The 142,280-nt window shown below is 32.5% G+C and overlaps 15 protein-coding genes and 2 pseudogenes across 22 annotated transcripts; 11 read left to right on the top strand and 6 right to left on the bottom strand.

The window, feature by feature from the left end:
• Positions 1-7,364: 7,364 nt before the first annotated feature.
• LOC110649533 (wound-induced protein 1-like) lies at positions 7,365-7,903 on the top strand. Its single transcript, XM_021804126.2, has one exon. It carries the CDS (start codon positions 7,403-7,405, stop codon positions 7,901-7,903), a length of 501 nt encoding a protein of 166 aa, XP_021659818.1. The 5' UTR covers positions 7,365-7,402.
• Positions 7,904-9,039: 1,136 nt separating this feature from the next.
• On the top strand, positions 9,040-13,112 carry LOC110649532 (guanine nucleotide-binding protein subunit gamma 3). Of its 2 annotated transcripts, XM_021804123.2 has the most exons (7): positions 9,041-9,535; positions 10,036-10,199; positions 11,282-11,334; positions 11,511-11,555; positions 11,647-11,691; positions 11,933-12,374; positions 12,695-13,112. In XM_021804123.2, exons 1-7 carry the CDS (start codon positions 9,448-9,450, stop codon positions 12,698-12,700), a joined length of 843 nt encoding a protein of 280 aa, XP_021659815.1. In that variant the 5' UTR covers positions 9,041-9,447; the 3' UTR covers positions 12,701-13,112. The 2 variants fall into 2 exon arrangements, with proteins under 2 accessions (XP_021659814.1, XP_021659815.1); XM_021804122.2 differs by lacking the exon at positions 12,695-13,112 and having other exon boundaries at positions 9,040-9,535; positions 11,933-12,587.
• A 1,583-nt stretch (positions 13,113-14,695) lies between these two features.
• Positions 14,696-17,450, bottom strand: LOC110649536 (subtilisin-like protease SBT1.8). The gene is made up of 2 exons (XM_021804130.2): positions 15,715-17,450; positions 14,696-15,607 (listed from the first exon to the last, which is right to left on the bottom strand). Exons 1-2 carry the CDS (start codon positions 17,327-17,329, stop codon positions 14,937-14,939), a joined length of 2,286 nt encoding a protein of 761 aa, XP_021659822.2. The 5' UTR covers positions 17,330-17,450; the 3' UTR covers positions 14,696-14,936.
• Positions 17,451-35,984: 18,534 nt separating this feature from the next.
• On the bottom strand, positions 35,985-38,292 carry LOC110635072 (serine/threonine-protein kinase RIPK). Its single transcript, XM_058129777.1, has 5 exons — positions 37,729-38,292; positions 37,446-37,581; positions 37,196-37,332; positions 36,975-37,098; positions 35,985-36,871 (listed from the first exon to the last, which is right to left on the bottom strand). The coding sequence occupies exons 1-5, from the start codon at positions 38,116-38,118 to the stop codon at positions 36,315-36,317; spliced, it is 1,344 nt and encodes a 447-aa protein (XP_057985760.1). The 5' UTR covers positions 38,119-38,292; the 3' UTR covers positions 35,985-36,314.
• Positions 38,293-44,941: 6,649 nt separating this feature from the next.
• Positions 44,942-49,642, top strand: LOC110635086 (thiol protease aleurain). Its single transcript, XM_021784287.2, has 8 exons — positions 44,942-45,292; positions 45,389-45,510; positions 45,741-45,856; positions 46,754-46,827; positions 46,904-47,168; positions 47,646-47,777; positions 48,129-48,264; positions 49,343-49,642. The coding sequence occupies exons 1-8, from the start codon at positions 45,102-45,104 to the stop codon at positions 49,378-49,380; spliced, it is 1,074 nt and encodes a 357-aa protein (XP_021639979.2). The 5' UTR covers positions 44,942-45,101; the 3' UTR covers positions 49,381-49,642.
• Positions 49,643-50,770: 1,128 nt separating this feature from the next.
• LOC110635095 (protein FIP1) lies at positions 50,771-57,006 on the top strand. Of its 2 annotated transcripts, none has more exons than XM_058129775.1 (14): positions 50,771-51,115; positions 51,219-51,310; positions 51,401-51,501; positions 52,170-52,217; positions 52,532-52,598; positions 52,925-52,997; positions 53,215-53,270; positions 53,843-53,939; positions 54,205-54,289; positions 55,289-55,351; positions 55,602-55,661; positions 55,994-56,086; positions 56,502-56,564; positions 56,717-57,006. In XM_058129775.1, exons 1-14 carry the CDS (start codon positions 51,060-51,062, stop codon positions 56,816-56,818), a joined length of 1,056 nt encoding a protein of 351 aa, XP_057985758.1. In that variant the 5' UTR covers positions 50,771-51,059; the 3' UTR covers positions 56,819-57,006. The 2 variants fall into 2 exon arrangements, with proteins under 2 accessions (XP_057985758.1, XP_057985759.1); XM_058129776.1 differs by having other exon boundaries at positions 50,838-51,115; positions 51,401-51,469; positions 52,168-52,217.
• Positions 57,007-58,850: 1,844 nt separating this feature from the next.
• On the top strand, positions 58,851-60,935 carry LOC110635102 (protein OXIDATIVE STRESS 3 LIKE 1). The gene is made up of 2 exons (XM_021784316.2): positions 58,851-59,390; positions 60,147-60,935. Exons 1-2 carry the CDS (start codon positions 59,101-59,103, stop codon positions 60,595-60,597), a joined length of 741 nt encoding a protein of 246 aa, XP_021640008.2. The 5' UTR covers positions 58,851-59,100; the 3' UTR covers positions 60,598-60,935.
• A 4,138-nt stretch (positions 60,936-65,073) lies between these two features.
• On the top strand, positions 65,074-66,128 carry LOC110636319 (uncharacterized). Its single transcript, XM_021785976.2, has one exon. It carries the CDS (start codon positions 65,163-65,165, stop codon positions 66,039-66,041), a length of 879 nt encoding a protein of 292 aa, XP_021641668.2. The 5' UTR covers positions 65,074-65,162; the 3' UTR covers positions 66,042-66,128.
• A 766-nt stretch (positions 66,129-66,894) lies between these two features.
• LOC110635110 (uncharacterized) lies at positions 66,895-67,785 on the top strand. The gene has a single exon (XM_021784327.2). The coding sequence runs from the start codon at positions 66,950-66,952 to the stop codon at positions 67,574-67,576; it is 627 nt and encodes a 208-aa protein (XP_021640019.1). The 5' UTR covers positions 66,895-66,949; the 3' UTR covers positions 67,577-67,785.
• A 4,945-nt stretch (positions 67,786-72,730) lies between these two features.
• On the top strand, positions 72,731-75,709 carry LOC110635119 (GCN5-related N-acetyltransferase 6, chloroplastic). 2 transcript variants are annotated; one of them, XM_021784335.2, is made up of 10 exons: positions 72,731-72,954; positions 73,237-73,278; positions 73,387-73,597; positions 73,880-73,932; positions 74,412-74,448; positions 74,537-74,602; positions 74,836-74,940; positions 75,036-75,189; positions 75,287-75,363; positions 75,440-75,709. In XM_021784335.2, exons 1-10 carry the CDS (start codon positions 72,878-72,880, stop codon positions 75,503-75,505), a joined length of 888 nt encoding a protein of 295 aa, XP_021640027.1. In that variant the 5' UTR covers positions 72,731-72,877; the 3' UTR covers positions 75,506-75,709. The 2 variants fall into 2 exon arrangements, with proteins under 2 accessions (XP_021640027.1, XP_021640033.1); XM_021784341.2 differs by lacking the exon at positions 74,836-74,940.
• An 833-nt stretch (positions 75,710-76,542) lies between these two features.
• Positions 76,543-79,358, top strand: LOC110652274 (uncharacterized). Of its 3 annotated transcripts, XM_058129773.1 has the most exons (8): positions 76,543-76,773; positions 76,860-77,351; positions 77,437-77,586; positions 77,708-77,818; positions 78,021-78,068; positions 78,151-78,584; positions 78,655-78,760; positions 78,839-79,358. In XM_058129773.1, the coding sequence occupies exons 1-8, from the start codon at positions 76,752-76,754 to the stop codon at positions 78,907-78,909; spliced, it is 1,434 nt and encodes a 477-aa protein (XP_057985756.1). In that variant the 5' UTR covers positions 76,543-76,751; the 3' UTR covers positions 78,910-79,358. The 3 variants fall into 3 exon arrangements, with proteins under 3 accessions (XP_057985756.1, XP_057985757.1, XP_057985755.1); XM_058129774.1 differs by having other exon boundaries at positions 76,545-76,773; positions 76,870-77,351; positions 78,655-79,358; XM_058129772.1 differs by having other exon boundaries at positions 76,545-76,773; positions 78,655-79,358.
• A 6,395-nt stretch (positions 79,359-85,753) lies between these two features.
• On the bottom strand, positions 85,754-88,016 carry LOC110652275 (uncharacterized; annotated as a pseudogene).
• A 4,076-nt stretch (positions 88,017-92,092) lies between these two features.
• LOC110635151 (O-fucosyltransferase 35) lies at positions 92,093-97,304 on the top strand. Of its 2 annotated transcripts, none has more exons than XM_021784373.2 (9): positions 92,093-92,824; positions 93,648-93,759; positions 94,047-94,112; positions 94,224-94,294; positions 94,395-94,483; positions 95,138-95,270; positions 95,427-95,659; positions 96,027-96,503; positions 96,606-97,304. In XM_021784373.2, the coding sequence occupies exons 1-9, from the start codon at positions 92,309-92,311 to the stop codon at positions 96,805-96,807; spliced, it is 1,899 nt and encodes a 632-aa protein (XP_021640065.2). In that variant the 5' UTR covers positions 92,093-92,308; the 3' UTR covers positions 96,808-97,304. The 2 variants fall into 2 exon arrangements, with proteins under 2 accessions (XP_021640065.2, XP_021640061.2); XM_021784369.2 differs by having other exon boundaries at positions 93,648-93,773; positions 94,040-94,112.
• Positions 97,305-97,951: 647 nt separating this feature from the next.
• LOC110635168 (MOB kinase activator-like 1A) lies at positions 97,952-100,918 on the bottom strand. Of its 2 annotated transcripts, none has more exons than XM_058129771.1 (7): positions 100,490-100,918; positions 99,896-100,035; positions 99,691-99,799; positions 99,506-99,599; positions 98,646-98,779; positions 98,390-98,553; positions 97,952-98,297 (listed from the first exon to the last, which is right to left on the bottom strand). In XM_058129771.1, the coding sequence occupies exons 4-7, from the start codon at positions 99,520-99,522 to the stop codon at positions 98,226-98,228; spliced, it is 387 nt and encodes a 128-aa protein (XP_057985754.1). In that variant the 5' UTR covers positions 99,523-99,599; positions 99,691-99,799; positions 99,896-100,035; positions 100,490-100,918; the 3' UTR covers positions 97,952-98,225. The 2 variants fall into 2 exon arrangements, with proteins under 2 accessions (XP_057985754.1, XP_021640086.2); XM_021784394.2 differs by having other exon boundaries at positions 99,896-99,944; positions 100,490-100,916.
• A 5,629-nt stretch (positions 100,919-106,547) lies between these two features.
• Positions 106,548-107,651, top strand: LOC131170625 (uncharacterized). Its single transcript, XM_058130102.1, has one exon. The coding sequence runs from the start codon at positions 106,548-106,550 to the stop codon at positions 107,649-107,651; it is 1,104 nt and encodes a 367-aa protein (XP_057986085.1).
• Positions 107,652-116,218: 8,567 nt separating this feature from the next.
• LOC110645162 (auxin-binding protein ABP19a-like) lies at positions 116,219-117,036 on the bottom strand (annotated as a pseudogene).
• Positions 117,037-119,164: 2,128 nt separating this feature from the next.
• On the bottom strand, positions 119,165-122,264 carry LOC110655497 (12-oxophytodienoate reductase 3). The gene is given in 7 exon segments (XM_058129770.1): positions 119,165-119,822; positions 119,825-119,976; positions 120,565-120,636; positions 120,639-120,754; positions 120,851-120,944; positions 121,009-122,041; positions 122,218-122,264. Coding segments are annotated over 6 exon segments (1,149 nt in total). The 5' UTR covers positions 121,136-122,041; positions 122,218-122,264; the 3' UTR covers positions 119,165-119,234.
• Between the last annotated feature and the right edge of the window lie 20,016 nt (positions 122,265-142,280).

Below are 142,280 nucleotides of genomic sequence, written 5' to 3'. Positions count from 1 at the left end.
AGTGTTGGAAATAATTAATATAGTTTCCTTTCTTGGCTTCAAAGGTTTGGCAAGCCTTTTTGACCGTGAGCGCCGCACGCGATTAGTAGAAAACAACGATTACTTGCTGAAGATGAAGAATGCTCGTTCACGCGCCCCTCCTGGCCAATCATAAGAGAGCGCAGGCATTCAGTGAATGGCAGCTAGCTACAATACACAAATGTGGAAATTTATGTGATATATTATAAATTCAAAATATATAAAGATTCTTATTTTTTTTATATGCAATCAATAAAAAATTACCAACGTGTATTTATTTTATTATAATTTTAGTGAATATATTATTTATTACTTAGCCAAATATATGCATTTAGAGAAAATTTTTTATTAGATTTGATCCATTATAAAATTAAAACACAAATATGTAGAAACTATATATTTAATATATAGACTTTATCATCTTAAATTTATAATAGATCGAGTTTAGTTGAGAAAAATAAATGCACTTAAATGTAGGAAGACTTATTTCAAAATAATTTCATAATATAATCCTGTATTGTAAATAATATATTGTTTAATTAAATTGAAACACTACGGATTTAATGTATTTTGTGAAAATTAATTCATTATATTATTTTTTTTAAATGAAATATATATATATATTTTTTATATAGATAAAACACATGTATACAAAGTCAATAATAGAAATATATCGATGTTAAAATCATGATAATTCTAACAGAGTCCTTGTTCCTATATAATCCACACATGTTCATTTTACATCTGATATAAGATCTCGAAAGACTAGCCACAGGGTACGCCTGACTCATTCACGGACCCCAACCAGGGTCACACGGAACACTCAACTGTTCATTATTTTCACTTAGGCACCTTTTTTTTTTTAATCCATTGTATTATTTTATTAATCTAAATAATTAAGAATTAATAAATTTAATTATTTTTTTAAGATATTTAAAATTGTCAAAGTTTGATATTTTAATTTTTTGCATTTGAAAGTAGGCACTCAACTACCAAATTATTGAGCTGATCACAAGGTTCAATCAATATTTCAAAAAGAGTATTACTGAAGCTTTTGAAATCATGGGAGTATGTATAACATTGACTAGAAAGAGAATATTTCAGACAAAAGCCTAACAGTTGTATTATTGAGGTCATTTTCCTCAAGTAGGTTATCTTCTGCAATCTCCAACCAGATTTGGACTAACTTTTGGGTAACCTTCTTGTTTCATACGTATGGTATTGGTATCCATCTTCTGGTTATGATTAACCGGTGCTAATTTGGCAATTAGTTGTTTTCTTTTTTATTTTTTATTTGCTAATTAGCTGTTATCTATATAATATCTACAAAATATCTATATAATATTAGATGGTGCTAATTTTTTTTTTAATTAGTAATTTATTAATAAGCATTATAATGAAAGTATAATATCAATTTCACAAAAGAGAAAAAAATACAAATGTGTACAATTGAAATTTTCTGTTCAGATATAATTTATTTTTTTTTCATTTCAGACGGTAAAATAAATTTTTTGCAATATTACTCTTTTAAAAAACTACCACCTTTATAACCTGTAAAAAAGTTTAAATCACTAAATTTTAGTAGAGTAGGCAACATTGTCGTGCTCTATTGATAGAAAATTATTACTTGTATTTAAAAATCTAAAATATCTAATCAAAAGAAATCAATTATTTATATTTTATTTTGAACTGTTTAAAAACTCATAAAATATTTAAAAAATTTTAAAAAAAAGGGGAGTAAAACCCGATATTGGAGAAAAAACTTCAGATCCATTTCTAGTGGATATAGATATAAGGAGATAAATTCAAATATGTTCCAAATGAACACAGATATAATTGTTTATTAGAGAAAAAATTATAAAAAAAATTAAATTAAAAAAAAAAAACCAATGTGGATAACCCTAATATTTCCATAAAATAATGTATAATTAGATGATGCTGATTAATTAGGCAATTATTTGTATTTCCATAAAATAATTAGAAAGGATTATCTTTTCTATTATTATGCAATTTTTTTATGATTCAGTTTAGCATTATTATTAAAGCTTCTGTTAAATTAACAAATATTTTTCCAAAATATTTTAATTAAAAAATATATTTTAACAATTAAATAATAAAATAAACATTTTAAATTATTTTTTAAACTGCATTTAAATATTTTTTTCAAAAAAAAATGTTTTTTTTTTCAATTCTAAAAATCAATGCCACTATGAATATAAAGTTTCTATAACTTCATAAATATATCAATCATTAAATTTAATATTTATTAAACACTCAAAAAGAAAATCATAAGTTAGGCAGTTCTACACATGTAAAGTACATTAACAATATATTCTTCAAATTTCACAAAAATTACTACAACCCATAAAAAATTATAACATAATACTATTTTGTATTATAAAAAAATGTATCAATGTCAGTACATTTATTCTTTAATTAAAATATATTGCAGACACAATTAATTAAATAAATATGTTGATTTTATCAATGGGCAGATACCTAACCAGTTAATTAATTCATAATCTTATAGTTTCTTATGTCTAATACTCCATAGATGGAAGGAATATCAAATATCTAATATCTTTCGTATTGACAAGTTAATGCTTTAGAATCCGGAACACCAATAAATTAATACACGTGTTTGAAAATGTTCATGCACTAGACAAGGAAGGTATAACCGTGTGAGTATTATCCTGTAATTTATCTCTGATTTTAAAAATTGGCATAGACTTATGTATATATGTGTGTATTTAAATAAAGGGATTGAGAAATGGAAACTCGAATCTGAATCCATCAAATGAGTTATATGTCTTCAATTATTGAATCAAACCAGGGTAGTCATGTCCTATGCTAATATGGCTATCAGATTCAAAAGTAAATCAAACCGTAGGTGGGAACCTTCTGAGCCACTTCCCAACCTCATGTTAGAAGCAAGCAAATAAATAATATCAAATATGTCCAAATTATAAATGATCTGGTCCCTGTCTTTCTCTAAGCTGTAGAATATCTAGATCCAGATTTCAGATCTTGGGGTTGCTGTCGGGGAACCTCTTGTGGTGACAGCTCCCGCCAGCAATCCTTCTTGCTCTCCTTAATTATTCATCACTACCTTTTTCTTTTTCCCTTTCTTTTAGTTGTAAATAAGCTTTGTCCACTTACCCGTTTTCCTTGTTATTTTTGTACGTAATTTTATGGTATTATTTTTTTATATTATGGGTTTATCTTCCTCGACACAGAGATCATCTGTGTTGATAGTTTGGGATCGATTTTCCTGCTTGGGATGTAAATAACAGAATGCTTGACAATCAATAAACTAGAAGATTTTTTTCCAACAAATATATATATATATATATATTCAAGTAAAATAATTTGTATATAGAATTTCTTTTCATAAAAATTATTTTTTAAAAAATGTTATCTATTAAAATATTTTTTCATTATTTAATTGTAATATTAAAATATTAGTATGTGTTTATATCATGTATATATATAAGTTTTTTTATATTTAAATAAAATTGTCAAAGTTCATAAAATGATTTTATTTTTTAAAAAGAAAGAGTCATTTTTCTTAAAAATTATTTAATTTTTTTTAACTGGAAAATATTTTCTATTGATCTATTTTACGAGTATTCCAAACATTAGATGATTTTTATTAAAAAAATATTAGGCAAAAACCCAGGGCGGAGCTACACAGGCCATGCCCCCTCCCCCAAAAGTTTTGAAAATTAAAATTTGATCTTTACTTTTGATGTATTTTTTTAAAAAATACTATTTGTCCCTCTAAAATTTTACCTATAATATTTAATGTATTTAAAATAAAAGAAAAACTACTGTATGCCTATTCAATATTTTTATCTTTGTGTAGATTTTAGTCATATTTTTTTATATTATTTATTTTTTATCTCTTAATATTTTTATTTTAATCATTATATTTTTTACAAAATTTTACTTTATTTCTTTTTAATATTTATTCATGATCCCAAGGTAAATTTCTAAATCTGCCCCCACAAAAACCAACAAGAAGGCCATGAATATTACATCTATACAACCAACGAATGAGTTACAATACTCCATTACACACGCTATGCTAAAAAACTCCTAAACTAAACTATTAACGAAAAACCTCCTAAGAAGATTGAGACACTATAAAATAGGATGAGTTTTCGAATGAATAACCCGTGTATTATGCATGACAGTCAGAAATATATACGATTTAAATAACTAAACCGTGTTCTAAAAGCCTGTGTACCCATATAAAAGCATCATTAGATTTCCTTTGCTCTATCCAACTCTTAAGCCTGATCTGCAACACAGTTATTCTAAGACTAAGTTTCATATTCAATCCTAAATTTAAAGTAGTCAGTTGATACGCCTTAGAGATAGTAAACTCAAATGACCTGTTTAATGAAAAGCAAAGAAGTCATTGGATTTATCCCTAAAGAAACGATACTCACATTTTCCTTTCTTTCATGAGATAAACTAGTCATCGTAAAATCCCAAGACAAAGTACTTGGAATAATAGGGGAATGAGCCAGTAGAATATTTGGTATCCCTATGAAATTGAGAGATCTAGTAAGTGTTCAACATTAAGCATGAAGAATACGATTCAAGGGCAAAATAAAGCATCCGGATTTGAATTGTGTATTCTTCCAATTGGTATAAGCCTTGGAATTTCTCAGTGGGTAGGTTAATATAGCTGCTCGTCCTAAGCAAATCCATCAAATAAGCCATATGTCATGACATTCTGATTGGTTGGGAGATAGAACAATTGGCTCACACTTGTTAGAGCCATAATTATCTTAAAGACAATCTGATTAGACTTGGAAAAGATGTTGATGATTGAGACAACCCACTTGTAGGGGATTACATGTGTCTCATGTATATTAGTCTATCAATCCTATAAATAGGGGTCCAACCCAATTGGAGAACCTAAATTTTTGATTGGCCTTTATGATGTCCCAACAAGGCGTTCCCAAAAGAAGATACTGTAGAATCATGCAATAGCAAAATAATCATATCAACCCAAAATACTTGTTTGACCACACCAACTCCAAAATTCTCGAACGCGTGTAAACATTTCTTACCACCACTAGACCTTAAGTTATCAAAGATATTGCTAGAAACAATTTAATACCAAACCCTTAAAAGAGCAAAACAAATAAAAACTTACAAACAAAATTAGAGTCTTCAAACTTTTTACTTATCTAAAGATTCTGCCAGAAAGTTTCCTTCTCTTAGAATGTTTGTAAGAGAAATAGAATTGAAGGCAACAACTCTAAATAGGAAACCATTTGTATATGAAACGATTATGATTTTAAATAATTCTACATTGAATGTGTTGACACCGTGTAGCTCAAAATGAGCATTGATTTTGATGATAACAAAACTCAACTAGAATCTATCTAACTCAATTTCAAGTGATGTGTAGATTCTTTTTCTTATTCATGAAGAATCTCTAAAGTTGCATATAGGGAGAAAGGACACTCAAAGGTATCTCAAGATGAATCTAAGTTGAGAAAGAACAAGATTATGAAAGCTAAGATTCAAGTTAAAGGTATGAAAATCATAGAGTTAGGAATTGAGTCTTAGAATTTGTGTAAAAAGAATAAATGAAAGTTTTAGTCAATTGGAGCTCAAAAATAATTTCTCTTTTAATTACTTTATAAAATTTTCTCTCATCATGACCTTGGATATTACTATTAGAATATATATTTCTCTTAAGGTCTAAATTAGATTTTTAAATATTACAATTTGAAACAAGTATCTGGTAAATTAGTTTGCTAACTTGTTTACTAAAATATTAATTTGCTAATATTTTTGCTAAAATTATAGTTTGCTAACTAGTTTGCTACTGTTGCTAAAAAATTCATTAGTTTGCTAAATGATCAGAATTACTCTACTTCGTGCAAAAAGATAAAATAACGGTTATTTTACCTAGAACAGATTGTGTAATATTCCAAAAAGGTTTTAACAATCTAAAATAATTTGGGACTATAAATACACTTTCTTTACTTCATTTTACACTTAATGAAAGTCTACAATTGCACTTCAATGTTGATTTTTTTATTTATTGCTTTCATTCAAGAGCTTTAAAGTGTTTGAGCTACCATTGGTAAATCAACTCATCTCTTTTTTATAATTTGATTTGTATTGAGTGAGAGTGAGTGTTAAAATATTAAATTATATTTAAAAGAGGTTGTACAAGCACCTATTAAAACTTGTGAGTGTGAGTGCTTGAAATAGCACTTTTTAAGAGTTCAAGCTACCTTGGTAAAAGCTTGAAGTTGAAGAATTTGTAAAGGGCTTTAGTATCTTGCCTTTAAAAGAGCAAATAGTGGAGAGAAGACTCAAAGAGGGTTTTTTGAGAGAGTGGATATAGGCTAGTTAAGTCGAACCACTATAAAAATTATTGTATTTGATTTTTCTAACCTTAATCTCTTTACTTTTGTGTAATTTAATATCTATGCATGATATTGAATGTTGATTGAATAGATTGAATTGATATACTTGAAGATATATTGAGTAGATTAAGAAATTAGTTGAATATTTTGTGATGCATGTTATGTCAAAAATTACTATAAATATTGATTGAGGCTTAAATTGCAATTTAGGGACACATTCTTGAAACACAAATCACTTTCATTATATATAGGAGTATCTAGTTGAACAAAATCACAATTTTTCATTAGGTTACAAGCAAGAGCCGAAAATTTATTTAAAGTCCAATTCACCCCCTCTTGGACTATTTTGGGATAACAGAATGGTTTGGTGTAAATTGTTATGCATCCATAGAAGAGATAATTATTGTGTTTTTAAAGATCACCTACTTGAGTTTGTCTAATTTATTCCTCAAAAAAAATTATGCAATAAGCATGCATGCGTTTCCCAAGTAATTGGGTACGTTCACTCCTTCACCTGCCATCTCTATATTTTATTTTATTTTTTTCTCTAATGCATCACGCATGCAGTATTTGCAGACAAGTTCTTTTGATTTGAGGGTTGACGCTTTATATTAAATATTTTTTCTAAGTTCAGTCAATGATGGAGCTTATGCTTAATATATGGTTTATACTTCAAATTATCCCCCCATATATATATATATATATAGAAACTCCAATCTACCGACTTCACCTTAAAAATACGTGGCCTGTGTGAATTATATTCCACATATTGCTTGACTGATTACTGAGTGTCTAACATAAATTTGTCCTTACTTGGAACCAGAACTATATTTTCCCCATGCTAGCATTGGCATGGACTTTTTTTTTTTCTATTTAATATTCTTGGGGCTTTTTATCTATATATATATATGTATATAAGTTTTCTTTACATAGCAAGCACACAATACACTAAAAATACAGCCTTCCCTAGCTTTCAAGTAGGAATGATGAGGATCAACCATATGGAATTGATGCCGGAGAAAGATGTTATCAAGTTTCCGATATCGGAGCTGGAAACCCATAGTCGGAGAATCATCAAAACGCTTTACAAAGCCCTAGCAAGTAGGCAGACTGAGATAGCTGCAAAGCTATTAGTGACATCTTCTGACATTGAATGGTGGTTCCATGGACCTCCACATTGCAATCACATGATGCGCATGCTTACAGGGGATCAGTCAAGGCAAATCGAGTTCAGGTTCAAGCCTCGAAGCATCAAAGCTATTGGAGACCGTGTGATCGTGGAAGGATGGAAGGGATTGAACGCGTATTGGGTGCATGTGTGGAGTCTGGAGGACGGAATAGTTACTCAATTTCGTGAGTACTTCAACACATGGCTGACGGTGATTCATCGCGTGTCGGAGGATGGAGATGCGATTCGGTTGTGGCAGAGCGAACCTCGACAGCGTCTGAATCGTTCTTTGCCTGATCTTGTTCTGGCCATATGAGGTGTGCCAATTTCATGTAACAAAACAATAATAATAATAATAATAATAATAATAATAATAATAATAATAATAATAATAATTACTATTTGATTTAATTTTTTAATTTGATTTGCTAAAAAATTCACCGATTTGTTTTAATGGGCTCTGGGTTGGGTTCACTGAAGCCCATAAAGACTAGAAGGAGAAGATACTTGAATTGAGGCAGCATCCACTCAGCACGCACCCGGCACACGATAACTTCGTTTCACCTTGAACTGCTAACCTGCTTTTCTCTTTTTTATTTTTTATTTTTAAATATTATTTAACCGCGGTGGCGGTGGATGTAAATTTGGAAAAGAGCAGGAATATGCATCATCGACTTGTCGTCTCAATGTCGGACCCCAGAGGCATCAGGATTTCAGGACCCCACGAGTGGGTGGGTCCCATACATTTAGAAGCGTTCTCACGCTTAGGAGGGCGAGCGTGGATCCGAAGGTGGGTTTTGTGGTAGTGGGCCGTGATGAAAATGCTTGGTTAGATCCATGAGATGAAGCCGAGAGTGGTTTTTGCTTTGTTCGCAAGTATAACAAGGCGCCGTGAACGACAGTCACGTTGCTTTCCCTAACCTATGAAACGTCCACTTCAATTTAGTTTTCTCTTCTTTTAAATAATTCTTTTTTTTTTTATCAACTGTTTATTTTTATTAGTAATTTTATTTATTTTTAAAGATAATCAAATAAAATTATATTATCAAAAATTTTAACAATAAATCTCAATTTTAACTTTGTTTTAATGTTTGATTACAACCTCTTGTATTAATATTATGAGTCTACATTTATTAATGAGTGCTTAACTTGCTTCATTATTATTATTTTTTAATGCAATTGACTTCAAATAAGATTTAAATTAGAAAATTTATGAATTTGGAGAGAATCTTAATACTATATTTGCTTCATAATTTATATTAGTAATTGTTTACTCAAGTGAGACTTTAACCTCCAAGAACAAAGATACAATTATCTTGAATAATCAATTATTATTGATGTACCTTTGTGATTGTATTGCCTCATTTGCTAAACTATAATATAATGTGTTGAGTGATGAGGTAGAAAAAGACTGTAGATCTGAAATATTCTGAAACAAGAAGATATAAGTCGAAGAGGGGTGAAGGAAAAGCAAAGATTCCAAGTGAGTGAGAATTGTAAAAAGTAAGTAGAGTTGATTGAATCAAAGATCATAAGAGATTACCCATTGTGGTCATAGTTTCTCTTTTGTCTCAAAATCAGAGCAGATTCGAGGTTCAAAATTCCAACTCCCTTCTCCATTAACACAAAAAACTCTTTTCTCTCTCCTACGCAGCCATCACGTGTCTATCTCAGGTACTTCATCGTGTTTTTCGCTTCTACTCTGCATCCACCACCCCACCAGCGAGACACTGGCTCAGAAAATAATACACCCACATCACAAGGACGCAGAGCGACACAGGAGGAGCGGAGATTTCTGGACTGAAAACTCACTCAAATTCGATCAAGACTCTTTCTTTCTTTCATTTTTTTTAAGCAAAAATGCAAAATGGGTTCGTACTCAGAGTTGCAGGCTTTTCCACAGCCGTCTTTACCATTATTACCACTATCATTATTACCATGCACAAAGGTTTGTGTCTTCAGAAATACCAGATCTCTCTCTCTACACGCACAGTCTGTGACAATAATGACTCTCTTTTTATCCGTATTATCTCTCTTTTTACTCTCCCTTAACTCCCCATTAATCCTCGCCCTGCAACCTAAACGCCTTCTGCTATAAATGACACATTTACATCCATATGTACTGCCCTGCTCTGCTCTTGTTTCAGCTTCTGCCGCTGCTCTCTTTTTTTCCTCCTTTCTTTTTCTTTCCTTTCTTTTTTCTCTCTTCTGGGTCGCAATTATCCTTGTCAGATCATGTAATTACTGCCTCTGCCACCCTCTAAACTTTTCGTATGCTATAGCATTCACACCTCACATTTCTTCTTCTCCGCTTCTTCTTTGTCCGCTACTGTTTGCTGCTAGTGGTTGCTTTGTTACTTCTTCTTCTAGTACTACTTGCTTTGTTTCATTTTCGCATCTGTTAATTTTTTTTTTTCCTGGTGTTTTCTTGGAGAGAATAAATGGCAGAAAGTTATAGAGTAGTGGCTACAGCTAAGTCGGGTTGCTCTTCCTCGGTGCCCTCGTTGCCGCCGCCTTGCCCAAAGTCTCCACCTGAGTATCCAGATTTGTATGGCAAGCGCAGGGAAATGGCTAAGGTGCAGATGCTTGAGAGAGAAATTGGTTTTCTAGAGGTACGTTTTGAATTTGCTTACTTTTCTTTAAATTTCTTTAGTGCACTAAGTGCATGACTGCAGTGAAATAGAGGGGAAAGGAAAATTTAAACTGCTTCAACAATGGTTACTGGTCTATTAATTTATGATTGGAGAAACTCATTTTTTTGTGTGGCAATATTTCATAAGCAAGACTTGGTAACTTCTTCTTTTAAGTCGAATTTTTTTGGAGGTACAACCTTTCTTGTTGAGAAAATTGAATTGAGGCATAAAAAAGAACCATCAAACACAGGAAGCAGAAGATGGAAATTGGTCATTTCTGGATGGGTAGTCTTTGCCCTGGTGCATGAGGTTCTGACATGTAACTAATCATGACATGGTATTGAATCTATATGTTGAATATTATCTAAATTGCTGAAACTGCTCATTGTTGCTCACTGTATTTTCACCTAACCATCAAATTCAAGCCTTTTCCCTGCACTAAGAAACACTTCTTGGGTAGGCTCTTTACATGCTCACATAGCAAAAATTCACAGTATCTTGTGGAATTAGACCATCTCCCTGGCCTAAGAAAAAACGTTTGTACTAATAATTACAGAGATAGTAGAAATTTTATATATATATATATATATATATATATATATATTTGTCAACAGAGATGGTAGAAATTAAGAAGCAAACAATCACACAAGAACATCTTAAAGTTATTAGACATTGCAAATGATTTATAGTAGAACATTATTTTCGGGTTTATTCCGTCAATTTTCTTTGACTAAATTTGCATGTCCGAGAGTAAATCCTCTCATAATCTCAGATTTCCAAAATTTTCTCAGAGATTTTCTTCATATGTGTAAAAAGAAGATGTGGCTATGGTCTGAACGTGGTCCTAATTGAACACCATGTGATAGGTTTCACTAATGATAGAAAATCAGTAATTTCCTTTTTTATGATAAAAGCTGAGAAATACAATTAAAACGTCTGTATCTATTAATTCATATCATGAAGTTTGTGCACCGGCAGAACTCAAGCAATGCAAACAAGTCATTAATCATTCTCTCTTGTTCTTTTTGTGTTTTTATTATCTTTCATTTCACTTTGAGCAGGAGGAACTAAAATCTGTTGACAGTCTGCAGCCCGCATCCAGATGCTGCAAAGAGTATGTTGGTTTCGCATTTGCCTTGCATAACTTCTAATCCGCCAAAATATTTTCTGTAGAAATATCTCACTGCTGCATTTTCGATGTTGGATTATATTTTGATAAATCTGAGATAGGTGGAAATTCTGTTCATCTGTGATCAGCTAGTTGTAACTGATTGAAGTAACATTCTGCAGGGTCACTGAATTTGTGGTTGCTAACCCGGATCCTTTAATGCCAACGTAAGAAAGTTGACACTGTTCTTTACATGTTTTCTCTCTATTTGTAAGCGGGGAATATTAGCCTTATGTTCTCCTTTTTCCTTTCAAGCAGAAATCGAAAGAATCGAAGGTCTTGTCGATTCTGGAAGTGGCTGTGGTACTGTTTTCTTGTCCTTTTGACATATGTTCTGTATCTATATACCCTATCAGTATAGTTAATAATTTTACTCAAACTTCATATTAAAATGATTTTATTGTACTCAATTCCAAATTAAAAAGGGAAAAAAAAATGGTGCAATTTATCAGCTCATAAGATTGACTAGCATTTAGTAAAAGGACATAACTTCAGTTCACACAATTAAGCACTCATGCCTTTAATCTGCTTTTGTGGCTTGCAGTGGAATACCCTGCTTTAATTTCTCATGGATTTGTTGTTGCTGCTACTCGGGATGCTCTTTGCGCATACACTTGCCCCGCTGTTGTGACTGCAACTGCAACTGTGATCCATGTGACTTATGTAACTGCTGTTCATGTATTCGCTGCCCAGCACCCAATTGGCGGTGTTGCTCTTGCCGGAGCTGTTGCCCTTTCCCTTGCTCTTGCTCTTGCTGTTGCCCTTGCTCTTGCTCTTGTCCTTGCTCTTGCTCTTGTCCTAGATCCAGTTGCTGTAGAAACATTTCATGCTGCAGTGACTGCTGCACGTGTGGATTTCCTTCGTGCCCAGATTGCTCTTGCTGCAGATGTTCATTCCCAGAATGCAGTTGTTGCACATGGTTATGCTGTTGTCCTAGATGGACATTCTCTGCTCCTAAATGTCCTAAAAGCCCCAAGTGTCCTGAGGTACGCCTTTGTTCCAATTGCACAAAAACATGCTGTAATCCATGTTGTCTATTCTTTTAGCACATGAGTCGTGCAGTATTTAAAAGCCTTTTCTCCAGCAATACCATTCAATTTCTACAGAGAGTATATTGTTAGGAACTTGTAATTTATTTTGCTTGCTTGAGCTTGCCTTAGATTGTTAAATCTTTCTCAAGGAGTTGTTCTTCAATTCAATTGTCTATGTGGCTAAAACTATTACACATGATACTCACAAACCACATAGGATTATTGAGTTAAGAAGCAATTTAACATTTTCGTTTTCTTGGCTTCAAATATCATAGATTTGAGCTGAACCCTTGAGACATGGTGATTCATTCATGCACATCCATAATTCAAATATATGGACCTACCAAATACTGGTGCAAATTAATTGAACTGGCAAGCCATATTCTTGATGGCTGATGGTTGCTGCTGGCCTCTAGCTTCCTGCAAAGACTGAAACTACAGGGAGTTGTCTTTTTCTTCACTTCTATAAATTATAGCTATTCAAGATAAGGTTATATACGGGCCGGCTTTCTATCTGTCAATAATACAAGAAGGACAGCAGGGTTGCAATAGTGGTAAGCTTATCAAACAAAGAACCAATAATTTAAGTTTTAGAGCATCAACTTTGCTGACCATTACTAGTATTAGAAATAAATAGTGTCAAGAGAACATTCAGTCAACTGGTGAAGAATAATACATAGTTTCTGTGCAAAAGTAGTCGCTTGCATTAGTCGCTCAATAGTTGCAATATGGGATATTAGATTCTACAAGTACGCTATACAAAGACCAAGAGGGTAGGATTCGTTATGTCATGTTGCCCTATTTCCTTGGGGATGGCCCCGTGGATGAGTAGCTTGAGGGTACATATTTTCCATTTAGGGCCCAGGGATCGATTCCCACTTGAGCAATCATGTTGGTCCAGGAAATATTGGTTTAAGAAAGAGTACGAGTTGGCATCTGGTTCTTTTAAATCCCAATATTTAACCATTAAAGTGCCAAGCAATTTTTCATAAGCTTTTTCTATAACAAAATGGATCCCAACTCCAACTGTGAACTTTATAACAGAAATGAAGAGTTAAACAAAACTAGTTTTGTTTTACCCCAAAAGCAGTAAACAACGGTTTAATTATAATCATGGGTGATAAACAAAGAAAAGGTAGGTATATGAGGTGTTGACACGTGTCTGAGAGATTTGGATTAATGGGAATGGATGAGCAAACTTTGACTTCGTAGGACCACTTTACTATCTCCTAATTTTGGAGTAGCTTTCTTTAGGGAGGATTCTATTGGGACATAATGTAAAATATGGTCTCCCCATTGGAAGATGATCGGTATTTATAGAGCTAGGGAGCCAATGTTTACTTGACATTTGTAAAGTCCTGTAAATGGGCCGTCTTAATCACTAAAATCTATTTGTGGGATCCAATTAAATTACCTTTAATGATAATAGTTCTGGTACTTTGAGTTCAATAAGGAAATACAATAATCGGTTGGATGGGCATAGTAGACTCCCTATCCGACTAGTTTGCTTGAGAGGACGAGTGCACTAGCCTTCCAACGAAAAGTTTTAGAGCTCCAACGGGTCGGAAATTAACATGAATCCAAGTTTAGGGTTTTGGACCTCCGATTCTTGCCTTCTCAAGCGGTCCACAGTGTAATTGACGCGATGGAAGGTTCTGAGTCTGGAGTTTATATATCTTATCATCACGTTAATTATGCAATTTATTGACATATTCCTGTAATATGAGATGAGCTTGTTGTGGTGAGCCCATATGGCTAGGCCTTTGATCATCCATGGTTATAGACTTTGATATGAGAGTTAGTCGGCGTCTGTCTTCGGCTCAAGATGACGGGTGACACGGGAACAGGTTTGTAAGTCCCGTATGAATCTAGAATTACATCTTACAAAAACTAAAAGGAAAAAGTAAGAAAAACAAATAGATCAAAAGTTCCAATTTTAAAGGTGTCATCGACCATCGAAACATGATTTTTCTAAGAAACAATCATATGGGTAAATAAAAAATATATATATTATTCATCCGTAGCATGAAAGAGAGGAAAAAAAAAAAAAGAAATTATTTGGTACAACATTGTAGCAAAGTCACATAGATTTGGTGCTTTATATTACTAGATTAGTAGTGATGCTCCGTATAATTGGATTAATCATTCAATAGCTTAATTTTTTTATATTGTCCTCCTTTTAAAAAAAAAAAAATTATATTCCCTCAATTGAATTTAGGCAATAATTCAATTCCACCTGCTTGTTATCACAATTCAAACTCGTATGCTGAAGACCATTCCACTAATAAATTGTATGCCATTCCATTACGTTAGTTTTGGAAGCATACATTAATAAATAAACCTTATGGCTTATCCAGTTGTCTATTTCTAATGGCGAAACGCCAAAAAAAACATAAAACAAGTCCAAACTCTAGTTTTTCTCCCATGGATCTGCGACTCTCTGAAGCTCTCTTTCTTGAGCAAAGGCCCAACAAGCGAAAACCCATTTTGAACAAACTAACAAGTTCAAAAAAGAGCTCACAGCTGCCTCCAACCGAAGGCAATTGGGCTTGTCACTTGGTGCTGTGCATTTCTCCATGCTATTGAACCAAATTCATACCTATCAGCCTGGTTTACACCTTTCTTTGCCACGAAAGTCACTGTGTATCTAACTTTGTCTCCTACATTTCTGAACACAAGTTTGGTGGGATTCACTTTCACCACCACCGCAGGTGGCGCAGTCACAGCCACTTCATATACAGACCCTGCCTCCCCCACATTGGTCAATTCTCGGGTATACCTTACAACCCTTTTGTTCGCAAACACCACCGAGAATGATGGGTAATTGAGCTCACCTGGGTCGTTGAATTTCCTCGAACAAGCAACGTTAGGACGCTTAACAATGGCTTGAACACGATCAATGGAATAACCAAGCGAGCACAAGAATGTTACGTACTCGTCAGTTGAGATATCATAGACGAGGCCCGGAGAGAGAGCTCTGTGTGGGTCGACATGGCCAGAACCATGAGAAAAAGGGTTGGAAAGCGCACCAGTAACGCTCCCAGCATCCCGCAAGGGGGAATTGGTGTTGTCGACGACGTAGGCGGTGGTCATGAGGGCCGACTTGATTGCGCTTGGGCTCCACCTTGGGTAGGCAGCCTTGAGCAATGCAGCTACTCCACTAATATGTGGGCAAGACATGGATGTTCCTGCACAGATTTTGTACATCAATAAAACGCCAGCAAATTTCGCATGCCGAACCTAACGTAACTTAGGAAAACGAAAACCTTATAGAAAAATGACCGTTGGGAATAACCTGAAATAATGTTGAATTGAGTCTTCCTGCTATCCGTCTCCAAGCCAGTGGGTCCTACAGCCTCTGACCATGCAGCAAGGATGTTGACTCCAGGGCCAATCAGATCAGGCTTCAAGATTTGCGGTGTCACTAGATTAGGACCTCTAGAGCTGAACGCCGCAACCACCGGCGACGGCCGCACGTTCAAAACGGTCCCACCAAAACTCAACAAAGCAGTTGGATTTTGATGGGTCTTTACATACTCCCTAATCATATCACCCGCCTTCCTCCCCACCGCCACTGCCGGTAATAAATGGCTGTCCGCCACCAATTCCTCACCGCTCGACTCTGTGTTTGCCAGTATCATCCCAATCCCACCAGCGTCACGGACAACCGCACCCTTTTCTACTCGGGCGTTTATTCCTCTATCGCAAACCACCACTTTCCCACGAACGAAAGCCGGTTCGAGAGAACCGGGCAAACACAAATTGCTTGAAATGTTTCCCTTGTTGTAAACCAAGCCCAACTGTTTATTCCCCATTCCCGTTCCACTATAGAGAGAAACGCCAGTAAACCGGTTATTGTTACCCAACAGAGCGTAAGCCGGGAAATCCCTGTCCAGAGTTCCAGCTCCAACGGTCATGATCCAAGGAGCCACATTAGCCAAAGTGGCTTTATTGGGTCCGCTGTTACCGGCGGAGCAAGAGACGAAAATTCCCCTCTCCATTGCAGCAAAAGCTCCAATGGCAATGGTATCGCGGTAATACGGAACGGATCCGCCACCAAGAGAAAGCGAGAGCACGTCCACACCATCTTCAATGGCCCGATCCATGCCTGCGAGGATGTCGGATCCAAAACAACCAGTATTCCAACACACCTTATAACTCGCGACTCGCGCGTGCGTGGCCATCCCACGGGCGGTGCCACTGGCGTAGCCTAGCAAACTAGCATTGGCCACTTGAGACCCGGCGGCTGTGCTGGCGGTGTGAGTTCCATGCCCGTCTTGGTCACGAGGAGACTCGATCTCTTTAGGCTTCTTCAAGTAACTACCTCCAGTTGCCATATGGTAGCCCTTTGAAAAATAACGAGCTCCAATCAACTTCTTGTTGCAGAGTTTAACATTGAAATCTGCAGCAGACTCACACTCACCTTTCCACCGAGTTGGGATTTCAGGCATACCCGTGTCATCGAAACTCCTAGACTCGGGCCAAACCCCAGTGTCAAGCACCCCAATGATAACATCATGAGAGGCTTGATCGATATCTAAAGTGTTATGCCCATCGAACAGGCCCAAATCAGTGTTGAGACCAAGAAATTCAGGGGTGCGAGTGGTGTGAAGAGAGTAGACAGTGTCTTCATAGACATCAAGAACGGCTTCGGAGTTTCTAAGGAAGTCGGCCTCCTGGGGGTCAAGGAAGGCAGCAAATCCAGGAAATGCGGTGGTGTAGGCATAGAGAAGGGAGTCAGAGGTGGAAGTGATAGATTTGAGGCTAGAAGTGTACCAGTCGTGGTGGGTGGCGAATGATTGAGGCTTGGTGTTGTGTTTCATGTGGACTATGTAGACTTGCTTGGCGGTGGCGGAGAAGGAGAGGGCTAGGAGGAGAGAAAGGAAAGAAAAGCAGGCCATGGAGGCCATGGCTGTAAATTGGTTGTGCAGTAGAATTAGAAAGCAATGAGAGTGAGATCGAGTGATTATGGGTTAAATAGAGAAGAAGAAGGGTCGTTCAAACCCAAACACAAGGCTGCTGACTGTCAGAGTGGCAAATTATCATGTGCATCAAGTCTCATACTTAAATTTAAGGAGCGATTATTTTGTGAGTGATCAATTCAATGCACTATTATTTAATGAATTGGGTGCTTATGCTTAGGGGTTAATATTACTCTATTCAAATTGAATAAATCGAATTAAATTATTTTAATTTAATAATTTAATTTATTTTTTAAAATAATTAAGTTTGATTTGATTTTATATTATAAAAATTTTAATTATTTTGATTCGATTCGATTTTAAAAAGAAAAAAATTGATTAAACTAAATAGTGTTATTAATTTTTAAATTAATTTATTTTTATGGAGAATTTATGAATTATATGTAATTATATATATATATAAATTGTTTAATTTCATTAATTAATGATTATTAGATTCAAATCAATATCAAAATTAGATAAATAACTTAAAAATCAAGTCTAAATTAAAAAATAATTAAAAATTAAAATGATCAATTTACACCGAACAGAATCGGAATAGAGCTATTCTGTTCGATTTAATTTTTCATTCATTTTGATTCGATTTTGTTTCTAAAATATGTAATTTAATTTTCATGATTTAGTTCGATTCGATTCGGTTCGATTTAGTTTGAACCAAATACTAACTCAACTTATGGTGCAAAAAGCCTTTCACTAAAAATAAGTTATATAAATATATAAAAAAAAAGCTTTAAAAAAAAATATTTTTGCCACCTTTCTTTAATTTAATTTTAATAATTTATTTCTCAACTATGCAACTCATTTAGAAATTTCAACTATTTTTTACTGTTTAATAATTTTTATCAATACATTAAAAATACTTTTATCATAATAATATTATTATTTTATATAAAAGTTAAAATTTTTATATAAAAATATTAATATTTAAATTCTTAATTTTTATATTATAAAATGAATATTAAATTATTAATACAACTTTAATAACATCATCTTTATCCTAAAATCATGACAGTAAAAGCAAGTTTTTTTTATCACAGTAAAAGCAAGTTACACAAGTAAAAAGAGGGGAAAAAAAGTGTAAAAGAAATGTGATTGGTCAGCTTTTGACAGGGTAGCATTAAAATAGGAAAGTAGGGAAATTATTGCGTGTATTTTTTACAGTGTTGTTAAATCGTATAAATATTTAAAATTTTAAGTATTTATGTTTTTAGTAAGAACGCTTATTAATTATTCATAAATAATTATATATTTAATTAAAATATTTATAAATTATTAAAAAATAGTTAATATATTTAATAAAAAATAATTTATAAATATATTTATTATTAAAATAATATTAAATAAGATTTATAATAAAATTTTAAAAATTAAATAAAAATAATATAAAAAATATGTAATTAAATTAACTTATAAATACATGATTTATAAATATTAAAATAAAAAAATAAAAAAATTATTTTTTTAATTTATAAATTTAAAAATTATTTTAAATAAATAAACAACTTTTTTTAAAAAATTTATAAATTAATTTAATTAAAATATGTATCTCATATTCCTAAGATTTAATTATTTTTTATATAAATATTTAATACACTATTTTTTTTAATCTATTGGATGTATTATATAGTTTATTTTTTAAAAGAAAAAAAATTAGAAGGCCACTTTAGTAGTCGGTTGGGTTGGGTCCCTCAAAAGGCTGTAAAGCCGAAATTGAGACATGAAAACAGCAAAAATTTTTTGTTGAGCAACCAAATTAAAATTGATTGAAGAAGTGGAAGCCAGCCAAATTTCCATCTTTATTCTTCCTTGAAAGTAAGTTGAAATTATTGAGATCGGATTGAAAAAAAAAAATTTTTTTTCTCTCAAATCGAATTTATTGATTTTAATAAGAAAAATCAGTTTTAGTTTGAGTTTATTTTAAATCAAATCATAATAAAGAATGACAACAGTAGGAATTGAGAGCGAGAGCACTCCTTTGTCCCCACTCTACAGAAGGCAAATTTTATATTTTAATTTATTATTTTATAATATATACATTTATTTATTTTTATTTAATTGAGTGCGGGAGGGAGTTTGATAAGAACTGGAAACAGTTGCTCCCTCCAACCATGATTGAGATGGAAAGGGGAAAGGTGGGTGTGTTGGGAGAGGAGATGACAATGTTGGTCATGAAATTGTTTGTTTATGGAAGAGGGCTACAAAATATGCTCACACATTTTTTGTCTTCATGTTTTGCCTTCTATCGTCACATGCAGATGGACACCATGAATAGCCAGCTGGCTGGACGCGCGCAAGTTGAAGACCCCACCGCGCAACCACCTCTGATTTTTCTTCGCCAATTAGCCTGTATTATAACTGTTATCCATAATGATTAAATTTTGTTGGGATTATTACTCGTGATTAAAGGAATATATTTTCAAAATCATTTAAGAGATAAATTTGTTTTGATATTAAAAATTAGCTCAAAAATATTTTTATTATAAATATTATTGTGTGCGTTATAATAAAATAATTATGGTAAAATTCTATGATGATTTGGTAAACTATAATTAAAAATATATAAATAATTTGTTATATATTTTATTTTTTATTAATAAATATAAAATATATAAATTAATGATAAAAATAAATTATTATTAAATTATGATAATTTTAATAAAATTTATAATTCTATATAATCTATTCATGCTTTAATGTAGCCTACTTCACATTTGTTATCGCAAAAAATATAAATATAAATACTAATTTTTTTTTTGACATTTATTGCCTTCTATTATCAGCTCTCACAGTACACCACACGATGTCAAGTCTCCTTAAATAGGGAGATTATTGTCTAAACTCATTAATTAACCGTAAAATTAAAATATAAATATATGTGATTTATATATTTTATATTTTAAATTTATATAAAATTAAATTTTGATAAGAAAAATCATATATTAATATAAATTATCCAATATTCAAAGGTTTATTATTATTATTATTATTGAAATTATTGTAAAAAATATATATATATATATATTTTCCCACTATCTTTTAAGAATCAGCCATGTCAAAGAAATTGGTTTAGCTCCCAGTTTTAAAAAATATTTAAAATTAACGTATAAATTTTGATAATAAGAATATTAAGCTTTTATTTGTCTTGTGAAAAAAATTTACATTTTTTAGTGTTTGGGTTATTTAAAAAAATAAGTAAATAAAAAATATTTTTTTAATTAAAAAAATTTAAATGATTAAAAAAAATTAAATAATTAGAAAAAATAACTTTATCTTTTAAGAAGTTAGAGTTATTTCATAAATTTTGATAATATTATTAAAATATAAAAATATCTTTACACCAAATTTTTGATTTTTCATAATTGCAAGAGTACTTTGAATAATTTTCATAACTCTAACTTGAGTTCAACACCAAGAAGTTAAGGAATTCAATTTATCCAAGTAAATTAAATAAATATATTTAATAAATTTAAACGAGTAAAATGTTATACTCGTAACTTCTGTTGCTAATTAATATTTATTTGAACTTACTCAACAAAAAGGCCATTCCAAAAAAAAAACAAAAAACAAAAAAACAAAAAACAAAAAGGCCATAACTATTGTACGTTGAGTTAAAAAAGAAGATGACAAATACAATACGCATCTAATATAAAAATGAAAATTTTCAATTCCTAAGCACAATTAGTGCCTACACAAGCCTAATAGTTAATGATATTATAATTAATTAAAGAGGGAAAATTATATTAATTAAAATTGACATCAACTTCTATAAAATTTTCCTATTAAATTCTGCAATCATGTTGTTGAAGTACACAAAAACTAATTATTGTATATGAGGAAGTCCACCTCATTCTTTTTTGGACTCTTGTTTCCTTCTGTACAATCAACAGTAAATATTTGGGGGAGAATATTCAATCAATTCGATTTTAAATTAAATTAAATATTAAATATTAAAAAATTAAATCACTTAAAAATATAAATTAAATTAAATTAATCACTTAAAGATAATTAAATATAATTAAATTGAAAAATAATAATTTAGTTTAATTTTATTACATTTAATTAAAAATATTAAAATTTTTATTTTTCAGACTAGACTTATACATATTAAGCTTTAAAACTTATGTATTTTGAATTGAAAATTTATTTAAATTATTTTATTATTTAATTTAATTAATTTTAATTGATAAAAAATTAAATCAAATTAAATATTAAATATATTAAAAATTTTAAATTAAATTAAATTAATAAAATTAAAAAATTAAATTAATTAAATTAAAATAATTTAATTCGATTCATTTTTTTTATCCACATCAAAAACTGCATAGGCCTGGCAATCAAGGGAGTGGCGTGCGGTGTGAACTCGTGGGCGTGGGCGTGGGCGTGGGGATAAGACTGGACTTCAGAGGGAGTGGTCCAATCCAACTACAACCCTTTCTTTTTCGAAGGTAACGGCTAGATTTTAATGACATCCCGCTTTCTTTGACTACGGGGCTACGGCTACCTGTACATCACTTATTACCTAACCACTGCACGTACCTTCTTTTCTTTTCTTTTTTAAACCAAGGTGTTCTCTTATATTTCTTTTCAATTCCCAATGTGTTACCGTTTTATAGTTTTTATTTTTATTTTTGTTTTATTTTTATTAAATTTAAATTTAAATTTAAAATTTTACTGTCTAAAAATTATTATAATACCATTAATTAGAGCTAATTGGTTTATAGTTTTTAATTTCTTTAAATAAGCATATTAAGTTGTATAATTACAAAGAGCAGGATATTTGGTAAAAATAAATGGTAAAAGGTAAGATGTTATCAAATTAATGATATTCTAATTTTGTTTTAAAGCTTAATGATTAAAAATTTTAATGTTTTATATTTTTATTTAATTTTTTTATTTTGTTAATTTTATTAAATTCTTAAAAATTAGCATTATTTTATCTATTTTTTTTCTTGATTTATTTTTTTAATTAATCCATACAATGCTTTAGCTTTATCAAAATTATCAATACCTTTAAAATTTTATTTTAATATTCATAATGTATTAAATTTTTTAGTTATTTTTAGTCAGCTCATGTAATTTTTAGCTAGTCAAATTATTTTATTATTTTTTTGAAAAAAATTTATTTTATTATTTTAAAAATTTTATATGTTTTAAATTTAAGGTAAATTAATTTTAATATTCTTAATTAACATATTAAAAACATTTTTTCTCAACAATAATTTTTTGTAATTATGTCAAAATTGACTTTTGGATCCTTAATTTTTTAAAAATGTCATTTTTAATTCCTTACTTTTCATTTTCACACAAGGAGAAACTCAAAAAAATACACCCGCATACAAAGAGAGTGATTAAGAGAAAATAAACCTAATTAGAACTTTTATATATTAAAAACTAATTTTAACATAATTTAGAGACCAAAAGGTAATTTAATGTTAATCTAATTTCTTTAAAAATTCAAATAAAATTAATAAAAATTAAAATTTATAAGGGTGACAATTTTCTTTATTAATTTTGAACAAAGCATCTCATAAATATAAAAATAAAATTTTAGAGATATTCATATTAATTAATGAAATTTAAAATTTTATTAGATAAATAATAATAATAATAATAATAATAATAATAATTAATATTAGGATACATTTAATATAAAATCGAATTTCTACAAGAATGAATTTAATTATTATTATATTAAATATTTGTATTAAAATAAATATATAATTAATTAAAATAAGAATATAAAATGAATAAATTTATAAATAAAAATTTAATCCAATAATAGATATGTATTTATACTCGTATGAAGCCGAGGTCTCTATAGACATCTTAGTATAATGAGTAGTGGGAGCATGGCTTAAAAGGGGAAGAGGAGATCGTACGAGAGTGCAACATATCCGCAGATAATGGCGCCAATCGAGCCAACAGAGCTCTCAATCGTGAAAGCTGGCCCTTGTTTTTATTAATGCACACGTCTTCTTTTCTCATTTTTCAGCAATTGAAGCTCTAACTGCCAGCTGCATCTGCTTGCTTGCTTTTATTTATTTATTTATTTATTATTACTATTCTCTCCCACCAAATATTTCTCAACCAAGACCCTTGATAAATTAAATAAATCAACCAGTTCTTTTTTTTTTTTTTTAATAATCATTGCCATCATAATAATCTTGGGGTAATGTTTAAATCAATATTATATTCTTTTCATTTCTTGCACAATTAAAAATGCAAACAGAGGGTAAAGGAGGTTGAGTTTAGGAGAGGCTGCTTAATCAGAAAACACTCCTGTAATTTTGATCGAATTTACTACTTATAGAGTAACTAATTTTCACGTTTCATTTATAAGTTCGCCTTTTTATATTTTCTATTGAAAGTTTTCTTCTTCTTTTTTCCTTCAATTTCCTTACTTTTCTTTGTCTTTGCTTATGTCTATCAACCTTTCTTATAGCTAATCTTCAGAAATATTGACCGTAATAAATGAGATAAAAGATGGCAGATTAGAAAAGAATAAACAAAAAAATTATTAAATACACTTGAGTATTGCTCTATTTTTCACATAAATAAATTTGGATTCATTTCTCATATTTTATGGAAAATTAATATATATATATATTGAAGACTATGATTAATACTATTCACGTTGATTGGCCTACTAAAAGATAAAGCGCTCTCCATGAATTTTTTTTTTTATGCATGATGATCAACACTCAATCGCGCTTAAAAGATAAAAGTGTTGAACCATTCATACCAAACACCCATAAGTAACTATATATATATATATATATATATATACACTAAAGAGTAAAACGCTCTCTATGATATCTTTTTTATATACGATTATCGAATACTCGGTCATGCTTAAAAAGTATTGAACCATTCATACCAAACACCTATAAGTAACTCTATATATATATATTCAATTAACATATAATTAAATATAATTATGCCATTGCATAATAATAATAGTCAATTTTACTTCTAAATATGAAATGGCATAATTATATTTTAATTATATGTTAATTTCAATTAAAAAAATCTGAATACCTTTTAATCCTGATCAATTCGATAGCATTATTGATAAGAAAATTGCAAACTTAAAATGTATCTAAGCATATTTGGGAAACGCCTAACAATAATTAACATGGGTTAGCTACAATAATTATTCCGAAATTTGGACAGGTGAGGCTCCAAATTTTGAGAACCCTTAATTAACCTTCCTCTGCAAGAAACATTTTATCTTTTGACTAGCTTTAAAACTCTATTAATGACCCAAGAAAAAGGCTAAAAGACTTTAGCCTTTGGATTAAAGCACAAAAAAGATGATACTCCTCGAGTATTGTTCCTTCTTTAGTTTTTAATACTAGTAAACAAAGGCTTAATGGGAACTTAATGATGATTGATATATGAATGATCACAAGTTCTTAAATAGCTACCTCGAAAAGAATAGAGCATTATTCGAAGAGAGCCAATGCATGCACCCTCTATTCAAGTGCAACCACCCTAATTTTTAATGGCATTAGTGTGCAAATCGAAGGCATTTGGTGCAATATTTAACAAGGCCTTTATTTTTAGTGCTTTCTCTGAAAATGCCAAACCAAAGAGTGCACTACGACATTAATGGGGCTTCTGCTCCATGCTTGAATATGTGAGTGGACTCTGCCTCTCCACACTACACTATTATGAGATTGTGGAATTATTTATGTGAATAAAAGAATGCCAAATAAGTAGGAGAAAGCTCTCCTACCAAGCTTGTCAAATTATTCGTTTAAGATAGACCAGAAATAGTGTTAGCAGAGCACCAACAATGTATTGTGAGAGTTCCAATATCGCACTCACAAGATTTGTCCTTTGCCATGAAAAATCTAGGCTTTGATGTACTCCCAACTTCTAAAAAATTTGTCCTTCGATAAAACAAAATTTTGAGTCATTTTTACGTAGAGTTGATGTCACAAAAGTCAAAACCCTTTTTTTATATCTTTATTTTTTGCAATAAACAGAAATATTTCAGAGACTAGAAGATTAGAAACTTTATGACGAGCACACTTATTCATTTGAGATAGACGGCCATAATGAAATTAATAAAGGACAAAGGAGCAAATGTGCATACACAATATAACGAATGCAAAAGAAGATGTGTATTGAGGGAGAAGCAAGGATATGAAGAGCATGAATAGAACTGATCGAGGAAGAGAGTGCATTCCAAGGCATTTAAGCTTAAAGAAGGCAATGATGTTCCTCAGCTAGTGTGCACCGTTCTCAAAAAGGGTGACCGAAAGTTAGAAAAGGGTCCGAAAAAATCAAAAGAAAGAAATAAAGAGAGTTCCCTTTCTGTTCATCTCTAGCTCTTAATTAATTTGTTTGCTCGTGATTGTTGCACATGGGGAGGTGCTAAATTAATCTCTCATGCCACGCCCTATTGATCTAGCATTACTGCTCTATACTTTGTCGGTTGCATATACCTTAAAAATAATACATCAAATTTTAAGATTTAAATTGAATTTCTAATGTGATATCAAAGTCAACTTTATGTTTTCATTTACATTTTCTAATTCGTATTTATTTACATGAATTTACCTTAAAAATTTAATTGAATTTACATATAATTATACTTAATTTCTATTTTTTTTAAAATAAATCAAATATGAGAATTGATAAAGAATAAATTAATTAAATTAAATTTTTGTAAAATTTTACGTTCTAAGCATGAAATGAAAAGATATCTAGAGGAATGTCATCAGCCAGCAAGGGAGGGAAACCTCAACGACAAGGTTCTGAAGAACGAGCAAGTTAAATTTGTAAGTCCAATGGAAGGAGGGATTAGGAACTAAACGTCATTGAAGCTGCAAAAATTGCACTGCTAACAGTTAATAATAATTTTTTTTTTTAATAACTTATAGATTTTGCAAAATTAGTGTTAATAAAAAAGAAAGTAACAAAAATTCTATTATATTTTAATGTAATATTAACTTTTATCTATTAAATTTAAAATTTATAAATGTCTTGAATGTAATGAACTTTTAATTGAAATTTAACGATACAAGTTACAAAACTCAAAAGGCCACATAACTTTGGGCTGAGCCTTATATTTATATCCTAATCTATGTAAACCTAATATATCTATTACAAATACAATGAGTCAAGTTATAATTAATAAGCTACACAAAATGAGAGTTAAAAAATTTTAAGTAGTTAAAATTAAATAGTTGTTCAAAATAAATTAAATTAAATTAATTAAGTATATGCATAATTAAAATGCATGTATTTCGTAGTTTTATTAGAAATTATAAGTAAATTGACCTATATTAAAATAAAAAAGATTTTATTATAGCATTTTTTTTTATAATAGAAGAGATAGTTTAATTGTTTTAATTATATATTTTATGTATAAATAGATGTGTTCTAAAATCATAATAATATTGTATCACCATAATTAGTAATGTGATATATTTTATAAATAATTTAAAATTTTAATTAGAATTTTATAATTTAAAATTTTGTATATATAAAAAGAGAAATATATAAAATTTTTATATAATTTAAATGGTAGCTAAGTTTAGAGCTCAGTATGAACTCGTGGTTTCTAAAAACCAGTTAAATTTAATTTGATTTGATTTGTTAATTGATTATTTGATCGATTTATAGGTTTTTAATGAATTTTAAAAATATAAATTTGAGAAATAAATTGGGCCCGTCAAGGGATTAATTTACAATTTTTTCGATTAAATCAATTTTACAACTAAAATTAAACTTCTAAACGAGAGTGTATGATACCTTAATTATTTAAGAAAATTTTATAATTTGATCTTTAAGTTTTACTCTATATTATATTTAATTCTTAGATTTTAAGAAATTAATTTAATCCTTAAATTTTACATTATATTATATTTTAATTTTTAAATTTTTAAAAATTAATTATTTTATCCCTAAATTTTTTACTATATACCTTATAGTATCTGTAATTTTAATATATAAAATAATTTAATTCATCTATTAATAGATAAAATTATTACAAACATTTAGGAGCTAAATTGTTCTATATATAAAAATTAAAAGATTAAATAATTTATTTTTTAAAATTTAAAAACTAAATTATAATATAATACAAAACTCAATTATGAATTAAATTATAATATAAAAAAAATTCAGAAATCAAATTGTAATATAATCTGTGATCTTCAAGTTGCCATTTTCATCAAAAAAAAGATTTTTCGACTTCAAATCATGATGATAAACACTGAGATTATGACAAAACTCGATGATAGATATCAATTGCTATAAATAACAGCATCTAACCGAGCTCGTATCTCCCATAGAGCAGGTTCAAGTGACCATCTCTTTGCCTTTTTGCCTTCAGTAAAAGAATAACTCTACGATATTCTGGCAATTACTTGTAAACTGTATAAGAAATCATTTATGCAAATGCCTAATAATGAGACCCACCGAACATTTCCCTAAAAGAAGCAAAGGAAAGATCAATATAGATTTCCTTTTGTTGTATTTTATTTATTATTGTGCTTTTAATAAGATTAAAATAACATTTTATTATTGTTTTGTTTTTCTTCTTTTTTTCTGTCTCTATTATTTCTTTTTTTTTTATTTTCTTTTTTTTTATTCTCGGAATTAGTTTTAATTTCTTGAGGTAATTATTTATTTAAATATTTATTTGTATTTTATTTTGTTATTTGATTTAATTTATAAAATTAAATTTTCTCTTTAAAAAATTTATTGACTTTGCTTAAATATACCTTTTTTTTTTTCATCTTTTAATGCTTTCCATTGATATATTTCAAACAAAATAATCAAATTAAAATTTATATAAATTTCAAAGTGACATTCAAAAAAGCTGGTGGGGATATCCAGAAGTGTTATTCGATAATGTTAAAATAGAGCCTTTTTTTTTTTATCAGAACAGATATTTCATTAATGAAATATAGAAATCATGGTTTAAGCCCACTAAATAAATAAAGCTACAATAATTAAAGCCCACTAAACAACAAAGCTACACTACTTCAGCCCAGCCCATACAAAAGACCCAAATTCTTAAGAAAATGGATCCCTAGGCTAGTGGGTAAGAATTGAAAACATTTACTGTAGCCACCAAAGCCGACTCCACTTGTGAGCAAAGCTGACATTGTGAATAAGATTTTATAATGTTTCGTAGGCTTCACCTCTATCTTTGATCTTTTCCAATTTGCAATTCTAAATGGGGACAAGATCCGTTTTTGGCTTGATAAATGTTGTTCTGATGTTGCATTAAAGTTTAGGTTTCCAAGACTTTATAATCTTTCTTCACCACCTGATGTTTATGTTGGCTAAGTTAGTCTTATGGATGGTTCATCGTGACATTAGAACTTCTCCTTGAGGCGTAACTTTCATTCATGAGAAAATGCTTCATTAAGCTTCTATCCATTGCAAATAGCATTACCATATGCGCCTCTAAAGCCGATAAGTTCATGTGGAAGTCAGTGACAAATGGTAAATTCTCGACCAATTCTTTGTATCACACTCTCTCTACAGCCCTTGTACCTACTCATAAGTGATAACACAAACATTCCTTATGTTTAGCTGGCTAGGGGTTGTCCTGCCCAAGATGGAAGAAATGCTTGTGAGCATGGCTTGCTTGTAAAAGAAGGCTCAACACCTTTGACAAACTAGTTTAATTGGGTCTCATTGATTCACTACTGTCTCTTTTGTTCTAGCCCTGGTGAATCTGTTAATCATCTTGTCAGTGAAATATAATGAAAACTATAAAATAAAATTAAAAAAAAAGGAAAAACTGTAATGGTTTTGATTTTGTTCATACGGATGCATATTGGAAAGGTAGCTGTTAGTGCCATTTATTTTGCATTTATTTAGGGCATTTGTTTAGGAATTTTTGTATGCATATCTGTTCTTACCTTTTGTTGTATGATTCTGATATAATTTTGGTAGTTTAGCTTCATTAGGAACCTATTTGTTAGCTGTAATTTTTTATATATATCTTTAATTTCTGGAGCAATAAACATCAGAATTCTTATTCAAAAATTTCTTAGTTCTTTTACATGGTATCAGAGCCATGGCTGATGAAAAGAAAAATGAGAGTTCTGAATCAGGGAATAAAATTTCTAGTTCTTACACATTGAATTCGAATGACAACCCAGGTAACTTGATTACCCAAGTTCAGTTGAAGGGCAAGAATTACGAAGAATGGGCGCGAGTTATGCAGACTGCATTGCGGGCCAAAAAGAAATATGGTTTTATTGATGGATCTGTTAAGCAACCAGCAGATGACTCACTGGAACTTGAAGATTGGTGGACGGTTAACTCTATGCTGGTTTCTTGGGTGTTTAACACCATTGAACCGATGCTTCGCTCGACCATCTCTCACATGGAGAACGTAAAGGATCTGTGGGAGGATATTAAACAGAGGTTCTCGATTGGGAATGGTCCACGAATGCAGCAACTGAGATCGGATCTGGCGAATTGTAGGCAGGAAGGTCAACCGATCGTGTCCTATTTCAGAAGACTCAAAACATTATGGGATGAAATAAACAACTATGATCAGATACCAGTGTGTATCTGTGTAGGCTGCAGATGCAATCTTACCATTGAATTGGAAAGAAAGCGTGAAGAAGAGAGAGTTCATCAGTTTTTGATGGGCTTGGATGAAGAAGGATACGGAACAGTGCGCTCTAATATTTTAAGCACTGAACCCTTGCCCAATTTGAATCGTGCCTATGCTATGGTTGTTCAGCAAGAGCGGGTGCGAACTATGACACAAACCAAGGAAGAAAGAGGCAATCCTATGAGTTTTGCAATTCGAGTAGGAAGTCAAAATTCAGGGGGGATAAAGACAAATCCTCAATTTGTTCTAATTGCAACCGAGAGGGACATGATGATGAAAGTTGTTTCCAGCTGATAGGTTATCCAGAATGGTGGGGTAATAGACCACGTGGAACTTCTGCTGGACGAGGAGGTGGTCAAAAGCGTGGCAATGGAGCAGGACGTAGCAAGGGAGGAGTTGCTCGTGCCAACGCCACACAAGCAACTGGAGTTGATGGTGGACGTGAAATTATGAAAGATTCAGATCGAAAGGGTCTTAGTGGATTAAATGAACAGCAGTGGGCTGCTTTGCTGGGCATGTTGAATTCTTATCAGAATGGTGGCAATGAGAGGCTGACAAGTACGCAGAGGATATTTCCTTGGATTATTGACACAGGAGCTTTCCATCATATGACAGGAACGTTGGCATTTTTGAGTAAATTGCGTGACATTGTGTCATGCTCAATCGGGTTACCTAATGGAGAAAAGACCTTGGCGATGAAAGAAGGAACTATGTTGCTTGGAGGAGACTTGAAATTGCAACGAGTCCTTTATGTGCCAAATTTGAATTGCAATCTGATCTCTGTAGCACAACTACTTAATGATTCAAATTTGGTTATTCAACTCACTAACAAAATTTGTGCTATACAGGACCTAAATTCAAGGAACCTGGTTGGAGCGGGTGAGCAACGCGAGGGGCTGTACTTTCTCAAGGGAGTGACATCGGTACATGCTTGCAAGGTAACTGATGTGGTGTAACACCCTAGGCAAATCCCACATCGACAAAACACGGGAGAGATGCTGGGTTTATAAGTTGGTGGTTCGTAACCCCTAGTGACGCGTTTTAAAACCGTGAGGGCTTCGGCCCAGAGCGGACAATATAACTAGTGGGCCGGGCCATTACATTTGTGGTATCAGAGCCGCTCCGCGTGCAACCTTGAACGATGGTGGGGCAAACCTCAGCGAGGACGCTGAGTCCCATAAGGGGAGTGGATTGTAACACCCTAGGCAAATCCCATATCGACAAAACACTGGAGAGATGCTGGGTTTATAAGTTGGTGGTTCGTAACCTCTATTGACGCGTTTTAAAACCGTGAGGGCTTCGGTCCAAAGCGGACAATATCACTAGTGGGCCGGGCCATTACATGTGGGGTCTTTTGAGCTTTGGCATAAGAGAATGGGTCATCCTTCTTATAAGGTGATAGAGTTAATTCCAGAAGCTGGTAGCATAGTTAGGAAAACTAATAAAACTTGTGAAGTTTGTTTTAGAGCAAAGCAAACAAGAGAGATTTTCTTTTCTAGTGATAATAAAGCTGATGGTTGTTTTGATTTGATATATTGTGATTTGTGGGGACCTTATAGAGTCCCAACTTCTTGTGGAGCAATTTAATTCTTAACAATTGTTAATGATTACTCTCGTGCTATTTGGATATATTTGCTGAATGGAAAACAAGAAGTAGCTTGTGTTCTTAAGAAATTTGTTGTGATGGTTAAACCCCAATTTGAAAAAAATGTGAAAATTATCAGAAGTGATAACGGAAGTGAATTTATGTGCTTGAAAGAATATTTTGATAAACAAGGGATGTTGCATCAGACTTCCTGTGTAGGAACACCTCAACAAAATGGCTGAGTGGAAAGAAAACATTGCCATATTCTTAATGTGGCAAGAGCCTTGCGTTTCCAAGCAAATTTACCCATAGAATTTTGGGGAGAATATGTACTTGCAGCCGGGTATTTGATTAATAGGACTCCATCTATGTTATTAAATGGTAAAACCCCATATGAGATGCTCTTTGGGAAAGTGCCTTCTTACAAACATGTTCAGGTTTTCAGTTGTTTATGCTATGTGCATAATCTGAATCGGGATAAAGATAAATTTGGTAGTAGAAGTCGTAGGTGTGTTTTTGTTGGGTATCCATTTGAAAAGAAGGGATGGAGATTGTATGATTTGGAAACCAAATAATACTTTGTATCAAGAGATGTGGTATTCGCTGAAACAGAATTTCCATATGCAAATGAGAAAACAATGGTTGATGAACTCATTAAAAATGGAGTTGAGGAGTTGGGTGATAAAGTTGATGGTTTAGAGAACAACTTGGGAAAGGAGCACGATGAAAGTGTGGGTAGAGAAAGTGAGGTGAATCCTGAAATGTAAGAATTGATCTATGAAAACAGTCAGGGAGCGGATAGAGGTGAAGTTATTGAAGAGCAACTAGGTAGGGGATAAAGGGCCAAGCAACCTAGTGTTCGTTTGAAGGATTATCTGACAAACGCCATCAAAACAAGCCCCTCGGTATGCTCACCTTCCCAATCTGATTCCTTAGGTACGCCTTACTCTATAGCACATTATGTGGGTTATGATAAATTCTCTGCACAACACCGATGTTTTTTGGCAGCCATTACTACAGGATATGAACCAAGTTCTTATGCAGAAGCAGTTAAGGATAAACTGTGGAGAGCGGCTATGAGGAAAGAAATACAGGCTTTGGAGGATAATGGTACATGGACAGTTGAAAATCTGCCATTTGGGAAGAAAGCAATAGGAAGCAAGTGGGTATACAAAATTAAATACAATTCTGATGGAAGTGTTGAACGATACAAAGCGCGGTTAGTGATATTAGGAAATAATCAAGTTGAAGGCATAGATTATCAGGAGACTTTTGCTCCTACAGCAAAAATGATTATTGTGCGCACCTTTCTTGCCATTGCGGCTGCAAAGAATTGGGAACTCCATCAAATGGATGTCCAAAATGCTTTCTTACACGGTGATTTGGAGGAAGAGGTTTACATGAAGATGCCACCTGGATTTGCTTCTCAATCACCAGGGAATATTTGTAAACTCCGGAAATCTCTATACGGTTTGCGGCAAGCACCTATATGTTGGTTTGCGAAATTGGCTGCATCTCTGAAAGCTTATGGATTTTAGTAATAATATTCAGATTACTCTTTGTTCACTTTTCGAGCTGGGACTATTCAATTGAATGTGCTTATTTATGTGGATGACCTTATTATCTCCAGCAATGATGTTTCCGCTGTACAAAAATTCAAGAACTATTTGAGTCGTTGCTTTCATATGAAAGGCTTGGGGAAGCTGAAATTTTTCTTAGGGATTGAAGTAGCCAGAAACTCGAATGGTATTTTCTTGTGTCAATGCAAGTATGCGTTGGATGTAATTTCAGAAGTTGGATTACTGGGTTGCAAGCCGGCTAAAACTCCTCTTGAACAAAATCACAAGCTGGCCCTTACCGAGAGTGATGATGTGGATGACCCTGCTCAGTATAGGCGTTTAGTGGGATGGCTTATTTATCTAACAATAACTCGACCCAAGTTGTCTTATTGTGTGCATATTCTTGCTCAGTTCATGCAACAACCGAAGAAAGCTCATTGGGAGGCAGCTGTTAGAGTTGTGCATTATTTGAAAGGAAATCTAGATCAGGGTATACTACTGAATGCCAATTGTGATCTCAAATTATCTGCTTACTGTGATTCTGATTGGGCTAGCTGTCCTTTGACGATACCATCTTTGCCTGTTATTTTGTTCTTTTGGGTGAATCCCGTATATCGTGCAAGACTAAAAAGTAACAGACGGTGTCTCGCTCATCCACTGAAACTGAATATCGGTCTATGAGTACTACAACTTGTGAACTTAAATGGTTGAAAGGATTATTGAATTCTCTTGGTGTGGCGCATACTGAACCTATGAATTTGTATTGTGATAGTTAGGCAGCTCTGCATATAGCTGCTAATCTTGTCTATCATGAACGTACCAAGCATATTGAAGTGGACTGTCATTTTATCCGTGATGAGATATTGAATGGTAACATTCGAACAGATTATGTACATAGTTCAATGTAACCTGCGAATATCTTCACAAAGGCGATGGGAAAGGATCAGTTTGACTTTCTTCTTCGCAAGTTGGGCATTCGAGATCTCCATACTCCAACTTGAGAGGGGTATTGGAAAGGCAGCTGTTAGCTGCCACTTATTTTGCATTTATTTAGGGCATTTGTTCAGGAATTTTTGTGTGCATATCTGTTCTTACCTTTTATTGTATAATTCTGATACAATTTTGGTAGTTTAACTTGATTAGGAACCTATTTGTTAGCTGTAATTTTTTATATATATCTTTGATTTCTAGGGCACTAAACCTCAGAATTCTTATTCCAAAATTTCTTAGTTCTTTTACACTAAAACCTATTTGTGATGGTTTTGATTTTGTTCACACGGATGCACTGTGTTCAATTGCCTCAATTCTCAAATAATTTAGCACTAAAATTACATCATCAGAAAGGAAACTTGAAACTTCTGGTGGGATTTTTGTCTTCCAGGTTCCATCCAAACAAGCAAAGAATCTGATTCGTGTAACAAGCAACTTGTTGATTGGCTTATCCAAGGAAAAAAAGCGAAAACGACTTGGATGAAACGCAAGCAATATTATGCACTATGACTTCCATTATCAGTTGATGTGGTAATTAAGGACATTGGGACATAGACTCGTTAATATTGATAACATCCACAATAACTTTCATGAGAGTGATAGAATAATTAAGGAGGCTCTAGACCCCACATCTTAATTAGAGCAAATTTGATCAATAACTATTTTGCTAGAGGTTGTCGTAAGTCTCTTTTGATCAATCTGACCATAATGTAAACCTGTAACACAAGAAAACAAATGAGATTAGTGATCTATTGGTTAATCACCTTGATACTCAAGTTAGAAATCCTTCTTAAAGAATTTGAGAATTATGAGTAATGTTAAACGTTTTTTATTTGTGTGTCATTCTAATATTTATAGACTTAGAGGCTTCAGAGACATGAGAAGTAGTTTCTGAAATCTCAAATTGTTATCAGTTACACGTTTCTTGCCTTTCTATTGAATCAAGCCCTGCTAATATTCGGTTTGCCGTTGCTCGGATCTTTTGGGCGAGCTATCATGTCGATTTATTTAGTAACACCACAGGATGTAATCTTTTGAATATTTTGTCTTTTATATATATATATATATATATATATATATGAAAACTAAAAAATTCTGAATGTATTATTGGGTAACATCGTAATAATTGGATTCCTGTAAGGTGGTAAGAAAGATGAATTTAAATTTTAATAAATTTTTCTCTTTTTATAAAAAAAAAAAATCAAACATTTTCTTAAAAAAAAAAAATGGACACAAACATTAATATAAAAAATCTGTTTTATTATGTCTACTCATATATCGAGCTTTGCTGGTTCATTTATAACTGGTCGGCATCTCCAATGCTATATATATATATATATACATGATGAATATGATTTTATATATCTGGAAATTAATCAATTAGGAATAATGATATGGCTAGAATTTATACCTCTTAACTATTTTCACATGATTAATTTGGCAAAATAGACATGCCAGGCTTGCAGCTTAAAGGCTGTCTCTTTTTTTTCTTTTGATAAGCTCAAAGGCTGTCTGTCTGTTGCTGGGTTGATTAATTCACTTACTTTTTTTTTTTTTTCTTGAAATGATAGCTTACTTACTCTTTTTCAAATATTACACAAAGGAGAAAGGGACAAAAAACAGATTTGGTGGTAAGTATGGAAAAAAAAATCTGATCTTTTAAGCTATTGTAGTGGGATTAGGAACCAAAATCGCACAAGACATGTGAGGGCTGCTGGGTGGGAAAATAATTAATTGAATTAGAAATTGGGGTTAGTGGGGGTTTAATCACCCATAGCCATTAGGCAATAGCATCTCCGGATCCTCGTTTGTACATTTCAAACTTCTTAGCTGTATTTATATTTAACAACGTTGAAAAATCTGCTCTTAATTTTATTAATTAATTAATATAATTTGTATAATCTGTAAATTTTTGAACAAGTCACATAAAGAAATTGAACTCCTCTGTATGCCTACTTGCCCTCGCCAGCTGAGATATACAAGTCAAAATATTTTAAACAAAGAAACAACCCAAGTATAACGACAACTCCTTCCACCAAAAATCCTATGTAAAACGACGAGTCCTTCCGCAAAAATCCTTTGTGTTGTGCAGTCACAGTATGCAAATGATCTAGGATAATCACAAGAAAAAAAAAAGTGTGTATTTACAGTGTGATTAATTTAATTACACTTTTGGCTAATCTATGCTCCCTTGGCTTTTGGGTGCAGGGGAGAGTGTAACCCATTTCTGTGATTTTGGCGTAGAGCAGTTTCTGAGTGAATGGTTGGAGACCTAGGCGATTTGTGGTGATGCCGTCTATGGCCGTGGTGAAGTGGATGCTTTTTGTGGTAATGGCCATCTTCTTTCTTCGCATCTTTCTTGGGCTCATCTTCTTTAGGTTTTTCAGTTTCGGTTGGAACTGTATACACAAAGGGTCCAATGGGAATATCTTCAAAATCCTTGAGAGGTTCTAGGATCTTCACAACAGCGCTCATGGTTGGTCTCTGCTTTGGCCTGTGGCTCAGGCATTGATAAGCCAATGCGGCTGCTTTTCGAGCCCCTGTTTCCGAGTACTGGCCTTCGAGTCTTGGGTCCATTATCCTCCCAAGTTTCCGGGGATCATTCAACATGGGTCTTGCCCACTCTACCAGCTTCTGTTCTCTTTGAGGGCGGTTCTTGTCCACAGACCTTCTCCCAGTAAGAAGCTCGAGGAGTACTACTCCAAAACTATACACATCGCTCATTGACGTCAAGTGACCTGAAAATAATCAATATAATGTTATGTTAATTTTTCAAAACTCTATGTATAATTAAAAATTAATATGAATTGGTTGGTTTAAGACTAGATAAATTGTAAGTACCTGTCATGACATATTCAGGAGCAGCATAGCCTTGCGTTCCCATAACTCGGGTGGATACATGCGTGTCAGATCCTTCAGGACCATCCTTTGCTAGCCCAAAATCTGAAAGTTTTGCTGTATAATCCTGTAGACATTAATGAAAACATAGTATAATAATTAGTCAAACACTAATTAAAAGAAGATTAATTAGGTTGTAGCATTAATTATCAAGAGATGCTTACCGAGTCTAACAAGATGTTTGAGGCTTTGAAATCCCTGTATATCACAGGTTTTTGTGATTCATGGAGGAAGGCAAGACCCTTTGCGGCTCCAAGAGCAATTTTCATTCTTGTGGACCAAGGTAGTGATACAGAATATCCTGAAAATCCAGAGCGTAATCAGTATCGTGAGAATGGAAACAGTGTAATAAACTTTGTTTTCTTTGGTTAAGAAAGTATAATAAACTTTTAATTATCTGGAGAGAGAACATACTTCTAAACAACTGATTCTCTAAGCTGCCCCGTGGCATATATTCATAAACTAGAAGCCTGTGTTCCTCTTCACAACAATAGCCAATCAGCTTAACCAGATGTGAATGCCTCAACTGCCCAAGAAAGATCACCTCCGTCTGCCAGAAAGATATATTAAAATATATTAGTAAGTTGATCAAAACCCGAAAGTGGAAGCTACTTCAACTGCAACCAACTTAAAGGATAATTAACAGAATATTAGTAAGGAAAAGTATAACAATTATAATATCGTGCAAGGTACTCACCAACCACTCCCTATGACCTTGTAAACCTTCCAAGTCCAAGAGCTTGACGGCCACAGGCTGAGCCTTCAAGCCAGGTCTGAGTTTGTCATCAATGAAGCCCTTGTGCACTGGTCCAAATCCTCCTTCACCAATAAAGTTGCTCGACGAGAAGCCCTGGGTGATCACCTTAAGCTCAGCGAGCGTAAAGACGTGAAGGTTTGAGCCAGCAAGAGAAACGGAAAGATCCTCGGAGAGTGAATTGGGGTTGCTCAAATCAGATAGTGAAAGTCTCTGGAATGAAGTTTGTTTAGTGACCTCTTTCTTGGGTTTGGATGATGCTGGTTTCTCATTCTCATGTGGTTTGAAACAACTGGAAACCATAGATAACCACGTAACCTTCTCCACAGTCATTGTTGTTGATGAATGATTCTGCAAACTTGAATATTAATTGGTTTCTTGCAACAAAAACTAAAAAATCAATTTATTAATGAGAAAGAGAGAGAAGAGAGAGAGAGGAGTGATGGGTTTAGAAGAGGAAGAGAAGGTTTGGTTGCCAATGAGGTGAAGGGGTTTCCAAGGCTTAAAAAGGAGAGGCAAAAGGCCAAATAATATTCAAATCCCAACAGCTCTCCAAACGCGGACATGGAGAAAAAGGTTTCCAACTCCTTTCTACCATACGCTTTGATTTATTTTTAATTTTCACGTTTCATATTTGTATCATTCTATTTTTTATAAGGAATTATTATTCCACCTTTTTTTAAATTTTTATTTCTTAAATGGGTACTTAATGATCTTATGTATCCTTGACAATATTTGATTAATGGGGTTTGAGTCATTAGTCTACCAAGTTGGTTCAAGGAAAATGACATGGCTACCCCTTCTTGACTTTTGCCAGATTATTAGAAAAAGGCAAAACAGGAAACATCACTTATTCTCATCATCTCTGGAACCTTTTCATATGTAGCTATGGGATAGAGGGATTGCTTTCCAAGTAACAAAATTGACTAATCTTTGTTTTATCAGAGCAGCCCTCAAGGAATCTAATTTTTATCCCTTTTTTGCAATATGTCAACCAATTGGAAGCTATTTCCACTCAGCTTTCACGGATTTGAAATATACTTTATTATTATTATTTACATTATTATTTACATTTACTAGTGAGCATAAATCATAAATGCTTAATGACAGGTGAATTTACCCTCATTTATTATTTTATTTTTAATTTATAATTAATATCCTTAACTTTTCTTTTAAATATAAAAATTATGAGTTTTAGTTTGATGATATTAAAATTATCTTTATAATTATAAAGTTTCAAATTTTAAATTAATTAAAATTAAATAAAATATATATAATTAATGAAGAAACTCTAAAAAAAATTAACCTTTATTTTGTAATTGGTATTTCTATTTGAATGGTATTAAAAATATATTTTAAAAAAAAAATTATTATAGACATTTAAAATTTAAATTTAATATATTTTAATAATAAAATTTTGAATTTAAATTTTTAATAATACTTAAATAAATCTTTTTTTTTTAATAAATATCAAACATGCACACCCCTAAAATCAATAAACATGCACATCAATATCAAACATTTATTTTTAATTTTTTTAGTTCTCTATTTGATTCGGAATCAAACAATCCATTATAATCAATATCATCACAATAATATACTTTCTGTAAAAGAGGAGGATTTATCCTTTATCGGATGGTTTTAAAATTATATTTATTAATGTTATACTATAATTTATATAAATTTTTTAATATGAAAATTTGATATTATAAGTTAAGAAAGATTTTTGTGAAATAAAATTAAATATTAAAAATTTTTTAATAATAAATTAAAATTAAAAAATAAAAGTAAAATACATAATAAAATTAGGGAGAAGATATAAAAATATACTTCATTGTATATTTTTTAAAGCTAATGACTCTGTTGACTTTTTAAAGGGGACAAATTTGAAAAGAAAAAGTAGGTGTGGTTGCAATGCTTCATAAGTTTCTAGAGAGTAATGTCCTACAAACTATCTTCTAAAAAAAATGCCCTACAAACTAAAAATGCACGATCACCAAATGACACAACTACCCTGCAATGCAATGAACATTAGCTAATGTGATCATAACCGCACGGTCTGTGGACTTTTCTATTGGAGGGTGAATCAGATGGTCACGAATCTCCCATGCAGTTGACCATGTAAAAGGGAAAGTGGGGCCATAAGATTGGCACTTGAGGGGTCATCCAAAGATCTTGTTTTATCTTGCCCTTTAGTGTACATGCATGAATAAAACATATCCCAAATGAAAGAACGTACCGAAGTTTCTGAGGGCTAATTTTGTCAATGACAAGGTAGGTGAATAGGTTCCATCTTGTTCTCCTCGTCCTAAAAGTCAATGGGCGTTATTGTCATTTTATGAAAAATAGAATAACAATCGCGGCGTTCAACACGAAAGTCCTTGTGGACTGGATCTTGCTTCTCTTGGTCTTGGGGCACAAGCTGAGGAGTATAATAATAATAATAATAAAGTAAATATATTTTACTTTTCATATAGCAGTTGGATATCTAACGTCTGGCCATCTTTGTATTTGCTTAATTGATTATGACAATTTGCAGAAGTCATTATTGTCACCGATTTGTTTGTAATGGTCAAGAAATAGGGATGAACAATTCAATCAAACTACAATTTCTCTATGGAGTTTCACCAAACAACCAAACATCGAAAATTTTGAATTATATATAACTTTTCTATATTGACTTAAAAAGTTTATCTAATTAAGAAACCTATCTGCCCCCTTTCGTTCAAGATATTAATTCGCTAGTGCTATGCTATGATGAATTTAAGCATTGAAGGAGAAAAATAATATCATAGGCTAGTACATTTGATGACTCAGAATTGTTGACATTTTATCTTTTCATGCCTATTTCCTGTCACAATTAATTATCCGTAATCTAAAATGTAGACCACCTTTTTAATGTTTGAATTTGGGATATTCACTAATTTTAAAATATAAATAATAATTATTTTTGAATCTGATTTGATTTATTTTATATTTAATTAATTTTTTTAAATCATGATATTGTGCGAGACGAAAATAAGAAGATGTGATAATTGAACTTATTGCTATTCTTATCTTAGACACAACTCTAAAATTATTGAGCGATTTTATTTTTTCCTCCATAAAGAATATATTGGTATTATATACTATTCACAAAAATAATTATTTTTATAGATAATTTTTTGTAAAAAAGTATATTTTTAAAAAAAATCATATGGATTATTCAATTTTCATGTTACAAGTTAAAAAAAAAATTCTTTAATAATTTTTATCAAAATTTATGATAAAAATATGAGAAAGTAAACAAAAAAAAAAAAAAAAAAAAAAAAAAACTACTGCATCGACTGATAATCAAAGACAGTATTATAACTATTTTACACGTGATATAAATTGCTTTCAGTTCAACTACCAAAGACTGGCGCATCACCAAAGCTGCCAACTCGATATTGTAGCAATGAATTTATTGGGTTAAAGACAAGTGTCCATGTTTAGGTACTTCCCTTAACATACAACTATTAAATCTAATATAAATTTGATTTTATATAAAAAAATTTAAATTTAATAATAATTTATTAAAATTTATATAAAATTAATTTAAAAAATATATAATAAATATATAAATTTAAATATAAATATTTAATATAATAATATTTAAATTCAATCAGTGCTTATAAAATTTACATTTTTATTATTTTAATTTTTTTTTTTTGGGTGTGAAATTATTGGGCGAGTAAATGTAGTGTGTACATACAGAACATTCTATAAAAGCGCGTGATAGAAAGGAAGAAAACGCGATCTCAATCAACACATTATAAGTGGGTCAAAGTCTATCTTCCGTCGCTGAAAATTTGGGCCTTTGATAACCTCTCTGTCGGGTGTCAGCATCATGTCAGCGTGCGGCCATAAGGCACCCAACCAACCGATGTATGATATGCATATATTACTTTAATATAAAATCCTAATCACCATCAATAATTTGATTTTATTATTGCTAAAGATTTTAGACTAAATCTGGATCAGAATACAAACCCACTGCCTGCATGGAGATCTTTAATTAATTTAGATTAATTTTATTTTAAATTAAAAATTAAGGTTTTATTTATTTTTTAATTAAAGAAAAAATTAAGTTATTTTAAAAAAATAATTTTAATTTAATTAATTAATTTAATTTTTTAAAGAATGAATATATATAAAGCAATATATATAAGGTTGGCATCTAGGATTAGAACAAGTGACTTAAGAGGTTGGATAGGAAAGAAGAAATGCGTATATATGCATAGCTTCTGCCTTCTGATCATGCTCCATTGACTCCTCCTCTCATAAATTTGTGGGAGAAAGGAAAACAACTTTAGACTTTTTTTTTTTTTTTAATATTAAATTTTTTTTTTCTCTCAAAGAATGGGCCGACAAAGGCCATGCCTTAGCCTAATCAATTTACATTGTTAGTTATGTAGATAGATTATCATATTCAGAGCCTGAAAATGAGAGAAAAAAATAATATATTTGAGAGGTGGAGTTTGGATATTTTATTTGAGAGGGTCATTATATACTTATTATATTAAATAAAAATTAAAAAAATTATGATTTATAATAATATTAATAAACTTAAATTTTATTTACTACAATAATGATAATAATAATAAAGTTGATATTAAAAATTTTGAGGAGTTTGTATTATTTTTTGTTCATTAAATTTTTGTTTTATATTTTAAGCTATACCTTTTTAGACAAAAATATATGTAATTATACGTGAAATATAAAAAAGACAAAATTTTATATAATTAGAAAATAATAAGAACAAATTAGAATAACAATTAATACCACATCAATCTTATTTATTTTATAAATTTACTTAGATTTTTATAAATAAATAATAATAATAAAATTATTGATTCCTTTTTATGAGAATTAGTCTAAGTTAATTCATTAAAAAAAATACAAAAGAAGTTTATAGGACCAATATTTACATATTATTTTCAATAATTAGTGTGTATATATATATATATATATATATAAGAGTAAAAAAAGAGAAATCATTTCAAATTTGAGGGGGCATATTATTATTTTTTCATTAAAATTAATATTTTTTTATGTATTTAAATACTTTTATATTAGAATTTAAAAAAAAAACATATGTATATTGTTAAGATCATATTTTTAGCTTATATTTCTAACTTATCATTTATTTTTTATATTAATTAATTAAAATTAGAAAGAAAAGGAAAAAAATTTTCACGGGAAAATTCATCTCATCTCACTCTCACTTGAAGAAATCTCGCCTTAATCTCAATCTTTGTGGGATAAGGATGAAGTTAGCGATTCTCGCACTGATCCGCCCAATTGCCATCCCTGTTATGCATCGTGTCGCGGAAGGTGGATCTTGAAGGTGTGCGCAAACCAGCGGCCAGACCCTGACGGATTTGGTACATCCAGAATTAGGCTTTCGAAGTTGGACACGATCAACTTGGCTTAGGAAGCGAAGACTAGATAGCTCTTTCTACACGCAACCCAAGTTAATTGGGCTTTTGATTGAGTCTCGGATTTAAAAGGTTTAAAGCCCATTCAATAATATAATAATATATTCCAATTTCCAAGTTTTATCATGAGAATAGTGATGCAGAGGGTTTCGTAGCCAGTCGCTTTCTCTTTCTTTTATCTCTCTCTTTCTTTTTAAAATAAAAAAAAAATATATTCTCTTGCTTCTCTCCATAATAATGAGAAGATTTCTTATCGTTTTGCTCATAAATAATGCATAATAAGCCAATGTCCATTCATAATGTAGCTAGCTTGATACGTCTGAAGAAAAGTAATTAAAGATTATAAAGGCAGGTAAGCATTGTGACTGGAGGATTAGTGGGCAACAGTCTTTACATGCTTGGTGTGGCAACAGAAAAAATATATCTAGTGACTTCTTGCGCAAATGAGAGAGACTGATTCGTTGATTTACTTTTCACAGCCGTAAACGGCAGCGCTGGCGGCTGGAGTTGATTTTTCTCTGCGGAGGAATTGTGAGTCGTCTTCCTGTACGATGTACTGTGCTTTTTATTTTTTTTTTAAATTTGAGTCCTGTAATGAATGGCCTTCAATATATAAATTATTATTATTACTTAACCTAATCTTTATTATAATTTTTCTAGCTTGCGAGCCACGTACTGACTTGTCCATATAAAAAAAATTTCCTACTCCATCATCATCAGATTCACGTTCTCAAAATCTTTTGGTTCCAATTCCATGCATGACTTACAAATTTTTTTTTTTTTAAATGAAAATCATAATCAGAAATGTGCCAAAATTGGGAGATGCCGATAGACCAGATTGCAGGAAAGAAACGCCAGGGTTGCCGTTAAGTCTGTTACAAGGACGAGCGGGCGTGCCACCTCGCCACGCGCGTCATAGGAAATAGTATGATGCACGCCTCAAGTTACAGATTTTTAAATTTCAATGATTACAATTACATTGGTTTTAATTTTTTATATTAAATATCTGTTATTTAAATATATTTATATAAATAATTAATTAAATATAAAATATAAATTTTTATAATAATATTTATAAATTTTATATTTTATATTTTAAATAAAATGTAATTTAAATAATTATAAAATGTTTAAATTTTTAAAATATAAAATGTAAATTTTTTTATGTTAATATAAATTAAGGTTATGAACTATTCTTAAAAATTTTAAAATAAATTAAAGAATTGTATCAAATTAAAATTATTTTTTAATATTTTTAATTTATAAAATGATATATTAAATGAAATTTATATATTATGTTTAATCATACATAAATTTAATAATATATAAAAGCATAAGATCTAATATTAAATAAATAAATGTTTTCAAAAGAAAATATTAAATAAATAAATGCTATTTTAATAATTAATTAATAGTTTAGTTAAAAATTAAAAAAATAATTGTAAAACAATAATTTTTAATTTATTATTTAAATTTATAAATTAAATAAATTTTAATAAAAAATACAAACTAATTAAGAAATTTTATTTATAATAAATAATTATGTTTATAATAAGTAACTTATAATTTTAATCAGATAATGAATCAATATAGATTAGTATATGTAACGGATTAATTGATAATATATAATAAATAAATAAATTTAATTTAACCAAAAAAATTTAATAAAAAAAAAACTCCCTATTTCTCCAACACAGTGACATATTCTCGGATCGCAGCAAAAATTGCCGCAGATTCTCCGAAAATTTTCAATCTCTACATGCCCCACAAAAATCCTTCCCTATAATTGGATATCACTCTCCCCGACCCCTGTACTCCATAGTCTTGCCCACTGCACTTGGCGAGCTCGGCAGAGGTATGTCTCGCATTCGCGTTACCGTCTCTTCTGTACTGCTTCTGCTCTTCTGTGCCGCCGCTGCAGGATCAACCTTCGATGACGCTAATCCTATCAGACTTGTGTTCGACCGTCTTCGCGACTTCGAAGCTTCCGTAGTAAAAGTCATCGGCCACACGCACCGCGCTCTTTCCTTCGCTCGTTTTGCTCACAGGTCGACATCGATCTTCACACGGTTATGGATTGCTTTTCATTTCCTCTAAAGTGGAAGTGTAGTTTTGTAATGGTTTTTTTACTTGAAAATTTTTAGGTATGGAAAGAGGTATGAGACCGAGGAGGAGATGAAGCTGAGGTTCGCGATTTTCTCTGAGAATTTGGATTTGATTAGATCCACCAACAAGAAAGGGTTGCCATACACTCTTGCCGTTAATGGTAAGATTTTGTTTTTTTTTAAAAAAAAATTATAAACGTTTGATTAATTTGATCTAAGACCAGATCAAATGCAAAATTCTGGCAGCTAACAGTCTTTTACTTTTTTTTTTTTTTAATTCAATACTTTGACCTTTCATCTGTGCAGAAGAACTATCAAGATTGTAGCTAATAGTCTTATACTATCCGACTATTTCATGTCTTAAAGTAACTTGGTTTATTTGATTTCACAGATTTTGCTGATTGGACCTGGCAAGAATTCCGAAAACACAGATTAGGAGCTGCTCAGAACTGCTCTGCCACCACAAAGGGCAATCACAAGCTTACTGATGCTGTCCTACCAGAAACGGTACCTACCCTTTAGAAGCTGTTAATTGTTTAGCTGATAATTTGCAGTTTCTCTAATTTCGAAAGAAGAACTAATTTTAAAGGGTATTTAATTAAGAAAGAAGAACCAGTTTTAAATGGAATTGTTATTTTCTCTTATGTTGTTTGGGAAGAGGAGAAAGTGGAGGGGAGGAAAAAAATGAAGTGATCAATTTAGCCTTTTACATATTGTACAATTCAATTTTTGGAATAGTAGAAGGGCAAACTAGTAAATTCATCTGACGAATTGTAGTTCTCCTTTCTCCTGAAATTCTGATGATTCATTTCGTTGTGCCAATTGATTGGTTTTCTCCCACTTTTCTTTTCCCTTGTCTTCCTATCACAGAGATTCTTAGATAAACTTAGTTTATCTCATCATCTGTAGATTAAGCCCAATCAAATCACTTCACAATTCACATCATTCATAACTTAAGGATAACTAAGAATTAAATTACATGTTTATTTGTAATTATACAAATATGAAAGTATAGTTAAAAATTAAATCACATGTTTATTCATTTTTATATTACTATAAAATAATTTAATTAATTTAGTGTACAAATAACGTGTTAGAGAATGAGTCTATCTAAGAATACGTTGTAAAAAAATATCTCACCTCAACTTTCACTCACCTCTCTTTCTTCTTACCCCATCTTTCCCCTTTCCCAAACACTAGGTTAAGAAACTAACTACTTTTGTGGAAAAAATTATTTAGCAATGATACTGAATTTAAGAGATTGTAGATAAATTTATTTGCTTAAAATGTGAATCCCCCTATTTATGCATAGAAGGATCACTTCTTTAGCAGATAATGGGCATGTATCAATCTGATCTTGTAAAACTGTAGTCTGATATTTGTGTTCTGATGCTGTGGGTATAGAAAGACTGGAGGGAAAAAGGCATAGTCAGCCCGGTTAAGGATCAAGGCCATTGTGGTTCTTGCTGGACTTTCAGGTTGGCAATGCAACTTATCAAGAAAATGGTGTTTAATTATGCTATTGTGTTCCTAACCTTATGTTGTTATTTGCAGCACCACTGGAGCTCTTGAGGCAGCCTATCACCAGGCTTTTGGAAAGGGAATCTCTTTGTCTGAGCAGCAGCTTGTGGATTGTGCTGGTGCTTTTAATAACTTTGGCTGCAATGGTGGATTGCCTTCGCAAGCCTTTGAGTACATCAAATACAATGGTGGTCTTGAATCTGAGGAAGCATATCCCTACACTGGAAAAGATGGTACTTGCAAATTCTCATTGGAAAATGTTGGTGTCCAGGTGCTCGATTCTGTCAACATTACCCTTGTAAGTTGCATGCACAATTCTCCTAAATAATTGTGTTCATTCTCAAGTGTTTGACGTGAGGGAAAAATCTCATTGAGTGTGGGTTGAATATGCAATTTCTGAGTCGAATATGGCTGAAATTTTCAATGCTTTTAGGTTGGTTATTTTAATTATGCTTATTAGGCTATGACACCATGGTGTAGCCTAAAAACTGGATTTAGACTAACTTCAATCTGATACATTTTTGCAGTCTAATGCTCTTCCCTAGTGATCTAATATCATGCAGTTTGCTCAAAATCCCCCTCCTCCCATTTTGTTAAGACCTCCACTTTTGCAGCTCCAATAGGCTAGAGACCTTCCAATCTCATCTTTTAGCTCACGATTCATCATAATTCACTTGACGGATCTCATAAATGGGTCATTCTTAGTTGGTTACTCTGTTAAAATATTAAACTTTAGGATCCATTATCGGTTCCTTAATGTTGATTTTACATGCAGGGTGCTGAAGATGAATTGAAGCATGCAGTTGCCTTTGTTCGTCCTGTTAGCGTGGCTTTTGAAGTTGTCAGCGGTTTCCGTTTTTACAAGAGTGGAGTTTACACCAGTGATGTTTGTGGCAAAACTCCGATGGTGAGTTCTTTTACTTATATATTTATTTTGGAAATGAAATTTTATTCAGATGGGAATTGTTGGAACACTTTATTTAAAAACTTTTTGGGAGCAAAAGTTGAGTATATACCTAGTTTGATTTGAGGGTATTCACAAGAGATACATCATACATCATATTTTCAAAGGTCACACCCTAATATTATAATTCAGTTGAGATGCTTTTCATAGTAAGATTTACGTGTTGAGATTCTTGCTAGTTAACCATTAATCACATCTCATATCTTGATTATTTTTCTTAAAGGTGTGCAAATGCTCATATCCCTTTCTATGATGCGCTAATTCTTTTCTAACATTCTCCAAATTCTATGGCAGGATGTGAACCATGCTGTTCTGGCAGTTGGGTATGGAGTCGAAGATGGTGTTCCATATTGGCTAATTAAGAACTCTTGGGGTGATAATTGGGGTGATAATGGCTATTTTAAGATGGAATTGGGGAAAAATATGTGTGGTAAGTTTCAATCCCTCTAATTTGACTATGTGAAACCCAATGAAAATCATTTAACAGAATATGACTGATATTTTAACTTGAAATTGTTACTGAAATTCTGTGAGAATTAGATTTCACCTGTTGATGTTTTCTAATACCGAGGGTATAGTAAATGAGTGACACGTGGATAGTGTCAGGGTAGATATATGTGTTTATGGGAATATGGGTAAGTTTTTGGGAGAAAACATGCTGTCTGAGTGATAAAGATTTGTGCTCGACCGAGTTAGATTAGTGGGAAGAGATCAGTATGTACTCCTACAAGACAGCAAAGGGTTAAAGGACCAAAGGGAAGCTATTCCCTAGTGGCACTCCGATGATTAAGTAAAAGTTGAAAGAAAGAAAGAGATTAGACAGCAAAGAGAATAATAAGCTAGGTATGAGTTCGAATGTTTTACATGATAACCATAAAACTTAATAGTTTATATACCGGTGATTGGATCAACGATGGAGTGCCAAATGTTATCAGGGGATATAGGCTATGTATTGCTATTTAGTTTTAGAGGCGTGAAATGCATTGTTTGTCTATTGTGTCAGGTTTTTGCCATCATTATAATGACGGTTATATTGTCAGTGATGGTGACATTGGCTGTGCTTTGCTGTACTTCTAGTGTGGCTCATTAATGCTCTTGTTTGGTTTTCACTCTTTAATTTTCCCGTTCGGTCCTTCTCCGAATGGTACCTTGAAGGATCAATCTTGGTAATATTCGAGTGGTCTTTCGGAAGAGTCCCATGACCAATCGGTAAGAGGATATCCAATTGTTGGAATGATTGGAGGATCAGCTCATTAGGACAGGACGACCCCTTATCGAAGCGGTTAAGGGTCATTATTCTTCCTGTATAGGCAAGATACTCCATTTATACGGTCTGCTACCATAGAATCACGTGTCCTAAATTCATCGGGGAATATTTTTACATGTATCACCTGTTCTCCTGGCTGTCAGCCAATATAAATTATACATTATCTTTGTCACAAATCTTTTCACTTAAATCTTGTATTGGATTTGAGTTGCTTATCCTGATTTTGATGATTTTATTGTAGGTGTTGCAACTTGCGCATCATACCCTGTTGTAGCTTAATACAACTGTGAAGAAACGGGAGCTACTTGATGAGTAATTTGTGGTAATAAGATTTGTGTTTCAGTAGCTCATGAAGTTACGAATCTGTCTCTGGGGTGAAAAGTCATTGTGTGAAGATGATTGTGTTGGCTTCATGTATAAAATAAGACCCTGGATGCAATCTAATGTACACTAGACAAGAAAGAACTCGTGTAAATTCCGAATTTCGATTGTGTCATGTGAAGTCCTATATCAGTGCATAATAGGAAACTCAATTCTCCAATATTTGCAGCATGTGTGTATTTTTTTATGATGTGATTCTAGCATAGTTGCAGAAGCACCCTCCATTTTCCAATGAAATTTCGTATTCTATCTTGGCTGCAATATGGCAATATCACCAGTGCTGTGTGTCTGGCTACGGTGGCTTCCCCACTTCTTCTTGTTAAAAATTGTGATAAAACGGTAATATCACGGTGCAAGTTTTCGTTCACTGAATTTTAAGTTTCTCTGTAGTTCAATTAAAGGTATGCCATACACCTTAAAGCTAGTTTTCACATATTGTTGAATTTCAATAGAGCTCTTGGCAAATTATGCGTTAGTTCATTTTTAACCTGAGTTTATGCAAATGATTGAATTATTATATATATCAAAATGATGCAAATGATTGAATTATTATATATATCAAAATGATTAGGCAAATCGATGTTGCAATTTATGCACTTATATTTATTTTTTAATTTTTCTATTTTCTCATTGTGGGATATATATGTTATTAAGTTTATCATCCCAATTCCATTAAAAAGATATTATCCATATTGGAATTAAAAAAATCATAAGAGGAAAATTTATTTTGTGGTAAAATTTAAAAATTTAAATTTTATTAACCAAGGTGTGGAGTAAATTTAGTAGTTTACCAATAATTTATAATCTATTTATTGGGGAAATCAATTTGTGAATTGAATAAAATATTTTTATAAATTTATATTATTTATAAAAATTATTAATTAATATGAATTAAAATTTTAATCTTATTATAAATTTTATTTCAAAAATATTTACACATATCCTAACTCACAAGTTATTCTAATAATAATAATAATATATAATCTCTAATCATCTACAATATCTTATAATTTTTCTTAAAAATTGAAGTTAAAATTAATTTTTATATTTTTTAAATATATTATATAATTTTAATATAATAAATGAAATATTTATATATAATTAAATATGTAATATATAATATATTACATATAATTCACTTGTTTCAAATTTTAATTTTTCTAAATAACGTTAGCCAATGGCAGGAGTGTTCGCATTTCTAGTGCTTCCAAAAGTTCTTTTTTAAGAGTTTCTATATATATATATATATATATATATATATATATACACACACATAAGTTTTTTATATATAGAACTTGAAAAATGAGAGATCATAATAATTTTTCATTTTGTAGAAAATAAGATCCATTATTAATCTAACAAATCACCAACACACAGATGGAAACAATAATCACCGTCCTTAGTTCATCACTCAGCAACAGGCGGCAGCTTCTGCAACCAAAAAAATAATTAAAAAAAATTATCTAAAAGTAACAAAAAAAATGACAGGCATCTGAACCCAAAACCAAAACTTGTTGGGAAGAGTTTCAACAAAAAAAAAAAAAAAAAGACGTAGAATTAGAATACCAAGAAAGAAGATGTCCACACAGAGACACGGTAATTCTCCTTCCACATCTCCTGAAGAAAACGCTATGTAAGTTTTTCTCTTATTCTTCATTCACATGCCTACAATTTTCCCTACCTGCTCTGCCAAATTTGTTGGATTCTGATTTTTTTGGCCTTTCGTGCCATTTCAGGTTCCTTGATATACTTCATGAGGCTCCTTTATGTGGTCACCGGAAACGCAGGAGTATTTTTGGAGCTGTTGTCTACTGTGTTCTACTGGCAAGTGCAAAATTATTGCTCTTCTTGCTTGATTTGCTGTGTCTTTTGCATAAATTGATGACTGAAGCTTTTATTGTTGTTCAATTTTAGGCAGGTTATGCTGTTTTGGGTGCGATAGCTCCCTTTGTATTTCATCACGGATTGGTCCCACCGCTGCTTTGTAGTTGCGATGTTGCTCTTCTAATAGTCACAGGCCTGCTTTACTAGAGCTTTTGAATGCTTTTTTTTTTTTTTCCCTCAATTTCCTGATCTTAGAAAACTTGACAGGATCATTGTACTTGCCATTACAATGTCTGAATTATTGCTGGTTTCCTGATTTAATTGCTAGATCAGAGCAAATGGGCTATGCTTTTTCATTTTTTGAATTACTATATGGCATTATATCACTTTTATGAGTCTTGATTAAAGTTGCTAATTGAAAGGAGGAAATCTGACTATCTAGGATCTTAAATAACGAACGTTTGTCTGTTACTTCTCTTGAAATTATTGAAACTTTATGTCCTAATTACACCTTACAGATTGTGAATTAAACTGTCAATAGGAATATTACATTCAATGGCTTGCTAGCGGATCCTCAAGTTATATTATTCTTGCTACTCAATTTTGTACCATTCGGTATATCATTTTGCTCACAATGGCAACCTCATTTGAGAACATGTTTCACTGGCATGAGACACTGCAATTTAGTTTGGGCAATTGATTTCTGACGATATGATATCCTTAAGATATATTTTTCTCTGTTCTGTTTTTCTGTTTCTTGTTTTCTACGTCCTTTATTTAGTCTCTCTAGTCTGGCAGCCTGCATAGCTTTGTGATCAGCGAGTGTGCTGCAACTATAATGCATTTATTTCAATCTTTCAGGCATCTTCCAACAATATTTTGTTTCTCAAGTCCAAAAAATTCGTTTACAGGTAATCTTCATTGAGAAAGTAGTAAAATGCTAATTTAACTAGTTTTGTGATAAATGCAGCTAGTTTGTCCTTCCAAAAATCAGTTGTCTGCACTTGTTTGGAATCTCTCTGTTTGTCTGTCTGTCTGTCTGTCTGTCTGTCTGTCTGTCTTTTTAATCAAGATTCAGATTGCAGTGGTAAAAGAGTTTCTCAGACATCCTTTGATGTTTCTATTTAACTCTAGTGCTGTCTGGATGTCAAATCATGTGGTTTATTAATTTACCTTTTATGTTTTATCTGGTGTAGAAACTGTTACATGCTCATTCATTTTGCAGGGCTATTATAGTTTCAGCCAAAAATTGAAGCATGTTGTTCGCTTACCATTTGCCATTACTGCCTATGGTAAGTACACATACACGCATACACACGCTCTATGATTTTATCTTCTAGTGGGAAATTAAGTCTTTTTTGTTAGGAAAGAATGGTTGGTTGGAGATCACTGTTAAAAGTTTGATATTAAGGGTTAGAAAAGCAACATATTCGTTTAGGTACTTAAAAAAAATTATCATGCTGTAACAGATTGACTCGTTGCAATTAGAGTTGGCTTTGCACCATTGCTCGTTATATTTCATAAACAAAATGCAAATTTCTAATTTACTAAAATTCCCTTCTATGCCTTTGAAATTATTGCTTTCATCATTTTATTGAATAATTTAGATAAATTATAGGAACTGCTGCAATGTTGCTTGTCATGGTATGGAAACCACAAATCAGCTTTCTTTCAATCCCAGCATTACTAAGGTACATATATCACCAATATTTAAGCAGCAATTGTTGTGGAGTTTAGCTTTATTGCCATGAAATTGGGCTCTTTTTCCTCATTGTTATATTTGTATTTATTGTCTACATCTTGCCTTCTGCCTTTCTAGTAGGTTAAGAATGAAACACAGAGTGCTAATTGCATTTTCAAACTGTATACTTGATGACAATTTCTTAGCTTATTTAACAAAATCTGCAGGATTATTGTGTTGACTGAAGCAATATGTGCTGTGTCCTTTTTGAGCATCTATGTTGGTGAGTTGATTTGCATATTTTGAGATGTTTTCACAACCTAATTTATGTCGCAGTGGCCCTACGCAAGTGGATTGCCTTGACAATTTTCTAATCTTATAGGGTAGCTGAGATGAGATTTTCTCCACTCCAATGCAATGATAAATGTAGGAAAAATCTGTCCATATTCCATAGGCACCATCATTCCATGACTTTGACATTGTATGGGCTGTTCTTATGGATAATGACTGCTAATGAAACTTATTATTACCTCTTCAGAAATTCTTGATTTCTGAAGAATGTGTTTCATGCAAATGGAAGCATCCATTTCAAAGATGGATTTGTGTTTTCCATTTTCCAGTGACAAAATATTGCACAAGTAATTATATAATATAACAACTTAACATAAGACAAATTTTCTTCTTCTATGTGAATGCACATAATCTTGAAGCTACTGTTGTCTTGCCAAAGCTAGAATTCTGCTGGGTTCACCTGTTTACCAGATCTAATCTCATAAATTAATATATTGGACTTAATATAAGTATGTTGCAATTTTTTCCCTTATTGTTTTTGTGCATGTATCTTGGAGCCTGCAGGTTATCTACAGAAGTACAATTCATTAGATTCTCAGCCTGATATTTTGAAGTCATTATATTCTCCACTCCAGCAATCAAGTTCTTTAGAAGGCTTGAGGTAGTTGTACATTCTTCCCCTCCTAGCTCATTACCAATGTTTTCAAGTTTTGGGGTGAAATAGATTAATACACATAATAGATTAAGATATACGTGTGCTTTATTCATGAAGAATAATCCTTTCTGAGAATTTTTTATGCATCTTGGTAGCTCCATAATTTTCTTCTTCCTGATTGGTGGCAGTTGTCTCGGTTGTGTTTAACTGCTATAATTGTGCTATGCCTTAAACAATGTGATGCTACATTGAGGGCTCTTTTGTGCAACAGGTATCATGATGGTGGTCGACTTTCTGATCAGCAAATGGCTTTACTTCAATATCAGCGTGAGAACCTTCATTTTTTGAGTGAGGAGGTACATGGCCTCTAACTCATGATTGGATTGCTTTATCTAGGGGTGGCATATTTTAGAAACGATTTGCAAACATGATAGGGGCACAAAAATAGAGGGTTAAGCTTATTCGTGTTCATGTTGTAATCGTGTCAATCAATTTATAACAATGCCAATAATTGTGTCATGTCATGTGTTGACCTGCTAATATGATTTGACATGTTTTATTATTTGTGTCACGTGTCAACATACGACCTGCTAACTCATTTTGATGCACCAACCCATTTGACCCACTAACTCATAAATGACATTAGTAGAAAATGATAAACTAATAAATATAAGCATAATTATTTATTATATTAAATATTTGTTACCTTGTTATAGTTGATTTGCCCTTTTTTATTAAAATTTATTTAATTTTTGAATTTATGTAATAAATTAAAAATTATATTGTTTTACAATAATTTTTTTAATTTTTTAGTTAAAATATTAATTAGTTAAATGTTAAAATATTGCTTGTTGGTTTAATATTAGATTCAATATTTTTATATAAAATTAATGTATAAATTTTATGTAATATATTATTTTATAAAGATTAAAGGTGTTGAATAATGTCAAAACGTGTCAAATGAGTCATATTGGGTCATATCAAATTGTGTTAAATGATTCGTGTTGTGTCTAATTAATCAACACAATTAATATTAATCATGTTGACAACCGTATAATAAAAAAGTCATGTTCATGTTTAGATTTTTGACACTCGAATCGTGTTCATTGCGAATACCACCCACTAATTTGAATTGCCACCCCTAGCTTTATCTTGCTACCCCTTTAAGTTTGTTTCCCTACACCCTACCCAATCCTCACTCCACCCCTTTTTTCTTTGACTGCCTATTGATTTGGTCTCTGAAATGCTGTGGGTAATAAGCAACTCTAAGTGTCATACATTGTTCGCATTTTCTTTACCATTTTAATTATTGTCCTTGTTTCTTAGCAAATGCCTATAAACACGTGTTTGCGCAGATTCTTCATTTGCAAGAGTGCCTAAGCAAATATGAGCGGTCTAATGATGGGAGCACACCTCAGGTAACAATCATCCTGGCTAACTTCTTTTATATTAGAACAACTATGAAATCGATCGACATAAATATAAGAAATTGTAACTACAGTTTCCAATGCTCAAATTTTAGCTTAAAATTAGTAATGTGGCTGGCCCAAGAAGATTTTAAATGGATCTAACATGCACCCTGAAAGCTTTATCCCTTCTGTTTGAACAAAAGTGGATTGTTATGTGATAAATGGTCAAAATAATGGTTACTTGCGTCTATTTTTCCAGGTTGATCTTGCTCACATGTTAGCAGCTCGTGAACAGGAATTGCGGACACTTGCTGCTGAGGTAAGAGGTGATTTATGATAATATTTTTGCTTTAGAACTTATTGTATCTGCACATGCATGGACATGTGTGCCCACATTCACATATATAGGGGCAGTAAATTTTTTATTTGCTTCATCTTCCTTGGTGCTCTTGCTGGTTTGTGTATCTGCTACTGCTTTGTAGCTTTAGATTGTGAATTGTAATTATGCATATATCTAGTCCCTAATCATTTGTATAAATTAATCAAAGGGATTGTTTTCCTCCCTTTTGAGTTCATCTTCTCAAACTTCATACTCTGAAAGATCACTAAAAGTACTAAATTGGTATTGGGATGGGATCATTTATTGTACAGATGAATCAACTGCAAACTGAGCTAAGGCTTGCTCTGTCTTTGATTGCTGAGAGGGACTCTGAGGTACAGCGAGTTCGCACTACAAACAATCAGGTACCTCCAATATATATAGCTGGCTTTTCAATTTATTTGTTTATTTATTTTATTTTTATGTTTATCATTTATTATCCTAGCTATATCGGTAAATGCTGCTAAATGATTGATACTTTACAAGAGGACACAATTAATATCTTCTCATTTTCTGCTCTATTTGCGCATCTCTCTGTTTGTTCCTGTGCTTTTGGTTTGGATTTTCCTTGTGCTTTATATTTCTCTCTCTTTCTTTCTCTTGCTAGCAATGGTTATACAATAGCAGCTATGGTGGTTGTTTAGTGATGCAAGAAACCCTGATACTATTCCCAAGCATGCTTTAAGCAAAGATTATATATTATATGTATGTGTTATGAAATACGAATTATAGCCATCATGTTGAGTTTTTCATAATTTCATTGATCAAATGATGGAACAGTACGTGGAAGAGAATGAAAGGCTCAGAGCTATTTTAGGGGAATGGAGCACAAGAGCAGCGAAGGTACTCATTTCTTTTTAATTCCTTTCACCATCTGTTAACGGTTATTTATCCTGTTCGAGGATTACCTTGGCATGATTGACTTCAGTCATCTTCCAATGAACTGGTTTATTCTAACATAACCTCATAAATTGATGCAACTTGATGTGTTAAAGCTTGAGCGAGCATTGGAGGTTGAGCGTCTGTCAAGTCTTGAACTGCAAAGGAAGCTGTCAACTGGAAGAATTCAATCAAATGGATCACCTGAACAAAGCTAGCAGCACACAGCTTAGTTGCCCTGAAACTTTCCCATATTGTCATTTCTCGGGATTTTTTAGTTCCATGAGGACAAGAAGGATCAAAGTGCCACTTTTACAGGAGTAGATGGTCGAATGTATATAACATAACCTTAAGGAAACTAGTTGAGGAAGCAGTTGCATAATGATTGCATATCTTGCTTGATGCATTTCTCTTATTCTAAGTGAAATTATTAGAACAATTAGGGTGAGCATTAATCAGTTTTAATTGAAAAATCAAACTGAATCAATTAAATTGATTTGTTGGTTAATCAGTTCAGTTTCAATTAGTACTTTTCTAAAAAAAAAAAAATTAGGTTTTTCAATTTGGTATTTCATTTAATTCAGTAAAATAAAAAATGAAACCGAACCCCAATTGCTAACCTTTCAAGTTTCAGCTCCCCACTCTTCTCCCTTGATTCTGTCAGTTTCTTACCTTTGGGCGAAGGATCGTGGCTCTCCGCTTCCAAACCAGGGCAGACAGCCACGGCTCCTCTCCATTTCATTTCACATCTTCAAAACTCCCTTCCTTTCTAGTTCACAAGAATCAATCCCCTTTCTCCTCTCAAGACTTTCTAATTTCCAAAACTCAGTGTTTCAATCTACCCATGTTTACGGTCTCTCTAATTTCTAATCCTCTCTCATCTGAGATCAGAGATCAGAGATGCTCGGTAGGTCCTTTGTGATTCTTCATCAGTCGCAGAGAGTCACTTGCAGATGCAATTCTTCAAGCTCTCAGGCCCCTAAGAACTGTGATTTTAGATGCTTTGCTTTCTTTTTATTATTATTATTATTATTTTTTTTACTGTGGTGCATTGAGTTTGAAATATTGGATGAGGATTACTATAATTGGTTTTAAATGCTTTGCTTTTTTATTTCTTTGATTTCTTTGCTCACTGTGGCGCCATGAGATGAGTTCCTTTGATTTATTTTGGTGTTTTGGAATTTGGAGAAGATGATTTGTATATTGAGATTATCAAAATCAGCATGAAGAATCTGGGAAGCTAGAAAATGTTTGTATTTATTAATTTGTATATTATTTGTTTTAATTTGTTTGTAATTTTATTGAGCTAAATCTGGAAAAGCTAGAAAATGGCCCCTGCTCTCTTCATTTCACAATCTCTCTGGCTCTCTGCGTCTCACATTGTCTCTCGCTTTCTGCATTATCGATTAAAAGTCCAACCCAATAAAACAAGTCCAAATTGAAAAATTAAATTAAATTAAAAATTTTTGATTTGGTTCAATTCAATTAAGTCTGTAATATTAATTGTCTGATTTCTATAAAAATATAATTTTGATTTTTCAATTAATTTAGTTTAATTCATTTTAAAATCAAACTAGCCGAATGCTCTCACCTATTAGCACTTTTTTGCAGCTGCCGTTCTATCTCTTGCTTAGAGCTGGCTTTTATCAAATTGTATGCTTTATTAGAAACTTTATAAAATTTAATTATGCCCCATCCTCTCCTCACACACAGACACATGTATAAAATCATATCTTGGGGAGCCTCTTAACTCACATATCCATACCATCATCCAACAAATGTTGCATAAGTATGGTAAAATATAATAATAGCAATGCTAAATGCAAGTTTAATATCAACTCATAAATATTCTATACAGCTTTGAGGAAGCTTTACTTTAAACGTCGACTGTTCGAAGGATTAATCTTTTATCAATGCAAGTTTAATAGCAATGCTAAATGCAAGTTTAATATCAACTTTTCCTATACAGCTTTGAGGAAGCTTTACTTTAAACGTCGACTGTTCGAAGGATTAATCTTTTATCAATGATAAAATTAAATCCATAAAGAATTTAAATATTTAATTTTTTTTTGTAAAATTAGATATTAAAATTATTAATAAATTTAAATTTAAATAAAATTATTTTTGGGACCTGTTAATATTCTAGGCATTAGCTGGGACACACTGGAAACATCGTAGGGCATGATAATTTCCTCAAGTACATATAAATAAAAAGAAAAACATCGTAACGCAACAGATAATGTTCTGTTTACCTATAAAAATTAATTGACAGATCAAGTGGAAAACATCTGGAAACAGATAATCTTCTTTCTTTTCCCCCATTCAGTTTCAGGATAAGCCTTACATTTATTCTCTTCCTTTTTCTTTCTTATCTTCTTTCCCATTTTAATTCACTCGTCTACGTCTTTGCATCCCAATTTGCGGATATCATCTCACCAATTCCTCTTTCTTTCCCCCACCTATTAATACGTGCCATACCTCTTCTCTTCTTCCTATTCTCATGTCGATTGCCTTTCAGACTAGTGGGGATTGCATCTCTGTCCAGCGTTCTGCCTTTATCCACCGGATGCCTCCGTTTATGGGGGCCTTTTCCGGAGATCGGCGGTTTCCGGCTGCGGAGAGGAGGGAGGATGATTTGGATGATTCTTCTAGCTCGTTGTCGATCGGGAGGAATAGTGACCTGTCGGGTGGAGAGGATTCCGGCCAGGATTGTGATGAGTCGGAGGTTCAGAGCTTGTATAAGGGGCCGTTAGATTCCATGGTAGCTTTAGAAGAGGTTTTACCTATCAAGTAAGTTTCTTTGAGCTATTAACTTTTATGGGTCTTTCTTTCAATCTTGTTAGGGTTTGGGAAAATCTTTTGGTTTCAGGAATCTTGTTTAAGTATGCATTGTTGTTCTCATTTGATGAGGTTATGAGATTGGATTATTGGGAATCCCTGAAACAATTGATTCAAGTTCTTGACTGTCACAAACTCTGAATTCATGAATGGTTTTGGAATTGTCACACCAGTAATGTTGTCTCTAGAATATTTATAGTAATAAATGGCTCATGTAATTGTGGCTTGATCTGGGTTTGGATGATTAATCTGATTCGATGTCTCTTAACTCATTATAGGAAAGGTCAAGCCTGTACTTTTAGCATAAGAAGTCATAGTATCTGACGAGTAAACTGGTATGGAACCCAGAAGCTACATAACTGTTTGATTGATTGCAATCTGGTTGTTGTTGTTGTTAATCAGCTTACATAGGGTGTAAGAGCTTGCTGAGGTGGCCTGCCCTTTTACATATGAAACTTTCCTTAGGAGGGAGAGTTGCCTACAGTTGTTAGTTAAAGAAGCTGATGTTTTGAAGCGTATAGTCTCCAGCATTTTGATTTGCCGTAGCTGGAACCCTGAACAGTTACCTTGTAGAAACAGATGGGCATAGGACATCCGTTCTCAAAAAGCTTAATTGGAACTAGAGATGTATGTTTGCTGTAGCATTTTCTACCCTGCAATTGCACTGCTTATAAACTGGCCTTTACTATCTTTTCCTGAATGTTTCAGGAGAGGCATATCAAAGTTTTATAATGGCAAGTCGAAGTCGTTCACAAGTTTAGCAGATGCATCCTCTGCTTCCTCTATTAAAGATTTTGCAAAACCAGAAAATCCCTATAACAGGAAGCGCAAGAATCAATTAGCTCGCAACAATTTCTGGGATAAGAATTGCAATTATCCCCCCAAAGATGATGCAAGTGGCATATCAAAAAGACCAGCAAACTCCAATCGAAGTACATCAGCCCTTTGCTCGACCATGAACTGCTCTAAAAGCAATAGTAAAAGGGAGGACTCTCATCCATTGTCATCACTACCTTCTTGTCTTCCACCCTTACATCCGCAAGGAAAATCATCACTCAACAATGAATCATGTTCTCCGCTACCTCAAAGGAGCTCTCATTGGCGATCATTCTCCCTTTCTGATCTACAATGTGCTACTGCCGCAGCTCATAATAGCTGATTTGACAATTGTGGTGACAGCATTGACAATATACTACATTGACATATGGCTTTTGTTGGCTTCACACTATGAGTCTGAAGTTGAAAATATTAGTGTTCAAGTGTTGAAGTTTGTTGCAGTTGACTTGATGGTTCTGCTTCTGCGTTTTGTACTCACAGAGTTGGGCATAGCATGTATGGGCATTTTAAGAAGATACACTGAGGTGCACTGCTTCTCACATTTTGTCTGCTATGGCTGTTAGAAAATGTCTAGATTGTTTCATTGTATTATTACTATCATACAAGTACCTTGTCTTCTTTTCTAAATGAGTATTAACTAATAAATTACATTTTAAAACATGTATGATCTCCTTGCGTCCTATTTGATGTGTTTCATTGTTTCTTTCTGCATGTATTTTATTGTTATTAACATTTTGGTCTTTCTCTTTCGAAAAACAAACTATTTAGTTCCTTAGCTTTGTTTTTGTATTATGTTTAATTTGAACGTTAATGTTTAAGATAAATTATTTTTTAATTTTTGACTATTGTAATTATTTATGAAGTTAAGTGAGAGAGAAATAAGGGAGAGAGGAGAAGATAGAGATATAAATGAGAGGGAGGGATAGAAATGAAAGAGGGACGGAGAGAGATAGAAATGAGAGAGAGAGAGATGGAGAGGGTTAGAAATGGGAGGGAGACAAAAATGGGAGAGAGAGAGAGAGAGAGTGACAACTACACTTAACAACAATTAAGTCTTAACTTCAAATCAGTTGGAATTGATATATCAATTCTTTCTTTTTGGTCTTTTAGCTTTGTTTGAGATCAATTTTGCAATAATATTAAAAAATTATAAGTCTTTTGACACCATTGACCTTCGCACTAGAGGATTTGATTCTTTATGTTGGACATGATTAAATCATTTTAATTAACACTCATTTTATCCTCACTATGTGTTGCATTTACTATAGTATATTTGTTTATTTCTAATCTTATTAATTATATTAATATCAGACATTTATCTTAATATGTGCACCTCTGACACGCACTTATCTTGTGGATATGTTGTACATTAAATGTTCTATATTCACTAGTTGGCATGGTCATAGTTCTATAGAACTTGCCTTTCACTCCGTTGTATAACACATCTGTTGCACTTCTCCATTTCATCTATTTTATTTTAATCCTATGAGGTACATCCTCATTTATTACTTTATATATATATATAATAGAATTTAAATATTAGATTAATTGCATTTTGGCACCAGAACTCTATCTAATCGAACCTCCCATTCATTTCTTCTATGAGAGCTAAACTCGTAATTCATATTTTTTGTCTTATTTTTAGTTAGCTCAAAGTCATTATTCTTAAGAGTCCTTCCCCACAAGTCCAACCATTTATGAACTCATTTACTAGTTTTATCCACTAAGACATCATCTGTAAATAACATGTATCATGTAACATTATCTTGAATATTATTGGTTAGCTCATTCATAGTCCCTAATGTGAATGAAAAGTCTCTGTATCTCTTTTCACTGTTCTTATACTTCTAACCGCCCCCCATACAAAGTCTTAATGACATTTTCATATATTTGAGAATCTCCTATATTTGAGAATGCTCCTTTCTTTTCTAATACCATTAAAGAACTTTCTTCAATATCATATGTCTTATTTAGGTTAATGAATACTACGTAGATTTTTTTTTTTCTCCTTGTAAATTCAATTTACATTAGTCTTCTTAATAGAAAGATAAGCTCTATTGTAGATCTATCAAGCATAAAGCTAAACTGATTTTGTAATACTTTAATAGTGTCTCTAAGACTAGCAAGCGAGATGGATAAAAATTATAAATAATTACACTTGAGAGTCCAATTTACCAGACAGAACCGAAAAAGTTTTAACTTGTATGGTTTTTAGTTCATGTATTAATCAAGATAAGCCATTGTGTATGTAATTTAATAAATATGTATTTAATGATTAACGTGGTGGAGTGGGTGTTCTTCGAGATGATTGGGGTATCTGGGTAGCTGGCTTCTTGGTAAGACTTGGTACTTTGTACTTCCATGCAAGCAAAATTCTAGATTTTGATTCATGGTTTGAGGTTATGAGATTTAGAAAATCAGTAGTGGAGTTTGACTCTTAAGGTGGTCTTGGATCTCATTTCTGATGATGATGGGCCTAATTTGCAATTTGTCAATTTACTCTAATCATGGAGAGTGGATTTCAACAATAAAATGAGATTATCGCACATTGTAGAGAAGAGTTTTGTTAATTATTAAGGATTTGACTCTGTTTCTTGACGATGGGTTCTTACCCACACAGTTGAAGATTGAAGGACTATCTAATTGGGTTGATAAATAGTATAATTTTAGTGTGTAATGATGATTATTTTATAAACAGTGGATGATCATGTTCGTAGATGTAATTTTATATGGCGAGGGTGAATAACACAAATATTAATATTTTGTGTGTTTGATTTATTTTTTTTTTTATAGTTTACACGCTTTCACAGTACATAATAAAATTAATATTTTATATATTGACTTAAAATAATTTAACTAATTAAATTTAAAAAAATTTGTAACCTACTAATTTATAAATTTTTATTTTTAAATTATGGAGCTAGTATAAAATATTGAATCATTCAATTATTATTCAATGAAATTAACTATTTATTTTTTATATTTTATTAATATATTTTTATTTTTTATTATGATTAAAAAATTTGCGTGTATTATTTATAAGTAATTTTTTTCTCATATTTATAAATTAATCATTTAAAAATGATCTGACTTAAAATAATCTTTAGTTCTGTCACAGTATATATATATATATAAAATTTGATAAAATAAGCTATTATTATATAATTTATTAATGATGGATTTATTTGACATATATTCATTTATGAGAATTCCAAATTTAAAATAAATATCTTTTCTCTTTTACCAGAAATTTAAACTAAATATCTTTTGATCAACTTTTAAGTATGATTTATATTTTATATTATAAATCGAATAATTTCGGATGAATTTATTTTAGAACAATAAATGTCATATTGAAACTTATGATTGATTATTTATAAGTTCAAGTTGGAATATAGTAAATAGTCCACCATATCTATTGAAAGTCATTTTTATTATTTATTATATTATTGATTTACATTATCCTTTAAAAAAAAAACACATCTAATATAAGTTTATCTTATATTTATATGAGAATAAATTAAACAACCGTTACATTAAATATTTATATTAAGATGTGTGCAAAATTAATTGAAATGTGTATATAAAATGCATAAATTTATATATAACTATTTAAATCATTCTCATATGAACTCGAGTTTCTTATAGTCACATCTTTTTTCAAATTCTCTCTTATTTCTCTTTCCTATTTATTATTAAAATATAAATTTAATTTTTTTTCTTTTTATTACTTATTAACATATCTGTTCATCATTAACTATTAAAAAAAATAAATGTTGTGGCCAATAATATGGCAAATACTAAAAGCAATTGTTAATAAAAAAAAAATAATAATAAAGATGGTGGCTACCATTACTCTTCTACTGAATATTGAATCAACAGAATAGATAATTAATGAAGCCCAACAAAATTTTCTCTAGAAAGGAAATTCACATTTCCTCAATTTTTTAAGTGAGTTTTTTTTTTTTTTTTTTCACAAATTTTCCCTTTTAAGTTATAAAACATGCAGCAGACTTCAAAATGAAATAAGAAAATATAGTTTTTTTCAATATGAAAATAAAGGAGGAGAAATTTAAATCTGGATTTATCATGCAAGTAATATGTCTTCATGTATGTGAAAAACATGGTTATATTGGCAAAGTAGATAAGGCTGCTAAGGCTGCTTGACATTATCGAGAACATTCAGTTAGCTAGTAGTTACTATGGTCCTTTATTCTAGTTGGACATTTGTAAGAATTTTCTAATTGCCAGATATTCCATACCCTGAAAGAGGAAAAACCATGAATGACCCAACTCTGGTTGCAGTAGAAAGATCAAAGAATCGTTAATTAATTATGCCTTGCCATAAATTACAATTTTCCTTCTCAAAAATAAAAGGGTGTCCAACAAAGTTCTGATAATACAACCAAGCTCATCGATAGAAATAAAATTATGATTCTAGCTCAGTTTCTGTTTGCAATTTCTATTTGGACATCTAGCTCTGCTTATAAATTGGTTTACACTCAACGATAATGGTGTGACCAGAAGAGCGCCTAGTGTTTGTTATTGGTAAGAAAGGAGGCATCATCTGAGAATTAAGGGTCACCTTCAGGTTTCATTTTTCTTCTTGCATGCTATTTTTTTCCCATGATTTTTCTATTTATGTCACTCACTTGTGTTCCTCTGCTGGTTTAAGGCTCCATATGTGCATGATAGATGTATCTTGTTAATTATTTCAGCTGCGCTTTTCTTTTTTAGATTGATCTTCTCTATTATTTCGGATATGCAATGGAACTTTTCTCTTCTTTAATTAGTTTCCTTGCATGGTGATGGTGACGATTGTGTTAATTTTAGCAGCTCTTTGGTGGTCTGTACAAGGCATCACCCAGCATTATATTCTATTGCGTGATGGCTTCTTCATCATCTTCATCCATTTCACATGAGGAATTCAAGATGTTTCATTCGATTGATCGGGAGCTTTACAGGCTCCTTGTGAACAATCTATGGAGGGATCCTGTGGAATCCATGCAAATAATGGCCTTATGGTTGTGGTTGGAAAGAATGGGTTGCGCCAATGTGGTGAAGAAAATCCTTTCCTTGCCTTATATTCTGATAAATGAAGTAGCAGATGAGGCAATCCTTTGCCTCAGCTGCATAAACAATGACCAATTTGCTTGCCAAAACAACGATATCCCTCTGATGCAAAGTCTAATGGAGAATGAAATCTCTCTCAAATATTTCCATGACAATAGGCTGGGTGCAACTCAAGGGGTGGCAAAAAATGTGAATGAGGTATGCATCAGAGCATTATATGATATAATGCAGCAAGCCATTGAAAGAAATGCTGCTCAGATTGGCTTACCAGATACTCAGAAAATTCCACCATCCTCCACTCAATCTAGGCTTCCTAAAATTGAATTTAGTCCTAAAGATATGATGCTTTCTTGTACCCAAGAAACTGGGGTCCCTCCAGAGGATAGGACCATGTTTGTTACCTTCTCTAAGGGCTATCCTGTACATAAATGGGAAGTGAGGGAATTCTTCACCAGTGCTTATGGGGATTGTATCGAGTCTCTTCACATGCAAGAAGTGGAGTCTCATGAGCAAGCACTGTTTGCTCGCATTGTTTTTCACTCAGCAGCTACTATTGAGGTGATTCTTAATGGGCTGGACAAAGCAAAATTCAACATCAATGGGAAGCATGTATGGGCTAGAAAATTTGTGCCCAAGCGACCAAAATCTTCACTTCCATTTCTGCCGCTATCCAATTTCTCGCCCCCATTTTAATTTGAACATGATATGAGGACTCAATTCAATCCAAGATATCATGTTTAAAATTTATAATCAAATAAAAACTTGTAATAGAATAAGCAATCGGAGTTCTATTTTGTGCAATAGTTTATTGTTATTCCAATTAATCTTTAAAGAAATATTGAGAGAGAATTATTGATTTTAATTTGAAACAATTTAATTGAAATTTTGTTTAAAGAAAAAAAAAATTTTTTTTTTCAAAGACACAAGTATCCCTCTTTCACCTCACAATTACAAAATTACCTAAAATTCACATTGTTCTATGAACAGTAGAATTTGCGATTGGACTTTATTATATTTATATATATATATAGTGCCTACATCTAAATTATATATTTAAATAATTATTTATTATCTAAATGTTTTATAAAATATTAAATGTTTTTTTATATTTATAATTATTTAAATAAAAATATAAATTTTAGATATAAAAATTAATTTACGAATAAAATAAAATTTCAGAAATTAAATTATTTAAAATGAAAAACAGTGATTAATTTATTAAAATAATTTAGATTTTAAAATCAGATCATTATTAAAAACAAATCAGAGACTGATTTGTCGACTATGTTATACCTCAAATTGTAATTTACCCTCTTAATGATGAGGCAAATGAAATTGAAGGGCGGCATGGATTGCAACAAAAGAAAAAGAGAAGAAGTGGGTTTTTAAATTCGAAAGCCATAAAGTTTGAACCAGGAGCAGAGGGAATGATACCGCATTTGATTTCGAGGTGATAACGTGGGTCTTGTCTGTCTAATGTCCTAGCCGTTGTGTCACAATCTCCAAGCCTCTAACGGCCAAATCCCACCTGCTATATAAATTCAAATCTTCTACCCTCTTCAAAGCAAAGATCTTGGAGCATAGATTCTATCAACCCCAAAATGGCCTCCTCTAAGCTCAGAAGCTCATGCTCTTTCCCAAATCTTCTCCTCTCGTGTTTAAATTTTACCCTGTTTATCCTCTCCTCAGCCTCTCTTGCACCCATTATTCTCCTAAAAATGCCACCAACTTCTCTAGGCTTGGCATTACTTACAGTTTCTTGCATCTCCCTTCTCTGCTCGTTTGTCGGATTTTACTCTCAGCTAAGTCATTTCTGTTTCGTAACCCACATTTCGCTTCACTTTGCCTCTTTGATTGGACAAGTACTAAGCATATTAGTCTTATTTACAAGAGAAAAATCAAGCCTTTCAATGCTCAAATCCCCAAGAGACCCCAGAGAGGCGAAGCTTTTAGTGAGAATAGAATGTGGGGTTTTAATGGCAATGTTTATTCTGCAGGTAATGGTGTTAGCTTTGAGCTGCGCTGTACATAACTGTTGGGTAAGAGATTATGAAAGTTTGGATGCAGAAAGAGAGGCTGCAGCGAAAAAGAGAAGCAGAAAGATTGCAAGAGTACAAGAGGAGTCCATGGCAAATGCAGCCAAAATTGCGGAGATAAAAGCCAAGGAATTTGATGAGAAGATGAAGAGCAAATATGGGCAATGGGTTAAAACTGATTTTGAGGGATAAAATTATAAATGCCACATTTGTGTGTGTGTGTGTTTTTCTTCCTTCTACTGCTGATCTCTTCATCTTTTTGGGGTCACTGCTGTAGTGGCCACTGTAGCAGTGGGTATTACTTTGTGAGTTGGCCTTTTATATATGTATGAATGTGCTTGTGGAAAATCAATTATTTCTTGAATTTAAGAAGTGAGTCAATGATTTGCTCACTTCCGTCAGACTATAGCTAAAAATTAATATCATTTGTTAATAATATAAAATAATTTAATTGATTTAATTTATAAATAATATAATAAAAATATATTAAAAAATTATATGGCGGAGGGTTGGCATCTATGCATCCGCATGTTCGTCCGAAGATCCGCACCACACGGATAGCCGTCGCTGGTTTTGCGGGCCTAATCCGTTTTGTAAATTCACTTGACAACGCAATATAGAAAGATCGATCATCATCCATATATGTTTGTCATATATATTTTTTTAATCAATTAATTTATCTGTCACATAATTATAAAAACATTAAATTAAAAAAAAAATTGTTATTAGCAACCCGCTATTAATATTATTGAATAAGGAATTCATGGTATATAATTAATTAAAATGTAATATCAATTAAAGAAAGTATGAAAATAAAATTCATTCTTATAAAATTTATTTTTTACATAAATAATAATAATAATAATAATAATAATAATAATAATAATAAAATTCATAAAAATTCACACAATTAAAAAAATTCAATATTTGTGTACGAACCCAATGTATGTTTTTGAATTCATTAAAAATAAAAATTTCAAATATACTAATTAATATAAAAAAATTTAGAATTTATTATTTACTTATTTGAGAATAGTCTAATAATTAAATATTCTCAAAATTATTTATATAATCTAAAAAAAATGATAAAAAATATATAATTTTAAAAATTTCAAACAGACCCTAGAAATCTAAAATTAGTTTAAAAATTCATCAAAATTATTTTGACCTTATTTATAAATATTCAAGGAATTAAAGATACTCAAAATCATCAATATAATCTGTAACACCCCAAAATTTTAAATTTTATGAGCATTTTTGGTATTTTAATTTTATTTAAATTTTAGGAATTTTTTTGAGATTTTTCGGATTTTAAAAATCAGGTTCGATTTTCCGAAAATATAAACTTTGATGATTTTTAAAAATTCATTTAAAGACCACGTGGCAAAACTAAAAATATATTTGGAGTCTACGTATTTTTCTGAGTTTTCTGGAATTTTTTTGAAATTTTTGGACCTCGTTTTCGGTCCCGAGGCAGAGTAAAAATTCAAAATTTTGTATCTTGAATCAGACCGGTTGAATCGAACCGGACCGAATCGGACCGATCGAATCAGACCGGCCTTTTCCTTTTTCTTCTTTCCTTCCCCGCGCGCGTCGACCTCTCTTCCTTCTCTCTCTCTTTTCTCTCTCCTCCCGCCTCGCACTGACACCACCTCCCCGCCACTCACCGACCGGCCGCCGCCTCCCCGCGAACTCCTCCTCGCAAGCTTCGGCTTCCCCGGCCAAAATCCGGCAGATCCGATAACCAATTGGACCGGGTCTTGTGTCTAAAATCATCTACTCGGCGAGAGCTTTCCATAGACACCAAGAACGTCGAAATCCATCAAGCGGTTTGTCCAATTTTTGCTCGGGAAGTTTTTAGCCCATTTCGACTTTTGGGCTAGATTTCTCGAAAACCGTGAATCCCACGAGAAAATCGAGAGTACCAGAGCGCTCCACAAATCGAGAGCTTCGCGAAGATATAAATTTCAAAATTTTTCGACACCGTTTTTCTGTCCCACGGAACTTTGCAGTGTTTTTCCGAGCATTAAATGAGCTTAGAAAATTCTGAAAAAATTTATGTACTAACCCCCGTGTTATGGGCTTCGTGTAGGTATCCTCAATTCGCGGAAATTCGACAGTTGTCCGAGTCTGTGAATTTCCGGCCAGATAGACCCGTTACCGGAAAAGTCTCCGAATTGGATCGAGGTTTTGACTATCCCCCCATTGTCAGACGTCCCGAGCGCGTCCCCAAAGTCGGAATCGACAAAGGTAAACCCGAACCTTACTTTTTCGTAATTTTCTAGTGCTTAAATAGGATTAAAAATCCATAAAATATTCGTGGTAGCTTAGAAAATTATGATTCTTTTTGCAATAGCCTAGTAATATTGCTAAGGACTGCAGGGCAAAGTTTTAGAATTTTTAGAGCTTATTTGGGCAGTTTTTGCAAAAATGGTCAATTATAGGAACTAAATTGAAATTTTACATGTTGTGATGGATGATTGATTTGGTGGGCCCAGGAGGGGCTGTGTGATGTGATTGAGTTGTGGACATATGGATTGTGAATATAGAAGTGTGTTTTGAGCCCTTTTGCAGGTTGGGTAGGTCCTAGGTATAGGGAGACTCAGCCGGATTTTCTACGACTTAGGACGTATTGGTCTTTTTCTTTGTTTGTATTGAGTCAAATTTATTAAATGATTGTAATAAAATTGTCAGTGAGCCGATGACCTTTCTTCCTCCGCCCACCTCGGTGACCATCGTCAAGTCTGTGAGTAAAATATTAATTTTAATTGTAATTTCACTATTATTATATGTTCAAGCATGCCCATGCATCACTTATATGCATATATTTATGTAGTTAAATTCTAGGCACGATTTATGTTGCATTGATAACTGTTAAAGTGCCATGATATTGTTATGGTAATTTGGAGCAGTGTGCGTGCGTTGGTGTGCTTGTGATGTGGTGTGGACTATGGACAGGACGGGTAGTCACGGCTTGAGTTCTTCGCTGGGACCCCCGATTTGGTTTATTAAGCGAAAGTCCGGCTTGAGTTCTTCGCTGGCACCAGGTTGGATTTAAGAGAGCTGTATAGGGGATCAGCTCCCATATATTATGATTGATGCTACAGGGTGCGTGAGTGCTCCAAATTACCTTTTTGATGTTATGATGTGAAAATATTGTTGATGTTGCATTTCACTCTACAGGGTGCATTAGTTTTATATAGTTATAGAGATTATGGTTAAAATTGATATTTTACTCTCTGAGTCGAACGCTCACTCCTGTTCAAAAATTTTTCCAGGCCACAGGAGGATATTTTTGAGGTTAACCTGCATTCTCCCTCGCAGGTCGATTACTAATGTTTGTATAAACTTGTTAAATCTTAGAATTTCTGCATGTGTTAGAAATATTTATTTGATTTGGGTCTGTAAACTAAATTATTATTTTGGACCTGTAAACTTAATGTTCTATACATGTTTGATGGATTGGATGAGGGAGCTGAGCTCCCATTTATTTTTATGCTGATGAGTATGTGGAGGGTGAGCTGAGCTCCCCAATTGAGTATTTATTGTGTTTACAGGTCAGGTGAGTCGAAAACTCCCCTTGGAAAGTCCATTTTATGGTCGGACTCTGTCCGTTTGGTTTCTTGAAATTGGGCCCAAATGGGCCTTAGAATTGGGTAAATGAACAGTTAGGCTTACTACGGGCCTCGGGGGCTTTAGGCTGGCCTAAGTCCTAGTGCCGGTCCGGCCCATAGGTTGGGTCGTGACAAATGTGGTATCAGAGCTTAGGCTCCAGATTCTTAGGGAAAAATTGTCTAAGTGTTGGGAATAGTCTACTAGGAGTCACATGCGGAAAAATAGGGTCCATATTCGTCTTGCATTGTTATCTTTGCTTCTAGTTTCTGCTTTATATATTGTGTGTAAACATGAGTCTATAGAGCTATGTAATGTGCAGTTTTGAATTTTGTGGGCTAATGCTGCTGAATTTCAGGGAAATGCGTAGAAGCAGGAGAGCTGCCACTGCACCAGAACCAGATGTGCCGGACGAGATGTCGGCACAGGATGAGGCGCCTGCCCCGAGGAGGCGGGATAGGAGGCCTAGAGCTGCTCAAGTAGAGGAGCAGCCACCCCCAGTACAGGATCAGGCCTAGGTTGGGTCGTGACATAATCCATTAAAATGTTAAAAAAATTTAAAATTTTCTAATTAAATATGAAAATTTAAAATATGCTAATTAACTTAAAAATCTTGAAAATTATTATATGTCTTATTTGAGAATTGAGAATGGTCTAATAATTAAAAGTGCTCAACATCATTCATGTAGCCTGGAAAAAAAAGTCAAAGAAATAAATTTAGAAAAATTTAAATGAGGCCGATTTTGGTTATGAATCAGGAAAGGGAGACCAGTAGACCGATTTTAGTCTAATTCAAGAACCAAAATCGTTGATCCGGTCAAATCCTGAGTTTGACTCGGGTGGATCGGTCTAGTTCTAATATAAGTTGAGGGGCTGACAGGCCAAGTATGGGGTTGTATCATCTGTCGCTCAATCTCAAAGGCGCCTGTAAATGGAATTTTCATATTTGAAATTTTTAAATTTAATAAAATTGTATTGTACTAAAAAATAATTTAAAAAATTTTAATTTATGTAAAAAAAATGATTTTGCAATAATTTAATTTATTTAATGAAATGTTATATTAAAATTTTAATTCTTCTATTTTAAGTTATATTCATTTTTTTATAAATAAAGAAAAAATAAAAAATATTTATTTTTTATCAATTATTTTAATAAAAATATGAATAAATATTATTTTAAAATTATATTCTAAATACATAATTTTTTATGAAAATATAAGATTTAATTTTTAAAAGAATTAAATTAAATTAAATTTTAACGTAAAATATTCTAAAAGATTAGTTGCAGGCTGGTTTGGGACGCAAATAAATCAGAAATCGGAATCAAATGAAATCAAATTGATATTAAATTAAACCAAAATTTTTTCTTTAAAAAAATAAAAATTAAAAAAATTAATTGTTCAATTTAATCAAAATCGAAATTAGACTAAAGTTGAAACCAGAATTAAAAGAAATCATTAAATATAAGATTTAATTCCTTTTAAATCTTGAACCGAAGTTATTGATTTAGACTTAAAATCAAACCAAAATCAGCCAGTTGAGCTAATCCTATTTTTTATAGAAAAAATATAGGATAAACTTTATCCATTAAAACAATCCGAAGATAAAGAATGAGGTAATATCGCATTGGATAAGATTAGTTAAAAGGAAGAAAGAGAAATTCCACCATGTTGTTGAAATGAAAGCTTCTTGACAAGATAATGTAAATTTATATTTGTGGGTTGTCCTTAATCCTCGCATTTACCATTTTTCTGTTAATAAAAAGGGATTCAAAGGAAAGATTAGTGCAGCAGTTGTGGATAGACGCATTGCTTTTTCCTCTCACTCAATTATTACAAAAATTAAATTACAGATCAAAGTGGGAGGAGAAAGCAGTGTGCTATGGCAGCAGCTGCAGCAAATAACTGGCGTTGTGTCTTATCCACTACATCATCATCTTCTGGCCCACCACTCGACAGGTAAGCAGTTGTTACTTGTAACTGCTGTCTCTGCTGTATCTTATAACATCATCCCAGCCCACTCTTTCCTTTTCTTCTATTCGCTGCCTGCAACTATTATCCAGTTTTTTTCACACACAAATTAAAAAAAAAAAATCCTTTTTTTCGGTTTCTCTTCCTTTGTAAGATGAAAAGATTGAAAATTTTTATTTAAGACAATCTGGGGTGGAGATTGCCGGCTCTGATGTCGACTATTTCCATTCACGGACCTGACTTCTCTGGTTTTCTAAATGATGGATTCAGAAATCATCCAAGATTTCACAGGATCGCTGCTTCTTTGACAGTGTAAGTATTTGCCTGTTTGTTGTTTCTTTCTTTACCCAATTTTGGAAACCATTCGATTGATGTAGATGTTTTTTTTTTTTTTTTTCTTTTTGGTTTTTGGACCAATAGGGCCATGGATTCTAGGTCTTCTCAAACGAGGAAGAAGGAAGGGCTATCGATACAACTTCCAGCACCATCTATTTCTCAAATTGAGACCTCGAGGCTACCTGATCTGCGATTTGACCGTCTTCAAATACCCGAAAAGGATTTGGTACATGAGGACAAGTTAGAATTTGGGCAATTTGTGGCACGAGAAGCTATAATTGATGAAGAATTCTGGGTAGACTATTGATCTCCTTTTATCTCAGACGAACTGTTTCTTTTTTTTTTTTTTTAAATGAAAAATTCTAAATAGGTTATGTCGCTTTTGCTGTGAAATTATGTTCATGTGTTCTGTTTTTTTGTTCCTTTCCCTCCAAATATTCCCAGCCATACAAAAAAAGAAAAAAAATTATGATTTTTCATTTCTGGCCCTTTCTCTTTTTGTTTTTTTTTTTTCCGTAGTCACAAGGGCTATTTATGTTCATGATTAATTTGTGGCTGTGTTTTTATTTTGTTGTAGACAGCAGCCTGGCTACGAGCAGAAAGCCACTGGGAAGATCGAACAAATGATCGGTGCGTAATTTGTCTAAACAAACTAGATTTTCCAGATATAAAATGTGTTTAGTTCCATTTAAAATTTTTGCTCATCTGGTTGAGGAATGATGAATCCCAGTGAGGTAGTCCAGATTGGTGGTTTACCATCCAGAATTATGTGTATAAAGCAAGCATGCTATGCATTATCTATTGTAAATTGTTTAATGTGGTTGAGAAAATTTAGAGGGAATGGTTTTAAAACTGGCCTCCACTATTTTACTCTCAGATTTTATTCAAACTGAGTCCTGCTACAGGTACTCCCAGATTCAAGTTTACACCCATTATTGTTTATTTCTTTACCAGTTTACGATTTTGGCCCACTAACATATGATGTCTCTGGAGAATATTCTCCTGGCGACACCGTGGCCCGGGCCTCAATTGGGGTTGATGATTTTGTTAATGCACATAAGTGGAAGAGTTGGACAATTACTGATTCTAGCTACCCCTGATTAACACAGATATGTTGATAACCACAAAAGGAAGTTTGCAGAGCAGGTAGGAGTGGATACCATCTTTTTTCTTTTACCTTGCTTACTAATATCTACTTTTTCATGAAAGTCTTTCCTGTTTTCATATTTTGCAGGAGTTCCATGCCATAAAAAAGCGTCGAACAGGTCTACATGGACAAAACTGTTGTTGTGTTGTTGCGGTACGTTGATTTTTACAGTAGTTTAAAATATCCATCTTTACTTGGAAGAGAAAATGATAGAACAAGTTATACTCTAGATTTTACTCACTGGAAGTTAAAGTTTGTTAAATTAAAGACTCTTTCAGTTTCTCTTGTCTGATGAAAAAAGAAAATAGAGGATTGTGCTGCCATTGGTGTCTTTCTCTGTGCTTCTGCAAAGCTTCTGTAAGCTACTCTCATGTTATGTTTATCAGGTAAGAAAGAAAGGCAAAAATGTAAAACGCACTGTACTGAAAAGTGTAGTTGGAACTCTTGATTTGAGCATTCGGTGCTTATTGCAGGGAGAGACCTTTCCAGGGGTACAATGCATTCTGTCTAATTTTGAAGTGTTAATCTATCAATTAATTCATCTGATCAATTTTTTTCTTGACATAGCAAATTATCTCTCTCACAGGAGCGGGTGAAGGTTCCTATCTTCCGCAGTTTCTGCCGGAGGGGCCCAAGTACATATGGCTATGTCGCAAATTTGTGTGTTGCCAAATCAGCACGTCGCCAAGGGATTGCAAGCAACATGTTACATTTTGCTGTTGAATCAGCCAAATCTAATGGTAGATTCACGCATCTTTTCTTTGGAAAGCATCTGAATTGGTGCAAGCTGATATATAAACTGGCAAGCTCCTTTCTGATTCCACCTTTGGTTTACAGGTGTAGAACATGTGTATGTGCATGTGCATAGAAACAACACACCTGCACAGGAACTGTACGAAAAGATGGGCTTTGAGGTAACGTAGTTGCTCATTTGTGCTTCTGATTTTTGATAGACAAGAGGACTAATACGGAAGTTGCATCCTTTATCAGATTGTTGAAGCTGCAAGCTCTCAATTACTAGAAGAGAAGACTTACCTACTTTGTTGCAGGGTATAAAAGTTTTTCCAATACAAATTCCTTATCAGGAAACATAGAAAACATCATATACAAGAACTGTAGAATACTTGGATGTTTACAAGTGATCGAAACAGGGAGGCAGATAAGCACAACCATTTAGCCATACTACTAATTGTAAACATTGCTGTAATTACTATTTTCAAAAGCTCATTTAATCAAGCTGCTAATATATGTGTCATGAAATTCTTGTTCCATTCTACATCCAATATATGTATATAGCTTGAGTTTCAGAGAGATTTGTTTAAACTGGACCAGCAACCAGCAAACATATTCTATGCCTATGTAGAATTTGGATTTAACAATCTCATTAACAGAGATTACATATATTTGGAGGTTTTATCACGATAAGTGAAATGGATGAACGATCAACACAAAGCATGACTTGTAAATTCCAATTGCCACTGAATTTGAACTCAAAAACTAACAATTTTTAGTACTATTGAGTTAAAATTTATTAATTTGTCACTCATATTAGAGCATGCATTCCAATTTAAATGTCTACTTAAAAATGGAATTGAATTAAATTTATTTTTTCATAAGAATTTTTTTATGTTTGATTTAATATAATTTTTAGTATTTTAATTTATTCATCTTACATTTTAATTTTTCAAATAATTTTATAAAATTATATCTAAATTATTATTTAAGTTTTAAAACTAATTATTATTATATGATATATTATATAATATTATTTTTAATTATATAATCTTTAATTGTAATATATATATATATATATATTAAAAATTAAACATATTATATTTAAAAAATTATAATATATAATCAATTTTTATTCAATTGTAATTTGAAATAATTTTATTTTAATTATTAATAAAAATTTAAAATAATAAAATAAATTTAATTTAATATGACTCTAATTTAACTCAGTATAATTTTTAATTTAATTCTAGACCCCCTAATTCGCAATGGAATTTTTTTGTTTTCTTCTGGATGGGTTCCCTTTTATCACAAGTTTCTTTGAACCAGGGAGCTACAAAAATCCGCACACAATTGACTTATAAATCCATTACTAATTCACAATCGGCTACAAGGACTTCAAGCTCAGCGCCAGGAACCTTCCTCGTAACCACTGTCATGATGTCATCCCAACAAGTTTTAATGGAAGGAAACCCAGGAAAACTTACCAAGAAAATAATTTGAAGTTGGGTGCCAAATCTACATTACCCGTGAAAAGATTTCCGTTTTGAATTTTCATCTGGGATCAAGCATGGCATCCTCTTCATCACATGGTGATTAATGGTTCTTCCTCCTTAATTTTTAATTTGTTTTCAGTTGAGCATTACTTGATGTTTGTGAATTTTGTTTGGTGTTGCATTGAACATAAGAAATCTGACCACATACCGGCCACTATATAAAGCTATTCTCAAGGGCGACCTGGAGCCCGTTAAAAGCATCTGCAGTGGTGATCCACTTGCCTTGGAGGCTAGGATCACTGAAAATTTGGACACTGCTCTTCACATAGCTGTTGGGACTGGAATGGCCAATCACATTGTCATGTATTTGATAAACCGGATGTCAAGACTCCAGTTGGGCTTGCAAAATTCCAATGGTGACACTGTCCTCTCTATTGCCGCAATTGTCGGCAATACCAGAGCGGCCATAATGATAGTGAACAAGCAACCAAATTTGCCTCAGATTGGAAACCGTGATGGGGGGGTCCCTCTGCTTGAGGCAGCTCGCCATGGCCAAAAGGAGATGATTTCCTATTTATTAGAAGTCAATGGAGATTATTTGCAGGCAGCTGAATATTCTGCTGATAAACCTGGTGTTTTCTTTATGAATCTTCTTGTTCTTGCTGGGTTCTATGGTAACTAGCTATTGTCAAGGCTTTCCTGATCTATTTCTTGCTTTGCGGGAACAAATCTTTTTATTAGATGTAAATATTCCTGCAGACTTGGCCCTGGAATTGGTTCAAAGTCATCCTCCATTAGCTAGAGTTGAATATTATGGTGGTGAATCGCTTTTGAGTGCAATGGCATCAAAACCATCCGCATTTCCTAGTGGTATACAACTCGATTTCTGGCATCGCTTAATTCATTGCTGTGAGTATCTCAGACTTCAAAAGCTGTAGAATTTAAATTGTGTAATCTTAGATCCTTTCTCTTCCTTTTCTATTTTTGTTCCATGATGTTCAAGATTCTTTACTGCTGCCTTGAATTGAAGGTGCTCCAATCAAGTTAAATTCCGGAGGCAAACCCAGTGCTGTAGATGTAGAGAATCCGCAACATCATCAGCTTGTAACGGGATCTCCACTTCTGCGAGCAAGAAATTCTGGTTCGTCTTAGTGCCCTTTTCCCTTGAATACTTGAAATTTCTTCTGCATGATAAGGCCGTACATTTGGAATTCAAGTGCAAGTGACTTTCAACCTTGAGTTGTTGCCAGTGATCACTTGGATCCTTAACGGTTTCCTTGCATCTACAGGTTTCCTCTCTGATCTTGAGTAATTTTAGGTTTTTCCTTTCTTTTTCCATACAGTGGTCGAAACATTGGTGAGGCTCTCATGGAGAATCCTTGCAATGTTAGGTATTACACAGGCACACTGCTACTTAAGCTGGCTGTTTTTCAATATGCATTCATCCCATCTATGAGCTTGATCCTATTGCAGTTCCCCCCATGAAGGGTATACGGGACGTAAAATTGATGCATCACCAAACACTTCAACTCATCAAATGCCTATGCACTGAAATTGCATGTCTGGATTATGAGAAAGCTTCCATGATGCTTAGAAGACCGTTTCTTCTGGCAGCAGAGTTGGGGATTTATGAAATTATGGAAGAAATAATGGAGTCATTTCCTCATGCTATTTGGTTTTCAGATAATGAGAACCATAACCTATTTCATATTGCAGTAATGAACCGTCAAGAAAACGTTTTCAACCTTTTATATCAAATTAGTGACTACAAACATCGACTCTTGGTCTCTGAAGATATTTTTGGTAACAATATCTTGCATTTGGCTGGAAAATTGGCACCTCAACACCGACTTAATCTCATTTCTGGTGCAGCTCTTCAGATGCAATATGAATTACGTTGGTTTAAGGTAACTGACTTTCATTCTGTATTTCTAAGAAGAAATTGATCTAAATCACGTTTAGCACTAATTTATACAGGAAGTGGAGAAGATTGTACAACTTGCCTGCAAAGAGGATAAAAATTCTGAAGGAAGAACTCCTGCAATGTTATTTACAGAGGAACACAAGAGATTAGTAAAAGAAGGTGAGAAATGGATGAAAGACACAGCAAGCTCATGCACAGTTGCAGCAGCACTAATTGCTACAGTAATCTTTGCTGCAGCAATCACAGTACCTGGCGGAAACAACAATGACGATGGTTATCCAATCTTCTCCAAACAAAAATCATTATAATCTTTGCAGTATCAGATGCACTCTCCCTCTTTTCATCAGTAGCCGCCATCTTAATGTTCTTGTCCATTCTCACAGCACGATATGCAGAAGCTGATTTTCTTTATTCTCTTCCCAAAAGGTTAATATTCGGTCTAGTTACTCTGTTCCTCTCCATAACATCCATGATGGTAGCCTTCAGTGCCACACTTTATCTAGTCTTTTGCAACCGAAAGGCATGGATGCTTATTCCAGTGGGTGCCTTGGCTTGTTTGCCAATTTCCTTGTTTGTGTCGCTGCAATTTCCACTTCTCGTAGATATGATCTATTCCACATACAAACCTAGATTTTTTGGTAAGAAAAGCAAATGCATGCTACACTAGTTTAGCACAGAGTGAGAGAATCTTTTGCGCATATTTACTTGTACCAACATCCACAAATAAAGGAAATAAAATCATCACATTTTTTTCCTAGTTTTTGTTTTCCCCTTCAAGTCTTTACCTGAAAGTAATTGGTGATTCATTTACCAAAAAGAAGTAATTGGAGTTTCTCGGATAATAAGTCCATACATTGCAGTAGCAGATTTAATTGAACAAAAGTAGACCTTAGAGAGCTTAACCGCATCCTTGTAATTCATTTGGCTTAATACAAAAACTTTTTCAACTATTAACATCACGTATACCAACTACTTTATACTACAAAGAAGAGTGCACTGAGGAATATCGCAATGGAAATTCTGGTGAATCAGGTACCCAAATATGTTCCAGTACTGGAGACATCTTCAAACCAATGGTTTCTAATTCTGGATTCGACTAACCATCTAGGAACACGTTTGTGATCTGCAAAGAAAGTACCATGACAACTTACAACTCCAAGGTCCAGCAACTGTATTTCCACTGGGTGAAACGGATCCATAGAATTTCCTCATTGTATGACAGCTATATAGAAATTTTCTAGAAGACTTAACATTAAAAGGGGTTCATTACCTGACCGCATCCAAAAAGTTTAAGCATCACCAATGATGAACAGCTATCCACAATCAAACCCACTGCCTCATCTGTCATGTTCCGGCATCAAGATAAATCCAAACTGAGCAAGTTTCTTGAACTTCTGGCAAGTGATAAGACTGTCCCGTGGCCTACCTAAAAAGAGGTTACACATGCCTGTCATCAGTAACTATCTTGTAATTTAAGAAATGCCCAACCTCAATCTCGACAGGGCCTTCAAACCAACAAAAAAAAAATTTTTATGTGGACAAAAAAAATTAGCGTGTTTAAAGATTGGCAACCAAAAATGAGAAGTATTCAAAAAACATCAAAATTGCAACACCAAACCAAACCACAAGTGCATAACCACACTGATTGATGCAATTTCACATGGGAATTGCATCAAGGAAACTCTTTAAGGAATCCCCAAATGAAAAATTTATCCCGAAAAAGAGAAAAGAGAGAGGATTGCAGAGAGGTACCTTCTTGACATTTTCCTTCTTGACATTGTTCAGTGAAAGTTCTTTTAAAAGCTCCCCAGAGGTCTCAACAAATGCAGCAATGGCTTCATCACTGTCACAAAAAGATATAAAACGATAGTAACATTTAGTTAAAGACTGCAGTAAGCAAACAGCATAACACTTGCCAATATAAACAATGAAAAACAGGCTAATGATATGTACTTTAACATTGCCAAATCAACTAGCAACCAGCATGCTAGTGCATGAGAGAAGAAGTCCCTGGCATAAAACCTTTCATATATGGTAGCAATTTGTTTAATGATTATCAAAGACAACACCAGTTTCAGCTGAGTTCACACTCAGCAAAGCAATGAAAAAAAATCATGCACGAACTTCCAAAGAATTCCTTCAATACAGCCAAACAAGGCGGTATTAGAGAAGCTCCAAGACATCAGCTTCTCCTCAAGGATTAAAATTTGGCATGGTCTACCAACAGAGTTTGGAAATTCATCATGAGGGCTAAAAGGTAAATAAGAATTCTTCTCAATCTATTGGCAAATAATTTAAATACAAGGGGAAAATTAATGGAATGATAGTTTTTCCTGGTGCCTCAGTTGACAACCAGAAATTAAAGAACAGTTTGGATAATCTCTGTCCCATAAAAGGTAAATAAGAATTCTTCTCAATCAATTGGCAAATAATTTAAATACAAGGGGAAAATTAATAGACTGATAGTTTTTCCTGGTGCCTCAGTTGACAACCAGAAATTAAAGAACAGTTAGGATCATCTCTGTCCCATTCACTCATCTGTAAGGACTTTTCATACATATGAAGTATTAATTTTAGCCCAGCAAGATCACAATAAAACAACATTTACTTTAAAAAGACTGTTTTCTACATGAAAAGAGTAGTTTGGATCATTTCTCTCTGCTCCATTCATTCATTGGCGAGGACATATTACATTATCATTGGGCCAGTAGCCCAATGGTTAAACTCATGCATACAACAAGAAGCAATAGAAGCAGACATCTGCAGAAAACATAAATGCATTGCAGAAAAGGAATTACAAAAATATTATATAAAACCTGAATGCATTGTGACAGAGTTTTAACGTTTGAATTTCTTGGCAAACATTTGCAAGATATCCCAAAGCAGAATCTGTCAATTTCGTCAAGTTAACAAGGTCAAGTGCACATAACCCAGGACAGGTTTCAGCTATAACTTTCATGGAAGAATCAATCAATTTCCGGCATCAAATTATTAACAACCAGAATAATCCCCCTTAAAGGCCAAGCAAAATTTGCAATCATCACAAATGAAAATGTCTAAAGAAGCTTACACACAATCCTTGAAAACAAGCTCCTTCATGTTATGACCACATGCAACAACAAATTCCTTCACAAAACCATCGCAAACAGTTTGCATTCCAGCTAGAGATAACACCTCCAGATGTTCCAACTTCTTCAGTGCTGGCAAAATAAGCATGGGATCAAGGCTTTGACAATCATCAATATACAATTGATGCATGCATTTCATATCATTATTTAGGTATAATTTTGCAACTAATCTACCCTTGTTTATAGCTTTTATAGTAGATATTAGCCTTTATTTAGTTAATTATGCCTTTTTACACTTCTTAGTTTAATTTATCGAATTTATTTATTTTGTAGGGTAAAATTTGGAGAATTTTAGTGATATTCAGATCAGAGCAACCATTTGAAAGAAATCAGAGTTGAAGTACAAAATTTTAAAGAGGAAAATTTGAAGTTGAGCTTTAAAGAAACAGAAAGTTGCATACCTATGACACAGCTTGTGTAGCTTATGTCGCATGCTGTGTCGCTTTTAGAAATCTCAGGCCGAAAGCTACATAAGCAGGGATACGACCTCCTTTAGCCTATGTTGATGCACCTGATGAATTTCAGAATTTATCCAGCAAGTTGCACAACTTGCAACACAAGCGCAACACAACCCAATTCAACTTGTGTCGTTTTACTGAAAATGTTGACGTGGCAATTTTTCTCCTCTGATCTAATACCTCATCTTTTCTTTAGAGTCTTTTGTCTTTTTAACCCATTTTAGTGCAGACCCATGAGTGATATAAAATCATATTTTTCTCTCTCTTACCTTAAGGAGAAAACTAAGGATTTTTGCTAGAAAGAAAGGAAGAGAGAGAAGCACCTTGGATTGTTGTTGCAGCAGCCAAGAGGACGTCTTCTCCAATGTTCCAGCAGCAGTTTCTTCACCATTTTTACTGAATTTTTCTTTCCCTTAGCCTAAATTTTCATTTCTTCTTCATCTCTCTATTTGGTTTTGTCTTGAAAACATGATTTGTGAGTAGAACTTTGAGATTCTAGGGATGGGTATGTAAATATTGCCTTGCATTGTGATTTTTGAACTGATTTAGCTATTTACATGAGATTTATTGCATTTTTTTATTTATTACTTGTGAGCTTATTGTCTTGCTTGATGAAAAGACCCTCATTAAGTTTTAAACCTTTATAGATGGACTGAAAATTGAATGTTTAGGATAGATAATCTTGTAATAAACTTGATTTTCTTAGTGTTAGAAATAAATTAAGAAGATTAAGAGGACTTTTATAATCAATTAGAGCTTTAAATGGGTTTTTATCATATTTGAAATACCATGAAAATAGGGTTTGATTTAATGAAAACCAACTTTGGAATGCTTGAGAGAGGTTTCAAAGAATTAAGAATTGATTTCCTTTAAAAATTGCAAATCTCATATGTTTGACTAAATTGGGAATAAACCACATGCAAGTAATATTGAAAATCCCTATCTCTAGAATCACTTTAATTTTTAATGAAGTTAGATTTAATTCCTCCCAATTTCATAATTAGTAATTTCAATTTAAATTTTAGTCATTAGTTTAATTAGTTTAATTAATTATTTGATTTGGCTTAAATTCCTCAAATACCAATTTTAATTTTAAATTTTATTATCAATATCTTTAAATTTTAGCATTCTAATTAGCTTATTTATTTATTTCCAATTTAAGTATAATTTTCTACGGGAATGATATTTTTAAATCTATACTACATTGACCCGTTCACTTGCAGAAGCTATTTCATAGCATATCAAGTTTTTGGTACCGTTGTCGGGGAATTGTTTGTTTTTAAGTTAGATTTTAATTGTTTTAAGCTTATTACAATTTTTATTTTCTTTCATTTTCACTGCTATTCATTGTGTTTTTCAAGTACTTTGATTGTTTATGAGACGGTCGAAAAGCACAAGTGATACTCAATTGTTGTTCAACCTTGATATTGAAAAATTCTATCGAGTCAACAAAAAGGAATCTAAGAGGAAAAAGGAAGCAGAAAAAGAAGAACAACAAAGGCTTGACCAAGAGGAGAAAATTGAAAACATAGAGTATCCAAATAGAGCCAATGATGGAAACAATTGAGGAAATGATCAAAACAGGCAAAATGAAGTTGTTAATCAAAATGATCCTCAGAGAAGGTTCATGTTAGATTATGCTTTTTCTAAATGTGCAGATGTGAGAGATAACAGACTTATTATTGGAGCTAATCAATTTAAGCTAAAGACTGGTCTTTTTCAAATGGTCAAGAATTCACAATTTGGGGCCAGCCCACTTGAGAATCCCCATTCTCATTTGAAAATTTTTTTGATGATATGTGGCACTCAAAGACAACCTGGAGTTTCAGATGAAGTAATTCGGCTGACCTTATTTCCATTCTCTCTTCGAGATTCAGCATTGGAGTGGTATGATACACTTCCACAAGCTACTATGGCTATTTGGGAACAATTATCTCAAGCTTTTCTATCACAATTTTTCCCACCTGGGAAGGCCACTCATTTGAGGAATTTGATGGTAGCTTTTAGGCCAAGGGATGATGAAACTTTGTACGAATCTTGGATGAGATTTAAGGAGCTTGAAAGGCAATGTCCTCATTATGAAATACCCAAATGGATGATTGTTCAGAATTTCTACACCAGAGTTACTCCACCCATAAGAAATACAATTAATTCACAAGTAATATTGAAAATCCCTATCTCTAGAATCATTTTAATTTTTATTGAAGTTAGATTTAATTCCTCCCAATTTCATAATTAGTAATTTCAATTTAAATTCTAGTCATCTAGTTTAATTAGTTTAATTAATTGTTTGATTTGGTTTAAATTCCTCAAATACCAATTTTAATTTTAAATTTCATTATCAATATCTTTAAATTTTAGCATTTTAATTAGCTTATTCCTTTATTTTCAATTTAAGCACAATTCCCTGTGGAAACAACATTTTTATATCTATACTACATTAACCCGTACACTTGCGGAAGTTATTTTATAGCACATCAACAATTCCTGCAGAAATGGTCCCAATGAGTCTGCTAAAGTGTTGATGCTAGTGGAAGTAAGGAGGGAGCACTGACTAAGATTAATAGATCATAGTGTAGGGGCAGAAGAAACAAGTAGACTAAGCCCAACATCTGAAAGCCGACATGCGCTAGCCAAGGATAAACTAATTAGCACAGGCAAGCTTCTTGATGACCTAGCTAAGGTATGCAGCGACCACATTGGCCAAGTTGTAAAACCCGATTACACAAAACTGTGAAAATCAGATTGTGCAATTTCCATGCAATGAAAAAAAAGTGATATGACTAAATCACATGAAAATAGAAAGACAGTCTTAAAGATACAAGCAAGCAGTTCACAAAGTACATCTGGCAATTTGCAGTTTTGGTCAACTGTTTTTTTGTCCCCTATGAAAATGATTTCCCAAGATCTTTTAACAAGTTCTTTAACTTGTTAAGTATTTGATTTCTTGACTGTTATTAACTAGCCTAAGGTTTATTTTGAGGGGAAATTATTGGATGCAACTAGAGGTCTAAATTTTAGTACTTCTTATACTCACATACATGTAAGGTCCTCCACAAAATGTGGGAAGCAGATCCCACACCTATGTGAGTGAAGGAGCACATACTCTAGGTGTATTATATAATTTGCCAATTTTGAGTGTTTTCTTGCATGCTTCTTTTGTGCTACTGTGCATTCCATTGACATCTTTTTATAAATCTTTTCCCACCTCTACATCACAGTGAAACAATTCCAGGTGTTAGTTACAATTTCTGTCAACTACTCCACTAAATATGCTAGAGCCCTAGAAGATGAAAACCCATGGATAAGTTAGGCAAATAATTCCTAGCTAGAATGGCCACATTATGAATTCAAGGATTCTATGCAAATCATCATCATTATTAGCAGAAAAGAATTGTTCTATTTTCACTTGTATATTCTGTACAATTAGATCAGCCATTTGACAAGAAAGGAAAATATGTACAATAATATTCAACCATAATCAGGCCTATAATCTTGTCATTATGACCCTAATATGATGCCATAAATAAGGCCAACAAATCTTGCAATAAGAGAACCTAACAAGATGCCACAAATTATGCTAACAAGCACCATCATCACTTCATTTCAGATATTAATGTAAAAGCATGTAATATACAAATAGAAGCTTTCATATAAATACCAATAAATTTTTAGTGTCATAGCCCTCAAAACATTTAAAGAATTCTTCCTCTGTCAGCCATGAACAATCCTTAATGCGTATCTCTGTAGGAGATCCATGGACAAGAAGTTTGAAAAAATGACTATTCATTCTCCGACAATCACAGAGCAATTGGCAAAGTCTATGCCTTAATGCATCTGGGACATGCTCAATTGAAGTGACTGCCTCAAGGAACAAGTAATACTCTTGAGCGATTAGAGCCCTGGCAGTTTCTAGGAATCCATGTAATTGGCACAGATTTCACTTTTTTTAAAGTGGAGGGACACTGCTGTGAGTTAAGCTTTTTTGTTCTATCCCTAATAATCTTCATAGCTGTAGAGAAAGGACCAGGCCAATCTTCAATTTTCTGATTCTCTTCCACATATGTCATTTCTACATCAACCTGAGAGACAAATGTTCCCCCTCTTCCTCTTGAATATCAAAATGAGCAAATCTAGAAGCATTTTTCCTGGCTATATCCCGAAATTGCTCCATTCTTGATTCATTTATCCTTGTGTTTGAATTCCTAGTCCGCCTTTCACTTTCCAACGATACATTATCCCCTAAACTGTCAACCAACTCCTGACCCTTTGTCTGGGAAGGGGTTTTTTAAAGTAATCGAAGGTTTTTTAAGATTTAAACTTTTGTTTGGGAGGATACAAAGTTTTTTAAGGTATGGATTTTGGAGGTTTTTAAAAGCCTTCAAAAACCTTTATTGTCCAACCCACCAAATTAGTGGGTTAATCTCTTTGAAAACTTCACATATTTTAGAAAACCTTCATTTCTTCCCAAACACTCAAAAATTATGAATCTCTACAAATCATTAAAAACCTTACTTTGAAAAATTTTACTTAATAAAACCTTACTTTACTCTACTCTCCCAAATGGAGGTTAACCTTCGATTTCAATTCCAATTCCAAATCCAATGCATCCTTACCATTTGATACTGAAACATCATCAATCAATTTCTCTTTTCCTTTCTCTTCTCTGCTATACCTTCTCCTTCCCCTTTAATTACTGCTCTGATTTTGGGTTTTCAATTTCTCAGTGACAACAGCATCTTTACCTCTCTTCTCTATTTCTCCTTCCACATCTCTTCCTTCCCCTTGAATTATCACTCGCATCAACATTTTCTTTTCCTCCAATTTCTCATTAACACCACCCACTTCAATCCTTTCCCCTGTCTCTACCATTTTGCTAATCGCATTATCATTTAGATTCCCCACAACATGCCCAACATTGAATTTCTCTACCTCGCCTAATTTTCCCTTTCCTTGCCCTTTGGTAACATGTCCACTCGTCCGCTTACCACTCCCATTCTCCTCAAAATTCAAACCCTTGTGTTTACGTTCTGTTGCTGCCTCAATAACTAAATCATCACCACTATATCCCACTCTTCTTTTAACAACCCGTTTCCCAGACCGCAAGTTCAAAATCCCCGACAAATTCCCATCAACATTCCTTCCAACCCTAACTTCCGCACTACCTACATTGAAGATTTGATCCACCAGAGGATCCGCGTTTCGCTCCTCGATCCCTTCCTTCTCTTCAATTGAGGGCATGCTGGCGGTACTCTTCCTCCTGCGGGACTCATTTTGACTACAACCATCGCCTGAAACTGATTTAGAAGCAAGACGGAGGCTCCATCTCTGGAAGGATTCAGAGATGCAATAGTAATCAGAACCCAATTGGTGATTTTCGATATTCGAAGTGAGCGAAGGTGGAGACCTGCGGGTAGAGAGTTCGCGGAATTGGACAGGAGTGACAGGTTCCGGAGTGACTCGATTTGTTAGCGGTTTCGAAGCGGGTTTAGTAGGGAGTACTTAGCGAGACCTGAGCACGATCATGGCTACTGAATGAAGGCAGATGATGATAAAAGGAAAAATTGGCGGGAAATGAGCAGTTGGAGGGAAAAATTTAAAGAAACAGAGTAGTGTTGTGTTTGTTCAGTAGACGAGGGACTAGTCCATGGATGGAGGATGAAGAGAGTGGGGAGTAGAGGAGACGGAGGGCTTGTGCTACGCAACATTGCTTTTGTGCATTTTGGGGTGCTGTTCTGGGCGACATTTTAGGTTTGGGTCCCTCACAATGATGTTGGGATTTCGCGCCAAATTCTACTACAAATTTTCTGTGTTTTATTATGTTTGGATAAGGAGCAAACCAGGACACTTTCTGTTCCTGACCCCGTCTCCCTAACAGCCCATTTATGAATAATATTTATATTTTTTATTATTTATGTTATCAGGAAAAAAAGTTATATTTTTCTTAATAACTTAAATAAAAAAAATTATATTAATGCTGTTTGTAAATCTCAAGTTTGATAAATCGATGATTAGGTCTCGAATGACTTGCATTCAAAGAAATATATGAGGTTAACAGCTATAAATTAATATTCTTTTTTGTGAATTTAGCAAGCTTCCCATATTTCTCAAAAATTATGAAAATCATAATATAATGAAAATATTATAATTTTCTTAAACTTCGATGTATAAAAATATTAGGAAAAAATATAATTTAATATCTTATATTTTTATGTTTTTTAATTTAAAAATTAAAAAAAAATGTAATGATGTAGTGCTATTGTAATATATTAATGTAAGCATCACATCAAAAGTTATGTGATAATATTAACATAGTATGTGATATGATATGCCAATATCAACATATCATGTGCTGTTGACATTAATTTGCCATATTAAATGTGGTATTAACATGTCATATTAACATTATGCCATTGCATTTAACAATATTAATTACTTTTTGCATGATTTACTAACTATGTAATAATTTAATTTTTAATTTATCATCAAATTTTTTTTAATTTTTAAATTTAAAAATATAAAAATACAAGGTATTGAACTGTACTTTTCCCGAAATATTATTAACGAATCTTATTGGGAAGATGTGATCCCAATTCCCCACGGCAAATCGTACAGAAACTATGTCGGAACTACATTGGCGTCACGTGATTCACATCACGTATAGTGACTTTTTTATTTTTTTGAAGGAACGTACAGTGATTTTGTTAATTATAAAAGAATCACACGTCATTCTTTCTGCAGCGTGTTTATCCGCCGCGTAAAGTATGACGAAGGTACCTTTCAATGATATTATTATCTTCAAACTAATCTGAACGAAATGACTTTGAAGTCCTCACCATGCACCGACAGAACAGGCTAACAACAAGACGCCATATACAGATGGCTTATTTCGTCTTTTCCTCGCAGCTACTCAGCTTTGACTGGCTGGCTGCTATCTGCAAAAGGGTGAGGAACCATTGGGTGTACGCAGCTGTCATTTGCTTTGTAGCTATATATTATCTTTTTTTTTTTAATAAATATCTAAAAAAGAAAAATACTAGAAGAAGCTAATACTATGTTTAGAAAGGGGGAAGAAAAATAAAAGAGGGAAGGAAAATAAAAGAGAGAAAATAAAGAATAAAAATAAAAGTTATTTTTTTTTTTATTTGGATTGGGAGAGGAAAATATTAGAGGGAAAGTTGTTTTATAAATAGTAAAATTATAATTTTACCCTTAAATTAAAAAAAAAATTATTAAGTATAGGGATATTTTTATATTTTTTCCTTACTTTCCCCCCATTTTGGAGAGAAAGGAGAAAGAGATAAAAAAATTTTATTTTCCCTCTAATATTTTCCCTCCCCCTTTATTTTCCACTCAATCCAAACAAAAGAATGAAAAATAAATTTATTTTCCCTTCACATTTTCCTTCCCCTCTCACTTTACTCCCTTCCCAAACATACCCTAAAGCTATATATGGATATATATATCACACGGCTTAATTAAAGATGACGTCAATTAAAATATTTATAAAAATTATTTTATCTGAATTTAATTAATATTTTTAAAATTTTATTCATTTAAAATTTAATTAAAATTTATTTTTAATTTTTTAAATTCATTTAATTTTATATATTTTAATTAAAAATTTACTGAAAAATTAATTTTATTTAAAATTTATATTTTAAAAATTTAATAATTTCATAAAATATAATTTTATTTTATTTTATATAAAATAAAATATATAAAATAAAAAATATTATTATAAAAATATTTATTTTATATTTAATTAAGTATTTATATAAATAAATTAGAGTGATAGATTTCTAAAAGCTCGAACTCAACCCTAATCTATTATAAATATTAAATTTTGACCTCAAATTTATTTTAAATATGATTATATACTGATCAAACTTTTCGTATTAGAATTTAATCAAATTAAAACATAGTGAAAGAGGTTATTATTATTATTATTATTTATAAAATGTAAATAATTAAATTAATAATTTTATAATAAAATAAATACTTTTAATTTAATAATATTAAAATTATTTTTAAAATGATAAGATAAAATAAATAAAAAATAACTTCATGATAAAAAAAAAAATTTGTCACTTTATTCACGTATTATACATATATATGTATTAATAAGGTTAGAGTTCAAATAAACGAATTAAGTAAATAAAAAATAAAATTGGAAAATATTATTGCTTCTTTAATAATCCTTAGAAATTTCATTTGTAATTTTGGGGTATTTTCAGAAAACCAGAGACTGCCATATATATAAGACTTTGTCCATTTATTCAGGGATGTAATTAGAAATTTCGCTTTTAAGAATAAATATTAAAAAATTAAATGAAATTTTGATAAAATTATATAAATTAAATAAAAATATAAAATATTAAATTTAATAATATAGAAAAATGAAATTTATATGAAAGTGTAAAAATTAAAAAAAGATAAAATAATAAAAAGGAAAATTGTATTTTTTTTTATTTGTGGGATAAATAGTAATTTTTTGAAAAAAATACTTTACTTCTGAAATCTTTTGAAAGGGAAATGGTCCACAATCTGCCAGGTAATTCCGTATTTATTTACAATACTAATATTTATTTTATACTACATTAGTGTAGCTTATCATTATTTAATACAATATTATATATATTTAAAATAAATTTATGAATTTATGAAAAATTAAGTACAAAATATTTTTAAAAGTAAAATTATAATATTTTTTTAATGTTAATTAATGGTGAATAGAAGTACTAAATTTTGTTTATTCTCTAATATTAATAATTAAATTTATAATTAAAAAATATAAATTAAAATGAAAATTTAAACTCAATTGTGATAAAATCATTAAGTTAAACATTATTAAATACAATAACTAAATTTATAATTAATAAAAGATATATTAAAATGAAATTTCAAACTCATTTAAGGTCTTATTTAAATTAATTTCATTTTTAAAATGAAAATTTAAATATTTTATATTTTTAAAATAAAATTATTTTTTAATTAATGGTGGATATATATATATTTAAATAAAATTATTAATTTTTCAATTATATCAAATATTAATTAATGATAAATACAAATATTAAAATTCGCTTAATAGCTCTTTAGTCTTTAGGATTGAAACCAAAATATTTCTCAAATACTATAAAGCAACTTTTTTTTTTTTTTATTGATCAATCCTTTTGTAAATGATAAAAATATTGCAGTGTTATTCAACCCAAAAAAATTTTAATCTATCGAATAAAATTATTAAATTTAATATTAATAATTAAATTTTAATTAAAAATAATTTGAAATGAAATTTTTAAACTAATTATAATAAAATTATTAGATTAAACATTATCTATAATAATAATTAAATTTATTAATTAAAATGTTAAATTAAAATAAAATTCAAACTCAATAAAATCTTATCTAAACTAATTTCACTTTTAAATTATATCCACTAATTTATTTCACTTTTAAATTATATACATTGATAAGTTTTTTGAAATTTCAAAAATTTTTAACTTATAAATATTTATATATTATAAATAATATTAATATTTTTTAATTATGTCAAGTTTATATTAATATTTTTTAGTATATATATATGTTAAATTAGATGTACTATCTATGAAATAATTTTTAAATTTTAATATATATATTTTAAATAAGCTGAAATTATATTCATATTTACTTTCATTTTTTTAAAAAATATTTTTTAATATTTTGCTTTTTTTTAAATTATAAGTTTTCATATTTAAATTTTAATTAAAATTAATTATATCAAAATAAATTAATAAATTAAAAAATTGACTTATATTCACAATTCATATTTTTAATTTTTTTTTTTCTCGATATGCGGATGTTACTATAATAATAATAATAATAATAATAATAATAATAATAGATATAAAAACCATTTGCGAGCTGCATGCCAGCGGCCATTGTCTGCAACAAACTCCGATTTCAGACAGAATGGTTTTTTTCTAGATAATAACTTTCTTGAAAATTTCTCTTTCTGGTTCGTTCATGGCTATCTCATCAAAATCTATTCAAAGTCGCAGTTAATATTCAAGATAAGGCATATCAGCAAATCACCGCTGGCATTACATATTTTCGATTTTTTTTTTTGGTTCATTTTCATGGGTCACCACTCTCACTCTCCCCAGCACAGCCATGAAACTACTGATGGCGTTTCTCAGAGAGTTAACAGCCCTCGCTTCTCCGGCCTCATGACTCGCCGGGCTCATTCCTTCAAGCGCAACAACACTAACGCCACCGCCGCCCACGCCACCACCACCACCACCACCACCAATCGCAATACCCAAGTCACCAACACGAATAATAACAATGGTACCAATAGCCACGAGATTAATTTGCAAGTTAATTCGCCTAGATCTGAACATGTTGAAGTGTTTGAGAGGCAGGGCCACCCCCAAAATGTGACCCAGAGAATTCATGGGGGAGTTGCCAAGAGTTTGCTCAATAAGAAGGGCGGTTTTGGATCGGCAGTGGTGGATTTGGGCTTTAGAGAGAGGAGGAGGTTGGGACACTGGATGTTTTTTGTGTTTTGTGGGGTGTGTTTGTTTTTGGGTGTTCTTAAGATTTGTGCAAATGGGTGGTTTGGATCCGCCCTTGAAAGAGCTCCCTCAAGCCAGGTTTCTTCATGCATACTTTCTTCCCCGTCGCGTTGCATACATTATTACATTTCTACAGTAAATATTTTCTGAGTGATGAATTTTATACCTTAATAGTGTATGATTGTTGAATGCTTTGATGGACGAATTTCTTTTACTAATTGCCAATTCTCACCATTTTGGAACACTTGGCTGAGAAAATTTTTTTAGCTAACAGCAGATCATGGGCAGCAGGAGCATCTTGGGCACTGATACTTTTACAGGATAGCTTGGCGCCATAGGATTTTTTGTGTCATATATAGAAGTAAATGCCTTTAGAAGCTTGAAACTATGTTTTATTATGTTTCTCCAACAAAAGATTGAAATTCTGAGTTGGGAAAATATGGTTTCGAACAGTCTTCTAGAAGAATGCTGCAGGGCATCTAACATTGAAATCCATTCGTCCTTAGTGAAATTTTACAGTTTCTTTAACCATGGTATCTTTGTAAAGTTCAGTGCTTTTAGATGAGTACGAAGCAAATTTAGAAATCAATACAAAATGTATTTCAATATGCTGAATATATTATTTCTTAACAAGAATCCATATGCCAAATGATATGGAGTATATTTGGGTTGCTTACTTGCTTAGTTTTTTAGACATTTCATTTCCATTATGTGTTGGCGGCTGATGACTGATTGAACGTATCTACTTTTCTGTTGATGTGTTTCGTTCAGTCCAACTTCTCTTTTAATTATTTTATCGTTTGTTTGAGTTTGTCTATGGAACTATGTGCACTTGCAATTTTATTTATTCTGCTAGTTGGTATATTTTATCTTGGCTGAAGTATTTTGCATTTTAAATTAGGATGATTCCAAAAAACTGCATCAAAACTCTCGAAGTACTCAAAACTGCAACTCCTTTGAATATGGGAAAGGACTGGCTGATACGGAGCAAAACATAGAGATGGTGAAATCAGGTGTAGTTGGTGAAGTGAGTCTTTGAATTTCATCTATGAGATTTAACCAAAAAAAAAAATCGCTCAAAGAAAAAGCGAATATATATGAATTCCCAAATTTTTGGGATAAAGGCTTAGTTGAGTTGAGTTGAGTTGTTATATTTCATTACTGAAATTCTGTTTAGTTTCTCAGAAAATAGAGAAAGTAGAAAGGCCAGTATTGGGCTTCTGAAAACCAACAGAAATTTAAACCTTGTAAAAAGTATTTTATTACTTCTTTGGTGACTTTTGTTTTGTTCAGTTCTCAGGTATCTGGTCCAGACCCAACAGTAAGAATTTCACTCAGTGCATTGACCAGTCAAGAAGCCACAAAAGTATAAAATTTAAACTGTTAAATATTTTATAATCTCTGTGTGCGAATGTGCGTGAGAGCTCACGCCTGCGCATGATCTTTTCCTTACATTCCTTTTTTCATCTCTTGGCAGAGTTGGATGCAAAGACAAATGGTTACATTCTAATAAATGCTAATGGTGGCTTAAATCAGATGAGATTTGGGGTCTGGCTATTTTGTTTTCAAGATTATTCTTTTAGCTGATTTTGCATTTGATAGCAACTATGGTAGCATGGTCTGATGCGTCGAAAATTCTAGTTTGCAGATTTGTGATATGGTTGCTGTGGCTAAGATTATGAAGGCAACACTTGTTCTTCCTTCTCTTGATCACACCTCCTACTGGGCTGATGAAAGGTTATTTTATTCTACTTTTCAAACTTCTGCTGTTGATCAGATAACTGGAGCAATAGCATATGGATAATTTCCTTGTTGCAAATGAATTTGACTTGACAATTTCCCATAGATGCAGATTAAAGTCGATCTGCTTTGTTTGTGGAATTGTTTCAGTGGCTTATGCCAGAAATGAATATAGTTGATCCTGAGTATATTATCATGCTTACCAGAATATAAAGTGTTACAGTAAGGGCATTATCCTTGTGTGTGCATGTAAGCTCATTACATTATAAGAGTAAATCAGGTATATCAGTGTAGCCATTAGTTTTAAAAACATAGTTACCACATTCACATGTGTATAATGTAACACTAAGGGAATGTTCTCAATTGAAGCATGCAAGCACATTGTGTTTAAGTGTAGGTTCAGAAACATGGCAATTCAACCTTTAGTTTTATTAGGCATGTTCATCTTGTTTCCAACACGGAGTATGTTAGGCTTGTAACGGAAGTTACCATTAGTCATTTGATATTTTTATGTGGGAAGCCTCAGCATCACAGCCCAGGTGGTTTCACTTTGGCATTTTGGGCATCTCCTATCCAGTGATTGAATTGCATTACTGCACTATATTGTTTTTGGAAGATCTATGACCTAACTTACTTTATTTATGTTGGCAGTAACTTCAAGGATCTGTTCAATTGGAAACACTTCGTTGAAACATTGAAGAATGAAATCCACATTGTTGAGTCATTACCACCTGCCTATGCTGGAATTGAACCTTTTACAAAAACACCAATATCTTGGTCTAAGGTTGATATTGTAAATTGATTGTAAAAACTTATCCTTAATTAATCTGTTTCCTTTTCTTTCTGTGGAGAGTCAATGTAATATAGGCTAGTCCATAAGCACTTGATTTTACCTTCTCTTAGGCCTCTAACAAATTCATCATTGTTTTTTCGTGTTCAGGATAGTTATTATAAAACTGAGGTCCTGCCATTTTTGAAACAGCACAAAGTAATCTATTTTACTCACACTGATTCTCGGCTAGCCAACAACGGTCTCCCAGATTCCTTGCAAAAGCTGAGATGCCATGTCAATTACAGGGCATTAAAGTATTCTGAACCAATAGAAGAACTGGGAAACATCTTGATCTCCAGAATGAGAGAAAATGAAAACCCTTATCTTGCTCTCCATTTGAGGCAAGTTCTTATTGTTAAATCTCTTACTTAAACTGAGATATGTTTTCTTATTATTACAAAACATTTGTTCGCATTTGTCATGAATCCTATTTTAGTCTCAAACTGCAAAAGGGAGGATATTGCAACAATGTACTTTATTTGGCGCCACCCTCCCCTCCCCCTCAATAATAAGGAAAAGAAAAATGATATTCTCTGGATTAGTGCTAAAGTTTGGTAATATACATGACTTATTTTTATATTGACCAACTAACTTCTCAAGATTTGAGTATCATAAATATTTCACATTGTCATGGAAACATGCTTGTTCAAGTTATCCTAATTTTGTTTCCTATCTATATAATTAATTACTCTCTTTCTCTTACTTTAGGTATGAGAAGGATATGCTTGCATTTACAGGCTGCAGTCATAATTTGACAGCAGAAGAAGATGAAGAGCTACGCGGGATGCGTTATGAAGTCAGCCACTGGAAGGAGAAAGAAATAAATGGAACAGAAAGAAGATTGCTTGGTGTTTGTCCATTGACCCCGAGGGAGACTTCTCTTTTGCTTAAAGGGCTAGGTTTTCCATCTAACACCAGGATTTACTTGGTAGCTGGTGAAGCTTATGGGAAAGGAAGCATGCAATATCTTCTGGATGACTTCCCTAACATATTCTCACATTCCACTCTTGCCACAGAGGAAGAGCTGAATCCGTTCAAGAATCATCAGAACATGTTGGCTGGTTTAGACTATGTTGTTGCACTTCAAAGTGATGTATTTGTTTATACATATGATGGAAATATGGCAAAGGCAGTTCAAGGTCACAGGCGATTTGAGGACTTCAAGAAGACTATTAGTCCAGACAAGTAATGTTCTAATTTATTGCTATTGGGCTAGTTTTCTGCATTAAGTTCTTGCATATTATTTCAACATTCACTGGGAAAAAATATTGCCATTGATGGTTGCAGGATGAATTTTGTGATGCTTGTGGATGAGTTGGATGAAGGAAAAATCTCGTGGGAGACATTCAGTTCCAAAGTGAAAGAGCTTCACAAAGATCAAATTGGAGCTCCATATCTAAGGGAGCCTGGAATTTCTCCGAAGCTGGAGGAAAGTTTTTATGCGAATCCCCTTCCAGGATGTATTTGTAAAAGAAAACAAGAAAAGTAAAGTCTAAATAGGCAGGTTTCTCATATTATTTCATGGTGTGAGCTCAACTGCTTGCAAAAAAAGGGGCATGCTCCTATTGCTCTAGGCTTATAATCATAGAAAGTGGCAATTTCTGTCATCCATATTAAGTGAGAATTGGTTTACAGGTTGAAGATTCTCCTGCTAGCAGGGAGAAGAATCCTGGCGTAGGACAGTCAATTCAATGAGGTCATTCTTGCAGCTGACTATACTAGTTACTGCAGACACTTTATGCACCATTCTTATTGAGTGTCACATTAGACAGTGGATGCTCATGCCGATGTTTTGTACTTAGTAGACTCAAAGAAACAATTTGGGGCTTTTTTTGGTGGAAAAGAAAGGTTGACGACTTGAGTTTTAGGGGTTGCTCCTGTTCAGTTGGGTTGTTAATATTTAACTTTTCTCCAATTTGTGAAGTGATACTGATTTGGTCACAGAGTTGGATATCAATAATACGAAAGTATAATTTCAAAGACAAACGTTTCAAGTTGCTGTCATTGCTATTGTTTTATCGTTGGTTTTGATATTTGTATTTTAGAGTTATTTCTTTGGTAGTCTTGACACCACTCTCTCCTGCGAAACTCCGTTTCTTATGCAGCAATGGTTTCACCTGCTCAACTCATCCTTCCCCTGTCACCAACCAATGCCAAACCCTGTATAGTTTCTAGTATTTTTAATCTGATGGGTCTCGACAGAAAACAAGAAAGGAGCCCTTTGTCGCGATCTCTCCTACCCTCAGTCATTGTTTTATTATTATTATTATTATTAAGTTCATTTTATGCTTATTTGTGAAATTGGACTTAATTTTGAATTGTGATTTATGATTGATATTTGTAATTTTCAATGATAGCTATAAATAAGTAAAAAAAAAATTTAAATTCGATTAATGAAAATTAAATAAATTTTAACAAATTTTAGAAATTTGATTATTTTTATCAAATTTAAAGATTTGGATCAGATAGTAAAAATACATTAAGGTCTGTTTTTTTTCTTTTTAATTACGCTTTTTTTTATATATATAATATCCCAATATTATTTTTTGTTGAATTAAGCTTAATCTGATTCAATAGGAAAACTAGTTTTGACACAGATATTATTGAGATCATTGCCCAGAAAGCGAAAGATATGGCAGAGAAAGAAATAAAGTTCACTCCTTTGGTATAAATCCATCACAAATCAACGAAAGATCCTGGCAATTAGAAGCCCTCAATATCAGGCATGTAGCAACTCGTGAAGGGATTTCAATACAGTTGGAACCCAAAATCTCTCTTCATTTTATGGGCATTTCTCTTCATTGAAAAAAAAAAAAATTAATTAATTAATTAATCAACAAATGGAGGGAGAAAAATTACATGGACAATCTGAAAGATAAAATCTTTAAGAAAGAGGTTCACAGTACACTATAACTGCAGAATAGACTCAACAAGGTCTTGCAGAGGTGCTAGCTCCCCTTTATCAATCAAGTGAAATTCCTGCACCATATCGGAGTAAATAGAATTAAAGAAGCTGAAGATTGTACGTTGTTGATGCATTTAGGCTGCTTTAATTTACAGTAACAACTTACCCATGTGAAGAGAACAAAATGCTTAAAGCAAGTATTAAGATGAGCTTCTTCCTTCAAACTCACAATCTTCTGAAAATGCTCATGGTAGATGTGAGCAAATACTCGGAACAACCGCTTAAAGATTGTCTTTACAACATCTCGGAAATTTGGTGGAAAAGGTGCCCCTGTAAGACTCAAGAATTAAACATAGAGTTATGAAAATAACTGATGTTTTTTCAAAAAATCAGGTATTTTCTCATCAAGAAATGACACAAACCCAATTTTTGAGGGAAAATCATCTCATCATCTAGCTGAGACTCAATCCAATCCATCAGATATTCAACATATTTTGGAGCAGACACCTCAATCGGTTTCTTGATGGTAACTCCATCAGCCCATCTATACTCATATCTGTAAAGAAATAAACATAACCCAGTGCATAAACTATAAAAGCCTGAATTGAAAAGAAAACATGATGTTAGTTGCCAAGAATCCATTTCAATGCGTACAACAGATTCAACATGCATGCTTCCAGAACAGCAATTACTGTGTAAGACTGCAATACAATGTTACTCCAGGAAATTGTAGATAGGTATTCACACTAAATATCCTACATGCTAACATTGTCCAGCGCCATCTATAATTTTGCATGCTGCAATTTTTAAGTGTTGGAAGCAGAACTTTACTAGTTATACTCTGTAGAGACCCCAGTATACAAAAGCAAAGCTTGTAACTTCTATCAAAGTGTTATTCTTCCATTAAATAAGAGAGAGAGAGAGAGAGGGAGCTCCTACTCTTATATTTGTTAACAGTGAATCCACTGGAACAGTGAATCCTGAATAAGTGAGCAATCAGGCACAACAAACGTGCCAAGATATGAAACCATTACCATTTGACCCTCACGTATCAGTAGTGTATTATTATTGATGAGTTTCTAAAAAGATGAACCACCCCGCCCAGCCAAAAAAGAAAAAACAAATGCATGTGTATATCCACAATAGAATTTAATATTGATTAATAGAAAATATGCTGATGAAAACTATTTGTGGTATCACAGAAATTAAGGTCAAACATCAGCATCAACATTCTAGAGCCAAGACCTTAAAGAGAATCAATTTAAGGTAGTGAGAATGGTACTTTGGTCCTGCAGTCATTGTTGGACAGTTTGATGCTGTGCAGAACTCTGTAAGAGTTCCATATAGAATGTTCACTTGATTGAAAAAGTCCACAGCTGCAGGACAAGAACATGTGTGATTCATTGTGAAATCGGCATCAACTATGAACCAGAAATCCTACACTAGAGAGAAGGTTCAAGATCTCACTGTTAACGGCCAGCCACTCATTGATATCTTCTCCAGGAGGCAGTCGCACCGCTTCTCTTAGGTTCCCACTACCCAAGGTAGCATCTATGTGGTTTTTAAGTTGAGCACCCTGCAATTAAGTCAGGATTCATTACATCAACTGAAACTAAGGCCTAGGGGCATAATACCAAAAGAAAGACTAAAAATTAATAGCAAGCCACCAAACCTTGCTTCCAGATGGAGCATTCTTCTTAGGCCGAAATGTCTTCTGGTTTCTTCATTAGTAAAAGGGCAACAACAAGAATTCCCAATTAGAAACACAGAATTTAGAGAAGAACCATGGTCAGAACTCATATCACAGGCAATCTGGGGTAAAAGAAAAACAAAAAAGATAAAGAAAAAACAATGACTAATTGTTAAATTGTCTGCAAAAAGTAAGCTTGTTTAACGACAGAGATGATGGCATTAGCCATTACTCATTAGGTAATCGATCAGCTATATAAACATAATAAATATTCAATCCACTGCCAACCTTCATATAATATCGGACCCACATTAAGGAAAAAAGAAAAGAAAATTCATCCCATCAGAAACCATTAGGTAATCGTCTATTGTATATAATGCCAAGGTAATTAATAATCTCGTCAGTCACCATAATCTTCTGTATGAAGGAAAACAGAAAGGAATAATTCTGTTTCTTGACAAGCAAATGCAATTGTTGGTTTCAAAGAGAATTAACGAAAATAAAAACAGAAAAAAGCATGCATGAAAGAAAACAGAAATGGAAATGAAATAAGAAAAAACAATAGAGAGAAAGAACCTGCTACCGAGGCCGAAGAGACTCATGGCGTGGAAGCCAAGGTTGTCTCAGGTCTCTCTTCTTCTCAGAAAAAAGAAACAAGTAAATGTGAATGAAAGAAGATTAATAATATATATAAGAGAAGAAAGAGAGATGACAGACTGTCAAACAAACAAGCAAATATAAGCAAATCTCTCCCATTCATACACACGAAGACAAGGTCCTTGTCCTTTTTTCCATTTGCCAACCTGCTTACCTGGTTCCTTTTTTTCTTTTTTTTTTTTCTTATAATATATTTATGAATAAAATTGAGTTTCACTCATACCCTCTTATTAGACTTTTCTAAACTTGTCAAGTGATATACAGATACATATATAAAATTGCTTATAGGATAAGAATAGGTGAAGAAAGGAAGGGAAAGGCAAAGAAAGAGAGTTGGTCCATGAAGAAGTTATTAATGGGGATTTGATGTTAATAATGGTGATATAATGGGGGAAAAGAGTTGGAAGTGAGGAGTGGGCCAGAAAATGAGAAGCATATCTAGCTGTATGGAATCGATTTTGTCAATTGTTGCATCAATTGTATATGGTGTGTGATTAAAGATGGAGTGCTGGCTGGCGACATAAATTTGGTCCAATCATCATGCCTTGCGTTGGATAATTGCTCTCACTACAATAATCTCTTTGCTGAAGTACAAAGCAAATGCTTATTCGCATACATTCAAAATAAGAAAAATTAGTTTAACTTTTTTACTTAAAATATATTATTTTTATTTATTTTTATCTGCCATATTTAAAATTTTCTTTTATTTAAAACTATTGCATTTAAAAAATGAGAGTATTAATTATTTTTTTCTAATTTTATCCCTTATTTTTACTAAATATAATAAATATTTATATAATAAATAATTTAATGAGATAAAGGGTAATTTAATAAATTATTAATATATTTTCATAAAAATGAAATTATTTACTTAATTACTAACAAAATCCAAAATTCAATCATTTCTTTAATTTTCGTACAAAACTAAAATATGGCACACAAAAATAGACAAAAGTAATATTTTTTAACTTATAAATAAATTTAAAAATAACTAATTAATTATTTAACAAAACTAATTAAAAGTAACTTTTACATTGGATTGGATTAAGTGTTAATTTATCCAAAATAATATATATATAATTGAATATTGCTCTTGTTAAAATAAGAGTAATATAATATTTTATTTAATTAAAAAGAAGTTTTAAAATAAATAAATAAATACTTATAACTTCTTAATTATTTTAAATAATTTTTAACTTATAAATTAAATTAAATAATAATCTACTTATAATTAACTTTTTACTTATAAGTAAATTTAATTAATTTATAAACTAAATCAATTAATTTACAGAGAGTTCAATATTACTTTATAGAAATAATTAATTTTGTTAGTTTGCAAAGAGAGAGAAATGGAAATTTGTATTTTTTATTTTTTTTTTCTTAACACTGTTAAACACTTTTATTATTATTTTTTATTAAATTTTTAAAAGAACTCCTTAATGTTTCCAAAATAAAGATTTAGAGACTCAACAAAAAATAAACTTACATAAAGGACTCAATAGCAAAAACCTCAAAGTTCAATGGTTTAAAAATGTGAATACCGGAGAAGGTGGGCTAGACTTCCTTTCTCATCACTTTTTTGGACTCGCTGGGCTTTCACGGTCTTGTATTCCCAGGCCGTAACATATATATATATATATATATATATATATATATATATATATATATATATATATATATGTAAATATAAAAGCAACGGTGACATAATTTTTAAAAAATTTACCATATGTCACTTTTTATAGATATTTTAATTTTTATTAATTATTATTATTTTTTAATTATTATTATTATTTATAATAATATATTAATATTTTTTATTTAAATTATTATTTTTTTAAAATTTAATTTTTTAAAAATTAAGACTTTGTTTTAATTAAATATAATATTTAAAAATTATTCATACTATTTATAAATAATAATTATTTTTATTTTTATTATTATTATTATTTCTAATACTAGTTTGATATTTATACTTTAAATTATTATTTTCTTCAAAATTTAATTTTTAAAAATTAAAACATTTTATGATTAAATGTAATATTTAAAATTATTTATATATTTTTTTATAAATTTATTTATATAAAAATATTATTTATCACATATTATCTTTAATAATAATAATAATAATAATAATAAAAAGATTATTGATGATCATTAATTTATAATCTCATAATCAATCATAAATATTCTTCTTTATATTAATTATTATTTAATTTTTTTATTTCTCTTTTAATTATCATTATTATTTATAATACTACCTTAATATTTATGATTTAAATTATTATTTTCTTTAAAATTTAATTTTTAAAAATTAATATATTTATAATTAAATGTAATATTTAAAATTTATTTATATTATTTTATAAATACTAATTATTTTTTTATTTCTCTTTTAATTATTATTATTTTTTACAATACTACTTAATATTTATGATTTAAATTATTATATATATAAAGTAGAGAGGTATTCTGAAAGAAATCACGAGTAACACTTTCCTTGAAAAACTTGTTACGTGTAATCTTCCATAAATGCTCTTATTTACACTAATTATTATTTAAGTTTTTTATTTCTCTTTCAATTATCATTATTATTTATAATACTACATTAATATTTATGATTTAAATTATTAATTTTTTAAATTTAAATTTTAAAAATTAAGACATTTTATAATTAAATGTAACATTTAAAATTTATTTATATTATTTTATAAATACTAATTATTTTTTATTTATCTTTTAATTATTATTATTTTTTATAATACTACTTTAATATTTATGATTTAAATTATTACATATATAAAGTAGAGAGGTATTCTGAAAGAAATGACGAGCAATACTTTCCTTGAAAAACTTGTTACGTGTCATCTTTCATAAATGCTCTTATTTACATTAATTATTATTTAAGTTTTTTATTTCTCTTTTAATTATCATTATTATTTATAATACTATATTAATATTTATGATTTAAATTTTTTTTAATTTAATTTTTAAAAATTAAGACATTTTATAATTAAATGTAATATTTAAAAATTATTTATATTATTTTATAAATACTAGTTATTATTTTTTATTTATTTTTTAATTATTATTATTATTCACAATATTGTCTTAACATTTGTGATTTAAATTATTATTTTCTTCAAAATTTAATTTTTAAAGATTAAGACATTTTATGATTAAGTGTAGTATTTAAAAATTATTTATATTATTTTTTTATAAATTTATTTATTTAAAAATATTATTTATCACATAATAATAATAACAATAATTTAAAATAAAAATATTTTAGAAGATAATAATAATAATAATAATAATAATAACAATAATAATAACAATAATAATAATTAAAGGTTATTGATGGCCGTTAATTTAAAGAAAATTTACCATGAATTTGTGATATCATAATCAATCATAAATATTCTCATTTAAACTAATTCTTATTTTTTAGTTGCTTTTTCAATTATTATTATTATTTACAGTATCACATTAATATTTATGATTTAAATTATTATTTTCTTTAAAATTTAATTTTTTAAAATTAAGACATTTTATAATTAAATGTAATATTTAAAATTTATTTATATTATTTTTTTATAAATTCATTTATGTAAAAATATTATTTGTCATATATTATTCTCCATAATAATAATAACAATGATAATAATAATAATAATAAAAGATCATTGATGACCATTAGTTTAAAGAACATTAATTATTAATTTATGATCTTATAATCAATTATTATATAATTTAATCAATCTTAAATTATTTCATATTTTTAATAAATATTTTTATTATATTGTTAAATTTTTTATTATTTTTATTATGAAATCTTTGTTAAAAAAATTTTGAGAGACAAAAAGTGTAGTTTACATAAAAAGTTATAAAAATAAATATATAGAAATTTGATTTATTTATAATTAGTATTTATTATTTTTTATATTAATAATTTAATATTCTTTTTGTTTCACTTTCTTAAGATTAATTAATGCTTATTATTATTATCATTATGACAAACTTATGACTATTTAATTAAAACGGTCAAGTAACTAGGAAATATGTTACTGTTATAAAAATTAAATTTGAATGTTTTTATTTCTGTTTTTTAATTAAATAATATTTAATTATAAATTAATTTTTTATTTAAAGAGTTTTCACTTGTTTGTCTATATATAGTATGTGTGAGATATTTGATGTACATCAAACACTCTTCTCTCACAAAATATTTTCATTTCACCTAAATGCTCTTATATCTTTTTTTTATTTGCACTAATTTTTTATTATTTCTTTCAAAAATTATTAATTATCATTCTCAAAATTTATTTATTTAAATGTATTCAATTAATATTTATTTAATTATTAATTTTTTTATAAATTCCTTATTTAATATTTTTTAAACTTTTAAATATTTTATTTCATTATAATTATATATCGAATGCAATAATAACTAATATTTTAATTATCCATATTTTATTATCGTTAATGTAGGCCCTGTAAGCTAAAATGAGCTTGATTTTGATGATAACAAAACTTAATGAAATATACATTAACCTTTTGTGCATAAGTATTTGAAGTGATTTTATAGGTCATGATATGCAAAGATATTGATGGAAGGACTATTTTATTGACATGGCTGATATAAAAGGAGTTTATCATCTTGTATAACACAAGACGAATCAAAGTCCATGAAGAAATAGGATAAAAATTAAGCTCTTAGGTCCATTGTACAAGATTGGAGAATTTATGCCATTTGAGACCTAAAATCAATTTTGTTTTTAGATTCAAGGGTTTAGAAAGTGTTTTTATATCATTCCTAAGGTTTTTGAATGGTCAAAAAAATTTTTACAACCTTTCTTCAAAAACTCAAAATTTCAATTTTTAAGTCCAGGCAAGAGCGAAATTAGTTAACCCGCTATAAAATTAGTTAACTAGTTTTGATGTCTAAAATTCTCTATCTTACAAAACTAGTTAACCGGTGAAAATTTTAGTTAACTATTTTTATGACCTGACCTGACTCAACTCTGCTGCACGACTTTCTAAGCAATAACGGCTAGTTTTTTGAAAATTAAAGAGCCGTTGGACACACTCTCCAGCAGACGTTTTTGGCAATGAAAAGCACCTATAAAAGGCATCATTTACTACAATTCTAACTAATGAAAGTGTTCTTATTCATAGTGAATTTATTGTGGTTTTTAAAGCTTTCATTCAATTACTCTTGAGCTTGAGTGGCAAATCTTCTCTCTCAATCTTCTAGCATTAAATTCTGTATTTGAGAGTTATTGAGAGTGATTTCTTCTACATCAAAACCTATTTAAGGTTGTGTAAGTGTGAGGACACACTTGTGGAAGGTTTTCAAGCACCTTGTGAAGCTTGTGGGAGGTTTTCAAGCACCTTGTGAAGCTTGTGGTCTTTTGTGGGAAGCAAAGACGTTGTAAAGGTCCTCAAGCACCTGGGAAGCTTGTTGATATTGTAAAGGCTTTGAATCTTGCCTGTTGAAAAGATCAAATAGTGGAGTGACTCTCAAAGTGGGACTTTGGGAAGAGTGGATGTAGGCTAAGAGAGCCGAACCACTATAAACATTGTGTTTGATTCTCTTCTTCCCTTAAATCTTTAATTTTCAGCACTTTGATTTTCTGATTATATATATTGAATGTGTTGAGAATTTGTTTATTGAGCTAATATTGCAAACTCTGAATTTTATGTGAGAAAATACACTTGATATCAAGTAATTATTTTGTGTATGAACTAGTATTTGTGCATAACTTGATTGATTACTTAAATTACACCCTAGGAACAGAGTTATACACATACATAGAAGTGCAAAGCCTCAATTTTTCATTAAGTCTAGAGCAAGGGCTGAAAAATTGTCTAAAGTGTCCAATTCACCCCCCTCTTGGTCACTTTCTTTGGGACAACAAATTGGTATCAGAGCTTGTCTCTCTTGCTTGGGGTTTAAACACCTTAGAGAGATCCTACAATGGCTGGCACATCTAACACAGCTGGTATCCCTGCACCTTTAGCTGAAGGACACTCTATCACTAGACCACCTTTGTTTAATGGTTCTAATTATTCTTTTTGGAAAGTGAGGATGAGAAATTTTATTCAATCTGTTGATATTGAAGCATGGCAAAGAATTGTTAAAGGTCCTGAAATTCCATTAGAATTGCATGCTGATGGTTATAGAGAAAAACTAGAAGATGAATATAATGAACTTGATTGGAAGAAAGTTTCTTTAAATGCTAAAGCTTTAAACATTCTTCATTGTGCACTTGATGCAACTGAGTATAATCGTATTTCAGGTTGTGCATCTGCAAAAGAAGTGTGGGATAAACTTGAAGTCACATATGAAGGGACTAATCAAGTGAAGGAATCAAAAGCAAATAGGCTTGTTCGGGAATATGAACTATTTGAGATGAAACCTGGAGAAACCATTTCAGAAATGAGCACAAGATTTACTGATCTGGTGAATGTTCTCAAAGCTCTTGAAAAAGAATTCACTGAAGAAGAGTTAGTCAAGAAAGTCTTGAGGTCACTACCTAAATCATGGGAAACAAAAGTTACGGTGATCTTTGACACCAAAGATTTCTCCAAATTCACTTATGATGAGCTGATTGGGTCTCTTATTGCTCATGAAATGCTTTATGACAAGAGCAAGAGCAATGTAGATGATGAAAAGAAAAAGAGAGGAATTGCCTTAAAGTCAAGCCAAGAGGATGAATTAAGGAAAACTATAGCTTTTAAGGCTGCCTCAAGTGACAGCTCCAATTGTTCAAGTGATGAAGATGATCTTGCCATGATTACAAGAAGATTCAAGAAAGCATTCAAAAAGGGAGGTTCAAAATATAAGAAATTCCTGAAGAAATATTCTCCCAAAGGTGAAACAAGCAAAGATCAAAGTGAGATTAAATGCTTTGAATGCAACAAACCTGGTCACATCAAGCCAAATTGTCCTAAATCGAAAAGAAGAATTCAAAGGACAAGAGCAAGAAAGCCTTGGTTGCTGGTTGGATGGATAGTGATGATTCCTCAAGTGATAACTCTAGTGACAAGGAGGTTGCACACATTTGTCTCATGGCTCTAGGAGAGGATAAACCAGAAAGTTCCCAACAAAGAGAAATCAACACTGAGGTAAATAATTCTGACTCTCTTAGTATTGAAGATTATGAAGAAGCATTTGCCAAATTATATGAAGAATACAAAGTTTATAAGAAAAAATGTTCTGCTTTAAATAAAGAAATTGCTTCCTTAAGAGCTGAAAATGATTCTATGAGCATTGTTGTACAAGAAAATAAATTTTATAAAAATCAAATGCTCTTGTATGATGAGCTGAATAAGGAGTTAGAAGATTCAAAAATTGCTTGTGAAAAACTCATTGAGAAAAACAGGATTTTAGAAACTAAGGTGGAATCTTTGACCAATGATTTAGCTAAATTCACAAATGGCACACAAATTCTTGATACGTTACTTGGTTCTCAAAGATTATCAAATCAAAAATCTGGTCTTGGTTATGATGGATTCATGCACTATGGAAAATACAAAAATTTCTTTGTAAAAGCTTCATCTCATTCATTATCAAATGTCATTTGCTTTTACTGCAACCAAAATGGTCATATGGTTAGTCATTGTCCCATAAGGAAAGGTTCCTCAAAAGTAAAAAGGATATGGGTGCCTAAAGGAACAATTCCTAATGTCTCTAACTCTCAAGGACCCAAACTTGCTTGGGTACCTAAGAAATAGTCAATAAATTTCAGGTATGTCTTAGAAGCAAGCAAGAGTGTGAACAATGGTATGTTGATAGTGCTTGTTCAAGACACATGACTGGAGACAAAGAAAAATTTTCAAACCTCACCTTGAAAAGTGGTGGGTTTTTAGGAACAAAATGGATGATAAAGGACATGTCATTAGAAATAAGGCTAGATTAGTTGCTCAAGGATATAATCAAGAGGAAGGTATTGATTTTGATGAGACTTTTGCTCCAGTTGCTAGAATTGAAGCCATTAGAATGTTATGTGCATTTGCATGTTATAAAAATTTTATGCTCTATCAAATGGATGTTAAGAGTGCATTCTTAAATGGTTATATTGAGGAAGAAGTTTATGTTGAACAACCACCAGGCTTTGAAAACTATGAATTTCCTAATCATGTTTATAAACTCACTAAGGCTTTATATGGATTGAAGCAAGCCCCTAGAGCTTGGTATGAGAGGCTTAGTAAGTTTCTATTAGATAATGGTTTTCAAAGAGGAAAAGTAGACAACACACTCTTCACAAAAGCACATAAACATGATATGCTTATCGTTCAAATTTATGTTGATGACATTATTTTTGGTGCTACTAATGCTTCTCTATGTAAAAGCTTCTCTAAGATGATGCAAAATGAATTTGAGATGAGCATGATGGGTGAACTTACCTTTTTCCTTGGACTACAAATTAAGCAACTCAATGGTGGCATCTTCATTAATCAATCCAAGTACATCAAAGATATGCTAAAAAAATTCAAGATGGATGATTTGAAGAGTATTGGAACTCCTATGAGCTCCACCATCAAGTTGGAAAAGGATGAAAAAGGTAAAGATGTTGATCAAAAGCTATTTAGAGGCATGATTGGCTCACTTTTATATTTAACTGCATCTAGACCTGACATTCATTTTAGTGTGTGTTTGTGTGCTCGGTTTCAATCATGTCCTAAGGAATCTCATCTAATTGCTGTTAAAAGAATTTTCAAATACCTCATTGGCACACACTCAATTGGTTTATGGTATCCTAAATGCGACACATTTGATCTAGTTGGATATAGTGATTCTGACTTTCTTTGGAAGTAGATTGGATAGAAAGAGTACTTCGGGTACTTGTCAATTCCTAGGTCATGCCTTAGTGTCTTGGCATAGTAAGAAACAAACTTCTGTAGCTCTTTCTACTGCTGAAGCAGAATACATTGCTGCAGGAAGTTGTGTTGCTCAAATTCTATGGATGAAGCAACAATTAGAAGATTTTGGTATAAAGGTTGATCATGTTCCTATAAGGTGTGATAATACTAGTGCCATCAACTTAACTAAAAATCCAGTTCAACACTCTAGATCAAAGCACATAGAAATTAGACATCACTTTATTAGAGATCATGTTCAAAACGGTGACATTAAGTTAGAGTTTGTTCCTACAGAACAACAACTTGCAGATATTTTTACAAAACCACTAAATGAGGAAAACTTTTGTAGGATTAGAAGAGAACTTGGCATGAGTGAAGCTATTGAATGATATTTATTGCATTTGATATGAATTTGGTGCAAAAATTGGGTAAATATGTTGTTAGTACTATATTCTGCGTCCATGTGTTTTTAGTTAACTACTTTCTCACTGCAGTTGTCTAATTTTATACCTGTATAATATTTAGCCAACTGGGTTTCAAAATTAGTTAACTAATTTTGCCTCTGTGTACATGTGACAAAACGCGCCTGATTTAAAATTACTTTATTTCTAACGGGTATTTTCGCTCTCTTTGTAATCTATTTTGACAAATATACCCCTGACCACAGTTATGCTCTTTTTATGTCTTCAAAGGGTAAAATTGGGTTTTGGCAAAAAAAAAGGATTCCCGGTTCTCCATGAAAAATTGTACACAATTTCAAAATTTGAAAAATTTTTTTTGTAACTGCTGCATATCACTTCAATCAATCTAAAACTCCCTCATTTCTCTGCTACAAGTTGATTCTCCACTCTCTTAGAAACCCCAAATTACTCTCAAAACCAGAAATCCCCAATTTTCTTTCTCAAAATCCCTAAACGGTAACATCCCGTTCTTTCTCAACCCGTTACTTCTCACTGAAATTTTTTAAGAATCGATGGCAAGGGTAAAACAAGTGTCTACCAAACCTCGAAAATTCATGGGTGATGCTATGAAAGCTGCTGCTAGTTCCGAAAAAGAAAGAGAAGAAGGAACTGAAGTTGAGAACAGTAATGACGAAACAGAGACAGTGGCAGAACGAGCAAGAAAAAGAAAGGGAAAGGGTATTGCTGGGTCAGAGCCCTCTGCGAAAAAGAAGAAAATGGAAAAGGCCCCTGCTTCGAAACCTTTTGTGCAACAAAATATTTTTGAGCCAAGGTACATTAAATGGGATTCATTTTCTGACTTGCCTTATGAATTTGAAGAATTATTTACTTTTCAAGGCTGGATGGAATTTTCTGAGTTGAATGAATATTATTATCCTTATTTGATTCAAGAATTTTATGGAAGTATGAAAGAAGTTGTTAAAGGAGAAAGTTTTAGTGTGAGAATTAAGAAGAAAAGTCAGATTGTTGATGTTGAATTCTTAGCCTCTGTTTTAAACCTACCAAATGATGGAAATAGGATTGGAACCTTCAAAGATTCTAGGAAGCTTGAAGGATATGATGAGAAGGCATTTCAATTATCAATTTTTCCGGAGGGTACACCTGAAAATGAAATGACCAACATCAGTTTAGTGCCTCAAAATTTTAGGATTCTACAATCCTTCATTCGATATTTGCTCAATCCTAGGAGTGGTAGTCACTCATATGCAAATAGCCTTGACTTATGCATTATGTGGCACTTGGTTAACAAAATCAGATTTAATTTGCCATTTTTGATTTTTAAAGTGATTGCTAAGTCTAGTAAGCATAGAAGGTTGCCATATGCTATGCCTTTGACTCTTATATTTCAAGCTATGGGAGTTGATTTGAGTAAAGAAAAGAAGTTTAGCAATCCTATCCCCATTAAGGAGATATTCAAGGCTGATGATGGTAGGAAAAGGAGTAAGAAAGAAGAGACTGAGTTTGAGATTGAATCTGAATCAGAATCAAATTCTGAAACAGAATCGGACATCCCACTAAGCAAGTTGAAAGAAAAGAGTTCTAAGATAGATGAAGGGGAAAGCTCTAAGAAGAAAGAGAAAATGAAGCTGAAAATGTCAGATTTTGTGAAAATCAGTAAAGCAAATCTGGACATGATGAAGGAAATAAAAGAAATGAGTGGACTGACCTTGAATATTTTAGAAAAATCTCATGAGTTGCAGAAGGGAATTATGGCTGAACACAATGCAAAGATGGATATGTTGATTAATAGATTGGATAGACAAGAGTGGTTCATGAAGAAGATGGCTCAAATGTTGTTTGGTGAATCTTTTGGCAAATTTGGAGATTTTGGAAGTTACCCACAGGGTACTGCTGGTCCTAGCAATGCAAAGGCTGCTGGACCAAGTGGAGTAAAAATTTCTGAAGTGGAAGAAGAAGCAGAGGAGCATGTAGAAGCTGCTGAAAAGGTACAAGAAGAAAGTAAGCTAGCTGAGGTTGAAGAAGTAGAGAAAATGATGAGAAGGAAAAATCTGCAGAAGAGGCATCGAAAGCAACAAGAACACCTTAACGAAACATCAAGAGAATCCTCCTCATCTCATACTACAAGCAACAGCAGCAGTGACAATGGCAAAAGTGAAGGCAGAAATGGTTCAAGACAAGAAGAGGAGAAGGAAGAGCAGTCACAAGACCCATCCTCTGAACAACCAAACATTGTTCCTACTGCCTCTCAACCAGTACCTGAATCAACCATCTCTTTACCCATGCAATACGGACCTAGAAGAACCAAAACACAAGCCAGAAAATCAGTTCTACCTATTCCTCCAAAAATCCAAGTACCCATAACTGAAAAAGAACCCCCAAAGAAGAAGACACAAGCCAAACTTGTTGATCCCACTCACCTTAGGAGAAGTGGCAGAATTCTTAGCAACAAAGAAAAATCTTGAGATTTTTTGAAATATGCTTTATGACTTTCAAAGTTGTGTCTTTTTGTTTTTTAAACAAAGAAGAAAATAGAAGAAAGCCTATCCTTTTGTTGATGTCAAAAAGGGGGAGAAATCTGGAGAAGATAAGGAAATTTTTTAACTGACAGAATGTTTTTAGTTAACTGGGTACATTTTTAGTTAACTAATTTTGATCAGTGGTTATATGGTTCACATTCTGATATAGATATTTTGGACTTATTTTGGAAAGTTATTGAAGATATGTTGATGATCCTTTATGATTGACTTATGGTTGATATATCTTATGTATGATGATTGAATTGATCTTGGATGAATTAATCTTGGAGATTGCTTAACATGTTATTATCTTCAAAATGCTTTGAATATCAGATTTAGGGGGAGCTATTTTGTAGCTTCTCAACATTCTTGCACTTTGAATGATTGTGTGCATACATATAGGGGGAGCTTGTCTAAAAACAAGTTCTTGCATACATGACATATGTAGATAGTTATACAATTGAATTTTTATGATCTTCATAGACTCATTAAGTTTTGACATCATCAAAAAGGGGGAGATTGTAGGCCCTGTAAGCTAAAATGAGCTTGATTTTGATGATAACAAAACTTAATGAAATATACATTAACCTTTTGTGCATAAGTATTTGAAGTGATTTTATAGGTCATGATATGCAAAGATATTGATGGAAGGACTATTCTATTGACATGGCTGATATAAAAGGAGTTTATCATCTTGTATAACACAAGACGAATCAAAGTCCATGAAGAAATAGGATAAAAATTAAGCTCTTAGGTCCATTGTACAAGATTGGAGAATTTATGCCATTTGAGACCTAAAATCAATTTTGTTTTTAGATTCAAGGGTTTAGAAAGTGTTTTTATATCATTCCTAAGGTTTTTGAATGGTCAAAAAATTTTTTATAACCTTTCTTCAAAAACTCAAAATTTCAATTTTTAAGTCTGGCAGTAGCGAAATTAGTTAACCCGTTGCGAAAATTAGTTAACTAGTTTTGATGTCTAAAATTCTCTATCTTACAAAACTAGTTAACCGGTGAAAATTTTAGTTAACTATTTTTATGACCTGACCTGACTCAACTCTGCTGCACGACTTTCTAAGCAATAACGGCTAGTTTTTTGAAAATTAAAGAGCTGTTGGACACACTCTCCAGCAGAGGTTTTTGGCAATGAAAAGCACCTATAAAAGGCATCATTTACTACAATTCTAACTAATGAAAGTGTTCTTATTCATAGTGAATTTATTGTGGTTTTTTAAAGCTTTCATTCAATTACTCTTGAGCTTGAGTGGCAAATCTTCTCTCTCAATCTTCTAGCATTAAATTCTGTATTTGAGAGTTATTGAGAGTGATTTCTTCTACATCAAAACCTATTTAAGGTTGTGTAAGTGTGAGGACACACTTGTGGAAGGTTTTCAAGCACCTTGTGAAGCTTGTGGTCTTTTGTGGGAAGCAAAGACGTTGTAAAGGTCCTCAAGCACCTGGGAAGCTTGTTGATATTGTAAAGGCTTTGAATCTTGCCTGTTGAAAAGATCAAATAGTGGAGTGACTCTTAAAGTGGGACTTTGGGAAGAGTGGATGTAGGCTAAGAGAGCCGAACCACTATAAACATTGTGTTTGATTCTCTTCTTCCCTTAAATCTTTAATTTTCAGCACTTTGATTTTCTGATTATATATATTGAATGTGTTGAGAATTTGTTTATTGAGCTAATATTGCAAACTCTGAATTTTATGTGAGAAAATACACTTGATATCAAGTAATTATTTTGTGTATGAACTAGTATTTGTGCATAACTTGATTGATTACTTAAATTACACCCTAGGAATAGAGTTATACACATACATAGAAGTGCAAAGCCTCAATTTTTCATTAAGTCTAGAGCAAGGGCTGAAAAATTGTCTAAAGTGTCCAATTCACCCCCCTCTTGGTCACTTTCTTTGGGACAACAGTTAATTTTCAATAGAGTTATTTTTAAATTTTAGTTAAATATCTATATTTTTATGCATAAATTATATCTCTATTATATTTTTATATAAAAGTAGAATTTCAAAAATAAATTATAAATATGATTGTATCGAAAATTTAGCTATAAGTAAAGATAATTAAAAGCAATTAAAGTTATAGTATTAAAATTATGAAATATGTCTTTTTAAAAATAATATGTATTTTTAATATTTATTATATTAATAGAAAAAGATAATATTTTAAAATTTTAATTGTTATAAAATGTATTTATTTTATATTATAAATTTATATAAAGTGATAATTATTTTTTTAAAAAATTATTTTATAAAAAATATATTAGATTAATTAAAAAAATTTATACTTAAGTGTAGTATTTTTTTTAAAATAATATAATAGAATGTTATTTTAATCAATAATAATGTTATATATTTTCTTTATTATTAAAATTAATTAATTCAATTCAAATTTAATTTTTTTATTATATTTATAACAAAAAATACTATATTTATATATTTTTAAAATAATATTTTTTATTATTAATTTAATATATTTTCTGTAATTTATAAAAAAAATAAATATCGATTTACATAAATGATGAGATAAAGTATAAAAATTTTATGAAATTTACATTATTTTTTCAGTAAAATATTTTTATTACATTTTAAATGAAATAATAATGAAAATTATTATTAATATATGTATAAAAAAAATTAAATAAGTATTTTAATTAATTACATCATAAATTAATTAAAAATTTATTTAAATTAAATTAAATAAAAAAAAATTTTTAATTTAAAATTAATTTAATAATAATAATTTATCTTATTTAAGATATAATTAAAAATTAAATTATAAATAAAAATTATAAATTACCCATACATAGCATGGATATTATATTAGTTTATATATAAATCAGTTGCTAAGTTTAGGGGTGAGTCTGAAAAATTCAAAAATTAAATAAATTGAAAATTTTAACAAATTAAATTAAATTGAATCAAAATTTTAATAGATTAAATTGAAATTGAACAGTATCAATTTGATCTAATTCGCTTTAATTTATCAATTTAGGCTGATTTTGATTTTTTTTTGACTTATTTTAAAATCATTTTAGGCACAATTTTAGTTATATTTTCTATTTTTAATTTTAATTTAAGATTTAAATAATAATTAATTATAAAATAAAATATTTGATTTCGTTCTATTTTATTGATTTTAAAAAAATAAAAATGAATTTAAAAAATTGAATTTCTTAAAATTAAAAATCAAACCAAATCAAATTATTAAAAAAAAATGTATTTCTAAATTAATTATTATTATTATTTTTGGTATAAATTGAATTCTGTTTACCCAGGAAAGTTATGTAGAAAAGCAAAAATTGCTCAACTTGAAACAGCCCAAGTCGCCAACTTTCCACTACCGAATCTGCAATTATCATTTCTAATCCCCATTACACGCCATGCCGTTTGGTATTTAAAGTTTAATTTTCTATCTTGGTTTACTTGGGAATTTTATCCATTTGTAAACAGTAATTATAATTGGATTTCTGATTCTGTTGTCAGTAGAAAATTCATTTCGTGAATTCAGACTCTGGAGAAGTTTGGACCATACAAAGTTGTAGATAAGGTTATCACATTGGCGACCATTTTGAGCTAAAATTTTCTTTCTGAGGCCTATGCCTATGAGCATCTCAAAGATTACTGCTGCAACAAAAAACTGACCTAATGGCTAATACTCAAATTGGCTTCAACTGTTCTTGGTAACAACTAAAGATGATAAGAGTGCATTTATTGCTCTAACATTGCACGTCTACTGAGACAAGAAAGGCATTTGCCTTGCACTGAATTGTTGCATCTTGCGCTTAGAATGTTGTCATTAAGAACACAATTCAACTTCAAGATGCAATGGAAAAACACTAACTAGACTCTTTATTAACAAAAACACAAAACTGACAAACCATCACTGACTAGAAGAATCCTGTGCTAGGAGACCTTCAGTGAGAAAAGGAAGACAATCTCTAGAGGCCCTTTTTTTTGGAGGGGATCTCCAGAGACGTCAATTTGTGCCACCAAGAGCTTCTTGACTTGAGCATCATCAAAGAAGGTAGTCTTCTCTATTATTTCAGAAGGCAAATTGTTTGCGAACAAGGCAAAGTCCAGAATTTGGAGACCAGGTCTTGAACTACTAAAGCTGGCAAATGCAAGGGCAGGAGTCCCCCTTGCATTTATTTGGAAGTGCAATAACCCTTGCGGAAATACCATAATATCTCCCTTCTTAAGAGATTTGAAGTAAACGGTATTCAGCACAGATTGATCCTTGCACCACAATTAGGACTTCTGAAGCTCCCGGCCACCAACTGCCAAATCTAAACGAGCCACGGAAATTCCAAGGCTGTTTAAGCCAGGGAATTGGTCAACAAAGGCCGGTGTCACAGCCGCTTTGACAAGGCTTGAGATGTTACCAGGACTGCCTAGGCCAGAGTAAACAAAATCGTTTACTGTGACTTCTGCAGGGTTCTTGCAAGAGTAGCCTGCAGGTCCATCGGGAACGGACAAATCCGCGACACAGAAGTCATTCACTGCTGCATAAGAGGAAGAAGATAGGAGAGAAAAGATGAGAAAGATATAGAGAATCATCTTCCTGGAGCACAATTAGTCTATATTCTCTGTGACACTTTAGCACTATGTTTAAATAAATTTTAGGAGAGGTAGGAAAATAAAAGAAGGAAAATATTTTTTATTTTTCATTCTTCATTTTTCCTCGTTGTGTTTGGATGAGTGGAAAATAAAGGAGGGAAAGTAAAGTTGGCACTAAAGTCTAGTTTTTTTTCTTCTTTGATTTCTTTTTTTCTCTCCAATTTAGAGAGAAAATAACTAAAAGAAAATAAGATTTATTTTCCTTTCCTCCTTTATTTTCCTTCTCTTATCCAAACAAAGAAAATGTCTTTTCAAAATTATTTTTCTCTACTTATTTCCTTCCTCTCCGTTTTCCACCTATCCAAAGACGGTGTAGGGTGCGAGCAATGCAGACTTGCTACCATTTACATAGAGTGGAATGGTGTAGATTTTTTTTTTTTTGGTCATTGTAATATTTGTTAGAGATATGCCCATGCACATGCATGGTTACGCTATACGTGAGAAACGACAAATTGCAATCTGCAATGCGTGTGTTCCTGTAATTTTCTTGGATCAAGACAAGAATTCTCTTTTTATTTGGACGAAGAAGCAAGAAATATCCTTAGAATATCCGTCATTGCTAATGAATTATGTCTCTAGTGATTTAATTAAAGTTAGAAATACTAAGCTCATCTCATCAGCTTTTTCTTTTTCTTTCCTTTTTTTTTTTCCCTCTCTTGCCTTTCTGGAAATTTAATCTTAATCCCATTAAAACTTAGTATTTTCAAGAAGATCATCATAAAGGCTGAAGGAAGATATGATTAAAATCTAAACTCTATTACCGTCTCTTGCAGACTAACGTGAAAGTAGTCAACAAGGTGATGGTTGATTTAATAGAATTTTCTTTTTTATTTGCAAATTCTGAACTGATCATTCTTGAATATCACATCAGAAACAGAGATAGGGAAGTTAGCCCTTGTTGTGTTCATTTAAGTGTAGCCATCAACCAGTTCCAATCAAGCATGTCAAAGCTCATTAATTTGATTGACAATATATAAACAGCGATAACGTCAGCTCATCGTATAAAAACAGTGACATCTCTAGCACCTGCGCGCATCTCTCTCTCTCTCTCTCTTCCTGGACTCATTAAATTTTCCGTTGGAGGAAATATGCAGAAGGTAAGATTACAATTGTGTTCCACTAGCACATGGGGATTGTAGAAGGATGAAAATTAGGGGCATAAGAAGACATTTTGACAGCTAATAAGAGTTTCTGCAAGTCTTCCTCTCACTTAAATGGTGTCCATGAAAACTTTGTGGTTCTTATGAATTCCTCATCTTCCATGGCATTTGAATTATGTTTCTATGGTTAAAACAAAAAAGTGTCATTACTATAAGCTTGACATTATATGAAAAATATGCCGAACAGCCTTAAATTAAATATTTGCATCAAGATTCAATCATTCGTTGAACATCTATATGCCTGCTAATTCCTGACCGTTAAAGAATTTTCAAAATAGAGCAGTTATTGGTAGTTTATTTATCAAAACAGAACAGTTATTTCTGTTTTTTGAATTAGAACAATCAGATTATGCAGTTATTTGAACAACAGTTATATGTATAAATACAAACTTGTTTGACAACTTCCCTCCTCTATATCTTTATCTCAGACCTTCTCCTTATCTTGTTTTGCTGCGGAAAAACAACAAAAGGAAAACACAGACCTGTGTAGCACTTTGAATGCTCAAGGTCTGATTTGTAGTGCAAATAAATTAGACATTGGGCTTCAATGTGTCCTAGAGGCGATTCACATTTTATCACTCTGATTGTACATTAATGATTTGGGACGAATATAGGTTTAAGGAAAGTGGCATTGCTACACATCTTGGAGCCAAGATTGATCACTTCTGTCCTTTATTATTATTGTTCTTTTTTGGGCTATGGAGAAATTTGGTGTGTCTGATGTTAATGCCTGTGGTGATTTGAGAGTGGCCGGCCTTCCGCTGGGAATGGAAATTTCGCTACTCTAGAGCTCGCTTCAACCTACAATCAGAATTTCATGAAGCATGTCATGAATAATGGGACACCAAAAAAGCCTGATAGGGCTCATACTTTCCATGTTCAACGAGAACCTCAAACCTGCGACAGAGTTGAACAGAATTTTGGTGGAACAGAATTTCGGACAAGCAGATGAAAACTCTTTCTGCTCCAGTGATTATGTCCATGGTAATTTGGCAGATAATATTTGAAAGCATATATGTAGGTTCAATTTTCATTGGAGAACCCAATCAAAATGAGAGTTTCTGCGTCTACATTTCACATCGGCAAGAGATAAAAAAACTAAATAAGAGTTTATAAAATAGAGGCCCAATAAGTTTTAAAATAGTATCAGAGTCCACATAACAGCTCAAAAAACATCTTGAAGAATCCATAGAGAGGAAGATGCCAAAAAATAAGTGATTGGGTGTGAAGAATGTTTTCCTTGCATACTTATTCAAGGGTGCATTGAGCTTAAATCTAAAGACTAAGTCTGGGTTTGAAATAAAAAGTCGGCCATAGGACACCAAATCTGCATCATCTTGAGTTATAGCTTCCATTCCTAGCTCCCTTGTGAACCCACCACTGCAGATGAAAGTTCCCTGATAAGCTCTTCTAGAAGTTCTCATTAATTGAGCTTCCTCTTCTTCAGTCCCATGTCTGCCTGATTCTGTTTGGCCATAAGCTCTATAGCGAGGCTGAGTGACGTGGAGATAAGTGAGTTTTGATCGAAGTTTTAGCTGGAGTTTGTTAAGTCTGTCAATCACTACAACACCCAAGTTGAGTGGATCAGAATCTATGGCATCAAGGTGATCAATTGCCGGTGACATTCTGAAACTAACTCGCTCTGCACCACACCAGTGGCTGCAACTACTGCGTGAATCACCCGCATTAAGAATCTGCATCTATTGTTGATTGATCCACCATACTCATCTGTTCGGTCATTGATCCCATCTTTTAAGAATTGATCTACAAGGCAACCATGAGCCCCATGGATCTCAATTCCATCAAAGCCTGCAAATCATACAATCCAGATGAGCTTCAATTGATGATGTAACCACATAAAAACCAGCTCAAAGCAGGGCCTTTTTTTGTTCTCCTCCTTTCATAACCAATAAGTAAAGTTCAGGTCAACACAAGAATCAAAGTATTTTTTGCCCTGTTATTGTATTTTATCCTAAATTGTGAATATTTATTGAAAAAAAAAATAGTAAAAAACAACAAATAAAATTCTTAAACACAAAATATATAACAACATAAAAGTTAATCCAACCATATTCATCTCTCTCAAATGCAGGCCATAGAGACAGCAAGTCCACGATAATGCGCTTTGAAGCTTTCTTTGGGCATTAATTATCTAGCTATATATCAAATGGAGACATAATGATGTTTGCTCCATGCATTGGCATGCAAGTGGAAATGATGGGATAAACTAACATCATAGAGAGGCTGCATGGCACACGCTTTAGTAAAATAAAAGTGTATTCCATTATTTCTTGGCATTTAATTATAGCTCTTTCTTTATTCGTTAAGCATATAAATTATAGCTCCAAAGCATTATATGATAATAAATCAACAAATAAATGGAACCTTTATACTAACCTGCTCGAATGGCATTCAAGGCTGCCTGGCAATAATTCTCCACTACCTCTAGTATTTCAGGAGTTTCAAAGGCCTAGATGTTGGGTATTTCCCATAGGACCCATCTTGCATGAGAATTCTCCACCTGTTCTAGATGGCCTTGCCCGTCAATGAGATGGGTACAGCTCCACTAGGTTGATAAACTAATTTGCTGGTAGAATTCACAATTAATCCGATTAGTACCTCAACAACTATAAGCATAGCTTTCCATTAAAAGACAAAAAGTAGGTAGGGTAGCTGAAGGGACCTTATGCAAAAAGGAAGTGAATTTGAGCCTAGTAGTGCTGCTACGTTGTTACATATGGATAGAAAAAGAACCTTCAAATGAGAATACCATAAGGCTGCGTAAAATGAAAAGGATAAGCTAAAATCAATTTCTTACCAGAGGAGAGGGTAGAAATTTACCTTGATGAGATGCGCGGCCATTCCAACATGCCACAGTTGACAGAATATGATGCTCCCTTTGGCATGAACTGCATCCACCACCTTCTTCCATGCCTCCACTTCTTGTTCTGTATAAATTCCAGGACATGGGGATACCTGGTTTTCACAATTAAAAGTAGTTATCTTTTTTTCTCAAAAGTAACTGCGCTGCTAAAAAGCGAAAAAATGATTTGGTAGCTAGTGAGACAGGCCCTTTTCATATCATCAAAATCACAATAAAATAAACTATTGTTTGAGTTAATATATCAAAGCACCTTCTCCACACCCTGGGCAGTCTTATCTTTTTTTTTTATTTAAAGAAAAAGTACACGGATTTAAAAAAAAAAGATTGACAAGAACTGATATTAAATTAAGATATTAAGAATCTTTCAAACGAAAATCTAGCATTGTCTAGTAATGTAATAAATTCTTTTTGTCTAGTCAAACCCGCAGCCATCAAACTTGAATAAGAAGTCCCAAGTCCATAAAAAAACAAAGGCGCAAGCAGTAGCACAACCCTTGACCCAAAGACGGCATAGGAGGCAGCTTCTTCCTTTCAAAATTTGATAAATTTTTTAAGGTTAATAATTAAAATAAACCTATTTTCATCATTTATCTATGTTTGACATTGAGGGTGACGGGTAGAAATTTTTTTTTTAAAATATATTTTTTAACTAATATATTTAGAAATATACTTTTCTAATCCTAATTCCTAAAGAGATTTTTAACATAATTTTAAAAGGCTTGGGCCATGGTTCATGGCTGACTGAGTGCTTTTAGGGACCCATCAAGCACTAAACAGAAGTAGGTGGAAGCAGACAACTAATAATGAATAATAATAGCAGTGTGCCAGATAAAGGAAATCGATAGTACCCAGGGGCAGTGGGGGAAACCAGTGTGCCTTCCCGTACGAGAAATCCGCCCTGGAGTAGATCTCTGGGGGTAGTAATGCACCAGCGCTGCGTTTGGTATCCTATTCAACACTCTACATCTAGTCATGGGCGCCAGCACCACCCTGCCGATCACCACCTCCCCGTAAATCTCGAGATATATGTATATATATGAAAAATGAACTCGCACACAATGACAGAAATGCCCTCCCGGATCTCCTCTCGCCATCGCTAATCCTAAGAAAACCGTACCACTAAATCTGTGGAGGCATAGGAAGAGAAGAGAATGAGAAGAACTGACCTGCGAGAGAGGCCGAACTTGCCCATCTTGTAAGGGTTTGTTTGAATAGGGTGAAGGTTTAGTAAAATAAGATAAAAAGATAAAAGGAAAATATAATAGGAATAAGTTTTATTTATATTTGAGGAGAAAATAATATAAACCAAGGTTTTATAATTTTATTTTATTTAATTGAATGGTAGTGGAAAATAAAATTAAATATAAAAATTATAAAATTATTTTTTTATAAAATTTATTATTTTATAGTAAAAGTAAATATTTTAAAATTTTTTTTAAATTGATATGAATAATATAAAAAATTAAAAAATAAAAATTTTTTTAATCCCCTCTAACTCATCAAATTGATGGGTTAGAAATTAGAAGAAACTCTCTGAAACTCTCCCCACTCTTTAACCCTTTATCCTAAACAAGTGAAAAATTCCTTAAAAATATTATTTACTTTCTCTAACCACCGTAACCCCTCAATTCAAACAAAGGGTAAGGAGAAAAGAGAGTGGTGGTACTGTTGCTTCATGTTAAAACTGAAAATGAATATGAGATGCATACATATTTCTTCTTCTATGATGATAAAGATGATTTGAGAAATGATTAGAAAGGATGGAAGGATTCTAGTATTAATATCCAGAGGAGAGTGTTTTGATGTATTTTGGGCCTTGATGATTGGCTTATGACGAAGTGGAAGCTTACTGATGTTGCATGTGATGAGTGTTGGAAACACCTAAGTTAAGCAGTGGAAAAATAGATACTGCAGCAATAATAAATAAAATGACATAAAAATTTAATATGATTCACCTTTAATTTGGGTTATGTCCATTGTAAATTTTAAATAAATATTTAGCTATAAAATAGTAGGTATAAAGAGAGTACAAATGATATCTACAAAAAATAGTGACACTCAAAATACTGTTTTTCAAAAAATTCACAAAAATTTCCTCACTAATTTTATCATTCCCTCTTTAGAATATAATTTCTAAAATCAATAATACTCTCTCTCAATTTTTCCTCAAAGGTATAAGCCTTGGAATACCCTTCTTTAAAGCAAATTTACTTTGAATAACTCACAAACTCGTATGCATAAAATGAACGAAGAAATACCTATTTATAGACAAAAACCAACTTGCACCGCTTTAAACATAGGCGATTAACAATTCTTATTCCTTAAGAATTGATTTGCTTTTTATACAGCTTGTTATAGCTACACACAGCACCATTTTTTGACTTTATTTTCAATTTCTTCATTTTTTTTAAAAACCATTGGTTCTTCAAAATGATGCCCCCATTAGGAGGGACCCACAACAATTCTCTCCCTCCCAACTATATGGAGGGCTCTACCATTCCTGTTGTCGATCGACAGTAATTAAACTTCTTCCTTGGTAGAATCTTTGTCAACATATCTAATCCATTTTCATCTGTATGGATCTTCTCAAGCAGTAGCTGCTTCATCTCCAACATATCTCTGATCTAGTAATATCTCACATCAATATGCTTCGATCTAGAATGGAAAGAGGAATTTTTCCTATAGTGAATAGCACTTTGACTATCACAAAATAATTGATAATTTTCTTGTCAGAAATCAAGTTCATTCAAGAACTTTTTCATCCACAGTAACTCCTTACATGTTTTCGTCGCTGCAATAAACTCTCCCTCAGTGGTAGAAAGAGCAACACATTTCTGTAACTTTGATTGCCATGACATAACTCCCCCTGCAAATGAAATTAGATATCCAGATGTAGACTTTCTCCAGTCAACATCATCAACCATATCAACATTTGTGTAACCAACTAACACAACATTGAATCTCCAAAATATAAACATAATTTTGAAGTTCCATGAAGATATCTTAAAATCCATTTCACTGCAGCCTACTGTTCTGTTTCTGAATTTGAAAGGAACCGACTTACTACTCCAACTGAGTAAGCAATATCTGGCTGTGTACACACCATGGCATACATCAAACTTTCAACTGTTGAAGCGTACAGGACCTTGTCCATCTCTTCCTTCTCCTCGTTTGTAGAAGGGCTCTGCTTGGAACTCAGTCTAAAGTGATTCGTAAGAGGATAGCTAACAGCTAGGAGTAAGCACTATTTGGTTTGAACCAATAAATCAAACCAAACTGCGATAATTCAGTTTGGTTTGATTTTGTATTTTACAAATTTCAGTTATTTTGGTTCAATTCAATTTTGGAGAGAAAAAAATCAATTGAATAGAACCAAACCGAATTATTCTATTGATTTTTAAAATGATTTATTTTTATAGAAAATTTATGAATTATATGTAATTATATATATATATATATATATATATATATATATATATATATATATATATATATATATAATATTTAATTTTATTGATTAATTGTTATTATATTCAAACTAAGGTCAAAATTAGACCAAATAACTTGAAAATTAAGTCTAAATTAAAAAATCCACCAAAACTCAAAAACCGATCTGTTCGAATTGAACTGAACCAAAATAGAGTGATTTGATTCGGTTTGATTTTTCATTCATTTCAATTCTGTTCGATTTATAAAATATGGTTAATTCAGTTTTGATGATTCAATTCGGATTGAACCAAATGCTCAACACTACTAACTGCTTTAGCTTTCTCCATATTAAACTTCTGAAGTACTTTCTCATTATATTTTCTTGCGACGACCATAATTCTTAGCGTTCCTATCTCTGGTTATCTTTATGCCAAGAATCTGTTTTGCTGGCCCTAAGTCTTTCATAGCAAAAGACTTGCTCAGGTGCTTTGTCACACCTTATCCCTCCGTAAAGCGCAACATGATCCGGTAGTATACTTAATGAATTACTGAACTTCACATATAGATAACTCATTAAATACACTATAAGTGATTTTAAACAAATTCAATTTATTTTAAAATTATAAAGTAATGTTAAAGCATTATTTAAAAACCTTTAGTTAGAGTTTATATCATAAACAAATATTTTGGTAATCATGATTTTTTGTAAATTTTTTAAAAATTTTGATAGAGTGCTGGATGTAATTAGAGAAAACAGTTATTCAAAACATGAAAAGAAAGCACTTCCAATATTCATTTCACAACCCCAACTCCAAAAATCGTCAATTTAACACAAATTCATTTCAATCAATACAACTTAGTACGTTTTCAATACTCATCAATTCTTAATTCAACACATTTGGAATAAACATCAAATTTATTTCATTTAATTTAATTTATATACAAAAGTCTCAGTTCAAAGGAAAGAAAACTAAAAATTATATTATTACAAATTTTACTATACAATAGCTCAATTAATATAAAAGATATATATGAATAAAAATATTTACATCAAAAGTTATTACAAGGGTATAAATAATATAACCGTATAAAAATCCTCAAAATGTCCTCCTACCACCAGAGTAGCTCACTCTACTGCTTTATCTTTTCCTCTATCTGCAACAGCAAATAAAAGCCATCGCTGAGTAACTTTTATTCAGTGGTGCATAATAAAAATTTGAAATAGCTGAATATAAAAGCATACATTAAGAAACACATCTTTAAATCCTTTCATAATCATATTTCATGAAATTAGTGTCAACTTTTACAATACTATTTCATTAAAATAATTTATAAATCACAGTGTTGCCAATCAATATACAACTTAGGTCATGACACAAAATTTCTGATCAATGCCGTGTTGTACACCATGACAAAGGAATCTCAACCCTACTAATCGAAATCAATGAGGGAGATAGCTAGCTAGCTATATGAGTACTCATCCGATCTCAACCTCAACGAGCAAGCCAAAGAGGGAGGAAAATAGTCTATCTCAACCCCATAAATGGGGAAGGAATACAATGATACTGTCATGCTAAGTGTGAATCCAAAACCAATTCAAAATCAAGTTATTCAAATATTTCATTCAAACATTAAGCAAATTTTCATTTCAAATTTCAATTCACAATTAGGCAACACAGCATTTCTCGAAACCCATAATTAATACAAATAGTTCACAATGCACATCTAAACAAGTTTTCAAGTAGAAAACAATAAATCAAAATTTATTATGCACAAACCTCGTATGAGTCGCCTCTAGGCCTTGACTCACTTTTTCCTTATCCTTTCTAGTCTCTTCTTCTACTGAAACACAAAATTAGAAACGTCTCAATACTCATCTAAATCATTTCCCATAATTAATTCAACACTAATTATATGCATACTAAATTTTTCTTATAATTTTTCCCTAAGTTTTGAGCTCTTTGTATGTGGTATGTTGATGATTACTATTCATTTGACTAATTAGTCAAAATGTTGACTTTTTCATACTAAATAGGTTTGTTAACTCTAATTGCACCTGCATACCATATTTTGGGTCACAATTATGTTGACATTGATTGCCAATTGAATTTCTAATCTCCCTAAGTGAAACTTCAAAAATTCAGTTTTGGGTTACTTGCTTGTTTTGTTCCATTGGTCTTTCTACAGTGGGAATTTGGCCAACTTTCCTTCATCAAAGTTGTTCCTTAATGTCTTAGCTTTAATTCTATTTTTAAATCACTCCATTTGGAGTTTTGTACCTCAAGTTATACTATTTCTAATGTGGCTAGCCGGATTGGTTCAAACCCAGAATTATGGGTACCAATTTAGTTCTGACAGTTTTGAGCAACCAACTTTAGTTAACAATTTGACTTGGTTATGGGCAGAATTTGGGATTGTGTTCTTCATGAAAGTTGTAGTACATTGTCATAGCTTTCTAATGGTATAAAAGTCAAGTTATTTGGACTTTCCTAGACCAAGTTATGACCATTTGAACAAGTACTGTTTATATGATTATTTTTGAACAGTAGCAGTGCGCATTATCCGGATTTAACCTAATTTTACACCACTTTATGTTCAGTTTTAGGGTTAGGTTTCTGCATAAAAATTATAGCTTTGAGTCTTAATTTTCATCTCCAATAAGCCTCACACCAATTGGAGCAATCAATTTTCAGTTATACTCATTTGAATGGGCAAGGGTCAAGCTGCCAGCATTGACCCTTACACCTTCACCATCCCATTTCACTTCTAACCATTCAAACACACTCTATTTCATGCCAATTGACCATTTCAGGCCTCAATTAGGTCAAATTACATCAATTTATCATTTCCCCCAAATTTTACCCTAATTTCCCTAACGTCAAGAACCCTAATTTCCAATAGTTTCAAATCATGAAATCAAAATACATAAATATTATCTACAAATTAAATCAAACTTGCCTACATCTTTAATTCAATTAAATTCAATCAAATCCCATGAACCTCAAGCTGGCTGAAATTTCTTCCCTTCCCATAACATGTCATTTTAATTTTATTTTACACAAATTTTAACTTAGTTGAAGTACCTAAGCATAAATATAAAGAGAGATTTGAAGAATTATGACTAACTGTCGCAAGGGATTTTGCGGTCGCCTGGACGATCACTCACCGTAGTGGGAAGGAGTGAGGAGTCGCCACCTTAGTTTTGAGGGAAACTAAAGAAAACCATTTGGAGGAAAAATGAAACCACTTCAAGACAGAGATTCTAGGTTCGGGGTCCGTAAACGGGTGGGGAAGGTGTTAGGCACCCCACCTCGTCCCTTAATAAGGGTAAGTAGATTTAATTTTGGCGTTCTTTATAAATTGGTTAGGAGGGCTTGAATAGGAATGTTAGTCCTTTTAGTAAAAGGAATATTTGATCTTTCACTAAATTCGGATTACCCAGATAAATAAGTAAATGAGACAACCTTAGTGAGTTGGTGTCGCGAATCATCTTGGTTTTGGGATTATTTTACGTACAGGTTAAGATTTGGTGTGTGAATCGGATAAGAACTCTCCTCCGATCTCTTTTAAGTTATTTATTAAAATTTTGGGGGGAGATCGGATAAGAACCCTCCTCTGATCTCCTCTAGACGTATTAAAATTTTTGAGTTGAGACCGGATAAGAACTCTCCTCCGATCTCTTTTTAATGTTTATTAAAATTTTGAGGGGAGATCGGATAAGAACCCTCCTCCGATCTCCTCTAGACGTTTATTAAAATTTTTGAGTTGAGACCGGATAAGAACTCTCCTCCGATCTCTTTTTAATGTTTATTAAAATTTTGAGGGGAGATCGGATAAGAACCCTCCTCCGATCTTCTCTAGACGTTTATTAAAATTTTTGAGTTGAGACCGGATAAGAACTCTCCTCCGATCCCTATTTAATGTTTATTAAAATTTTGAGTTGAGACCGGATAAGAACTCTCCTCCGATCTCTTTCAGATTGAGGAGCACGAAAAGGACTTTTCCGATCTCGAATTTTAATTTCACTACATATTATAAGAGCCTAAAACTAAGGATTACGGCATTCAAAGATCTTTGGGGATAAGGCTTCTTGATACCTTGTGACTAAATGGGGAATACTTAGACTCGATTTACCGACCTTTCATGTGGTCATTTTACCAATACCTATTAATGACCGATCTATTCTGTTTCGTTTACTTTGTTTTTATTCCACTTTATAGCATCTTGCCAAATTGTTGTTTACATCAGCCTAATGGTTTGGCTATTTTCCTGACGTTTTATTCAGGTTCCCTCTTTTAAAAGAGACCCTTAAGTTGCGGTTACCTACGTCTTACCTGACCATTTACACGCTACTAGGAGCTAGAGAACTTGCATTCAGAAATGACGAAGATTAATAAAATGATGGACTAATCACTAAAGAGATAACTCGAGAGTAACATTCTTTGGGGTCCTTTATGCACAAAATGAACTTGGAGAAAATCGCATACGTAAGAAGGACAGAGAAACTGCGAAAAGTAAACGTAAACACTTAATAAAACAGTAATATGAGCTCTTACCTGTGAGGAGCCAAATCTATAGGAATAATTACGGGGTGGCAAATAGAGATAAGACAGTGGACTGATTAGCCTGAGAGCTGATGTTCACCGTGAACTGGAGGGTGCTTAGCTAAAATGCCGTCAGATTAAGATAAAAACCGAGTGGGATGAAGTTGAGCTTGGACAATGGGAATAAAAACAGAGATGATAAAGGGCTGAAAGTGAGAGTATGACCAGATAATGAACAAACTGAAAATGTAGAGTTCCAGTATTCAGAATCCTTTTCAAGAAAACACTTCAGAAAACTAGTTTCGAAAGTCTTTTTTTAATCAACACTTCTAAGTAGCAGAGTAACAAACTGAATGAAGTTTCAGAGTTCCTCCGCTATAATAACAGCCTCTCTTTTTGCCCCCTTTTCTGAACAGTTTTTCATGCTGGTATTTATAGGAATCGGGTGCTCCCCATGAAGGGTCAGGATTTATTTGGAGGAGATGGAGGTCAAGATTTGAAGGACATGATGGGATGTTCAGAACTAAAGAGAATCAAAATGAATGGTGAGATCTCTCTTGAATATTTATCCTTTTCTTCTTTCGATCTAACGGTCCCAAATCTTCTTGTCGAACGATCGAGGGCTAAGAGCGAAAAGCTGCCGTATTGTCGTCTTCTTTCTTGATCCAAGGGTTCGGGTTTGTCCTTACAAGTGAGATCAACGGTGGAGATTGGGGTGTACAGGGTGTCATGACATACCATGGCACTGTCGACGTTGTGGCGATTCTTAGGCGTGCGGTGGAGATCTAAATGCCACGCTTTAACTATCTCGGCTCTGATTCTGACGACGGTTATTGGGATTTGTCTTATTCTTTTTGCCTTCCGATCCCTCCTCTTTCTGATCTCTTTCACATGCTCTTTTCCGATCTTTCATGCTGGTCTCCTATCTTCCGATCTATTATTCCGATCTTTCTCTTCCTCAGGTCCGGTCTGGTCGAAGCATTAATTGCCCCTCGATTCCCGGCGTTAAGCCGTTTTACGCTCGACAATAAATGCTCATTTTCCCCTATATATACCACTCGTCGAGAGACATTTCCTTCATCGATTTTCCTCTCTTCCTTCTTACTTTTCTGTTCATTGCTCGTGAAGTTAGGCTACAAGCGTGGCTTTGATCTTTTCCGATGGACTTCTTTACTCACCGACTGAAAATTTACGATCCCGGTGATCGAATGACCTTAACTGATGATGGTGAGAGAACTGGATTTGACCGATCTGTATTGCGGACCTCGGTTGTACCGATCTCGAGTTGCTCAACTGAGTTCATTCGGCTTCTCATCATATTAGGTGTTCCGACAGCGGTTTGCTCCCACATTGGGTGTTCCGACAGCGGATGAAGCATCCGGTCGGCAATATCCTTGGGATCGATTATAAAGCGATCCTTAGATCGACTTTGATATAATCAGATCTCTAGTGTATTCCGATCCTTAGAGATCGCCCAAATGATGTAATCTGTCAATGTAATCAGATCTCTAGAGATCGCCCAAATGATGTAGTTAGACCTTTATTGTAATCCGATCCCTAGAGATCGCCCTAATGATGTAATCCGATCTTTTGGAAATAAAAATCTTGTTTCTCCAATTATTATCTTATTGATTATTTTCCGATCTCTGATATATTTGTCCGATCTGGTTCCTAACAAAACGACTCTTAAGCGATCCTTTATTCAAAATATTCAACTTATTATGCCGATCTCCAATTAAGATCTCGGAATGTTCGAGAGAGGCGTGTCGAGCAGTGGCGAATCCGTTAATCGATGCCTTTGCACGGAACCTTGTGAGCATTAAATGCTCGGACTAGTATAAATAGGGGTGAAGGTTAGCCGCTTGTTCTTTCATTCCATTTTCAGTCTCTTGCTCACAACTCAAGTTCTCTCATTTTCTCAAGTTTCTTCCGCCGATCGGACTCGGTAAGGGCTTTGATCTTCTTTTTAGTTTAAGTTCTTTGTTTCTTTTGAAAATGAGCGTGAAGGTCGAGAGCGGCGAGCCCTCCTTCCATTCGGTTCTCGTGGTCGTCAGATGAAGAAGAGGTGGTCGGGCCAAGCACGCCTTTGAACCCCTAGGGTCTCCGTTCGGCTCGGGGCGGATCGCACCATCAAGCGTGCACCTTCTTGAGGAGGAGACTCTCCTATAGGCGAGCTACCGTCGGTTCTTGAGAATCCGATCTGCAATCATTTGGCGAGTCTGATTCGTCTGATTCGTATGAACTTATCCGATGTCACGGCTATCAGAGCCGATTACTTTTGAGAGAATAGCGAGTTATGGTATACGAGGAGCAGTTAAAGGCGGTCTTGGTTCCCTCTAGATGACTTCTACAAGGAGGTCCTAAAACTTCACCGAGTGTGCATTGCTCAAGTTCACCCTAACTCGTGGAGGATCTTAGTAGCCTTCGAGGGCTGTCTTGAGCTAAGGGAATCAGACCTACGGCTAAGGTGTTCGCCGAACTGCATAGGCTAACTCGCCGAAAGGATGACGAACACTAGTTCTTTCAGGCGAAGCCTCATTGCGGGCTCTTTTCATATCTGCCCTCGTCCCTTAAGAATTGGAAGAACCATTTCTTCATTTTGAGGAGCAAAGATCCGAGCTGCTTTGAGGACTTCCCCCGTAGCTGGTGGCACTAGGGGCCCTTGCTTCCGAAGCGCATTACCCTAAACCAGGAGGATAGCTTAATAGTGATGGATCTGAAGAGTCAGGCTGCCACTCAAAAGTATTCTTGTTTGGATGCGGTGTTGCTAGAAATGCACCATTGGACTATTTAACTGCTCACCGGCCAAGACCGCGAACTTCCGCTCTCTGACCTCGGCATTGGTATTTTCTATATCTCAGATCTCAGGACCTTAGCGATCTCACTGACCTTTTCTTTGTGCAGGTATGGCGGGTGGTGAGGGTTCTAGGAAGCGGAAGAAGGACAAAGAGATCTCCCGGAAAATAAAGGAGATGAAGAGTTCGGAAATGCTTCGAACACCTGGTCATGAACCTGGGGAAGTACAAGGGGACCTGCCTCAACCCTCGGGTCCGCCGACCGCAGAAGCTGTCCGATCTCCTCCTAGATCGGAAGAGCAGCCTCCACCTCTTCCAATTGTTCCAAGCACAGAAAGGGGTCCTTCTCAATCTTCTGCGGGGGCCTCTTCTCGTGGCGCTCAGTCTTGTCGATTCACGAAGAATAACCGGGTTTCGGGAGAACCCGGTTTTGCCAAAAGTCTTGGGGTCTTCCATCTTCCTTCGGGAGGATCGGACAGCTATCCCGAATAGCCTTGATGATATCTTGACTCAATCCATGAGCACGAGCGTGGAGTGCACGTGAATCGGACCATGGTTGGGAAAAGGTTCGTGCAGGTAAGGAGATCGGGAAAAAAATCGGAAGTGGCTTCCTCCGATCCCAACTCTCATCCGCTCGAGATTATATATCTCAAGTTGAGGCGGCGAAGTTTTATGAAGACAAGGCGCCGAACAGTCTCATGTCCTGGCTGAAAGGAATCGGGTTCTCGGAGAAGTCCAGGCGCTACAGGCCAACGAAGCTGCTCAGGTCGCTCAACTCATCGAGGAGCTTAAGGAGAAAGACGAGGAGCTTAAGGAGAAAGATGAAGAGATGGTGATGGGAATAGCCGGAGCCTATGTGAATGCTCACAAGGACCTCTTGGTCGAACTCCAGAAGCGTTACCCAGAGGAGGACTTCTCTTGGATGGCCGACTGCTCTGGGGCGACGGTGAGGCGATGAGGAGGAAGCCGAGGGTGAGAGAGAGAGTGAACAAAATGTAAATCAGGCTGGGGGTGATCCTCCAGCTGAATAACTTGTACAAAAAAATGAAATGAAATGGAATGTCTCTTTTGTTCAATGAATGGATGTGATTGGAAAATCTCTGAATTGCCTAAGTATTTGATCGTATGAGCATAGCGAAACAAGAACTAAATGCAATTTTTAATCTAAGTATAAGAGATCGGAAAGCACAATAAGCATGAGATCGGTGGGGAAGAAATGCTGAATGGGACTTGATTAAAATTGAAAATTTAACTCGAACACTTAAGATCGGAATCCTCATTAAACCGAACCAAAACCTTAGCTCTTAAACTTTCGAAAGGGAGATCGGCAATAAAATTGGTAAGAAAAGATCTAGTGCCAGTTCATTTCGTTTATCAGGAATATACTTGACGGGTCCTGAGTTTCGACAATGGGTTTGAGAGATCGGTGAGCGATAGGTAGTAAAGCTTTGGTGATCACGAGAACTTAACAATTTGATTTAATTCTTTGTGAGGAGAGATCGGAATTGTGACTGCCTATCAAAGAGGGATCGGAAATGTGATTAGCTGTCCAAAGGAGACTTAGTACCGGGGATCGGTTTCAAAGTTTTATTGATTTTGGGGATCGGCCAAAATATGGTGTCGACACTAACCTTTTTCTTAAATTTCCAATCTTCTATTTTTTTTCAATTTCTCCCTTTCTTTCTTGTTCCAAGCTTCTTACCAAGGTCCAATTACAAGTTTTAATCAAGGGGAACTAAGAGTTTTATGGCTAATTTAGGAGGTTGCTCAAGCTCAAAATGAGTTTTAATGGAGTTTTGGGAGAGAGAGGAGGTTGGGACGGCAAGAAGATGAAGTGAACACCACTTTTTTTTTCTTTTATTTTGTCTTTTATTTGGTAGAATTTATCCCCAAAATTTCTAATTTTAAATATTAATATTTATGGCATCATGCTTGTGGCATGCATGATGTCATAAAACTTTTCATTTTGAATTTTTCTTTTTTTCTTTTTCTTTTTCTTTCCCTCACCTCTTCTCTTTCAATTAATTTTTAATATTTTAATTTCCTACATTTTATTGAACATTTAGGCCAAAAGTCACCTCTAAGGGTGAATTGACTAAATTGCCCCTTACCGGTCGGATCTGTTTTTTTCCAGTAAAATTTAATTACTTCTGAAATCCTGGTTCAATTTTTTTGAATTAGTTCTCGGTTCTTTTCTATGGTTTTCATAATATCCTTAGCTTCACAATAGTTCTTAGGCCTGGGGTGCCACAATGTCCCACTCGAAAATAGGACAGCGACTGACCTTGCAGTCACTTCCCGTTTTGGTTACCCATTGTTGTGGCCTTGGCTCATTTAACCCATTATGCCTTGTTTTTTTAATTTACATTTAACCTTCATGTAATTGCTATTAATTTTTGTTTATGGCTTTTCTAGATGACTTAATTCTAGTTTTAAGCCTCCTGACTATTCGGACTGACATTAGTCACCGGAACAGTAAAATATAGAGGACTATGCATGTATGGGTTTTACATGCTTTTTCAAGTTCTTGATTCTGGAAACATTATGGCCAACAATCAACATATCATGCACATAAAACAGAAGGAAAATGAAATCATCATTAGAGAATCTTTGTACAAAAACACAGTGATCTAAAGTAGTCTTTCTACAACCTTACTCCCCCATAATAGACTCAAACTTCCTATATCACTGTCTTGCTTGTTTCAAAATATATAGACTCTTATTTAACTTATAAACATAGTCCTCTTTCTCTTTCTGTTTAAAACCCTATGGTTGCTCCATGTAAATTTCTTCTTCCAAATCACTATGAAGGAAGGCAATCTTTACATCCATTTGCTCAATCACTGTGACACCCCTTACCCGTCTATAGTGTAGCCGAGCGAGGAGTACCACATTTGGTGCTGGAGCACCCTATCTTATACTGTCCTATTCATTGTTAATTTTAAACTTGTAGTAAATGTGTGGAATTTTTTTTTTTCATTTTATTTCTATGGATACCCTAGCAGAACCTCCTCTATTTAATTAGCATCTGACGAATTCCACTAGTTACCTGTTAAAAACAATATCATGTCTGTCTCATATTTCTACATGTCATATTATCTCATTTTTGCTTATACAATCTCAAATTCATTCATTCATTCATATAAACATTCATATGCAGAAATTTATAACTTTAATTACAATTCAAAACACATAATTACAATTTTTATTATATCACAAACTAGTAATTACATCATATTTATACACAATGAACCAAAATACTAGTCTATACATGGACCCTAGTGAAATACAAAATAACTGGTGAAGTGACTCTAGACGGTGGCAGATCCGGTCAGAGCTCTGTCTGAACACTACTGTGGTGGCTGCTGCTGATCTCCAGTACCTACGCGATGGAAAAACCATTCGCGCTAAGCAAATTGCTTAGTGGTGCATAATTTAAAGAAATATATTTAAATAATTAAAATAATCATTCTATACTAAGTTCCATAATTTCTAAGTTATTTATAAATTTTCTGCACTATGGAAGCAATTTAACTTAATAGTATCTTTTTTGGTCATTTCTTATATTTTCAATCTTAATTTATTTATAATAGCGCCCAAGTAACCTATAACATACTATAAGTGCTGGATATGCGAGAGTATATTGGTTAGACAGCCAGATGTTTAGCCTGTATACAACGGTCATGTCAGGCACTAGGCCATCGGTCAGGCTTTCAAAGCCAAAAATATAGTTAGGCACAATATCCAACGGTCAGGCATATAGCCTATAGAACAATCATGCCAGACATATTTTATCGATAAGTGATTATTCCTGTAGACAGTACTGCTATCTGTAGTCCTTAATTAGTATACCAATTGATCCATACAATATACATAAACCTAGGTTTACTTTGGGCACTTTAGAATTAGTAATTTCTTAGTAGGCTTTTCATATCATTTTGTAGTGGGAAGGTGGGTCCCACATACTCGTTTAGTGTAATATAGTGATAACAGAATTTTGCATCAATGTGTAGTGGGAAAGTGGGTCCCACATACCTATTTTAAGTAATTTAGCATATAGTGACTTAGTAGGAATAAGCCACTAATGGTTTGCAAGAACCTTTCTTTAGGTTCAATTTCAGGATTTTAATCTTGCATATGACTTTGGACAGTTTGTGGCCACTGTTTGGACCCATTTCCTATAAGAAAATTGTTCTTCTATATCTTGTCTTTATTTTCCTTTTTAAATCATGTCATTTAGATTTGTATAACTCAAGTTATGGTCAAATAACCATAACTTGGTCAATTCTGAATTTTGGTGCCCTTACTAGGCAATTTTGATATTATACTTTGCCAATTTTATTTGAGTAGGTTGCTGCCATATTTAGGTCTACTATTCTTCATAGGATATATTGCCCTATGTATTATGGTCACTCAGAATTTTTTATTGTAATTTTTTTTAGTCTTGTATAGTTACTTATAGTCAAGTTATTAGACTAGACTCAAATGTCTTGTAGTAATAGGATTTCAATTAGGTTAGTAGGTTTGACCCAGTATTTGAGCTTCTTACATTCATAAGCTAAGGAAGATGTCTTAAACAAAATTGAAGGTCTATTTCTTAGCTTTCCAGAATGGTATGGATTATTTTAATTGAAGACTTCTAGTGGGAGATATGCTTAACACACTATTCTGGAGTTAATGGCCATTTATACCATTTCTAGATTTGGTATGCCAACTTAATCAAGTTAATTGACCTAGTTCCCTTAATTTCTGGGTTTAGGTCAAAACACCATTATTGTAGGCCTATGTCTTATTGAGAATTTGACACTAGTTTCAGGGCATTTGGAGTTCTATGGACCAAGTTATGACTTCTTTTCCAAAACTGGTCAAGTGGTCTTTATTTAACAATTCCGGGCAGTTTCAATTCTGGACAGATTTGGTGTCCCTTCTTAGACAAGCAAATTGACTTGGTTAATGGTATTTCTGGGCTTTGATGTCTTCACAAGAGTTATAGCCCTATGTCTAGTCTTTCTAATGGTATAAATTTTAGGCCATTTGGACCTATCTACAGTGAGATATGACCAAAAGAGTGAACACTGTTCATTTGGTCATTTCCGGGTTCACTAAAAAGGCAATCCGGATTTAGTCAGGTTTTAGGTCACTTTTTTAGGCAGAATTGAGCATAGTTTCTACATGAAAATTGTAGTGTTTTAGGTCATTTTTCACCTACAATTGGCATCATACTAATTGGAGTCACACAAGGGCAATTATAACTCAATTTACACACTGTTTTCAACAATTCCATAACCTGCACAAAGGAACACTCCCAATGTTCATTTCTCCATCTCCCAAACTTCAAATATGCATTCATGGCACTTCTAATATCACCAATTCATCTCAATTCAATCAATTCCAGCAGTATACACAAGCCTATAATAATCAATTCAAAATCCTAAATTCAATTTTCAAGGTCAATCACAATACATACATGAAATCAATTTCTATCACAATTAATTTCATCCCTCAACCTACAACTCATTCATCAACATCAAAATTCACCTAATTTATACTTGTAATTTATCAATTTCTCATGCTTTCAAGGCTGCTAAAATGAACATTTACACAAATCCCCAATAATTATTTCAAAACCCTAATTGAAATCACCAACCTCAAACACACTCACACAATTTAACCCCAATATATGAAATTATATTAATCAACATCAAAAATTAGTAATTACATGTAAGAATTTGATAAACCTCTTCACATAACAAGGCTGCCGAATTTAAGGCTCCAATAATCCCTCATCATTTCCATTAATTTCCTCATCACACTAACTCAAAACAACCCCAAATCAAGATTTTAGGAAGAAAGAATTGAAATTATGCACATACCTTTATATCCAGAATTTTTTAACCATGTAAACTTTACCAAACTTTATTTTTCTTGTTGCCAATACTCTACCCAAGGTGTGAGGACCAACTTTTATGAAGTGAGTTTGTGATTTCATGGAGAAAAATGAAGGTTTAAGGAGCTTGCATGTGATCATTCATGGAGGATTTGGGAGGATCAGCTACTTGAGAGAAAAAAGGGAGGAAGAAGGTGAGTTAGTGGGTTGGATTTTCTATCCTCACATGCTTTTATGCCCTCACTAACTTAATTAATTATTATTTAAATAATCAGCTTTTATAATTTCTAATTTTACCCTACTTAACTTCCCTTAATTGCACTACTTAAATTTTCATATTTTCATGGGATTTTTATGAGTTTTTTTTTTAATTTTAACATCACTCATTTTTTTATGGACTTTTTGGTCAAAAGTCAACTTTAAGTGCCAAATGACCAAAATGCCTCTCTTCGGGTTAAAGTCCCTCTTTTTCGGAAATACCGATCGGACGATTCCTTAAATTTTCACACTGTCTATTTTTAAATTTTTATTTTCACTTTTATCAATTAATTAAATTTTTCCTTGACATTTTTAATGTCATTTACACCTTAGTCAATTTTTAATTAAACCTCAGAAATTAGTTCCTAGGGTTCCTCACGGGTCTGGGACACGTCTCTATTAACCTAATTTCATTTCAAGTCTTTTATTTTTTTTCTTAATTTTTCTTGCATTTTCTTATCATGTGTTCTATCATTTTATGTGTTCTCACTATCATTTAAATGTAGTTCCCGACATTCTGACCGTCCGAGCAGACGTTAGTCGCCAAAGCAGTATAATGTACGGACTACCTATGGTGAGGGCATTATAATCTCAAAGTTAAGATTAGTTGCTAATCCTAGCATATACAAGTTGATGTCATTTTTCACAACTGGTACAAAAATCTTGTCAAAGTTAATACCCTTTCTTTAATTGAATTCTTTAACAACCAGTGTAGCTTTGAAACGGGGATGGAGACTATGTTCTTTATGTTTGACCTTGAACACCCATTTAGTCTTCAAAGCTCTCTTGCCTTTTGGCAACTTCACCAACTCAAATGTTTTATTCTTATTAAAGGATTTCATCTCATCTTGCATGGCTTCAATCCATCTCTATTTGTGTTCATCATCCATAGCTTCTTCAAAGCTTTCAGGTTCTCCCCCATCAGTTAGCAACACAGACTAATCACTAGGATATTTGGTAGAACGTTGTCTAATCTTTTCAGATCTCCTTAATGGAACTGGGGAATCTATAGGTGCTGGTGGTTGAATGTGAACACCTTCATCATCTGGCTCATTCTCAATGGAAGTATCATCAGTAGGTTGATTATCCTGGATGTCATCTCCAACTTGTCTCGACACCATTGTTGGAGGAATTAACTCTAAGTCTGTAGAGTCACCATCAGGCTTTGAAATAGCCTTTTGAACCTTGTCAATATTCTTAATGAATTGATTTTCAACAAATTCAGTATCACAATTCCTCACACGCATTTTCTGGACCAGATTATAAAATCTATGGCCAAATTAATCTTCACAATAGCCAATAAATACACATTGTCATGTCTTTACATCAAGTTTGGATCTCTCATCCTTAAGAACATGCACAAATACCTTGCATCCAAATACCCATAAATGACCATAAGAAACATTCTTTCTCGACCATACCTTTCTGGATCTTCATACTATAGAGGAACACATGGTGACAGATTCATCACATAACTGCTATAGTCAAAGCTTTACCCCAGAAAGTCTTAAGCAGCTTTGCATGTGAGAGTAAGCACCTCACTCTTTCCATCAAAGTTCTGTTCATCCTTTTAGCTAAGCCATTTAACTGTGGTGTCTTTGCAAGTGTTGTCTGATGTCGAATACCATGCTCTTTGCAATAGTCATCAAACGGTCCAATGTATTCTCCACCATTGTTTATCCGGATGCACATAAGCTTCTTCCTAGTCTATCTTTCAACTGAGGCTAGAAATTGTTTAAAGACATCTAGCATTTGATCTTTTGGCTTCAGAGTGTAAGCCCACGTCTTTCTAGAATGTTCATCAGTAAATGTCACAAAGTATTGAGCACCACCAAGTGACTTTGGCATTGACCCACACAAGTTTGAGTGTACTAGATCCAACAAATTCTTCATAATGTAAAGAGGGGCAATTGTAAATACTATATTTTGTCCAAATCTAAAATAAATTTTTTAAATAAAATAAAATAGGAAAGTGAAAAATAATCAGTCTATTTTCAATTTTCAGTCTCAATTTTACTTGACATTTTCAATTTTAATCTTTTTTTTCATTTTCCTTTTTTTTTATTTTAGTTCACAAATAGTAATTTTATTTTATTTATTTAATTGAAATTTAAAGAATAAAATGAAATAGAATAGAAAATAAAATAAAAGTAAAAAAAGAAAAATCAATTTGTTTTGAATTTTGGTTTCAATTTTAGTTGACAATTTGATCTTAATCTTTAATACGTTTTTATCTTCATTTTTTTTTCAAATTTTAATTTTAATTTTAAATTTCAAACAGTAATTTTATTTTTGTCATTTAATTAAAAAAAGAAATTTAAAAGTGAATGAGATTAATTATTTGGATTTAATTTTGATTTTTGATCTCACATCTTCAATTTATCCTGAATTTTATTTTCCTTATTTTTTAGAAAGAGAAAAATATTCTATTAAATCTTAATTTTGGCCTTTAAGTGTGGGATATCCTCTCATTTTTAATTTTTAGGAGAAGCTGAAAAGGATAGAAATTAATTTAAATAGAAATTAATCAAGATGAATTAATTTTTTGTTAAACTCCCAAAGCTTCCTAGCTATCTGAAACGCCTCCTCTTCTTCATGTTTTTGTTATCAATACAATATTCTCTAATAAAAACCCACACCCATGAGAGGAAAGGGAAGATCAATAAGATTTATCCCAAAATCTCTCTCCTTCATCCCATCGCAAGCAGACCCAAGACCCATTCCACCTTCTCATCACATCAACTCTAGTAGATTTCAGCGGGACCAGACCTGAAAACCATTTCAGACAAGCTTCATCTTCGGTGATCTTGCATTATCACGGCTTCCCCTTTCTCATTTTGGTCTCGATTGATATTTTGGTAAGAAGGAGAGGGGTTTGTTTTTTGTTTTTGTTTTTTTTCTAAATATCGTAAATGTTTTATTATTGCTATGTGATAATGGAAAAATAGCCGAATGATGTATTTGAGTAATGTGTTTAGTCATTTGATGATTTTCTTGTTCTTTGACAATTTCTATGACTTAGGAAAAGGTATCTTTATTGTCATATTTTATGTTAATATGAAGATCGAAATGTTATTTTGAGATCTTGTTGGGTCTCTTGATTTGCTTGAACACCTATCATTTTCTCATTTTTTATTTTTCATTTGCATAAAATGATTATGTAGTTTCTGTGGAGTGAAATTTCTTGTCCCCTTTATTAATACATGATTTTTGGGAAATTGGATTCATAATAACAGATCTTTAGACAATATTTTATTCTTGAAGTGATTGAAGAGCTCTAATATTTTAAGCATCTCCTGGTTGGTTAAAGTTTTGTAGTTTTAAATGAGTGAATAAATAGAGTGCATCAAGGGTCATTCGAATGACTTACCACTTTGCTTGTATGGACTGCAATCTTTCACTTTACAAAAAAATATTTTGTTGATTACAATAATGATTATTTGGCATTTGTGGACTTAAATGACTAATTCTGTTAAACTAATTGTTGGATTCGTGCAATTATAGTTAATGGAGTCTTATGGGTTGTGCACTAGCTGGATCTAGTCTTTCCCATCCTAATTTGTGATAATGATGTTATAGCTTAGTGATGATTGCACCCTAAGCCCCATAAGAGTTAAATTAATAAATCAAGATATTAAAATCTAATGATAATTGTATCTTAGATTAATCAAAAGGCTTGCTTGGGTCTAATAAAAATTTAATCTCAAGTCCTCTAAATAAAATATATAATTATTAAATCAAACTATAAGATTTTTTTTTTTTTTGAGTTTAAACTCTACAAATCAAGTTACAATTAAAATATTTTATGTCTAATGATAATTTCATCTTAGACCCTGTTTATCATGAATTTGAGATTAATTATTCTCGGTCTATTGATAATTGCATCTTAGACCTTGTGACTAAAAAATATTAATTAAAAGATTGGTTGGGATTTATTGATAATTTAATCATAAATCTTAAAAACAAAAAAATAAATTGGACATTAGTGGTGGCCACGGTCCGGTTTGGAACCGGAACCGAACCGAAATCGGACCTGTCAAACCCGGACCGAAACCGGTCAAAACCGAAACCGTTATAAAACCGAACCTAAATCGTTCCTCCATGGTTTGGTTCAGGTTCAAGATATTATAAAACCATTGAACTGTCAGTTTGATTCGAATTAAAACCGTCGGTTTAACTCGAATCGAACCGGCGATTCGATTAGAACGTGTATAGTAAATTACACCTTTCTTTGTGGCGATCGCGACCGCTGACCAGCGCCCCTGCCACAGCCCACCTACTCTGTGCAGCCACTCCACAGTAGCCTACCCCTGCAA

The sequence above is a fragment of the Hevea brasiliensis genome, chromosome 11, assembly GCF_030052815.1.
Source record: "Hevea brasiliensis isolate MT/VB/25A 57/8 chromosome 11, ASM3005281v1, whole genome shotgun sequence".
Lineage (NCBI taxonomy): Eukaryota > Viridiplantae > Streptophyta > Magnoliopsida > Malpighiales > Euphorbiaceae > Hevea > Hevea brasiliensis.
Note: the sequence above shows the minus strand (reverse complement) of the source record. Positions and strands in the feature narration are given on the sequence as shown.

Bases quoted from the DNA above. Each gene is read 5' to 3' on its own strand.
- LOC110652274 (XM_058129772.1), top strand. From the start codon at position 76,752: ATGGCATCCTCTTCATCACATG. The intron at 78,069-78,150 runs GTATTACACAGG...ATCCTATTGCAG, and splicing joins GAGAATCCTTGCAATGTTAG to TTCCCCCCATGAAGGGTATA. The intron at 78,585-78,654 runs GTAACTGACTTT...TAATTTATACAG, and splicing joins ATGAATTACGTTGGTTTAAG to GAAGTGGAGAAGATTGTACA.
- LOC110649533 (XM_021804126.2), top strand. From the start codon at position 7,403: ATGATGAGGATCAACCATATGGAATTGATGCCGGAGAAAGATGTTATC.
- LOC110636319 (XM_021785976.2), top strand. From the start codon at position 65,163: ATGGCTTCTTCATCATCTTCATCCATTTCACATGAGGAATTCAAGATG.
- LOC131170625 (XM_058130102.1), top strand. From the start codon at position 106,548: ATGGCTGGCACATCTAACACAGCTGGTATCCCTGCACCTTTAGCTGAA.
- LOC110649532 (XM_021804122.2), top strand. From the start codon at position 9,448: ATGCAAAATGGGTTCGTACTCAGAGTTGCAGGCTTTTCCACAGCCGTC. The intron at 9,536-10,035 runs GTTTGTGTCTTC...AATAAATGGCAG, and splicing joins CATTATTACCATGCACAAAG to AAAGTTATAGAGTAGTGGCT. The intron at 10,200-11,281 runs GTACGTTTTGAA...CACTTTGAGCAG, and splicing joins GAGAAATTGGTTTTCTAGAG to GAGGAACTAAAATCTGTTGA.
- LOC110635072 (XM_058129777.1), bottom strand. From the start codon at position 38,118: ATGACTGTGGAGAAGGTTACGTGGTTATCTATGGTTTCCAGTTGTTTC. The intron at 37,582-37,728 runs GTGAGTACCTTG...TCTTTCTGGCAG, and splicing joins AAGGTCATAGGGAGTGGTTG to ACGGAGGTGATCTTTCTTGG. The intron at 36,872-36,974 runs GTACTTACAATT...GATTATTTTCAG, and splicing joins TCCTGAATATGTCATGACAG to GTCACTTGACGTCAATGAGC.
- LOC110635102 (XM_021784316.2), top strand. From the start codon at position 59,101: ATGTCGATTGCCTTTCAGACTAGTGGGGATTGCATCTCTGTCCAGCGT. The intron at 59,391-60,146 runs GTAAGTTTCTTT...TGAATGTTTCAG, and splicing joins GAAGAGGTTTTACCTATCAA to GAGAGGCATATCAAAGTTTT.
- LOC110635095 (XM_058129775.1), top strand. From the start codon at position 51,060: ATGTCCACACAGAGACACGGTAATTCTCCTTCCACATCTCCTGAAGAA. The intron at 52,998-53,214 runs GTACATATATCA...CAAAATCTGCAG, and splicing joins TCAATCCCAGCATTACTAAG to GATTATTGTGTTGACTGAAG. The intron at 56,565-56,716 runs GTACTCATTTCT...GATGTGTTAAAG, and splicing joins GGAGCACAAGAGCAGCGAAG to CTTGAGCGAGCATTGGAGGT.
- LOC110635110 (XM_021784327.2), top strand. From the start codon at position 66,950: ATGGCCTCCTCTAAGCTCAGAAGCTCATGCTCTTTCCCAAATCTTCTC.
- LOC110635151 (XM_021784369.2), top strand. From the start codon at position 92,309: ATGGGTCACCACTCTCACTCTCCCCAGCACAGCCATGAAACTACTGAT. The intron at 94,113-94,223 runs GTATAAAATTTA...ATCTCTTGGCAG, and splicing joins CCAGTCAAGAAGCCACAAAA to AGTTGGATGCAAAGACAAAT. The intron at 94,484-95,137 runs GTTATTTTATTC...TTATGTTGGCAG, and splicing joins TCCTACTGGGCTGATGAAAG to TAACTTCAAGGATCTGTTCA.
- LOC110635086 (XM_021784287.2), top strand. From the start codon at position 45,102: ATGTCTCGCATTCGCGTTACCGTCTCTTCTGTACTGCTTCTGCTCTTC. The intron at 46,828-46,903 runs GTTGGCAATGCA...TGTTATTTGCAG, and splicing joins GGTTCTTGCTGGACTTTCAG to CACCACTGGAGCTCTTGAGG. The intron at 48,265-49,342 runs GTAAGTTTCAAT...ATTTTATTGTAG, and splicing joins ATTGGGGAAAAATATGTGTG to GTGTTGCAACTTGCGCATCA.
- LOC110635168 (XM_021784394.2), bottom strand. From the start codon at position 100,515: ATGAGTCTCTTCGGCCTCGGTAGCAG. The intron at 99,800-99,895 runs GTTTGGTGGCTT...ACTTAATTGCAG, and splicing joins ATGCTCCATCTGGAAGCAAG to GGTGCTCAACTTAAAAACCA. The intron at 98,298-98,389 runs GTAAGTTGTTAC...GATATGGTGCAG, and splicing joins ATTTTGTTCTCTTCACATGG to GAATTTCACTTGATTGATAA.
- LOC110649536 (XM_021804130.2), bottom strand. From the start codon at position 17,329: ATGGCCTCCATGGCCTGCTTTTCTTTCCTTTCTCTCCTCCTAGCCCTC. The intron at 15,608-15,714 runs GTTATTCCCAAC...AAATCTGTGCAG, and splicing joins TCAATTCAACATTATTTCAG to GAACATCCATGTCTTGCCCA.
- LOC110635119 (XM_021784335.2), top strand. From the start codon at position 72,878: ATGGCAGCAGCTGCAGCAAATAACTGGCGTTGTGTCTTATCCACTACA. The intron at 74,449-74,536 runs GTAGGAGTGGAT...CATATTTTGCAG, and splicing joins AAAGGAAGTTTGCAGAGCAG to GAGTTCCATGCCATAAAAAA. The intron at 74,603-74,835 runs GTACGTTGATTT...TATGTTTATCAG, and splicing joins ACTGTTGTTGTGTTGTTGCG to GTAAGAAAGAAAGGCAAAAA.